The sequence below is a fragment of the Daucus carota genome, chromosome 5 (assembly GCF_001625215.2).
Source record: "Daucus carota subsp. sativus chromosome 5, DH1 v3.0, whole genome shotgun sequence".
Taxonomy (NCBI): domain Eukaryota; kingdom Viridiplantae; phylum Streptophyta; class Magnoliopsida; order Apiales; family Apiaceae; genus Daucus; species Daucus carota.
This window is the reverse complement of record NC_030385.2, coordinates 42,081,619-42,198,265: the sequence shown is the minus strand read 5'-3', so window position 1 is coordinate 42,198,265 and position 116,647 is coordinate 42,081,619. Positions and strand designations below refer to the sequence as shown.

General features: G+C 33.8%; 18 protein-coding genes and 2 pseudogenes across 31 annotated transcripts; 13 read left to right on the top strand and 7 right to left on the bottom strand.

The window, feature by feature from the left end:
- Positions 1–7,554: 7,554 nt before the first annotated feature.
- On the top strand, positions 7,555–8,769 carry LOC135152895 (F-box protein CPR1-like). The gene has a single exon (XM_064094060.1). It carries the CDS (start codon positions 7,555–7,557, stop codon positions 8,767–8,769), a length of 1,215 nt encoding a protein of 404 aa, XP_063950130.1.
- A 4,807-nt stretch (positions 8,770–13,576) lies between these two features.
- On the top strand, positions 13,577–19,797 carry LOC135153048 (pentatricopeptide repeat-containing protein At2g33680-like). Of its 5 annotated transcripts, none has more exons than XM_064094817.1 (4): positions 13,577–16,748; positions 17,890–18,056; positions 18,379–18,577; positions 19,433–19,797. In XM_064094817.1, the coding sequence occupies exon 1, from the start codon at positions 14,151–14,153 to the stop codon at positions 16,275–16,277; it is 2,127 nt and encodes a 708-aa protein (XP_063950887.1). In that variant the 5' UTR covers positions 13,577–14,150; the 3' UTR covers positions 16,278–16,748; positions 17,890–18,056; positions 18,379–18,577; positions 19,433–19,797. The 5 variants fall into 5 exon arrangements, with proteins under 5 accessions (XP_063950887.1, XP_063950885.1, XP_063950884.1 ...); XM_064094815.1 differs by having other exon boundaries at positions 17,853–18,030; XM_064094814.1 differs by having other exon boundaries at positions 17,853–18,056.
- A 2,380-nt stretch (positions 19,798–22,177) lies between these two features.
- Positions 22,178–23,383, top strand: LOC135152894 (uncharacterized). Its single transcript, XM_064094059.1, has one exon. It carries the CDS (start codon positions 22,178–22,180, stop codon positions 23,381–23,383), a length of 1,206 nt encoding a protein of 401 aa, XP_063950129.1.
- Positions 23,384–26,924: 3,541 nt separating this feature from the next.
- On the top strand, positions 26,925–28,145 carry LOC108221785 (uncharacterized). The gene has a single exon (XM_017395642.1). It carries the CDS (start codon positions 26,925–26,927, stop codon positions 28,143–28,145), a length of 1,221 nt encoding a protein of 406 aa, XP_017251131.1.
- A 10,478-nt stretch (positions 28,146–38,623) lies between these two features.
- LOC108220503 (large ribosomal subunit protein uL29y) lies at positions 38,624–41,302 on the top strand. 2 transcript variants are annotated; one of them, XM_017394288.2, is made up of 4 exons: positions 38,624–38,746; positions 38,901–39,036; positions 39,720–39,876; positions 41,069–41,302. In XM_017394288.2, the coding sequence occupies exons 1-4, from the start codon at positions 38,743–38,745 to the stop codon at positions 41,141–41,143; spliced, it is 372 nt and encodes a 123-aa protein (XP_017249777.1). In that variant the 5' UTR covers positions 38,624–38,742; the 3' UTR covers positions 41,144–41,302. The 2 variants fall into 2 exon arrangements, with proteins under 2 accessions (XP_017249777.1, XP_063950700.1); XM_064094630.1 differs by having other exon boundaries at positions 39,720–39,958; positions 40,639–41,100.
- A 26-nt stretch (positions 41,303–41,328) lies between these two features.
- LOC108222514 (putative pectate lyase 21) lies at positions 41,329–43,879 on the bottom strand. Its single transcript, XM_017396433.2, has 5 exons — positions 43,587–43,879; positions 42,717–43,068; positions 42,421–42,631; positions 42,253–42,321; positions 41,329–41,982 (listed from the first exon to the last, which is right to left on the bottom strand). The coding sequence occupies exons 1-5, from the start codon at positions 43,711–43,713 to the stop codon at positions 41,668–41,670; spliced, it is 1,074 nt and encodes a 357-aa protein (XP_017251922.1). The 5' UTR covers positions 43,714–43,879; the 3' UTR covers positions 41,329–41,667.
- Positions 43,880–44,269: 390 nt separating this feature from the next.
- Positions 44,270–46,524, bottom strand: LOC108222464 (mogroside IE synthase-like). The gene is made up of 2 exons (XM_017396383.2): positions 45,510–46,524; positions 44,270–45,178 (listed from the first exon to the last, which is right to left on the bottom strand). The coding sequence occupies exons 1-2, from the start codon at positions 46,146–46,148 to the stop codon at positions 44,450–44,452; spliced, it is 1,368 nt and encodes a 455-aa protein (XP_017251872.1). The 5' UTR covers positions 46,149–46,524; the 3' UTR covers positions 44,270–44,449.
- Positions 46,525–47,251: 727 nt separating this feature from the next.
- On the bottom strand, positions 47,252–50,681 carry LOC108223129 (mogroside IE synthase-like). 3 transcript variants are annotated; one of them, XM_017397228.2, is made up of 3 exons: positions 50,543–50,681; positions 48,593–49,265; positions 47,252–48,124 (listed from the first exon to the last, which is right to left on the bottom strand). In XM_017397228.2, the coding sequence occupies exons 2-3, from the start codon at positions 49,232–49,234 to the stop codon at positions 47,387–47,389; spliced, it is 1,380 nt and encodes a 459-aa protein (XP_017252717.1). In that variant the 5' UTR covers positions 49,235–49,265; positions 50,543–50,681; the 3' UTR covers positions 47,252–47,386. The 3 variants fall into 3 exon arrangements, with proteins under 3 accessions (XP_017252717.1, XP_017252716.1, XP_063949308.1); XM_017397227.2 differs by lacking the exon at positions 50,543–50,681 and adding an exon at positions 49,360–49,497; XM_064093238.1 differs by lacking the exon at positions 50,543–50,681 and having other exon boundaries at positions 48,593–49,353.
- A 327-nt stretch (positions 50,682–51,008) lies between these two features.
- Positions 51,009–66,695, bottom strand: LOC108223128 (uncharacterized). The gene is made up of 18 exons (XM_017397225.2): positions 66,349–66,695; positions 64,523–64,723; positions 63,798–63,893; positions 63,381–63,433; positions 63,150–63,246; positions 62,901–62,974; positions 60,762–60,879; positions 59,806–59,916; positions 59,252–59,328; positions 56,798–56,864; positions 55,062–55,127; positions 53,534–53,641; positions 53,287–53,417; positions 53,109–53,175; positions 52,902–52,969; positions 52,733–52,817; positions 51,800–51,870; positions 51,009–51,695 (listed from the first exon to the last, which is right to left on the bottom strand). Exons 1-18 carry the CDS (start codon positions 66,496–66,498, stop codon positions 51,290–51,292), a joined length of 2,046 nt encoding a protein of 681 aa, XP_017252714.1. The 5' UTR covers positions 66,499–66,695; the 3' UTR covers positions 51,009–51,289.
- A 4,306-nt stretch (positions 66,696–71,001) lies between these two features.
- LOC108221784 (leucine-rich repeat receptor-like serine/threonine-protein kinase At2g14510) lies at positions 71,002–72,951 on the top strand. Its single transcript, XM_017395641.2, has 3 exons — positions 71,002–71,162; positions 71,568–72,114; positions 72,285–72,951. Exons 1-3 carry the CDS (start codon positions 71,096–71,098, stop codon positions 72,820–72,822), a joined length of 1,152 nt encoding a protein of 383 aa, XP_017251130.1. The 5' UTR covers positions 71,002–71,095; the 3' UTR covers positions 72,823–72,951.
- Positions 72,952–74,080: 1,129 nt separating this feature from the next.
- On the top strand, positions 74,081–75,953 carry LOC108221779 (leucine-rich repeat receptor-like serine/threonine-protein kinase At2g14510). Its single transcript, XM_017395637.2, has 3 exons — positions 74,081–74,256; positions 74,437–74,980; positions 75,322–75,953. Exons 1-3 carry the CDS (start codon positions 74,190–74,192, stop codon positions 75,857–75,859), a joined length of 1,149 nt encoding a protein of 382 aa, XP_017251126.2. The 5' UTR covers positions 74,081–74,189; the 3' UTR covers positions 75,860–75,953.
- Positions 75,954–76,244: 291 nt separating this feature from the next.
- Positions 76,245–77,892, top strand: LOC108221778 (probable LRR receptor-like serine/threonine-protein kinase At1g07550). The gene is made up of 3 exons (XM_017395636.2): positions 76,245–76,382; positions 76,631–77,165; positions 77,334–77,892. The coding sequence occupies exons 1-3, from the start codon at positions 76,316–76,318 to the stop codon at positions 77,866–77,868; spliced, it is 1,137 nt and encodes a 378-aa protein (XP_017251125.1). The 5' UTR covers positions 76,245–76,315; the 3' UTR covers positions 77,869–77,892.
- A 1,755-nt stretch (positions 77,893–79,647) lies between these two features.
- Positions 79,648–84,592, top strand: LOC108219869 (protein MAEA homolog). The gene is made up of 7 exons (XM_017393421.2): positions 79,648–80,050; positions 80,320–80,514; positions 81,241–81,363; positions 82,525–82,710; positions 83,457–83,590; positions 83,918–84,104; positions 84,227–84,592. The coding sequence occupies exons 1-7, from the start codon at positions 79,733–79,735 to the stop codon at positions 84,326–84,328; spliced, it is 1,245 nt and encodes a 414-aa protein (XP_017248910.1). The 5' UTR covers positions 79,648–79,732; the 3' UTR covers positions 84,329–84,592.
- A 1,846-nt stretch (positions 84,593–86,438) lies between these two features.
- Positions 86,439–90,046, top strand: LOC108219667 (probable protein phosphatase 2C 38). 5 transcript variants are annotated; one of them, XM_017393157.2, is made up of 5 exons: positions 86,439–86,546; positions 86,909–87,362; positions 88,240–88,607; positions 88,899–89,135; positions 89,397–90,046. In XM_017393157.2, the coding sequence occupies exons 2-5, from the start codon at positions 87,032–87,034 to the stop codon at positions 89,631–89,633; spliced, it is 1,173 nt and encodes a 390-aa protein (XP_017248646.1). In that variant the 5' UTR covers positions 86,439–86,546; positions 86,909–87,031; the 3' UTR covers positions 89,634–90,046. The 5 variants fall into 5 exon arrangements, with proteins under 5 accessions (XP_017248646.1, XP_063950328.1, XP_063950329.1 ...); XM_064094258.1 differs by having other exon boundaries at positions 88,225–88,607; XM_064094259.1 differs by having other exon boundaries at positions 88,225–88,607; positions 89,241–89,459.
- Positions 90,047–91,287: 1,241 nt separating this feature from the next.
- LOC108223533 (glutathione S-transferase L3-like) lies at positions 91,288–94,510 on the top strand. Of its 2 annotated transcripts, XM_017397848.2 has the most exons (10): positions 91,288–91,553; positions 91,708–91,779; positions 92,246–92,306; positions 92,438–92,524; positions 92,755–92,853; positions 92,927–93,029; positions 93,109–93,185; positions 93,381–93,488; positions 94,100–94,180; positions 94,265–94,510. In XM_017397848.2, exons 1-10 carry the CDS (start codon positions 91,342–91,344, stop codon positions 94,274–94,276), a joined length of 912 nt encoding a protein of 303 aa, XP_017253337.1. In that variant the 5' UTR covers positions 91,288–91,341; the 3' UTR covers positions 94,277–94,510. The 2 variants fall into 2 exon arrangements, with proteins under 2 accessions (XP_017253337.1, XP_063949019.1); XM_064092949.1 differs by lacking the exon at positions 91,708–91,779.
- Positions 94,511–94,655: 145 nt separating this feature from the next.
- Positions 94,656–100,322, bottom strand: LOC108223534 (protein TONNEAU 1a). The gene is made up of 8 exons (XM_017397849.2): positions 100,123–100,322; positions 99,452–99,584; positions 98,448–98,536; positions 96,398–96,520; positions 95,620–95,750; positions 95,500–95,525; positions 95,265–95,421; positions 94,656–94,988 (listed from the first exon to the last, which is right to left on the bottom strand). Exons 1-8 carry the CDS (start codon positions 100,207–100,209, stop codon positions 94,937–94,939), a joined length of 798 nt encoding a protein of 265 aa, XP_017253338.1. The 5' UTR covers positions 100,210–100,322; the 3' UTR covers positions 94,656–94,936.
- A 275-nt stretch (positions 100,323–100,597) lies between these two features.
- On the top strand, positions 100,598–101,539 carry LOC108220349 (large ribosomal subunit protein uL10c). The gene has a single exon (XM_017394088.2). The coding sequence runs from the start codon at positions 100,737–100,739 to the stop codon at positions 101,409–101,411; it is 675 nt and encodes a 224-aa protein (XP_017249577.1). The 5' UTR covers positions 100,598–100,736; the 3' UTR covers positions 101,412–101,539.
- A 2,465-nt stretch (positions 101,540–104,004) lies between these two features.
- Positions 104,005–105,508, bottom strand: LOC135152584 (transcription initiation factor TFIID subunit 1-like; annotated as a pseudogene).
- On the bottom strand, positions 105,400–108,702 carry LOC108221777 (transcription initiation factor TFIID subunit 1-like; annotated as a pseudogene).
- A 1,065-nt stretch (positions 108,703–109,767) lies between these two features.
- LOC108219739 (zinc finger CCCH domain-containing protein 11) lies at positions 109,768–114,544 on the top strand. 2 transcript variants are annotated; one of them, XM_017393243.2, is made up of 9 exons: positions 109,802–110,092; positions 110,249–110,333; positions 110,809–110,949; positions 111,042–111,130; positions 112,021–112,209; positions 112,784–112,914; positions 112,997–113,102; positions 114,018–114,210; positions 114,319–114,544. In XM_017393243.2, exons 1-8 carry the CDS (start codon positions 109,913–109,915, stop codon positions 114,201–114,203), a joined length of 1,107 nt encoding a protein of 368 aa, XP_017248732.1. In that variant the 5' UTR covers positions 109,802–109,912; the 3' UTR covers positions 114,204–114,210; positions 114,319–114,544. The 2 variants fall into 2 exon arrangements, with proteins under 2 accessions (XP_017248731.1, XP_017248732.1); XM_017393242.2 differs by having other exon boundaries at positions 109,768–110,092; positions 114,018–114,544.
- Positions 114,545–116,647: the final 2,103 nt, after the last annotated feature.

The following is a 116,647-nucleotide window of genomic DNA, read 5'->3' as shown; positions in this document are numbered from 1 at the left end:
TGTCAATTTTGCAACCTGCAAAATCTGCATCAGAGTATCCAATTAGACTAAAATCTGATTCTCTAGGATACCATAATCCCAATGATGTTGTTCCCTTGAGATATCTGAATATCCTTTTTACTGCAGTCAGATGAGGCTCCCTTGGATCTGCCTGAAATCTTGCACATAGACATGTGGCATACATAATGTCTGGTCTACTTGCAGTCAAATAAAGCAATGATCCAATCATTCCTCTATAGTTTGTGATATCCACTGATGCACCAGTATCTTTGTCCAGTTTGGTTGCTGTTGCCATAGGAGTAGTTGCAGCTGAACTGTCTTGCATACCAAATTTCTTTAAAAGATTTCTGGTATACTTGGCTTGATTTATAAAAATCCCATCTTCAGTCTGTTCAACTTGTAAGCCCAGAAAATAACTGAGTTCCCCCATCATGCTCATTTGGTACCTAGACTGCATGAGCTTGGCAAATCTTTGACAGAGTTTAGCATTAGTGGAGCCAAAAATAATGTCATCAACATAGATTTGAACTAATAGCAGATCATTACCATGATTCAAATAAAACAGAGTTTTATCTATGGTACCTCTAGTAAATCCACTTTCAAGAAGAAATTGAGCTAGAGTTTCATACCATGCCCTTGGAGCCTGCTTTAGTCCATAAAGTGCTTTGTCCAACCTGTAGACATAGTCTGGATGTTTTGGATCCACAAAGCCTGGAGGTTGTTCAACATATACCTCTTCATCCAGTTTCCCATTTAGAAAAGCACTTTTGACATCCATCTGAAATACCTTGAATTTCTTGTGTGCAGCATAGGCCAGAAAGATTCTAATTGCCTCCAATCTTGCAACTGGAGCAAATGTCTCATCATAATCAATACCTTCCTGTTGTGAATACCCTTTTGCCACAAGCCTTGCTTTATTCCTTGTAATGACACCCTCACTGTCAGTTTTGTTTCTGAACACCCATTTTGCACCAACTATTGATCTGTCTTTAGGTCTTGGTACTAGGGTCCAGACTTTATTTCTCTCAAATTCATTTAACTCTTCTTGCATTGCTTGAATCCAATCAGGATCTTGAAGAGCTTCCTCCACCTTTTTGGGTTCTGATTGTGACAGAAAGCAATGATGTAAACACTCATTGGCTGTAGCTGTCCTTGTTTGTACACCTGCTTCTGGATTTCCAATTATTAAATCAGGTGTGTGAGATTTTGTCCACTTCCTAGCATGTGGAAGTTGACCATTTTCATCATTGGATCCTCCCCCTTGATCCATGCTCTCCTGATTCTGCTGATTATTCTCTGTAGCTCCCCCTACAATTGTGCTATCAGAGTTTGAATCAGTATTCTCTGATGAGGTTGAGTTAGCATTCTCTGATGAGTCTTGAGTAGAGTCTGAAGCATTCTGATGCTCCCCCTCAGCAAGTGCTTCATTATCATGAACTTGTGAATTTTCACCAGAGTTTGCTGTGTTTTGTTCACAGTCAGAGTTTGACTGTTCATCAGAGTTTGTTGAATCAGAGAATATTTCTTCATTTTCAAAATGCAGTTCTTCATGATCATCCATATCTGCTAAGCCCATAATTCTTTTGTCATCAAATGACACATGTATGGATTCCATGATGACCTTGGTTCTCAGATTATAGACTCTGAAGGCTTTTGTTATCAGAGGATAACCTACAAAAATACCTTCATCAGCTTTTAAATCAAACTTGGTAAGCTGTTCTGGATGAGTCTTCAATACAAAGCATTTGCACCCAAATATGTGAAAGTACTTCAGATTTGGCTTCTTTTTCTTCACCATCTCATATGGAGTTTTGCCATGCTTATTAATCAAGGTTGCATTTTGAGTGAAACAAGCTGTTTGAACAGCTTCTGCCCAGAAATAAGTAGGCAATTTAGCCTCATCAAGCATAGTTCTGGCAGCTTCTATAAGAGTCCTGTTCTTTCTCTCAACTACACCATTTTGCTGTGGTGTTCCAGGTGCAGAGAATTGTTGCACTACACCTCTTTCTTTGCAGAACTCCTCCATTGTTGAATTTCTGAACTCAGTTCCATTATCACTTCTAATGATTTTCACTTTGTCATCAGATCCATGATCCAGTTGTGTCACATGATCCATCAGATGCAAGGCTGTTTCATCTTTAGAGTGAAGAAAATATACCCAGGTGTATCTGGTATACTCATCAACAATGACAAGAGCATATTTCTTCCTTGCAATGGATGGTACATTGACTGGTCCAAATAGATCAACATGTAGAAGATGATATGGTTTGTTTATTGAGAATTCAGTCTTACTCTTGAAAGATGTCTTTCTCTGCTTGGCTTTTTGACATGAATCACACAATCCATCAGATGTCAGTAGTGATTCAGGGAGTCCTCTCACAAGCTTTTTCTTTATAAGCTCATTTATTGAATTGAAATTTAGATGTGAGAGCTTCTTGTGCCACTTCCAACTTTCTTCTGCAGAGATTCTTGTAGATAAGCAAATTGCTTTTCCCTCAGAGTTTGTAGGCAGGTGGATTTCATAAATATTTCCATGTCTGTGTGCAATCACTGCCACCTTGCCTGTAGACTTACTTACTATCTCACTGTGTTCTTCATAGAAATCAACATGATACCCTTTGTCACAGATCTGACTGACAGAGAGTAAATTGTGCTTTAGCCCTTGAACAAGAGCTACATTTGATATGATGACATTTCCAAGATTGATATTGCCATATCCCAGAGTCCTTCCTATGTTGCCATCTCCATAAGAAACACTTGGGCCAGCTTTCTCCACAAACTCTGATAGCAGGGCTTTATTTCCAGTCATGTGTCCTGAACATCCACTATCCAAGACTAGGATATTCTTCCTGTTGCCCTGCAATCACAAAGACCACTAATTGTTAGTTTTAAGGACCCAGACTTGCTTGGATCCTTTGGCCTTATTAAGTTTGTTAGCTTTTGCAGCGGATTCTTTATTATTATCAGAGTTTGAGCTAACAGACTTTGTAGCAGAGTTTGTACTGGAAACAGAGTTTGTACTTGCAGAGTTTTTATTAACCTTTAAAGAAGGTTTCAATTGATAATAATCATAATACAAACTATGATATTCTTTGCAAGTATAAATAGAATGCCATAAACTACCACAATGAAAACATGGATCTTGTGGTTTATATCTAATACTACTTTTTCTAACTCCAGACTTTGTAGGTAAAGAGTTAATGTCCTTGTTCTTCCTGCAAAAATTAGCAAGATGATTAGTATTACCACAGTTATGGCATGTCTTCCTAGGTGCATTTGGAACAGGCATGTAGTTGTTACTCTTGTCTATGCCAATTTTACCATTTCTATTTTTCTTAGGCTCTCTGTTTTTGTCATCAGACTTTACCTCTTTAAGCTTGTGTTTAAGCTGTTTCTGAGTCATCAGTCCTATGTTAACCTGTTTGGGCTTTTCAGATTTTAAATTGTTGTTAATCTCTGATTTTGGTCTACTCTGTTTAGACTTAGAGGATTCAGCAACAAATTTAACAGGTTTAACCTTAGGTTTTTGAGTTTTGACAAACTCTGTTTTTGATGACTCAGCTTCTGAGTTATCAGTGTAACCTAGTCCCTTTTTCCAATTTCCACTACCTAAGATATCCTGAGTAGTTTTGCCTGAACTAGTCCATGTCTTAATAATCTCCCTCTCCTTAGCAAGTTCTGATTGAAGAGATGCATACCTCTTTAATAATTCATCTTTGACAATGACAGCATCATCTCTTTCTTTCTGAACTTCTAGCATTTGAACTAATTCTTTTTCTAAAAAATCATTCCTTTTCTTTACACTCAGAGTTTCAGATTTTAATCTTTCATTTTCTAAAGTCTGATCTCTAAAGCTAGTGTGCAAAGTTTTAAGAAATAATCTTAACTCAGTTATATCTTCAGTATCAAAGGCAAGTGTAGAATGAGGTACCTTTGCAGTAGATTCAGAGTTGTTGTCAGTGTTTGCCATTAGAGCATAGTTGACTTCTTCTTCTGAATCAGATGTATCTGTCCAGTTTCCTTTCTTGGTGATAAAGGCTTTTTCTTTTTCCTTTTTGGCCTTCTTGCATTCAGATGCAAAGTGACCCTTTTCACCACAGTTGAAACAGGTGTACTTGTCAGCTTTTCCAGCTTTCCCTTCCTTGCCCTCATTCTTCCTGAAGTTCTTCTTGTCATAAACTCTGTCAGAGTTTTTGTCTTTTCTTGAAAAACTTTTGCCTTTGTTGAACTTTTTGTAAGCCAACTTCTTGAAGCTTTTCACCATCAATGCTGCTAACTGCATCATCTCACCATCACTGTCATCAGAGTCTGAGACATCAGAGTTTGAGTCATCAGATTTTGATGACTCAGTGTCAGACTTTGTGACATGAGCTTTTCCTTTGCTCTTAGCAGCTTCCTCCTGAACTTTCAGAGCAACAGACTTTGATTTGCCTCCATGGCGTTTGCTTCTCTGCTCCATCTCAAGTTCATGAGTCTTCAGTCTTCCAAAAACATCATCAAGAGACATTTCTCCAAGTTCAAGATTGTCTCTTATTGTGGTGACTTTCAAATCCCACTTTTCAGGAAGAGCTAGAAGGAATTTGAGGTTTGAGTCTTCAAGATCATATTCCTTGTCCACCAGAGATAAGTCATTCAGCAGTTTGACAAATCTATCATACAGATCTGTCAAGGACTCACCAGATTTTGAGTCAAAGTGCTCATACTCCTGTGTAAGGATGGTTTTCCTGTTCTTCTTGATGGCCTTAGTTCCTTGACATCTGGTTTCCAGAGCATCCCAGATTTGTTTTGCAGTTTTGCACCCAATCACCCTATTAGACATTGCATTATCAAGGGCACTGTGTAGAAGGTGTTTCACCTTAGAATCTTTACCAATTGACAAGATGTCCTCAGGGGTATAATCTTTCTTTTCTTTTGGGACCATTTTCTGGGGTTCATCTGCAAGCCCAACAGAGAGCTTGGTAGGCATATGTGGTCCATCATAGATCCTGTCAAGGTATTCTGGATCAACAGAGTCTAAGAATATGATCATTCTCTCTTTCCAGACTGGATATTCAGATGCCTTAAGGATTGGAACTCTAAAGGACGAAGCTTGTGATTTTTCAGACATGATTGTGTTTAAGATCTCACTGTAGTAATCTTAACAAACCTGGCTCTGATACCACTTGTTAGGTCCTATAAATTCACTATATAACCTGATATAGTGATCACAATCTGTAACACAGTAAGACAATATAAGAGATTGAAAGCAGTAAACTGTTATATTCACAAAGCTTGAATGGTTACAAAAACTCTCTCAGTGATTTATATTTTATCACTAAGAGCTGCTAGGGTTCTAAACAATATACTCGATTACTCAACTCATATAGAGTAACCCTAATCTGTGTTTATATAGACACAGTTACAAAATCAATCTCTGATTTGATATCCTATAAATCAGCTAATAAATCTATCAATCAAAGATTGCTCCAGTCTTCTGTTTAGTTTCCATAGTCAGCAAATCACTCCTCAGCTTCTATCCTTCCTTGAAGTATATCCGCTTCTGAGCTCTTTCCACGTGTAAACTCTGTCGAGTCTTGACTATGTAAACTCTGATCAGACTTTATTAAACTCTGTCAGACTTTGCTAAACTCTGTCAGACTTTATCAAACTCTGATCAGCTTCTAGTTTAAACTCTGATGATTCCTGTTCTAAAACAAACTTTAAGAACATTAGTAATCATCAATTATATCTAACATGCGGCTTCCGGTAAAGCACTTGATTGGAGGTAATTTAGTGTTCAAAACATGATTCTCCCTAATTTCAAGCCCTAATTTCATTAGATCTCATCTCCGTCCTTCAATCACAGTTAAAGGAGATGATGAAACTCTTATTAGACACCTTTTTGACGACGAAGAAGATCATGAGCAATTATATAACTACGGCCCATTTGGACTCATCAAGCTTGGTTCTGAGGAAATTCTGGCGGATCTAAAATATCCTTATTCTCTCTCGAGGCGATCGAGTGTTTTGTCCAGCCTGATGCTGTTTTAGTAGCTTCTGATTGTGGCAATAGTGTTTGTGTCAGAACCCCTCATGAACATGATCTTTGGAACCCTGCAACTAACTAAACAATCTAAAACTCATTCCATCTCATACTAATCATGATGGTTTGATCAGAAGATGTTCTTTTGGCTTTGGCTTTGAACAAATAGGCTTAGATTGTGTGATTGTTCGTGGTGGCTATCATGAGACGACGACACCTTTTAGCATAATTGTCTATTCAGCTTCCTTCTATTCTGCAAACAGGAATTCTAGGCCAGAGATTAAGGTGGAACCCACAGATGTTCCATTCTGGGAGAAGTTCGGTGGTATGCCTCCACCTTTTAATCTTATGCATCGGCTATAAAGGTATGATGGCTTTCAACCTCCAGAAGGAGGTGTTTATATAGTATTGTGGAGTTGAGCTCCCTGCAGTTATTGGTGATCGCAATGTTACCATCACCAACTTCCTCTATTTTCAAGTTGCAATCCTGGACTTCAATGACTCTTTTGCTGCGACTAATTTTTAAGTACGAAAATTTTAATTCAAATATTAATCTCATATTTAAAATTATAATATTTTTTGTTTTTCATCAATAAAATTATAAAATAAAATTCCTGCCTAATTACAGTATAATAACTTATGATAAATTCTAATATATTTATATACATATTGGGGAAATTAACCAAATTATTTACATTTTTATTTTTTTAGAAATACCGTTAATCTAACTTGTCTTCAAAAAGTTAAATTTTCTTAAATTTTATTTCAAAAATATGATTTACAACCTCTAAAATTTAACATACAATTTTATTTCAAATTTTGAAATAAAATTTATTTTTGTTTACAACCCAAAACAATGTTGAAATCAACTTTAAGAAAAAACGAAACAAAATTTGCATATTAGATTTGAGAACATGTTAACCATATATTTGGAAAATAGACTTAAATAAATGTCTTTTTTGAAATTAATTTATATAAATTCATGTTTTTGAAAAATCTTTTATATCTTATTAATAGTTATTAAAATCTTAATTTTTTATTTATTTTATATCATTAAAAGTGCTCCTTACATAAAAAATAAGATATTAAAATTTGAGTGAGAGTTATATCATTAAAATAACAAATTATATATTACGAATTAATTACATTATAATATTCATGTATATTATTCATATTTATATTTATCTAATAATTTATTCATTTTTTTTTGTCTTTTCATCTTGCTAAATTTTTTAAAGTACATTATATTGGATACAAATGATAATTTCATAGATAAATATATTAGAATTAATATAGTTTTCTTTAATCATGTATAAATTATAATAAATATGAAATTTTTGTTTTATAATTCGAATAATTTTTTATTTAAATAATAAATCACAAATTATTACTCAATTTTAGGAGTCCATCAGACAATAAAATGATATAAAACTACTTGCAAATAAACATAACTTGCTTTCCTTATGTTCTGTCAGAAAAGCTGCAGGTTGAAACCCCAAATCCGAAAAGCTGCTTGAAACCCTACATCGGAAATGAAAACCCAAAAATTCAGTCTCGACGGACTGTTGGATGATCTGCTGATGGAGGTGCTTGTGCGGCTTCCTGTGAAGCATTTGATTGGATGCAAATTAGTGTCCAAAACGTGGCTCTCCGTAATTTCAAGCCCTACTTTCATAAAAGCTCATCTCCATCGATCAATCACAGCCAAAGGAGATGATGAAACTCTAATTACACACCTTTTTGTTCCAAAAGAAGACGAAGAAGATGATGGCGTCGATTACTACGGCCCATTTGGACTCGTCGAGCTTGGTGCTGAGGAAGTTGTGGCCGATCTTAAGTATCCTTATTCTCAAGGTGATGAGTTTTCTTTCCAGCCTCAAGAAGCTGTTTTGGTTGCTTCTGATTGTGGCATCGCTTGTGTTTCGATTTTTGTCAGAACCCCTCATGATGAAGGTTATCAATTTGTATTCGAAAATAAGGTATATCTTTGGAACCCTGCCACCAAACAATCTAAACTCATTCCGTTACATGAACATGATGGTTTTAGAAGGTGTGCTTTTGGCTTTGGCGTTGATACTATGGACTTGGATTGTAAAATTGTAAGTGTTGCCTCTCATTGCACCCCTTTTAGCACAATTGTCAAGTCTTCCGTCTATTCTGCAAAAAGCAATTCTTGGCGAGAGATTGAGGTCACTGATGTTCCAAAAAAGGAGAAGTTCGATCTATGCCTCCACGGTTTTATTCTCTGCATAGGCTATAAAGGTTTGATGGCTTTCAACCTTGAGGCGGAGGCGTTTGTTTGTGGAGTCGAGCTCCCTGTCATTGGTGATGGTAAATCTACCATCACCGACGACCTTAACGATATTCAAGGTGTTATCATCGACTTCAATGACTCTATTGCTGTGGCTATTTCTAACTACGACCAACCGAGTAATACATACTTTAACTTGTGGACATTAGTTGATGAAGCATGTCTTCGTGCTGATGAAATTGAGGCATCATGGACTAAGATGCTTAGTATTGATGTCGGTCTCCCAATAAGTTCTGTACTCGGCTACTATAACCGTCGTGATTTTATGCTAGAAGATGAACGGGGTGAATGGTTTTTGTACAAATCTGACGAGGAGAATCACAGAATTGCCCCAATTTATATGGATCCACATCAAGTTTTCAAATATGCTGAGAGCCTAATTCCAATTCCGGGATCCAAACAAGTCAGGTGGACTAATCGTGAAGAAGATAATTAGGAAAGAATGATTGATTAATTTCGTTACTGTACTTGTGTTATGTTCCATTTTATGATGTTTTCATGTTTTTTTCTAATAGATTATGTCGGATAATTTAATGATTTTGGTATGTTACATTTTTAGATGTTATCATGTATTTCTCTAGTTGGATATTCTGATGACTTTTGCCGTTAGTCGATATAGTTTTATTTTCGATATAATTTTGCACAAAAAGGTTTTAGTGATTTTTAAGTAAGCCAAACAGGCTCAAGTGTCCTGATATATTAATCAAACAACTGATTAACCAAGATCAGCTAGCCTACTTGTATGATCCGGTAAATTTATTAATCGACCAACTGGCTTTTCAAAATTAGCCTATTATTGTCGTCTCTGCTAACAATTATTACATGTTTACCTATTAATAACATCGTCTCATCATCCAATGTGGAATATGAGAAAATAAAAGAGCAGCAGCTTGGTCAAATAAACAACTGGGGGTTTATAGATTTAACAGATAGGCAGTAATATCAACGCAAGAAAATAAAGAGGGTCAATTGTGGTGTAATGAAAATATAAACAAGCATCCTAATATAAGCTGTTGGTATAAAATCAGAAGGTGGCGAAACAGGTGACTATAGCAGCTCAAGGAATCAAAGGTTATAAGTAATGGTAGCTGTGCATGGGAGAAATAAAAGGTGGCTGTGCATGAGAAAAGAAGAAAATATAATAGTTTCTCATATTTATGGTCAAAAATATCAGGCTGCAGCAGGTTGTAATAATGTCCTTAAAATAGGGTAGGCTATTAATTAATATGTATAAGGTTAAAAAATGTGAGGTATATATGTAGTGACGTAAGAATGTTTGTAAGAATGTAAAATGTGAGGTATATATGTAGTGAATAAGATAGCAGATAGAGAAGGAGCTGAAGCTCTAGTTTGAAAGAAATTGCTGTAGCCTTGTGTTGTACTAGAAAGTAAAGAAGCTGTAGCTTTGCGTTAATAAAAACCAGTTGCTGTTATAATAGTAAGTTTTTTGAAATTGTGCTGGTATGATTAGTATATGCCTTATATATATAGTTATAGTTACTATTATTCTCTGTTTTAAATTACTAAAAATAAGATCAAATATCAAGAATACACATTTCTGGAACAAGGGGGAAAAAAATTCCCTATAAAACATTTCTTTTCTTGGTCATGCTCACCTTCTCACCTGCTTCTGATTACTATAAATAAGTGAAAATTTGTCTTTCTTGAAGATGCATGGGGCACACTCAGTTTCTACAAGCATGTCCAATCAATATATACTTCTTAATTTATATGTAAACTTACATTTAAATATCATTGTCTGATCTCTGATATATATCAACTAGCTGAATTTGGATAAACACACTTCATTAAGTTTGTTAGGTTGACTGATATCACTGCTGATGGATTAAGCCAGTTCATGCTTTTTCTTGTAAGTTTTTCGAGCACATATATGAATATAACACTACAAAAAAATTTATTACTGTAATTCTCACACTCAAATTATACATAAATTATCTGGTTACCTTCAAACTAGTGTAAATTAACTTATATGACAAGCCAGGGTTGTTTAAGCTGGTGCAAAGTTACCTCTAGGTCATATATATGTGATTTAAACTTGACCCTGCAGGATTACTCAAAATTAAAGTCCATATATAAAAATTAGAGTGATTGACACTGTGCACCCCTTATGTTTAGGCGCTTTTTCGATTTGGTCTCAAACAATTTTTTTTGGCAGTATGCACCCTAAAGTTTGAAAAGCGCTTCGCTTTGCACCCCTTTGACCACTTTCCGTTAATTGACCGTTAAAGTTAACAGATTTCAGGTTTTCACTTTGCACCCCACAATTTTAATATTTTTTCATGAGTATTATGAAATATTTTTTTTAAAAAAATATATATTTTCCCACGTTAAAACATTTTCCCCACTAATTGTCTTCACCGATGGTTCTTCAAATTATGCACACTGTTTTGCCAAGGATGCCAACGGAGACACTGAAATAGAGAGAAGCAATCATGGAATGGCACCTAATGAATTGACAAATTTCAAAGCAACAGAGGGTAGATGATGAAAACAGGACCTTAAATTATGTATTAATTAATTAGAGCATCAACAAGTGCGAGTATTAATTCATATATAATACGATAAGGTTAAGAGGCATTAGACTGAGTGTAGCACGAGTCAACTAAATGATATAATATCACTAACAAAATTAAGAACCGAAACCAATAACTCGAGTCTACTGCAGAGATTGAAATTTATCAAAAACATCAACCAAACCCCCTAATACTGCATTGTCCCAGAGCTACCTTGCTCGCTCACAGTAAACTTGGTTGTGCTTGCTTTTGCTAATCCTAATAATTGTTTTGTATTATAACTATAAGTATTACTCACACACATATATAGTGTATAGACGTGATTAATTTGCAATGAGATAGGTCTCAAAAATAATTTTTCTGAAAAAAAAAATATTTCAAAATATTTATGAAAAAATTTAAAGTTGTGGGGTGCAAAGTGAAAACCTGAAATCTGTTAACTTTAACGGTCAATTAACGGAGAGTGGTCAAAGGGGTGCAAAGCGAAACGTTTTTCAAATTTTAGGGTGCATACTGCCAAAAAAAATTGTTTAAGACCAAATCGAAAAAGCGCCTAAACATAACGGGTGCAAAGTGTCAATCACTCTAAAAATTACTGTAAATACTTTAAGGGAGTGATGATTATAATTAAGTTATCTATGTATATGACCAAATTTAATTACTCTCTTGAATTTGAATTTGATGAAGACTTAAAATACAACTAATTTGGTGGTATTATGGAATCAACTGTTTTATAAGCCTAGTTGCTTGACCTTATAATTTCTAACCGAATTTCAATTGATATAGAACTTGCATTTGACAGTTAAATTCAACTCAACAGAGTTGTTTCAGAAAAGAAAATTGACACTACAGTAATTTGTTGTTTCACACACATAGAACTGAAATAATATAAAGTTATAGTAAATTTACTCACTTTCCTTCATTATTTATTGTGTTTATTGTATTTAAAAATAAGAGTTAATTATCAACTGGATCACTTATTTCAGCCCAATGTCATTTTTGAATGGTGTGAAACAGCAACTTCAACAAAATGGCCCCGCCTTCGTCAAACATCTTTTTGAAAAAGATTGATACGAAACGAGCAGGAACTGGGTTCCCCTCCCCGCAAATGCCTGGTAGCGCGAATGCGCGCTTCTTTCCTTGCATGATCCATTGTTCTGACACTCCTCAAAATCCTCAAAAGCACTGAGCACTTAGCTGCCAATAGGAAATCAATGCTCAATATAACGTCGAAATCATCTAGAGGCATTGCTAACAGTTTGCACTTTCCTTCCCACGGTCCAATCTTTAAACTCACACAAGCCACACCATAGCCCCAACTTGTTGAGCATCAGAATTCACAGCTTAAATTTGGCTTGTACTAGGCAGTGTGCGTTTCATATATATGGAAAGGTTACCTCACTCATTTCCTTACCATAGATGCTTGAACAAGTCTACTTTTTTCGTTTCATGTAGGTGGAAAAGCTACCTTGCTATCATCCGCATCACTGTGAAATTTTTAATCTCATATAAACCACTCAACAGAGTAACGGTTGCATTTCGTTAAATCAAATTGAAAAAGCTAACGGTAACTCAAATGAGCATCCTCCTAAGGAGTGGGAAGGATGAAGCAATTCAAATAAGCATATCGAATTATGTGAAGAGATATATCTAATTATTATTATTTTTTTTAAAAATTGTTTACGAAATTTGAGCTCGGATTAAAAAAAAGGGTACCAGAATTTTTATGTACCTTACTAAAATTAAACTATATTGATTCAATCACATATTGATCAGAATTATAAATCAGGCTTAATAATCAGACATAGTTTTCGCATTACAATTTCTTTAGCAAGAAAAGAAGAGATAATCGTGAATTGACAATGATTCAAGCGCAAATACACAGCTGAGTTACAGTCATAGTTGTTAAGACGTCGCCTAGGCGTCGCCTAGGCGTCGCCTAGGCGGCAAGGCGGTAAAAAATGTGAAGGCGTCCGACCCGTCTTGATTTTTAGTGGGTAGGCGACGCCCAGGGCCGCCTAGGCGGATAAGACGACGCCTTTCTCGCCTTTTCTCGTCTAATTCGTCTTAGTTTCTGACCCGGTCCAGCCCAAATAATTTTTGGCCCGGTCCAGCCCAATTATCCAGGCCCAGCCCAACACGTGTATCTTATAACTTATATGTTATAACAGCAGCCGTCATAACCCTAATTTTCAACGAACTAGAGAGAGAAACACGAGACTACTGGATAGAAATTAATCAATCAGGTATTCTTTCTTCTTTAATTCTTCTTTGATTCTTCTTCTTTTCTCTTACACACACACACTATTCTTTTTTTCCTTGTTCTCTTACATATATATAGATATATATATGTATATACCTGTGTATATATATGTATTATATTTATGAGATATGTATGTAGAAACATATATGTGTGTACATAAGTATACATTTATAACACATAATTATATACATATCATACACTTGTATATATAACACATAAAGCATGTCTATTTTTGATAGTGTTTGTAATGGCTGAATCCGGAAAGAGTAATGAAGTAATTGATCCCAAAACTGATCCTAAACATAAGGCTAAGTCAATTGATCCCGGATGGAAGTATGGATATTGGCCTGATCCAGAAGTGAAAGGCTGTATTGAATGTATTCTTTGTGGAAAACAAGTAAAACAGGGGATCAATAGACTCAAGCAACACTTGACTGGTGCAGGTTCTTCTCGTGCGCACACTTCACGTACTTTTCACTTGCACGATTTTGAAAGTGAAGAAGAAGTCCAGGACAATGACATATTGTCAAATGAAAATGATGACGAAGATATTGATGATGATTACGGGGAAATACCGAGTGCAACTCAAAGTCGACCCGGAAATGAAGAACAACCTTTTCTTGATGATTTTATCATCTAGTTTATCATAGTTTTCTTGTAGAAATTACTAGATTTGTATGTTTTAGACCTGTTCCTCTTAACTTTATATAATATTTACTTTTGGTATTTAATTATAGTTAATCTATGCTATTTTATTATAACATATAAATATATGTATATAAAAAATATAATCAATATATTATTAAACGTATAATCCGTCTAATTACCGCCTAGGCGCTCGCCTAACCGCCTAGGCAGTTAGGCGGTGGACTATCGTCTAGCCTCGCCTTTACGCCTTAACAAGTATGGTTACAGTAACCTCTATACATACATGATACACCACACCGATACAACTCGTTTTCAGACATGAAATAAAGAGAATATTCCCGAGAAACACAGGACCAAACGGTCCAAACCTTGATGAAACTCCCCACACAAACATTGTTGTCTCAAATTCTCCACCTGACACAACACAAACACCTGAAACAAGGCCAAACACTTCATGCCCACATCATCAAAACAGGCCAACTATCATCAACTTACATAGCCAACACTCTCATCAACTTGTATGCCAAGTGCCAACACTTGCCCCAATCCAACCTCATTTTTCAAGAAATTCAAGAAAAAGACATTGTCTCTTACAACACTCTCATCAATGCTCATTCTCAACTGGGTTGTGTTCAAAATTCAATCTTTGTTATTAATTTGTTCAAACTCTTGCTTTCACAAGTTGGGTTGGTCCCTGATGGTCATACTTTTCCGGGGGTTTGTAATGCTGCTTGTAATTTGTTGGATTTGTTTGTTGGGCAGCAAGTTCATTCGGTTGCAATGAAGATTGGATACTGTTATGATGTTTTTGTGGGGAGTTCTTTGGTTAATATGTATTGTAAATTGGGTGTTGTTTGTGATGCTCGTGTGGTTTTTGATAGAATGATTGAGAGGAATTCGGTTACCTGGGCTTCGATGATCTCGGGGTATGCTATGGAGAGGTTTGTGTTTGGTGCTTTGGGGGTTTTTAAGATGATGATGTGGGAAGATGTTGGAGGTGTTAATGAGTTTGTTTTTACTAGTGTGCTTAGTGCTTTGACGTCGAGTGATGATGTTTTTATTGGTAAACAGCTTCATTGTCTTGTTGTTAAGCTTGGGTATTCTTTGGTTTCGTCTGTTGGCAATGCTTTGGTTACAATGTATGTCAAGTGTGGTATCTTGAAAGATGCCATTATGTCATTTGAGTTGGTGAGGGACAAGAATTCTATTACATGGACAGCAATTATCACTGGGCTGGTGCAATCAGGGGATTCTGAACAGGCTTTGAGTTTGTTCTCTAAGATGCAATTTTTCAAGGTGGAGTTTAATGAATCGACCCTCGTTGCTGTCCTAAATGTTTGTAGTGATAGTGGTGGATTGGAGTTGGGAAAGCAAGTTCATGGTTTTCTTGTGAAGTCGGGATATGAATCAAAAATTCATTTAATGACAACTTTGGTTGGTATGTATGCTAAATGTTGCTGTGTAGGAGATGCTAGGAAGGTGTTTGATTATCTGCAGGAACCTGATATTGTATTGTGGACTTCCATGATTGGAGGGTACATTGAAGCTGAGGAGAATGAATATGCTATCGACTTGTACTGTAAAATGCAGATAGAAAGCGTTATGCCAAATGAGTTAACTATGGCCCGTGTTCTAAAAGCTTGCTCTAACCTTGTTTGTTTGGATCAGGGAAAGCAGATCCATGCTCATACCATTAAATTTGGATTTGGTCTGGAAGTTCCAATTGGAAGTGCCCTGTTGATGATGTATGCAAAGTGTGGAAGCCTGAACGATGGTAATCTTGTCTTTAGAAGAATGCCTAATAAGGATGTGGTGTCATGGAATTCAATGATTTCAGGTCTTTCTCAAAATGGACATGGTCATGAAGCACTTAATCTTTTCCAAGAGATGCTAGTAGAGAACACAACCCCGGACAGTGTCACTTTTGTTCACATTCTCAATGCTTGTAGTCACAAGGGCTTGGTAGATGGAGGTTGGTTCTATTTTAAAATGATGTCTGATGAATATGGTATTACCCCAAGAGTGGAGCATTTTTCATGCATGGTCGATATATTGACCCGTGCAGGAAAGCTCTACGAAGCAAAAGAGTTAATTGAGACAATAACCTTTGATCATGGTGTACACTTGTGGCGAATTTTGTTAAGTGCTTGTCGAAACTACCGTGACTATGAACTGGGGGTTTATGCAGGAGAGAAACTGATGGAACTAGGTTCAGGAGAATCATCTACATATGTTTTGTTGTCAGGTATTTACGAAGTATTAGGAAGGCGAGAAGATGTGGAGCGTGTACGAAAGATGATGAAACTTCGAGGAGTGAGCAAACTTCCTGGGTGTAGTTGGATTGAGCTGAAAAATCATATACATGTCTTTGTCGTTGGAGATCAACTACATTCAAAAATTGACCACATACGGGTTGAATTACAAGCATTGACTAAACAAATGAAGGATGAAGGTTACGGGGCACATTTAGATGTAACCTTAATGGGTTTCGAGGGCTAAGAATTGAGATGAAGATAATTTGACAGCCATATTTCATGTGTCTATTAACTTCAATTGGTCAATTTATCTACGTTAGAGTGCATCTATCCTATACTCTGCCAGCAGAACAGAATTTTTTTTCTGTCCATACCTGCCCAGCCATAGTCTGCAAATCAATTGCAATATTGTGTTGGAAATCGTTGGTACCACTCTGGAAGAGAAGTGTAAATGATTGGAGCTGCACCTTATCCTTGGTACTTGAATAGATAGTTCCTGTTACCTCTATGATTGGAGTTGCTTACGTGAAGTCATACTTCAGGGAAAATATAAAGGCCATGAGGAACGACTGGTATCTGTTGACTTATGCTCTTAGGTCTGAAGTCGGTGTACATAATATGCTATTGAGATTATAGAAGTAAGCGTAAAGTAGAGAATTTTCAAAGTGAGATGAACTTAGAGAAAACCCTTATTGAAGCTGTGCAACAATAAGAGGTATGAAGTAACTTCCGTACTTGAGCTATGTTTAATTTACTACAAAATTTTGAGGTAGAGCTGTTAAGTTGTCATTTAATAATGAGATCCTCATTTCAATTTTTAATTATCTGCATGTGTTTATATATTTTATACAACTACGAGTCTTTAATTGCTTCCTGGATAGAAATCGATATAGAAATGGTATTTTTAACCAGCAAAAGAATTGGTGATTTCTGTTTGCATTTAATAGCTGGCTATGAATTTCTATTGAAATAGTAAGAGCACACACCTTCTATTGGAGCTCATTATAGTCAATCCTACTTGATCAAAATCATATATAACAAGCATTGCACAGTCTCACAGAAAAGAAAAAACAATAGAACAATGCTGCATATCTGATACTTAAGTAGTGAAGTGATTCTCTCTTAGCAAGTAACTGCCTAGTATGCTTGTATAATGTGGATTGGCTCCATATATTTTTTTTATGTGTGTGATAGATGCATGCATGATAATTAAATTCCCTTTTTCTGTTCTTTCTATTCTTGGTATATAAATTACAAAATGTTGGCCATATTGCTGAACTACAGATATTAACTTCACATTAATCTCTACTTCATTACTGAAATACAGATATTAACTTGACATTGATCTCTACTTCTACTTCTCCTTTTCTTTATTTGTTTTAATGTACATTTTGCTATACTTCTTAATTTGGAATTTGGACACTCGCTATTGTACATTCTAATCTATGGCAATTCTTTTGGTTATTTTGTAGTTCTCAGTATCAAGCATTAACTAAGTTGGTTCAGGATGGATTACTTGCTAATTTCAGGTTGGGCTGAAAGCAACAACAATTTAAATATAGTTGCAAGCTCATGGAAAACAAATATCTAACAAAATTGGAATAAAAATGGTTCTAAAAACAAATACATAGTTTTTTTTTTTTTTGATTCTGTGTATAACGAAACCCTATTTGAATGCATTACTTTCTTTCAGCTCACTTGAATTTTATGAGTCTGCTAGTTTTGGCTGGAGTTTTCTGTTTCTACAGTGTCATTTCTGATTTTCCTTTCTTTTTCTAATTGTCCATTTCCTAATTCTACTACCCTCTTGTTTAACCAGGCAATGACGTCTGAAAAGATGATGTCTAAATTCTCAGGTAATTCTCCGTAACTGAGTGAGTGCCACAGTCCAGGATACAACTTAATTGTTTTATCGCTGCTAGAAGCCGTTTCATATAGTAGCTTGCTTACTGCTGGATCAGTCACTTTGTCAGCCTCATCATGGACAACAAGAAAAGGTACCAAAACCTGAAATTTACAACAGGTAAACAAGTGAGCTAACTCGAATTCATAAAGGATTTTATCTAATATATCATGAAGTATCTATCTGAATTCTAGTACTATGCAAGCATGAACCTTGCATCTATAAATAACTGAAAGAAAAAATAGTGGAAAATTATTAATTTATGGGCTGTTATTTCACCTCTGGAAGAATTTTTTTAATACTACTGGTGGTTTGCATCAATTGGAAACCAGTTTGTAATCGAGGAACTCCTTTATGGCAATAAGGGTTGGACCGTATCTGCCGTGTACAGAAGCATGGATGAAATTCTTTTTCCTGATCCAGATATGTGCTTCATGTTCAGGAAGTTTTGAAAATGGAAGAAAAAGGTGGGACTTAACTTAAGGATAACTCTTTTATTGCTTCAACATGTCTAAAGGCGACATCAGTGTTGAGATTATTCTCCAAGTAGAAATTACTCGGGCAAGCTGTTCAAGAACACTTCTCACCATCTGATTTGGTTTTATGTCATCTGCAACCTAGATATTAGCCAACAGAATCAGGTCAGTATATGTACATATTGTACTAATCACTTAAATTATCAGAAATTGCATGCATCTACGATTGCAATATGTGCAAGATTTTTTTTTATATAAATAGGAATAAGAATCCAGTGTATATTACCTAACTTTCTTTTTGTTCGCCCCATCAGTCAAATAATTAGAAGTGTATATTACCTAACTTTCTTTTTGTTCGCCCCATCAGTCAAATAATTAGAAGGACCATTCTTCCTGCAGTAACCTAATCGGATAATTTCACTATGTCCCTTCTAGGCGTTCTATCTTGTCTGATATATCAAAGGGATGAAAGGGTTATATTCTGGAGAGTAAAATGACATGCCTTTTATGTAATACTTCCGAAGTAATCAAAGATGAAAAATGGAAAAACTAATGCATCAGAATAAGAAATTAACCTTTCAACTTATTTGCATTTTGCCTCCGCATATTTTACATTGAAGATTAATTTCTTGAGTGAAATTGTAAAACAATTTACAAACTTTTTTAATTGTGTGTTAGTGATTACTCCCTCTGTTTTTTAATATATGACGTTTGACTTTTTGGCACACATTTTTAAGTGCTTTGACCGGGTAGTTAAAAGTATTATTTTTGAATATTTTTTTTCTGAATAAAAATATGTAATCAAAATTTTAATTCACAAAAAAAACCAATTAAAAATAATATTTTTTACTACCCGTTCAAACCACCTAAAAATACGTGCCCAAGTCAAAAGTGTCATATAAAAAAGAACAGAGGGAGTATAAAAGAACAAATATGCAGGATTGAATTCATTTTCACCTCTTTTAATATGAAAGGGAGAATCATTTCTGGGTTTCTAAGGAAAAGCATACCACAATGCAGGAGAAATGCTCGGTACAATTGGTAACCAGATCATCAGTATTTGTAATCAGACTTTCCATGGGCTTCATAATCTATACCATTGTCTGCACATCCTGCCCTCACAAGTTGATGAGCAGCACCTGCGGATTCATGCCATGTCCCTGTTATATTAATCATATATTCTCAACGTGAATTGTGCATATTTACCTCTCATTGAGATGCTGCAATCCATAGCATAGCCATGTCAAAGAAAGACTATAGCTTTAGGATCACAATCAGGTAGCCATTTACAGCTGAATAGCTTCATTTCTCTAGAGTTTAATTATATATATTCCTGTGAAATATTTTCCGGAAAGCATAAAGTATAGATGTCTATGATTGACGCATGAGTTGCTAAATATTACTCCCTCCCTGCCAAAAAACTTTTTTTGTTTGATATGTTGGGACTGTTCATAACCTAAGACAAATGACTAATTTACGTCTAATCAATAAGACTAAATATAGTCATGAGTGATCTTGTTAGTTTCGTATTTACGAGTACTTTAATACGGCGAAATTTTTATATTTAATACTGATATAAAATTAAAAATATTAATGATAAAAAGTGTGTGTTGGCAAATATGTAACAAAGACAGGAAAAGTATTTAGGGACGGAGGGAGTACAAAATTACGTTCATCAGGTGATTTTTTTTTGGCAAATACACACCTCGACAAATTTGACATTTTCAGCTTCACTAGCCTGAAACACATACATAACTGCAAAACAGATTATTCTACATAGTAACATAGAGAACATCAATTCAGGGTCAAGTAAAATAGCAACCTGGGAAGTTTATGAAATGGAAGATTATTATTGTCAAATGATATGCGGAGAACATATTATTATTATAAGTTGATGACAATGAGAATGATAACTGTAAGATGATGATGATGGCACAAGGAGCAGATCGGGAAAAAAAAAAGGACCGTGTTTGCTAAACTGTGATTATAAGTTATGAAACCTGGGTTATTTTGTCTAGAATTTAAACAAGGTGATTAATTAAATATGAAAAAAAAAGTCAAATAACATAATTGATTATAATTTGTCCGACACTTTTAGAAAATTTAATATGAGACTTAAAAAATGGATAATGCACAACTATTTTTATTTATTTATCATATACCAAATTTTGATAAAATTTAAACCACAACATGCTATTATTATAGGAAACCGGTTATTATAAGATAACAGATAAAAAAAATAAAATCTTACACCATAAAGGAAAAAAATCAAGAGTTTATTAAAACATTTCAAACAAACTCCCCTCCATCCCAAACTATAATCCATTCTTGATTTTTTTGTTCAAATTGATTGTTTTTTAAGTGAAAATTATAAATTGCTCTTATACAATTTAAGAATCTGAAAAATACATTTAGAAAGAAATTCATATATGTATTTTACTTATACAATTTTTATAAAATATTTTAGCTACCTAATTTATTTAATATTTTGTTAACATTCAACCAATTTAACATAAGTAAAAGATATAATTTATTAATTTAAAACATAGTAAGTATAAAAACACGAAAACCAAACCACTACCATAATTTCCTGTGGAATTTGAAAATGATTCACACAAATTTTTTTATTATAAATTTTTGTTACAAATTTCACTAGAAAGTCAGATGAGAATGAATTAAGATAATCCCAATATCGTTGACACGACAATGTTGTATATGAAAAAAATTAATGGAAATTTCTAAAGAAGCAATTAATTAAAAATATCATATTATATTACCAAGATAAAAATATTTCATTCATCAATTAAATCATAAAATAAAATTTCCGCCTAATAGTATAATAACTAATGATAAATTCTAATAAATTTATATACATATCGGGGAAATTATCCAAATTATTTATATATTTTTTACACATAATGTTATTTTAACTTATCATCAAAAATTTATTTTCTAAAATTTTATTTCAATAATATGATTTATAACCTCTAAAATTTAATATGCAATTTTAATTTTAATTTTGAAATAAAATTTATTTTTATTTAGAATCCGAAACAATGTGGAAATCAACTTTAAAAAAACAAAATAAAAGTTGAATTTTAGGTTCGAGAACATGCTAACCATATATTTGAAAAATAGACTTAAATAAATGTATTTTTGAAAATTAATTTATATAAATTTATGTTTTTGAAAAAACACCCCTATATCTTATTAATAATTATTAAAATATTAGTTTTTATTCATTTTGTATCACTAAAAAGTGCCCCATACATAAAATAACAAATATTTGAGTGAGAGTTATATTATCAAAATAACAAATAATATGTTTCGACTATATTATATTTCAGTATATTACATTATAATATCCATGTATATTATTCATATTTTTGCTAATTTTATAATTTATTCTTTTTTTTTTGGTCTTTTCCTCTTGCTATATATTTTTAAAGTAAATATATTAAATTTTGGTAAATAAATATATTACAATTAATATAATTTCTTTTAAACATGTATAAATTATAATAAATATGAATTTTTTGTTTTATAAATCGTCTATTGTCACTAAAATATTTTTTATTTAAATTATAGATAACAAATCATTACTAAATTTTAGGGGTCCGGCAAATAACAAAATGATACTGTATAAAACTGGTACCCAAACGAGCCTAGTTGCTATACTTCCGTTCTCTCGATTAAACATCCAGATAATAGAAAAGCTGCTTGAAACCCTAAATCCGAAAAGCTGCTTGAAACCCTAAATCGGAAATGAAAACCCAAAAATTCAGTCTTGACAGACTGTCGGATGATCTTCTGATTGAGGTGCTTGTGCGGCTTCCGGTGAAGCAATTGATTGGATGCAAATTAGTGTCCAAAACCTGGCTCTCGGTAATTACAAGCCCTACTTTCATTAAATCTCATCTCAATCGATCAATCAAAGCCAAAGGAGATGATGAGACTCTAATCACACGCCTTTTTGTTCGAAAAGAAGTTGAAGAAGATGAAGAAGATGATGGCTTAAATGAGTACGGCCCATTTGGACTCGTCAAGCTTGGTGCTGATGTTGTAGCCGATCTCAAGTATCCTTATTCTCAAGGTGAGTACTTTCTTTTCCAGCCTGCAAAAGCTGTTTTAGTAGCTTCTGATTGCGGCATCGCTTGTGTTTCGGTTTTGGTCAGAATCCCTTATACATTTCTAGTCGAAAATATGGTATATCTTTGGAACCCTGCGACCAAACAATCTAAACTCATTCCGTTACATGAACATGATGGTTTTAGAAGGTGTGCTTTTGGCTTTAGCGTTGATACTATGGACTTAGATTGTAAAATTGTTTGTGTTGCCTCTCAATATTGCAAGCCTTTTGGCACAATTGTCAAGTCTTCCGTCTATTCTGCAAAAAGCAATTCTTGGCGAGAGATTGAGGTTGAACCCACTGATGTTCCAAACAAGGAGAAGTTCGATCTATGCCTCCACGGTTTTATTCTATGCATAGGCGATGAAGGTATGATGGCTTTCGACCTTGAGGCGGAGGTGTTTGTTTGTGGAGTCGAGCTCCCTGATGTCTTTGGTGATGGTACCATCCCCGACTACCTCATCAATATTCTAGCTGTTATCACCGACTTCAATGACTCTATTGCTGTGACTATTTCTAACTTCTGTGATACGGACTTTAGCTTGTGGACATTAGATGATGAAGCATGTCTTCGTGGTGATGAAGTTGAGGCATCATGGACTAAGATGCTTAGTATTGATGTCGGTTTGCCAATAAGTTCTGTACTCGGCTACTATAACCATCGTGATTTTATGCTAAAAGATGAATCGTGTGAATGGTTTTTGTACAACTCTGAAGAGGAGAATTACAGATATCCCCTAATTTATATGGATGCCCGTCAAGTTTTCAAGTATGCTGAGAGCCTAATTCCAATTCCTGGATCCAAACAAGTCAGGTGGACTGATCATGAAGAAGATAATTAGGAAAGAATGATCGATTAATTTCGTTATTTTCCATTTTATGATGTTTTCATATTTTTTTCTAATAGGTTATGTCGGATAATTTAATGTTTTTTGTATGTTACATTTTTAGATGTTATGATGTATCTCTCTAGTTGGATATTCTGATGAATCTTGCTGTTAGTCGACATATATAGTTTTATTTTTGATATAATTTTGCACAAAAAGGTTTAAGAGGCTCGAGTGTCCTCATATATTAATCAAACAACGGATTAGTCAATATCAGCTTGCCTACTTGTATGATCAGGTAAATTTACTAATCGACCAACTGGCTTTTCAAAATTAGCCTATTATTATCGTCTCTGCTAACGATTATTACATGCTTACATCTCAACATCCAATGTGGAATAGGGAGTGGATAAACTCAGCATCTTAGAGTCTCCTCATCATAACTTTGATATAGCACTATGACTTCTGGTTCTTATATGTATTCATCTTTCAATGCAATTTCCTTTTCACAATTTTTAGCTCTGAACATTGAACACTGATCTTACATGAGACTGGAATAAAATTTTTGAGCATCTCCATCATATATCGTGTGAAATTTCCCTACTTTAAGGTTTTAAAATCTAACTTTGAAGTTGGAAGTAGTCAATCCAAAATGTTTGTCCAGTAAAGCTTATGTTTGCTTTCTTTTCAATCGATTTGTTCTGTTTAAGTGAAAAAATTGTTATTTTTCTTCAATATTTAGGACTTATCTAACATATTTTATAGATTCATGCATTGCAACTTCTATAAAAGTAATGCCAGAGAGGAAAGCAAATTAAATATTTTTTTTTTCTTTTGTAATCTGTAGATTAAACTATTATGCCTAGTTATAAGAAGATATATTACTTTTTCAATATGGAGAGACTTTCGGATCAGTTTGAAACCATAAGATCGAAGATGGAAACTAAGAGATTCAATGTGGTGAGACTTTTGGAGGATTTGCTGATTGAGGTGCTTGTGCGGCTTCCGGTGAAGCACTTATTGAAGGTAAATTAGTGTCCAAAACTTGGTTCCCCCTAATTTCAAGCCCTAATATCATTAAATCTTATCTCCGTTGTTCTATCACAGTTAAAAAAGAAGATGAAACTCTTATTGCACACCTTTTTGACGATGAAGAAGATGAAGAGGATGAGCAATTATATAACTATGGCCCTTTTGGACTCATCAAGCTTGGTTATGAGGAAATTCTGGCGGATCTAAAATTTGAGCACATCTCCATCATATATTGTGTGAACTTTCCCTACTTTAAGGTTTTTAAATCTGACTTTCAAGCCGGAAGTAGTCAATCCAAAATGTTTGTGCAGTAAAGTTTATGTTTGCTTTCTTTTCAATCTGTCCTGTTTAAGTGAAAAAATTGTTATTTCCCTTGATATTTAGGACTTACCTAACATATTTTATAGCTATTCGTGCATTGCAACTTCTATAAAAGTAATGCGAGAGTAAAGGTAAAGCAAATTAGGTAAGCTTCTAGAAATTGTGCTGGTATGATTAATAGATGCCCTATATGATTATAGTTATTATTATTGCCTATTTAAATTAGTGAAAATAAGAAGATATATTACTTTTTCAATGTGGAGAGACTTTCCGAGGATCCGCTTGAAAACCTAACATCGGAGATGGAAACTAAGAGATTCAATGTGGAGAGACTTTTGGAGCATCTGCTGATCGAGGTGCTTGTGCGGCTTCCGGTAAAGCACTTGATTGGAGGTAATTTAGTGTTCAAAACATGATTCTCCCTAATTTCAAGCCCTAATTTCATTAGATCTCATCTCCGTCCTTCAATCACAGTTAAAGGAGATGATGAAACTCTTATTAGACACCTTTTTGACGACGAAGAAGATCATGAGCAATTATATAACTACGGCCCATTTGGACTCATCAAGCTTGGTTCTGAGGAAATTCTGGCGGATCTAAAATATCCTTATTCTCTCTCGAGGCGATCGAGTGTTTTGTCCAGCCTGATGCTGTTTTAGTAGCTTCTGATTGTGGCAATAGTGTTTGTGTCAGAACCCCTCATGAACATGATCTTTGGAACCCTGCAACTAACTAAACAATCTAAAACTCATTCCATCTCATACTAATCATGATGGTTTGATCAGAAGATGTTCTTTTGGCTTTGGCTTTGAACAAATAGGCTTAGATTGTGTGATTGTTCGTGGTGGCTATCATGAGACGACGACACCTTTTAGCATAATTGTCTATTCAGCTTCCTTCTATTCTGCAAACAGGAATTCTAGGCCAGAGATTAAGGTGGAACCCACAGATGTTCCATTCTGGGAGAAGTTCGGTGGTATGCCTCCACCTTTTAATCTTATGCATCGGCTATAAAGGTATGATGGCTTTCAACCTCCAGAAGGAGGTGTTTATATAGTATTGTGGAGTTGAGCTCCCTGCAGTTATTGGTGATCGCAATGTTACCATCACCAACTTCCTCTATTTTCAAGTTGCAATCCTGGACTTCAATGACTCTTTTGCTGCGACTAATTTTTAAGTACGAAAATTTTAATTCAAATATTAATCTCATATTTAAAATTATAATATTTTTTGTTTTTCATCAATAAAATTATAAAATAAAATTCCTGCCTAATTACAGTATAATAACTTATGATAAATTCTAATATATTTATATACATATTGGGGAAATTAACCAAATTATTTACATTTTTATTTTTTTAGAAATACCGTTAATCTAACTTGTCTTCAAAAAGTTAAATTTTCTTAAATTTTATTTCAAAAATATGATTTACAACCTCTAAAATTTAACATACAATTTTATTTCAAATTTTGAAATAAAATTTATTTTTGTTTACAACCCAAAACAATGTTGAAAGCAACTTTAAGAAAAAACGAAACCATATTAGATTTGAGAACACATGTTAACCATATATTTGGAAAATAGACTTAAATAAATGTTTTTTTCTAAATTAATTAATATAATCATGTTTTTGAAAAAAAAATTATATCTTATTAATAGTTATTAAAATCTTAAATTTTTATTCATTTTATTTCATTAGATGTGCTCCTTACCTAAAATAATAAGATATTAAAATTTGAGTGGAAATTATATCATCAAAATAACAAATTATATATTTCGAATATGCTATATTTCAATATATTACATTATAATATCCATATATATTATTCATATTTTTATTTATCTGAAAATTTATTCATTTTTTTTGTCTTTTCATCTTGCTAAATTTTTTAAAGTACATTATATTGAATACAAATGATAATTTCATAAATAAATATACTAGAATTAATATAATTTACTTTCATCATGTATAAATTATAATAAATATGAAATTTTTATTTTATAATTTGTCGCTGAAATATTTTTTTATTTAAATAATAAACAACAAATCATTACTCAATTTTAGGAGTCCATCAGATAATAAAATGATATAAAACTACTACTGTAGTACCCAAATAAACATAACTTGCTATCCTTATGTTGTCTCAGAAAAGCTGCTAGAAACCCTAAATCCGAAAAGCTGCTTGAAACCCTAAATCTGAAATGAAATCCCAAAAATTCAGTGTCGACGGACTGTTTGATGATCTGCTGATGGAGGTGCTTGTGCGGCTTCCGGTGAAGCAATTAATTGGATGCAAATCAGTGTCCAAAACCTGGCTCTCGGTAATTACAAGCCCTACTTTCATTAAAGCTCATCTCCATCGATCAATCACAGACAAAGGAGATGATGAAACTCTAATTACACAACTTTTTGTTCCAAAAGAAGATGAAGAAGAAGATGGCGTCGATTACTACGGCCCATTTGGACTCGTCAAGCTTCGTGCTGAGGAAGTTGTGGTCGATCTCAACTATCCTTATTCTCAAGGTGAGTTTTCTTTCCAGCCTCAAGAAGCTGTTTTGGTAGCTTCTGATTGTGGCATCGCTTGTGTTTCGATTTTTGTCAGAACCCCTCATGATGAAGGTTATGATCAATTTGTATTCGAAAATAAGGTTTATCTTTGGAACCCTGCCACCAAACAATCTAAACTCATTCCGTTACATGAACATGATGGTTTTAGAAGGTGTGTTTTTGGCTTTGGCGTTGATACTATGGACTTAGATTGTAAAATTGTAAGTGTGGCCTCTCATTGCACGCCTTTTAGCACAATTGTCAATTCTTCCGTCTATTCTGCAAACAGCAATTCTTGGCGAAAGATTGAGGTTGAACCCACTGATGTTCCAAAAAAGGAGAAGTTCGATCTATGCCTCCACGGTTTTATTCTATGCATAGGCTATAAAGGTTTGATGGCTTTCAACCTTGAGGCGGAGGCGTTTGTTTGTGGAGTCGAGCTCCCTGTCCATGGTGATGGTAAATCTACCATCACAGATGACCTTAACAATATTCAAGGTGTTATCATCGAATTCCATGACTCTATTGCGGTGATGACTATTTCTAACTACGACCAACCGAGTAATAGATACTTTAACTTGTGGACATTAGATGATGAAGCATGTCTTCGTGGTGATGAAATTGAGGCATCATGGACTAAGATGCTTAGTATTGATGTGGGTCTACCAATACGTTCTGTACTCGGCTACTATAACCGTCGTGATTTTATGCTAGAAGATGAATCGGGTGAATGGTTTTTGTACAAATCTGACGAGGAGAATTACAGAATTGCCCCAATCTATATGGATCCACATCAAGTTTTCAAGTATGTTGAGAGCCTAATTCCGATTCCTGGATCCAGACAAGTCAGGACCGATCGTGAAGAAGATAATTAGGAAAGAATGATTGATTAATTTCGTTAGTGTACTTGTGTTGTGTTATGTTCCATTTTATGATGTTTTCATTTTCTAATATATTATGTCGGATAATTTAATGATTTTGGTATGTTACATTTTTAGATGTTATCATGTATTTCTCTAGTTAGATATTCTGATGATTCTTGCTGCTAGTCGACATGGTTTTATTTTCGATATAATTTTGCACAAAAAAGGTTTTAGTGTTCCAAAGAGGCTCAAGTGTCCTGATATATTAATCAAACAACTGATCCGGTAAATTTAATCGATATTGCTTTTAAAAACTAGCCTATTATTGTCGTCGCTAACGATTATTACATTCTTACCTATTAATAACATTGTCTCAACATCCAATGTGGAACAGGGAGTGGATAAAGGCAGCAGCTTAGAGTCTCCTGATAACTTTGATATAGCACTGTGTGACTTCTGGTTCGTATATGTATTCATCTTCCAATGCAATTTCCTTTTCACAATTTTTAGCTCTGAACATTGAACAATATTGATCTTAATTACACGAGATTGGAATAAAAATTTTGAGCATCTCCATCATATATTCTGTGATTTTCCCTACTTTAAGGTTTTAAAATCTAACTTTGAAGTTGGAAGTAGTCAATCCAAAATGTTTGTCCAGTAAAGCGTATGCTTGCTTTCTTTTCGATCGATCTGTTCTATTAGTGAAAAAATTGTTATTTTCCCAAAATATTTAGGACTTATCTAACATATTTTATAATAGCTATTCGTGCATTGCATCTTCTATAAAAGTAATGCCAGAGAGGAAAGCAAATTAGATAAGTTTTTCTTGTAATCCGTAGATTAAACTATTAAGTTTCTAGAAATTGTGCTGATATGATTAATAGATGTGCCCTATATAATTATAGTTACTATTATTGCCTATTTTAAATTAGTGAAAATAAGAAGATATATTACTTTTTCTATTTGGAAAGACTTTCCGAGGATTGGCTTGAAACCCTAATATCGAAGATGGAAACTAAGAGATTCAATGTGGAGAGACTTTTGGAGTATCTGCTATCGAGAGGGTGCTAGTGCGGCTTCTGGAGAAGCACTTGATTGGAGGCAAATTAGTGTCCAAAACCTGATTCTCCATAATTTCAAGCCCTAATTTCATTAAACCTCATCCCAGTCCTTCAATCATAGTTAAAGGAGATGATGAAACTCTTATTGCAAACCTTTTTGACGATGAAGAAGATGAGCAATTTTATAACTGTTAGAATTCAAACCCGGCTCAAAGCCATGAAGTAGAGATAAACATTCTCAAATACTGGACATTGGGATTATGAGAAACCGAAAATGGAAGCTGGCCTGGGTTGATAAAAAACAATATTGCATTCAAGTGTAGAAAATAAAAGAGCAGCAGTTTCGTCAAATAAATAGCTGGGGGTTTATAGATTTAACAGATCGACAGTAATATCAAGGCAAGAAAATAAAGAGGGTCAATTGTGTGGTGTGCTGAAAATATAAACAAGCATCCTAATAGAAGCTGTTGGTATAAAATCAGAAGGTGGCGAAACAGGTGAACCATAGCAGCTCAAGGAATCAAAGGTTATAAGTAATGGTAGCTGTGCATGGGAGAAATAAAAGGTGGCTGTGCATGAGAAAAGAGGAAAATATAATAGTTTCTCATATGGTCAAAAATAACAGGCTGCAGGTTGTAATAATATCCTTAAAATAGGGTAGGTTAAAAAATGTGAGGTATTTTGTGATGTAAGAATGTAAACTTAAAGCTTATAAATAAGGCTGTCCATCTGTAGTAGAGAACACTAGTAGAGAGTGAATAAAATAGCAGATAGAGAAGGAGCTGAAGCTCTAGTTTGAAAGAAAGGCTGTAGCCTTGTGTTGTAATAGAAAGTAAAGAAGCTGTAGCTTTGTGTTTGTATTACAAAATAAAAACCAGTTGCTCTGTTATATATACTATTGTGTGTTTAAATTATATAAAGTTGTTAGTTATATGCCTAAACCTATTCACGTTTCCAACAATAACTACGATCCATTTGGACTCATCAAGCTCGGTTCTGTGGAAATTCTGGCATATTTATTAATCATCTATTAAGAACATCTCAACATCCAACAGGAAGTGAATAAAGTCAGCAGCTTAGAGTCTCCTGATAACTTTGATATAGCGCACTGTAACTTCTGGTTCGTATATGTATTCAACTTCCCATGAAATATCGTTTTCACAATCTTCAGCTCTCTGAGCACTGAACACTGATTGTACATAAGACTGGATATTAGTAAAAATTTGAGCTCATGCCCACCTTCTCACCTGCTTCTGATTACTATAAATTTGTCCTCCTTGAAGATGCATGGGGTTCACTCAGTTTCTACATGCATGTCCAATCAAATATATACTTCTTAGAGTAATTTATATGTAAACTCACATTTAAATATCATCGTCTGATCTCGGATATATATCAACCATCTGAATTTGGATAAACACACTTAATTAAGTTTGTTAGGATGACTGATATCACTGCGATGGATTAAGCCAGTTCATGCTTTTTCTTGTAAGTTTTTCGAGCATGGAATGAATATAACACTACAAGAAAATTTATTACTCATGTAATTCTCACACTCAAATTATACATAAATCTATCTGGTCACCTTCAAATTAGTGTTAATTAACTTATATGACAAGCCAGGGTTGTTTAAGCTTGTGCAAAGTTACCTCTAGGTCATATATATGTGATTTAAACTTGATCAGGATTACTCAAAATTAAAGTCCATATATATAAATTACTGTAAATACTTTAAGGGAGTGAGATGGTTTTAATTAAGTTATCTATGTATATGACCAAATTTAATTACTCTCTTGAATTTGAATTTGATGAAGACCTTAAATTCTTAATACAACTAATTTGGTGGTATTATGGAATCAACTGTTTTATAAGCCTAGTTACTTGACCTTATAATTTCTAACCGAACTTCAATTGATATAGAATTGCATTTGACAGTTAAATTCAACCCTAACAGAGTTGTTTTCAGAAGAAAAAAAAGTTACACTCATAGAACTGAAATATTAATATAAAGTTATAGTAAATTTACTGACTTTCCTTCATTATTTATTGTGTTCATTGTATTTAAAAAACAATTACATTCTTTGAAACACATATGAAAATCATATTTAATATTAAACTATTTTTACCTAGTTGGTAAATAATTATCAATTATTTAATTTTAAATATTCTTTATCAAAGTAATATAAACCTTGACCATAATCAATTTATCTGGTGCGCACCGAAAGGTAGCGGCTGCGATTTAATACGTTAAAAAAATATATATATAAACGTATATTTTCTTGGATATCTTATAACAGCTAAAAACATAAAAACCCTTGTCTGATGCATTGTAGTGTAAGTCATATCATTAATTTTAAATCATTATTGATATCATGTATTAGTTAATAATAAAATTTGTATATATTACTCGGGTTTTACGATTATATGACTAGGTAATAAAGAAAAATGAAGTAAGCTTATGAGTAATATAGTTTGCCAGATTTATATATATTTTTGTCTTATCATCCTTGCTAAAATTTCTGGTTATATATATATATATATATATATATATATATATATATATATATATATATATATATATATATATATATATATATATATATATATATATAAGAAGAGACAGGCTCCAGTCAAAATTCAATAAACAATAATGATCCATATAACAGCCAGTTATTCCAAGATTCACAAGATCCTTTTGCCATGTGATAAAGCAGAAGAAGACAAACAGTGAAAAGTCAATTCTACTATTCATGAACAGTAAATTTTCTATTCACTTTTGTAATAATTCAATTTCGGACGCTTGTGTCCACAGTGATCTAGCTTTGGTTATTTAAAGAGGTCTGAACTTCAGAGGAAGGCAGATTGTAATTTGGTAAGAGAGTTTTCATATTTTCGTTCTGTAAACACATCTTTGCTGAAGCGTCTGAAGCGTCTGAAGAGAGAAACCAGTACATAGCTTACATTTGTATTTAGTTTGAACAATACATTTGTAATAGTGAGAACCCAGTCAAGCAAGATATGCTCTGCTAATCTTGTAAGTAACTTCCATATATATTGAAAAATATTTTAGTAAAAATAAATCTTGTTAGTTATATCCGCCTTCATGGCTGCTTTTTGTTAGTAAGATCCACCTATTTGGCTGGTTTCACCAACCTACGGATGGTTTAAGTTTAAGATATGTTATTTATATTTTGCTTATTCTGTTTATATATCTATTTAGTTTATCTTATGCTCCCAGATTTAGTATTATTTACAATTTTTATTTTATACAACTATATTGAAGTAATTAATCTAATCAATAGTGATTTCGAACCTTTCGATGACTCATTCGAATAATCTCTGATAATTACAACCATATCATCTGCTTCCGCCTCCCTTTGGTATCAGAGCCTATAGTGATTATTGTGCTTTTGTTGATCTAGTAATCTATCCAGTTATTCGTTTAAATTCTCAGATCTATCTCATTATCCTTATAATCCAGTTTTTAGTCACCTATCTTGCTGTAGTCCACCTTGTTTGTCATAGCCAGGAGCCTTTGTAAGTCTCAAGAGAGTGAGCAGTTTAGGTAAGGGCATTTAAAACATAGGTATGGGCCTACTTAAGGTAAGAGGGTATGCATTTAAAAACTGAAATTAGAAGATAATAAGTTCAGTCTAGATTTTAATGAATAAACTTTTTAGAACTAGTTCTTCAGTAAGCTCAAGGTCATCTATGTCTTCGATCCCTCCTATCCCAGATTTTATTAATCAGGAAGAACACAGTTATGAAAATATTAGTCAAGAATTAGGAAATTGGAATATTCCTAGTGTTAATCCAAAACAAATTTATGAGTCAACGTTTACTGATAACTTTAAAACAAACTATAATGTTAAAACTGTTGAAAGAATTTATGCTATTAACAAAGAACATGAAAACTGTTTTCTCTTAGATAAAGAAATAATTAAAAAATATAGAAAAAAAGGTTACAATTATATTCACATAGGATTAATTCAAGTTGCAGTAAAACCATTAACTATTAAAGGTATTAATTCCAGTATATTATTATGCCTGAGAGATGCGAGATTTTTAAACTATGTTCCTAGTATATTAGGAATAATGGAATCTAGCCTTCATAATGGACCAATCCATTTTAATTGCTTTCCTGACTTTACCTTAAGTCTTAATGATCCCCATCTATTAAAAGCTTTGACACTAAATATTAAAACTGCAGGAGAGATAACCCAAATGATTGATGGGTCACAACCTTTAGCTTTAATATATAGAATCCATTATAAAACTATGAAAACAGATTTAAATATTCATTCTTTAAACAAAAGTCCTAAAGATAAAACTGTTTTAATTCAAGGAAGTACAAGTGAAGCTAATATTCAAGTTCCAAAAACAATCCTTTGGAAAGATATTAATCTCCCTAGTCAATGGATTTTAGAAAATGAAACACCCCAAAGACCAATAAATAATAATATAATGAATTTAGAGAATGTTAGACAATATTTAGATGGTACAGTTAGAATAAGTTTTGATAATCCAAATAGACCTCTAATCTTAGAAGAGTTAGTTGATTCATCAACAGCCTCCAGGAAAGATTCAGAGCTATTAAGTAAACATAAACTTAGAGAAATAAGAACAAAAGGTATAATAAATGAAGGTCAAACAAGTTGTCCTTTTTATTCCACCAACAGTCAAATGATAGAAGAAGATGAACAAAATTTATCTCCTACACATTCAGATTTTTAAACAAAACCAACTAATAACCAACTTCTTGTTATTAATAAAGAATTTACAGTTAATTGGAAAAATTTAAATGAAGATTTTAATTCAAAAAATAATAAAGAAAAAAGACACCAATTTAGGAATAACCACAATCATAAAGACAGAGAAAAAATAGTTAATAAATGGAAAAAATTTATAATAAAAGAAAAAATAAATATTACATTCTATATATGGTATGAAAAATATTATGGTAAGTGTAATGTAATTACTAAAACTCAATGGAATAAAGAAGATAGATCAAAAGTAACTTCTAGCCATCCACCTGTAGAAAACATAATTATTCCAGTAAAAAATGATTTTGTTACTGTTTCCCTTTTTAAAATATCTAATGGGAATAATAGTGAAGAAAAGAAAATCATTGAACAAAATAATTATACTAATCAATGTTTAGTAACCATAGGAAAACAATTAGATAAAATTGAAGAAAAATTTGAAGATAAAACTTTAATCCAAAACCAAGAAATTAAACTAGAAAAACCTCGATTAAATTTAACAAATAATAGATATGGTAAAGGATTACCCAATAAGGACCAAGAACTGGTAAAATCTATTGATAGGTTAATTAAATAATTAGATAAACCAGAAACTAAAACAGTAGCGGTTTTAGGAAGAAAAGAAGATAGTAGTGATAGTGATGAGTCTATTATCAGTAATATTGAAAATCAATTTAAAAAATTAAGTTTTAAAAACCCTAATCCAACTAGCTTAACAAAAAATTGGTACTCTAGACCAACTCCCCCAGATCTACAGTTTGAAGAAAGAAATTTAGATAATCAATTTTCTGTTTCCTTTAGTCAAACTTACGAATGGAATATAGATGGTCTTAGCGAACACGAATTATTAATAAAACTAAATCACATGTCCATGGTAGCTAACAGTTATTTGACATCCTTTAATAACCTAGGACAACCAGAAATTGTAGCAATCCTAGCCGGAGGATTTACTGGGACTATTAGAGCATGGTGGGACAAACATCTTACTACAGAAACTCGAGATAGTATTATGTATGCTATTCAGAAAGATGATGAAGGGAATCCTATATTCGATATAGATATAGGAATGGGACCTCCTGATGGAATAAATACTTTAATATACACTATAATAAAACATTTCATAGGAACACCTAGTAATATCACAGAAAAAATTCATGATCAGCTAAGCAATTTAACTTGTCCTACTTCAAGTGATTTTAGATGGTATAAAGATGTTTTTACCTCAAGAGTAATGATGAGAGATGATAGTAACAATTCTTTTTGGAAAGAAAAATTTGTTAATGGATTACCAAATCTTTTTGCACACAAAATTAGAGAAGAATTAAGTAAAAACTTAGGATTTATTGACTATGATAATTTAACATATGGTGATATAATAAGTCAAATTCAAAAGACAGGATTAAAAATGTGCATTGATTCCAAAATCAATAAACAAATTAATAAAGATAAGGATAAAGCTAAATATGAGTTAGGAACCTTTTGTGAACAATATGGCTTACCACCAATAGCACCTTCTAGAAAAACTAAGCACCATATTAAAACAAGAAGTCATAAAAGAAATAATCTAGAGTATTATAAAAAACCAAAAACTTTTAAGAAAAGAAACTTTAAGAGTCATCCTAAATTTAAAAAAAAAATTTGACAAAAGTAAAGTCGTATGTCATGGTTGTGGAAAACTTGGTCATTATAAAAATGAATGCAGAGTTAAAGAAAAACTTAACCAATTAAATATATCAGATGAGAACACTGATATAATTTTAAACTTAACCAATTAACCTTTCATTAGTTTTTTCATAATAACTAGTTGGGATTAATCCTTCTTGGATACAATTTAAATCAGCACCAGAATCAATTAAAGCTGGAAGCTCTATAGTGAAAGATTTATTAATAACTAATTTAACCTTGATATACCATTTTTGGATAGTGATGTCCTTTAATCTTTTTAAGGAATGTCCTAGGCTTACTAGATTGTTTTCTATATATATATATATAGGGGCCTTCTCAGCGGGTAACCAACTCAAATAGTAACTAGGTAACTTATGATCTCTACCATTAGATTATCATACCCACATGAGTTATGTGTTGCGTACAGTACTGGATTATATGAATAGGGCAGTTATGCTTTTCCACACGTGCACACATAACATTTATCACTGCTTTTCATATTTTACCGTGATCTATTTTTTATGTTTATATTGTATAACTATGTTATGTATTCTTTTAAATAATTTATTTTGTAAATATGTTATGTATTTTGTAATGTTATGTATTCTACAAATATGTTATGTATTTTGGAATTTTTTTTTCAAAATATGTTCTGTATTGAACCAACAAAAATTAGAGAAAACATAATTTTTAATAAAATTATAATACATATATTTTTTATTATTTTAATTAGAGAACTTATATGAAATTATGTAGAATACATATATATATAATTCAACATGCATAATTACATAACATAATTTTTTTATAAAGTTACATTACATATTTTATGTTAATTACATAACATATTTAAAATTATAGAATATAATTATTAAAATATAAAACATACCAAATTATAGACTATTAAATTTTAATAAAATACAGTGTATATATACTTTTACAATTTAAAAATAGTAATAAATTTATATGGAACTTGATTATAAAATACAGAACATACAGAATATAGTTTTATAATAGATTACAGTACATATACATTTTTTTTATTTACAGAACGTACTTTTTTTTGAAACAATTACAGAACATACTTAAACTAATATTGAATATAATTATAAAAATACAGAACATGTGTAATTACCGAACATAATCTTTTAATAAAATTATAGCAGAAATATATATGTTTTTTATTTATAAAAATATTAAATTATATAAAACTTTGTTATAAAGTTACAGAACATGCGCAATTAAAGAACCTAACCTTTTAATTATAAATGAAAAAAATTATACAGCATAGCTACGTTAATTACAGAATATAGTTAGAAGTATAGAATATATTTATAAAAATACAGAACCTACATGATTACAGCACTTAATTGTAAGAATACAGAACATACAGAATTACAGGACATAATCTTAATTTAAAGTTACAGTACATTACATGTATATAGATTTTATTTACATTACATAACATACTTAAATTAATACTGAACATAATTATAAAAATACAGAACATGTGTAATTACTAAACATATTATTTTAGAAAAATTATAACAATTTTTTCATCTTCAAAATATATAAAATTATATAAAACATAGTTATAAAAATAAAGAACATGAACAATTAAAGAACCCCATCTTTTAATAAAATTATAGTAATAAAATTTTATTTTAATTAAAAAAACATAAGAATTTAATTATAAATATATATAAGAATTTTACCTAATATTATAAAAAACACTGAACACGACTAATATTACACAAAATACAAAATATAATATAATAAATTTACTATACGAAAATGATTTTAAAAATATAATTATACATGAAATTATATTGCTTTGAGTAAAAATAACGTATAAACATAAAGTTTTAAAATTATCTCATAAGGAAACAATAGCTAAATTAAATACTAATATGATAGCAAAATACAGTTTATACACACGTTCGTGTCCAGCCCTAGGCCCATGTTGCGGTTATCACACATGCCCGTAGAAAAAAAGCAAGTATACTGTACCATCTCATCATCAATGATCGTAGGGTTAAGCGTGAGTTACCCGGTTACTCAAATAAATGAGTTACCCGTTGAAACACACCCTATATATATATATATATATATATATATATATATAGGCACTTGCTCAATTGAGAATTTTCTTAAAATTAGAACCGTGAGAACTTTTCTAATTTATCAATATCTCATTCATTTGAAGGGCCCCGCCAGGGGCACCTTCACAAAAAATGTATATAATTAAGGTCTCCACCTAGCTAGCCGGAAAAAAAAAAATCACTGATGACGTGGCAGTGGATTTTTTTTTTGAATTTTTTTTTGAATTTTTTTTTTTGACTAGTTAGGGAGAGACTAGTTTTATATACACTTTTTATATTGGGTAACCACTAATTTGATGTTTAGATTAGTCAAAATATGATAAATTAAGGAAGTTCTCACGGTTCTCATTTTAAGAAGTTCTCACTAGAGTAACCATATATATATATATTTGGTATACTTGCAAAAATATAAAAAATACCTAAAATTTTAATAATATGTGACAAAAATAATGGTTTTCACAATTTTAAACTTTTAACCTACAGGTATCGCTAAAAATATTGTGTGTTTTTGTTTTTTTGAAAACTTCTATGGTTTTCTCAAAAAATTGAGTAGGATACATGGACGGAACAAAAAACAATAATTTCTCAAGACGGGATTTTATATGGAAAAAATATAAGATCGAAATATATTGAAAATGCTTGGTTCGACAGAGTCCAGCAAATAAAATCAAAGATTTTTATAAATATAAAATAAATAATGTTTGAGATTATTAATAATTTAATTGAGAAAATTAGAGAATTATATCTGGATTATTGAGACGAGCAAGTCCAGGCCACAGGCGACTTTTGAACGCAATTACAAGGAGCTGGTCCAGCCCAGTACCATCAACTGAATCACTCCTTTTAAATTAAACATATACAGCCCAATGGTCCAAGTAGTTATTGGGCTCGTACTTTCCAACCAAAAAGCCCAAATCTCTTCTCCTATATAGACCCCTCTCGTTCAAACAATTTAGGGTTCCAGCAGAAAGAACAAAGCAGCCGCCGCCGCTCACTTGAAACATTTTTAGCATCAATGGGTAAAATCTTCAATTCATGTTTAATTTTCACATTTATTCATATAAATTTTATTATTATTGTTGATTTTTTGAATTATTAAATTGTTTAGATGAATTGAATGATGTGTATGTGTTTATGAACTGAATTGAATTGAATTTGGTTGTGAATGTGAAGCGAGGATTAAGGTACATGAGCTGAGGACAAAGTCCAAGGCGGATTTGTTGGCGCAGCTTCAGGAATTGAAGGCGGAGCTTTCGCTTCTTCGGGTTGCGAAAGTCACCGGTGGAGCTCCTAATAAGCTCTCCAAGATGTATGGACTCTCTTTTTCGACTTGAAAATGTGTTTGTTGCATTTGTTGATGTGATTGTATGTGTCGAGTGCCGGTTTATGATAAGGGTGTTTGATTTGTGTTTTTATGAATAATTTGCTGTTAATTTTTTGATTTAATCTGTGTTTTATGATTAATGCGAGAAATGTGTTTTGGGAGTAATAGGGTATAGCAGAGATACAACAGTCTTAATGTGTGTGGTCGGAGGTATTTTTGTGTTTGCAACAATTTAGTCTCGAGTGTGTAGAGAATTATCTTTATTGGGAATGCGATTTTTATGGGTAATGTGAAAGGGACGGGACTAGGAATATGTAGTAGAGCCAGAAAATCATTTTGGGTGAGTTGAAATATAGTTAGATTAGTTGAGCTCCTGTCTACTCTGTTACATGTCTATCATATAATTATAGAATTGTTCTTGATTGTATTCTTTTGATTCGTGATTAATATGACTGCACCAACATCTTCTATATAGTTGTGATTTATACAGTGTCCTATTAGATATATATTGTGGAAATGTGCATGAATGGATATTATAATGAAGACAAATTTACATCTGCAAATGTTTGGGATGGTAGTAGAAAGCTCCTATTTGGCTATTATGATTTCATTGGGAAGTGTATGTATATGGGAATCTTACCCCACTTTTCTTGTTTCTGTGGATACAGAAAAGTGGTTCGATTGTCGATTGCACAGGTGTTGACGGTTATGCAACAGAAGCAGAAGGCTGCTCTTAGGGAAGTCTATAAGAACAAGAAACTTATGCCACTTGATCTGCGTCCCAAGAAGACCAGAGCCATCAGGAGGCGTCTTACAAAGCACCAGGTCTTATTTTACCTATTTCTGCATTCCAGTATATATTTACAGGCAACATAAGTTATAACTATAGTCTTGTGTTCACACAGTGCTTTATTCATAGAGTTAATTATAGTTTGTAACCCCTAGGATTGCTCCAAACGCACTTAAGATCCTGAACTATCAAACGTGACATAATGCACCCTGAACTTTACATTCCCGTGCAAGTTGTAACCCATAGTCACTATTCCATCCAAATATGCCGTTAACTTTAACTGTTTGAGAGGTAACAGTGTATATATTAGTTTTCAACAGCTATTTTAGCCCTGTGACTGCTCAAAGTTTATGTATTATATATTGAAATTAATTCTGAACACACACAACGATGTAAAAACTATTAAAATAAATTTTAAAATATGTATTTATTTTAAAATTTTAAAATAAGTTACATCGTTTATGTAAAAATAATAATAAATTTTCAGATTCTAAATCTAGATACATATTTTAAACTTATTTTAAATTTTTTTACATCGTTGTGTGTGTTTAGAAATAATTTCAAAATATAATACATAATTTTTTAGGGGTCACAAGAGGTAAAGTAGCTGTTAGAAACTAGTATACACACTGTTACCTCTCAAACAGTTAAAGTTAACGGCATATTTGGACGGAATAATGACTATGGGTTACAACTTGCACAGGAATGTAAAGTTCAGGGTCCATTATGTCACGTTTGATAGTTCAGGATCTTAAGTGCGTTTGGAGCAATCCTAGGGGTTACAAACTGTAATTAACTCTTATTCATATTATACTGTTTCTTATGAGTTATGTCGGTTAATTATAAACTGTATGATAGTTATGTTTAGAATATTGTGACTCCTGTTTATGCATTTAGGGTATATGTATATGTAGATATGTGTATACTTCAAGTAAATTTCAGAGGTTATTTTTAGTGGAACCTTATTTTATATGTATTCATGTAGAGCGCTGTTTCCTTTATATAACATGCAGATTGCTAAATTACTTGTGTAACTTTATATGTATTCATGTATGTTGATGTGGTTCTTATCTGCTGACTGCTTTGAAATAAAAATATGCAGATGTTTTGGTTATGTCATGTTTATGATCTCTAAGCTTTAATGTTAAATTATACGCCACAATATTGACTGACATGTGGTAATTATACTTGATTTCTGAATATCTAAAATCTTACTTTTTAATTCAGGCATCGTTGAAGACTGAGCGAGAGAAGAAAAAGGAGAAGTACTTCCCCATGAGAAAATATGCCATCAAGGTTTAGGGTAGTTAACTTTCAGGGAGGAAAATATGAAATTGAGATCTGTTTGCAATTTATCTTTTGATTCTCTGTATGTACTTGTACTTGGTTGACCGATTCCGAGTGATGTGTACTTTGAGGTTGCTTATGCTTTTTTCATGCAAACAAAAACTATTTCTGTTATATTGCTTTAAGCTAAGGCCAAGAAATTTTAGTACATTCAGTATGCTTATTTTTCAGTATTAGAATTTAAGAAGATCAAGATATAATAGAAATATGCTATATGAAATGTTGGATTAAAGTATTGAGTTCCGCAGGCAGATAACTGGTAACATATCCTTCTTCTAAATAATCACCCAAAGGAGTTTGGAGAAGAGATTGCACACTAATAATGTAGCATATGTGTAATGTTTAATGTTAAACATCTGTTCTCTGACATGTTGGTGGCCGCTAATTATAAACTTTGCAAATAATGCTAATTATAAACTTTGTAAATAATTTTAGCTTATAAACCGTGAGAGAACAGTGGCGCATACATTTGCAGACACCTAAATATTTGTAGACAGGTTGCTAAACTGATCTGTATTCTCAGAGCTACCGCAACATTGATTTGCTGGTTTCTCACCCAGTTCACCACAACAAAGGGCTGCCGGTCGGGCTACAGATTGCCAGCCTGCACTGGCTTGCAGTAAATGCTTCAGAGAATCCGCAGCTGATTCAAACGTCCAAGTTGAGTAATATTCACTAGGATGGAATACACTTCCATCATTTTGTTTTGGTGAAGGACATCCTTCGGCACCATTTAAGAACATGTCCCCCTCGGACCTTATTAACCCGGTATCTGGTTCATCTTTATCAGCTGCCTAAATAATAAACACAAATAGTAAAAAAGAACTTAGAATAGATGGTTGAAGTAACTAGGGATGAATATCTGGTCATTTCAGAGCGAGGAGCCAGAAGTGCTATCCTGTCCCCGATCCCGAATGGGGATTCTTTTGTTCCTTTTTTAAATTAAGGAAAAACAAAGAACATGGTGTCTTCTAGTTAACTGTATTTTATTTGTAGATGAAGGTAAAATTGATCTTGAATGAAATACAAGAAAGTGAAAGAGAAGAGTTGGTCGGTCTATTCACCTTTTCTGAGTAATATTCAAAAGCTTTCTTCTTCTCTCCTGCTTCATATATGTTGCATTGAGAGTATACCTGAGCAAAGTCAATAAGTAAACTGGAAAGAAAGTTGAAACTATACTTAGATCAAATACTACAGGAGGTAAATGAGACTGGAATTATGGTTTTATGCACCTGTGATTCTACACTAGCACAAACAGCATACACTTCCCAGTTTCTTGTGTAGTTGTTGTAAAGATGAACCTTCCCAAATCGAACCCGAGGTTGCCTTTGTCGTGTTCCATCAAAAAAACAGTGATGAATAGTCACTCTGATACATCTATCACCGGTATGAGAAGGGTCTGCTCCGATAAGCATAGTCTTGTCATGGTTTGCGAAGTAACATCTGTTAGCCAAGAGTGAAAACTAATCATCAGGACACATCCTTAAACAAACTTAATTCACTACACTAAATTTGTGACTGAGCCAACCTAGAAACAGTAATATCTGTGCTTTCTCTAGTGATATCTATCAGCCCATCATCATAGTCTTGCAAACTACATCGGTCTATCCAAATGTGCTTCGAGTTCGGTTTGATCTGGATTCCATCAACGTCGTGTCCTCTACCCCCTTCAAATTCCAGGTTGCAGATAATAACATGCTCACATTCCTTTAGTCTGAGACCTTTGCCCAGGAGTCTCACACGGCTGCCTCGACCATCAATTGTCTTGAATGAAGACACATTGAGGTAAGATGAAAGATGAATGTCCCCGGAAACATTGAACACAATCCAGAGTGGCTCTGTCTTGCGACATGCTTCGCGAAGTGATCCTGGTCCATCATCTGAAAGTAGAACACAAGTTACTAAAAACATGGGCAGTAAAGGTGAATTAGTAGTGGACGATGTATTAGACATCTTGCGGCGAACAAACGGAGCCAAACAATTTACTGAAACAATCTGTGCAGGGAGGGGGACGGGGTCACTTCGGGGTAGGGGAGTGCTATCCCCGCCCCCAATTCCGAACCCCCAACCCTGAACGGGATTCTTTTCCTCTCCATTCCCGCCCTGATCTCAAATTTTTTATAAAAAACACGTTCTCGAAAAATTTTCCAAATCCTTGATCCAAACGGAGCAGAGATCGGGGTCGAGAGGGTCGAGGTGAATGGGTATCCGTGACACAGGCCTCTATAGTCGGATGCTCTTGTAACATGCATCGGCGAAATTATATTCAGATCCAAAATATTAAAAACGACAATCGATCAAATTCTCATTACTGGGGATCCATATAATAATCTTTAAAATTCGGACACTGATATACTTAATAACAAATATAAAAAAAAACATATATAAAATATTGTACCGTTTAATGAGGTGACAAAATGCAAGGATCCACGGAGACCACCAATAGCTGATCGGCCGAAACCCTCAGCCTTACCGGCCAAAGCTCTCAAGCTCGAATCCGCGTCAGAGTACGGCAATAAATTCATTGCTGGAAAAAAGATTAATTTTCCGGTGGTTTTGGTTTTCCGATTATATGTGATCGATTAGCAAGGTAGGAAATGTTATTTGTAAAAATGCATGCAGTCAAAAGAAGAGAATGAGAAGTTAGCGGGAGATCTGGTTCAAGAACCCAAGTATGTAGTTACTTTGTTAGTTTGAAACGTTCATATGTTATAAATGTCTGGTTTAGAAACGCACTTTCATTTATTCATTCCTTATTTTGATTTAAGTACCACTACTAGTGTTGTAAAAAGCGAGAATCAGACTTAATCGGTGTAGTTACGAGATAAGAATTAATCGGGTGAATTGATCGGGAAATAATCGGATTGATCAGTGATTAATCAGAAATTTAATCAGGTCGGTCAGTTACGGAACAGGGATTAATCGGTGATTAATCGACTTTTAGAACAGAGCAGTCCAGTACTGAACTAATCGGTTTACAAACCAATTCAGGATTAATCGAGAATTTATCAGAGATTTTTTGAATAAATCAAAAAATTTCTGGATAAATCAAAAATTAAATTTTCAGTCAAATCAATACACTTTCTACGGAAATAAGTCAAGTGAGTACGTACTTAGCAGAATCAAACCCGGATTCGTATCATATAAAACACGTTCACAGGATGAATGACAGATAATAGAAGCAGCAAACCATAACAGATAATAATGTGATCACGAATCCAACCATTCAAGTCGAAACAAGAGACTGAATTAAAAACAATATCAAGAATTCGAGAGCTGATTCAAGCTAGCAACAAACTCATTGATGCTTGAATCAGAACTTCCACCTTCTTTCACAGCCTCTCTTGCCATTTCCATCCATCGTCTTGAATTCGTTTCGATTTCCTTTCCTTTCTCTCCGTCCATCACTTGTCTTATACAATGCTGCACCATCTCTCCCTTGAAAGCCCCCTTTTCATCAACATCAACTTTGAGTCCCATCTTCCAAACATCTGCAACAAATTTAGCATTAGTGTATTGATCCGACCATACCGGTATTGCCACCATTGGAACACCGAAAGAGAGTGCCTCTAAAGTTGAATTCCATCCACAGTGTGTTACGAAACATCCTAAAGCCTTGTGTGCCAGAACTTCCACTTGTGAGCACCATGGCACTACCATTCCTTTCGCGGATGTTTCTTCCAGAAAGCCTTTGGGCAATTTAGCTTCTTCGGATGCTCTGACCACCCAAAGAAAGGGCTTTTTGCTTTCTTTTATGCCAGAAGCTAGTTCTTGCATCTGTCCAGCGTCTAGTTCTGCTAAACTCCCAAATGACACATAAACCATTGAATGATCTTGCTGCTTATTTAGCCAATTCATGCAAGAATCAGTCTCGGGCTTAAAGCCGTTATCTGTGTCATCCTCTGGTGTAATCTCATTGTGCAGGTACTTGAGCGGAATGGCTGGTCCAATAGCTCTGAAACGCATCTGCTTTGACATCCATTGAATAACCTGTGCAATGTTGCCCAAAAATTGATATCACTATTAACTACTACTATTTTTTGCTGAAGTAAACTTATAGGCCCAGCCTTAAGATATTGAAGCCTAATTGAATACCCCAGATACATTTTTTAAAATCTGAATTGAATACACCAGGATTTCACAAATGAAAAAATCTTTTAAAATCTCAATGGAGTACACTCCCTGAGACCTTGGGCACAGTAAACGAAAAAATTCCTAACAAGTTTTAAACAAAATATAAATTCTCTTGTACCTTGCAAGTAAAAAACTTTACTAGATATAAAACACTGTAAAAAAAATAGTAACTATTTTGACAACGTACCTCTTCTTCCAACTCATAAAAAGTATTGCAAAGCACCCAATCCACTTTATCAATATCAGAAAACTGATCAGCCGTTACATCAAGAGCAACAGGATATGCGCCTGGATTCTGAACAAAAGATGGCATGTCTAGTGGTTCCAACACTGGAAGTCCAGGCACAGAAACTCGATTTTCGACAGGAACTTCAATCAGCCCTTTTCCAACATGGTAGTATATGTTATCAACAGCACATGACTGAGTGAAAAAAACAGCTGCAACAAGTTTAAAACTCTTCACAACATCAAGGACCCAACTCATCAGAGCATCATAGATAATACAATCAACAGTAAAGCCTGTAGAGTTCAGTTTTTCGATTAATTTGGTTAAGGTTTCTGAACCTGCACGTTTGAATTTGGACCAGTAGGCCTCCTGGCTCTCTGCTGAAGCATAGTCCCCGTCGTCGAAGCCGTCTGAAATTATTTCAACCGGCATGGAATCAGAAAATTGTTGGAAGGAATTGAGACAGAATTTTGTGGTGACAAAAGTGACTTTTATTCCCTTGGAAACTAGGTTTTTGGAGAAGTTCTGCATGGGGTTTATGTGGCCCTGCATGGTGTATGGGAAGACTAGACAATGAGGAGGTCTTGGCTTTGGTTCCATTTTCAATTGTTGAGATGCAGAGAACAGAGCACCCCCTAGCCTTGTTTATATTGTGAAGAATGTGCATTGTATTCATAGCTAATAAGGTAATTATCTAACTCTTGAGAGAATAAAGAAAAATATATGATTTTGAAAAGATTCATATACTGATCCTGTTATAGAAGAAAAGATTAAAAAGAAATGTTTTCCCCCAGGATACTTTACCAACTAAGATAAGATATTATAGTATAAAGTACTGGTATAGATATTTCCAAATCAAAGGTAAGAGTACATAGCAGTTGGTAGGAAATAAAAGCCAGGCAGCACAGCGCTTAGGTGGTGAAAAGCTTAAGTGGTGAAGAGTTTATTTTTTACCTTATTTTTTAGAAAAATTTAAGCACTCGATTACACGCATTTGTAGTGGCCATGTGTTTCAAAAGATTATTCCGGTCTTTTATATAATTTGTTTGACTTTCTTCACGCATCTTTAAATCTTTGATTATATCTAATATTAATATTTTTTTCAAAAATATCTAAATAAAAAAATCTATATTATGTTTTTATTCAAAAATATTAAATTTTAATATATATAATCAAAATATCTATAATGATGTATAAATATTCAAATGACTTATAAATAGAATCAAAGGGAGTAAATTTTGGTATTTTACTAAATTTATAGTCCTGATAAAATGTCTCATTCTTCGTAATTGATATTTAATTTTTTGGCACACATGTTTAATTCAATTAATAATTAGTTTTAAATAGTTAAAAAAATAATTATATGTCTAGACTCTGTTTGGCATTACTATTGCACACAGTAACATCAGCATTTTGCTGAAAAACAAGTGAAAAATTATTTGGTAAATTTAAAAAAAGGCTTACGTAGAAAACTGATAGAAGTTATCAAATCACCTAAAACATTACTTTTTTTATAAATTTCAAAAGAAATCTGATTTCTATACTATCACTATTTTACGGGTTCTTTTTTTTTTAACAGGATAACAGTTTTTAAGGCACTCTTAAACTAACTTTTCCCCAAATACATGTTATAGTAACAACAGAAAGATTTTCTAAACTCTAAAGGACTCCTGAATTATAAGAACTTAAACCCATGCCCAGGAAACCTTAAAATCTCTATATCATTCAGATTAGAATGAAAAGCAAGAAAGATTGTACAACGTTAACAGAAGTAAATTCTTGAATCCAATTATCCCAAGCCTAGTCAAGGGAAAAGAGTCAAAGACCATGTAAGAAAGTCATGGATTGCACTGTTGAGTCAAGCTAGCAACAAACTCATTTATGCTTATATCTGAGCTTCCACCTTCTTTCACTGCTTCCCTTGCCATTTCCATCCATTTCCTACAACTCATTTTTATCTCCTTCCCTTTCTCCCCATCCATCACTACTCTTATGCAATGTTGTACCATCTCTCTTGTAAAAACTCCATTTTTATCAACATCTACTCTCATCCCCATCCTCCAAACATCAGCAACATATTTGGCATTAGTCCCTTGATCAGTCCATATAGGTATTGCCACCATTGGAACTCCTAAACAGAGTGCCTCTAGAGTCGAATTCCATCCACAATGTGTTACGAAACATCCTAATGCCTTGTGTGCCAGAACATCCATCTGAGAACACCAATGCACTATCATACCTTGCGCGGAAGTTTCTTCTGCAAAGCCTTTTGGCAATTTGGCTTCTTCGGATGCTCTGACAACCCATAGGAATTGCTTCTTACTTTGTTTTATGCCACAGGCTAGTTCTTGCATCTGTGCAGCATCTAGTTGTGCCACACTCCCGAATGACACGTAAACAACTGAAGAATCTGGCTGCTCATTCAGCCACTTCATGCAAGAATCAATGTTGGGGGTAAACATTTGGAGACCATTATCTGTGTCATCCTCTGCTGTTTTCTGATTGTGCAGGTACTTGCGCGGAATGGTTGGTCCGATTGCTCTCAATCGTAAATGCTTTGACATCCATTGAATCACCTGAGTATTGCAGGAAATAAAATTCACAACCAAAATAACATTGTATTTTTCTAGAGTATACTTAAAAACATAAGTAACGAGATGTCTCAGTGATTTAAGGAAACAGTACGACATTGTTGAAGCACTAAATTTTTTCCATGGGTTAAATTTTAACTTAGGAGCATGAATAGCTAATCTATTGAACTTGCTTAAAAGCGAATTCTATGAAACTTTTATTTTACAAAGAATGACTAGAACAAATTCAGTGGACGAATAATCTACGATATGATTTACCAGATGGAAAATGTTTCATGCGCAAAATTGGATACAAAATCGTTCACAAAATAACATGTGTTAAGTTTTGATTGTAATGAGCCCTCTGTATTTACATGAATAGCATAACTAAAACATCGTATCTCAATTATCATGTCATTTTGTGCAAAATTTTGTACCCAAATTCGTGTATGTAGCACTACTCTTACCACATACCTCTTCTTCCAGTTTGTAAAACGTGTTGCAGAGCACCCAATCCACTTTATCAATATCCGAAAACTGATTCACCACCAGATTATAGGTAGCTGGATACGACCCCGGATTATGAACAAACGATGGCATGTCCAGTGGTCCTAAAACCGGAAGTCCAGGCAACGAAACTCGATCCTCAACAACAGGAACCTTAATCACCCCTTGTTTCACATGGTAATATATGTTGTCCACAGCACATGACTGTGTAAAAAAAATGGCACCAACCAGTCCACAGCTTTTTACGACATCAAGAACCCAACTCATCAGAGGGTCATAGACAATACAATCAACCGGAACGCCTGTAGCATTCAATTTTTCAATCAGCTGTGTCAGAGTTTCTGAACCAACTTGCTTAAACTTATCCAAGTAGACCTCAATGCTCTCTGCTGCATACTTCCCACCTACATCGTACCCGTCTGAAACCGTCTCAATTGGCATGGAACCAGACAATTGCTGCAAAGAATTGAACATAAATTTTGTAGTAACAAGTGTGACCTTAAGTCCTTTGGAAACCAAGGTTTTCGAAAACTGGTGCATGGGATTTATGTGACCCTGCATTGGATATGGGAAGACTAGGCAATGAGCAGGCCTTGGCTCTTCTACCATTTTCAAAATGCTAAGTAGCCCTGTATCAAATCTGCACACAAGTATGCAACTCTTAATTAGTCCTGTATAAATAGTTAAGAATGTAACTGAATAGGTAAGTAGTTCCGAGAAGATCCTTGTATTACACAAAGTATAGTATATTGGTTATACTCAAGTGGTTCACGTTTCTCCAAATTAGGCTTGTGATGTTCCATAAAAACAAATAATTCCTGTTTTATAATTTAACAGATAATGATTTTTGTGTTTGTCCTTGTAGATATCAAGGGATGTGTCACTTGCATCTAAAATCACAATCTGGTCCCGACACACAAATGACATATCATTATCCTAAATTTTTGATGTTGATATAGGAAATTACAGTGTCATTTAATGGAAAAAAAGTACTTATTTTACTGGTTTTTCATCTAGTGCTTTCTTCTCCCTAGATTTTTTTCACTATATATGATTAATTTTCGACTATTCTAGATCCCCTCTAAAAGGAAGTACCCCTCCCATCTTAAATTAGATAAGTTTGTTGATTTCGGGCACACAATTTAAGGTCCATTGATCGCACAGCTACATTACTTATTTTTAAAATTTTATTTTTATAAATAAAAATAAAAATATAAAATTTTCGTTTTTAAAAAAATAATTTAAAAAAATAAATTTAGGAAACTAGACTGTCAATGCACCTTAGATTATGTGCTCAAAATCAATTAATTCATCTAATTTAGGATGGAGGGACTCATCTCAGTATACACGCAAGACAATGCACAGTAACGTGTAGTATAAGTAGAATTAATAATTCTGAGGTGGAGAAACTAAACACAACCACATGCAGTAGACAAGCAAAACCACATGCAGTAGACAAGCAAAGCCGTCCACGCAAAGTAATCTTGGGTTTTATTATTGTGGTTATTTCGGTTCTGAACCGGACACTTATTAGCCGTTAGATAAGGAAAATATGAGGTATTCAAATATATTTTCTAAAATTTTTCTAAATCTAAAGTATCATTTTTCTATTAGATATCAAATAATTAAATAGGCATGGACCCTTGCAGCTACATCAACCTTACCAAGATAATTCATCTCAAACTGACACATCATCTATTTGGAAACAATTCTTACAAAAATAATTTGGGGAACCTATCATTACGCGTTAGATAATCAAAGAATGACTAATCAGGATAAATTAAATACTTGCTCGGTTTCAATATCACTAAAAAAAATCAAAGGAATATAATCAGATGAATGAGTCCGTCAATAATCCAACAGAATGAGTATTTGAATTATTCCTTGAAAAATAGGAAAAATTCAAGTAGCACTAACCTTTTCAACTGCTGGTTGAGCGATCATAAATTAGGTTTTGGCTGCAGCCTGCAAATTCGGGTATAGTAGAAATCATGAATGAAGGAAATATATATTGAGCACTATAATCATGCTTCAACAATTTCGGCTGCTGTCTATCCATTAAAGCTTGAGCTGCCTTCAAAGAATTACCTCAAACTCTGAAGTGTTCAATTAGTATTTGTTTATGCTGAAATGAAGATATATGCATGTAATATATTATACGTATTCGTATGGATTATGTGATGGAAAATATATGTCAGTAAGAGAGAGCCTGAGCCACAAATTGAAAGAAGTTTTAAGACACTGAAATGATCGAAAGATATGGAGAGCGTAATATGTTTGCATGTAACTGAAATAACTCCATCCTTCAAATAATGATAAATCAAACATTTATAAAAAAAAAAAATATGATTTTTTTCTAAGAGTGTTGGTAAAATACTTGGACTAAATCAGCGAAATCACTTGTATCATCACGGCATTTTTACTAATAAAATTTACAAGAGTCCATAATTAAGTTTCGGAATCAGTAGCATCTTGTACAACTTCTACGGATATACAACACGGTGAAATGTAACAACAACGTTATCGGAATCATGCACAGAACATGTCCATCTGTTGTTACAGAGAACAGAGTCTGCAACAACATAGGACCTCAAGTAGTCTCTCTAATTGTACTAAGTTTATGACAGCTGAATACATTATCAATATAAACTCCACTTTATTGATTTATTTGCTACTTGTCGTATCACCAGATCTCAGTTCCCTTTCAAGCTCGTCAAGTTCCCAGTCATTGACTTCGTCTGCTGAGTAATCTTTTCCAAACTCGGACTCTAATTTGGCTAATTCCGCCTCTGCATCCAGAACTTGCTCCGACTTTGTTGAAGGCGAGTCTGAGTGTTCATTTTTCTTACTTTTAGGTGACTTTGCAGCCTCCATTGTCGTTGAATGATTCCCTTCCAGATTCTCAGCAGATAAATTATCTTTTTCGTGGGCTAGAGTTTCTGCTTCGTTGACGGTACTTTCTGCCTCTTCTGGTGTTTCCAACTCTAAAGTCGGTCTCTCTATTGCTTCAAATTCCACTCTTAATTTTTCTATATTATCAAGGAGTTCTTTGATTATGGTATCTTCTTTGCTAAACAGATTGGAGCATAAACATTAGCATAAGTGAATGTACACAACAAAAAATATTACTGCACATATACAACAAATAAGCACAATGGAATCTTATGAGAGTACCTGGAATGTGTTCCTAGTTGAGAATAAAACTGCTCTTTAATATTATCCACTACACTAAAAGTCGTTATAATCTGCAATAGGGTAAAGATGTCAGAAAAAAGTTAGCTCCTTTATACATGTTACTAATATAACACAATAAAGTTCCAGTTAATAGATTATTAATAAGATGATAGGCACAGCAACCAGAATGAAATACAACATGAGAATGGGAGGTAATATTACTAAAGTTAATAAAGGTATATAGGAAAAAGTAAGCACATTGTGGAATATAAATTATTCGGCGAAAGATTACATAAATATATTAATAGAGTATAACATACTCTGCAACACAGTGTACAAACTACTGCCACCAGTACCAGATTGTAGTGAGAGTTTTTGGCATAGTTGTAAATGTGCTTCAAATGCAACGCACAAACTTGTATTCAAGAAGTACATCAATAGCAAACTGAGTGAAATACAACAGACTGGGATAATTTCCATAAACTTAATATATGTATATTAAGGGAGTGCATTGAGGAGCACAATCAATTCAGCTCAGATAATTCAGTAAACAGATTAAGAGATATATATACATATTTTTGCAACAGTGTGTACAACAACCAATACAAGAATGTAGTTGATAGCATTTTGTGCAACACACATATACTTGAAAGCTTCAACTAAAATAAAAATGCAATGCAATGCATAAAGTGGTATTCACAAAGCAAAAGTTATGTAATTTTATGTACATGTTTCTTCTCAAAATATAGAGCACGCTAATGAACTATATATCCATCTCAGACTTATGTTCTTTGAAATTAAGATGCAAATGATACCTATGATAATGTCATAATGATATGGTAGCTAAGAAATTAAAATTCCATAATCCATTCATTAAGTGGCATAATAGTAGAAATAATATCAACATTCAAATATATAGAATCTTGCAATGACCTTAGTTTCATAGTCGAGATATTCCTCCTCAAGATTTTTCCTCGGGTGTACTTCTTTGGAATCAACAGCGGATGGCTCTCTTGACCTGTCTCATGGACAAGTTCAAGAAATTTATCAAAATAAATCAATAAAAATTCAGCATAAAAAGTACAAGTAACAAAACCTTTACCCTTCATTTAAACTCTTCAAATTCTTAACGAACTTTTCAATACGATCAATTGAAGGCTTCAAACCATTCTGTAGAGACATAAAAAAGTTTTAAAAAATAATAATAAAATAATAATTAAAAAAAAGAAACTGAAAAGGGGAAGGGAGGTTGCAGATTATACTGATCATGCCTTTTGGAAGTTTGAGAATTTAGAGATCTAAACAGTACCTTATACGTAGAAAGTAGTTGGATGACCAAGTTTACAAAATAATTTTCGTGCCTCTCCAGTTCAACCCTTGAAAATGCATAATTAATTAGTAGAACACGGGATCAAATTACAGAATACATACTGTATGATGCACTAGAACAAGAATATTGACATTAGTAGATATATTCAGTTACATACCTGACCTCCTTTTCCTTGGTTTCTGTAGTCGAGGACTGCAAAGCCCAAGTATCTTCCATGAAGTTCATCCAAGTACTAAGAACATCTGCTTCTTTTGCACATGATCCCACGGATCTTGACAGCTCGTCTTCCTGGTGTAAAATAATAAGTAAAGACGAAATCTTAAAAGATGCTCTTGATCTAGATCAAATGTGCCAAAGAAAGCATATGCAAAGGTGTTTATTCATTAACATCTGAAAGTACAAACCTTAGTTTTCAAGTGTGCAACAATCTGATCATTAGCCTCATAAAACTGGTCCCTTTCTTCCCTTGCATTGTGTAGCCGCGCATTAGCAGCTGCCAGTGAGATGTTGACCTATAAAATTCCAAAAGTTGAAATAATGTTTAGAATAAAGCCTATGACTGACTTCTAAAGGAAAGTTTTTTGATTTGGAACTACAATATATGAGGTAATTATAGTCTCATCACAAAAACGAAGCACCTATTTAGCTTTGTAAAACAGATAAAAATTCATATTCATAAGATAGTGTCATGTAAAAGTTCATCAGACAAGTTTAACATGTACTCCATGAGTATTTCATGCCATCATGGTTGTTACGTCGGTAAGTAGAGTCGAGTCGTCCGGACTCTGCAGCAATTCGAGTCGTGACTAGTCGAGACTAGTCGACAATAGTCGACAAGGTATAAAATTAATAATATATATTTATATATTATATATGCTTATATTTATATGTGTAAAAAATTATATATGTGTGTTCTAACTTCTAAATTCAAGCTTCAGAAATCTGGGCACTGGCAGTTTAAAACTGCAGAATTCTGGGCAGTTTAAAACTGCAGAATTCTAAACCCTTTTAAGTGCAGAATGTAAGTGTGTAACTCACTGCAGAAGAGTGCATAACACCAGAAACCATAACTGGACAGTAATTAAAACTATAAACTGGAGAGCATAAACTGCAGAACCAAGTTCAACAAGTGGAAAAGTGCAGAAACAAGTTTTTCTTGAAATTATAGTCCAGTCGATCGACTGGGTCTTCCAGTCGACCCGACTAGTCGACCCAGTCGACCAGTCGATCATAAGTCGGGCGAAATACTTACATTTTTCTAGTCGACCTGCCCAGTCGACCCCTTCATACCGACTGCTCGACTAGTCGAGCGACTCAACAACAACGCATGCCATTAAAAAAAACGGCCTCTCTACTTGGAACTGGAGCAAGGTCTAAGAAGATTTGACCATCGCCAGCCCCTACTTGCAAGTTGTATATATTGAGGACTAGATTAGTCCCCGTGCAGATGCCCGGTTATATTATTGTTATATTCTATTTGAATTCAGAAAAAGCTGATATTAAAATATACAAGTGATGCATATTAATTTTAATTAATACTATAATTTATGAAGATGAGATAGAATTAGTGGAGGATGACGATATTATATAGAAAAATTATTTTAAAAATTGATATTTAATGAAGAATTGACACATAAGCATAATGATGTCATCCATTTAATGAGAGGCTGACACATAAGTTCTGATGAGCCATATTTTGTTTTAGTTATAGAGAAGATGCTGGTTTGGTATGCACATTTCAAGTGTCAAAAAGGCAGAAAGATCACGAGGTTACCATTATTTATTTATAAAGGTTTTAACGTAATTAAGGAACAGAGGAGAAGTAAAGAGTTTGCATAGATGAGTCAATGTCCAACTGCCAGAGGTCAGCTTTGTACTGCAAGATCATCGTATATCACTTTATATGTGAGAGATATGTGAAATAATGATAACCTTCTTCAATGCAGCTTCTAGTTCATCTCTCTGCTTCTCTAGTTCAGCAACTTCAGCAGTTATTTCCTGAAAGGAAATCACATATGTAAATCCTAGCATATCTCAACAAAGCTCAAAAAAAATCTAGCAAGATAGAATTTTAAAATGATTTGTCGAATAGATAGCATGAATATCTCATAGGCCCTTGACATGATTACAGTGAATTTTGAAGTGTCGTAAAGCCAAGGTTGCATGTTTATGATTGTGTGTAGTTCTACATCTGAATTCTGTGCAACAAATTAAACATCTAAAAAAAATTAAGGGTGCAGTGTTCCTTGTCAATCGAAGTACGTAAAATGCTCAAGGGGTGTAAGAGAGTGTTGCAAGCAATTCTATTATTTTTGTTCCCCTTGCAAAGACCAAAATCCATTTAATGGAGTCGTCGACGAAAGTAACTGAGCATCAATTACTAAATAATGAATTCTCTGATAATCAGAGTCGTGGAAGAAAGCAACTGAGCATCAATTACTACCTAGTGAATTCTATGATAATATTTGTGCCTCCAAGATCTATATATAAGGCCATTTCCTGATTAGACATATTAGGCTAAACAGTGGTTGTATATATTTAAAAGACGAATTACTGCGTATTAATCTAAAGAGGATAGGTTCTAAAAAGGCCAGGGTTCATTACACTAAAAAGATATAAATGGCGAGCACAATTGGATAGCCCAGTTGTCGGTTTATCCTCTATTGTCCCGGGACACCCGGGTTCGACTCTGGCTCACCCCGATAATTATTAGAACAGATACTAATTTGTAAGGCATATAGGCCTGCATTGTCAAAAAAAAGAAGATATAAATGGTATGCCCAACCCCAGAGGAACCCAGATTTGAACACAATAGAACTTTAACTTCTCAAAAGGTAGTTCCCTGTCTTCGTCATTAGTAAACATGGAATGCTATCATAAATTCCTTTCCATTCTTGTTTAATTCATTGCACATTTCTTAGTCACATTACTGTACTACTTAGCAAAGATACAGGGCAAGGATTAATTCTCCAGCCTACATAATGTCAAATGTAGATTTTACTTTTTAAAACTTAAATGTTTATATTTCATAATTAGAATCAATTCAATAATTGTCAAATATAAAGAAATGAAAAACATAATCTCTTAAAATGAATGTTTTCACTGCCTTTCTCAGCTAAAGCCACATGCTTCTTATTTATCATTTCAACATTCCTATTTCATAGTAGACAACAACATACAGTCAATACTGGATGCACATGCACCACAACAATTTGTAAGCATAATTAGCAAATCTTTTGTTCTTATACATATGTTTCTAATCATAAACTGGGAAAAGTAATAATATGAATTATTACAACAAAATGCTGCAACTAGGGATTTTTTTGAACACATACACACTGAAGACCGGTCTCTTGAAAACTTCTAGGGGCTAAAGAGAAAACCATTTATTACTTCTTAATTATTATTGTTTGACAGGACAACTCCCACAGAAAACTTTAAAAACCGACAAGGCTAAACTATGAAAATGTTACCAAGTTATATCTAGTATAGCTAATATTTGCGGAGGATCGTATAAATCATGCTGTCTATGCAACAACAATATAAACTTTTTGAAGCGCTCTAATATAAGTTATGAGGTGCGCAATATTACATTATAAAAAAATTCTTGCAATGCTGAAAGAAGCCAGAGTTGTTATACAGTTATATTATGTAATAATTCATCGTACCTTCTCTATTTCATCAACTTCACTTGTTTTTATAACGCGAAATTTCAACGCCTCTTCTTTCTGCACTCTGACAATATACAAAACAATGGATATAAACATTTCTATAATGAATATGTGTCATAATGGATGTAGGGATGGTGCTTCAATAGTTCAATCAACAGATTCACATCTAGTGCTTGTATCAGGTATCCCACACGGTGATTCTTTTGGTAGATAAAACCTAGAGTTCAAGATGCAGAGACTGATTTGTCCAGAAATTCACAAAATTCCTACTTACATGCTAGATTGCAAGGACATCAGTTGCGACATCTACATTTAGCTTAAACTATTTAGTGAAGAAATGAAAAAAGTGTTGAGATACAGAGCCAATTAAAGTTGTTCATTTTCCACAATTTTTATTGCGTTGATGTTAGACATTGTTTTCTTAGTGATCATGTCAATAAAAATTGATAAACCTAGATGCAAAAGTTAATAATTGGACACTTCCGGAAAACCATTAGGTCTTATAGAACTACCAAACTCTTTGAGAATCCTGTTTTCAAATTTTTAATTAACATAAATTTAGTTGAGAAAAAACATATAATTCTCAACATAATCTTACATGTAGGTTTGTGTAGTTTATATAGGTTTACGTCAGGAATGGAATAATAGTACAGTAATATTATGAAGAAAGGCTGTGTAGTACTAGTACATAGTAATCAGAAAGGGTACAAGCGTACTTTACTAGTTACTTACATGTCCTTTACTAGTTAGTTGCATTACAGGCTACTATAAACAGTCTTGGAATGTTTACATTTCAGTATGTGGAATTTAAATATCAGAAAATGGAATATATTTCCACCAACTGCTTCTCTCTCTGTGACTGCTTTTTTCCTAAAACCCTAGTTTTCTCTGTTAGTTATATGTTCTTGTTCATTTCTCACCTCATCTCTCTTATTTCTGCAGTTATACACTCATTTCTTCCTCCAAATCTACTATATCTGCTAGTTTTTTTATTATTAAAACAGAAAACCTCAAAAACAGTCGAAAAATTAGAGAAAAAGAACTGCACTACAAATATTTTGATATGTTCCCACACTCGAAAAATGTAAACCTAATATACAAGAACATACTAGTTTACTTGAACAAAGAACTTGCAGCGGTTACACTTCCACTTAAATTGTTACTAAAATTAACACACTATATTAGTCAAAGATAGTACAAGTATATAAAAAAAAAATCGACTAAATTATTATATTCGTTTTTATTCCTAATATACAAAAACATACTAGTCGAAAAATGTGAACCTAGTATACAAAACATACTAGTTTACATGAACAAAGAACTTGCAGCAGCTAGACTTCCAGTTAAATTTTTACTAAAATTAACACACTGTATTAGTCGAAGATGGTACAAGTATATAAAAAAAAAATTGACTAAATAATTATTTTTATTTTTATTCCTTAGGAAGAGATACTAGGTACTTCAAAAAACTTACAATAACATAAATATTTTATAATTTTATCTCATTACTATTGTAAACTACAAATTCTAAGAAAGCAACTGTACTTGTGTTTTACGTTAACTCAAAAGATAAGTAATTAAAAACTAGAAGATAACAAAAATATGTCAGCATTTAACTGGCTAGTTCAAAAATTCATTTTAAAGCTAAAAAATATACTCCCTCCGTCCCTCCCATTTCTTTACACTTTCCTTTTTGGGGTGTCCCATCCAATTCTTTACATTTCAAAACTTACCAAAAATAGTCGATGGGTCCCACCACTTCTCCACTTTTCTTTCCTTTTCACACTACTTTTACTCCACTATCTTCTTTTTATACATTAAAAATCAATGGGTCCCACCACTTTACCCACTTTTCTTCCTCTTTTCAACTAATTTATACATATTTCTTAACCTCCGTGCCCAACCCATTCGATAAGAAATGGGAGGGACGGAGGGAGTATGTTTTATTACCTAAACAACATATACCTGAATTAAAGAGAAATATCCATCTAAAATCAATTCAGATAAGCAGAAGAACAAGACAAGATGAACAGGACAAACTAGGGTCAAGAAGCCTGCCTTCTGCCAGTGGGAGGAGGCAAAATGACCTCCATCTAAATTACAAAAATAGCAAATCCAAAAACAAGATGGAAGGGAGGTAAAGTAATTAGAGCCTTCCAAACAATTTTTCGATTCCAGATGTAACCTTCTATCCTTTCTCAATTTTTTTTGTTACATCCACATCCCCTATGGTTTCACACCTCATCTAGTCTATCTTTTTTGAAAAAGTGAAGTAATACATGATTAATTCTACCAAGAAATAGCATAAAGCACCAGATAGAAAACACCAACATTAACTGTGGGGATATGTTGCTACTAGTAATCTTTTGAATTTAGCTTTTACTCGATGTAATATTAATATAAACATCCCATACACAGTAACAGAAAAACTGGTAGTGGCAAGTCTTGTACCTTTGTTCTGTGATGCGCTTCTCAGCCTTTGTTTTGGAGCTAGCAAGAGATTCGGACAAAAGTTTTAGCTTATCAACCTGCACAAGTTGCAAAAATAAATTTACGTTTAGTCAGCATGATCTTACCATTTAATAATGAAACTTTATCCTATTTGGATAGATATACAGTAATAAGTCTACTTTTGGAATGGTGGCTTTGATGTGCCTGCCAACTTCCCCTAATATTCAAATACAATGTCTAAAATTAAATCAGTGGACGATTAATAGACACCTATGTACATTTAAGCACGTGATATAGCATATCTCAGAATAAGCTCGGCAAAGCTCGAACCTCACTAGGACATCTTGAAAGAAAAGGATATATCCAACATGAACAATAATCAATTATCATTTTTTAGGTAAATGCAACTGTAAGCATCAAAAATAGGCTGGCACAGAAAGAATGTGCAGCAAAAAGGCATCCACAACACAAGTATGTCTGACATAAGAACTAAATATATGATTAACGTAAATCTAATCAAGATTGCAAATCGACAAGTACAAAGCATACTGCACCTTTTGAGTGTGAACCTCAGGGGAGTCTCCACTAGCAAGAGATTTTTTCTTCAGTAAAAGCCCTTCCAATCTAGAGCAAATTCTTACATGGGCAAGAGCTTCTTTCAGATCCTACTTGAAAAACATCACAAACCAGACTCTATAAGCACCACAACATAAGAAGAAAAACATACAGTTTCATTTAATGCACCAGTTGGATAAATTATCTTCCAGACATCTGAAATTATATGAGGTTTCTAGTTTCTACCAGTCAGGATAATATATGATTCAATTAAACCCTCCTCACAACACATTAAGGTTTTACTCGAGGTTTTAGGAGAGTTGGTAATGTAACATACTATCAGACCTCTGGGTCTTGTGTTCGAAACTACCTCAGAAAGCTTAATAATTTAATACAGACACTGAGGCTAAATATCACCCAAAGATAATATAGGAGCCAACTATTTAATGGGATTCCAAGCAAGGTGGAGTTTCACAATAATATATCATCCAATCAAGGCCTCTTACCACTAAGAGATTTCATCAAAAGTGCCTTTTGTAATAACAACTTGCTATATCCTGAAAGCCAATTTCAAATCTAAGGAGTAGAACACCATTTGCCCAGCTTTAAAGAACTAAATAATTAAATTGTCAATAATTAATATACATGAGCAAAATTTAACAGGCCTGAGTTTGAGGGGTTATCTTATCCAAAATTATATGCTTATAAGATCTTATCCAAATAAAATGCATGTATTACAGATATTGATGCAAGGAAATTATTACTGAGTTGGCTACCAAAAAGTGGTGCTGAATGAGCATAAATTTGGGCAACTCGCAGGGATCACTCAAATACAAAGCAAAATGAATGGTCTAAACTCAAAAGTCTGTGAGAATTAAGCAGGTAACTATGTGAACTTCACTCTACAGTATATTCATAGAGCTAAAAAAACAAAAACAGATGCAACCAGGTTCACCTCTATTGTAGAAACAGTTGTTTCTTTAGAGGCTGTTTCATGGCTTTCACCTTTAGCCTCTGATCTTGCTACTATTTGATCAAGCTTTTTCTTAAGTAAAGAAGCTTCAGCATCTATCCTGTGAAGAGAAATCAAATCAATGAACACAAAAACTCAAACTCATTTTTTTTAACCAGTGTAATATCTGTAAATTAATATCGCAGTCGGTAGAAACCCAACTTGCAAATGAACCCAATAGCTACTATTGGGGCTAGAATTGGTTCCACAATATTATACTATATTTATATATACAGTGATGTTCTTATTATGTATATGATAAAGGGATTAAAATATATATTCAAAAACATTTAACAGTAAATCAAAAACATGCATTATAATACGGCTAAACTCGCGTCTCCACTAATCTTCATAATCGCTCTCCAAAACCCTAGCCAGTGAGTCGCGACTCGAGATGAATCATATACAAACACACCCAACATAAAGTATCTTGTTCAAGATCGTATCTGGTTTTGAAAATATTTTGGTGTCGACAGTCTATTTTTTGTTTCTTTGATGTGGTCACTTTAGATTCATCAATTCTCTATGACTCTTTCCCGACAACCATCGTACACGCGTCTTCTAATCGTCGTGCTAGAGCTCATTTACGGATCTACATGTCAAGATTTCGACATTCAAAAACAAAGGTGTACTCTCCCCAATTCTTAATTTACATGTTTATATGACTATTTGTTTTCTTAGTATATATAATTTTTAACTATTTGTTTTCTTAGTATATATAATTTTTATGTTTTTAAAATTGTCAATGTAAAAACTCAGATTTTCTCTTTAAACTTGTATTTGTGCGCGGTTATCAATTGTTCTAGGTGTTGTTTTATGTCGTAATTTTGTCACATATTCTGTATATTATGTGCTTAATATGTTGTCTTCTTATCAATTTTTTGAGTCACAAGTTTTATTTGCAATGATGTTTTCTAAGCTTCCAAGGGTTAGAATTTGTTCATCGTTGTTGTTGCTGTTAGTGACAATGATGAGATTATGGTGGTCCAATGTGGTGATGATGAGATGGTGCTTTCAATTAGTCATGTGTTTTTGAAAAAGATTATTATTGAATAATTTTTTTTGCATGATTTGCTCCGTAAATTTGGTAAGTTTCTTGCCATGTTTTATTGTATTGAATTGGCTTTAATAGTAATAATTGCATAATTAATTTTTAAATGGTAAGTTGACTCACTTGATTGTTGCTGATTTTGAATTTTATTTTTTCTTGAGTAATTGCTTTTAATTATATGCTCTAAGTGCTTTAATTCTCATTGATTAGAGTTTAATGCAATTTGTTAACGGTGTGTATTACTTGCAGTCTTGATTAATGGTTTTGTTTGTACCGTATATGGGTGGCCATAATTGATGGCGTATATTCTTGGCCTAATAATCGGCAATTTGGTGCCATTTTGTTGGCTTGTTAATTACTTTTAATTTAATTTGTTATTTATAATTTTGGATATTATTTTGAAAATTATAGTTTTATTTTAATACTTATTTTATTAATTATTCTTAGTAATTATTTATCTTGTTATATATCTAGCCAAAGGGTCTCCCTTTGGTTAGATATATTTTTTTCTGTTTTTTTCTTATATTATCTCCTTTTTGTCAAATTATTTTTATATTTATCATTTCTTCTACTTGTACCTTCTTTTGATGATCTATACTGATTTTAATTATTAAATTTGTTATTATTAATTTTCTTGTTATTAATGGATCGTATTTGTTTCAGGTGGCGTGGTCTACAAGTTGGGACGTTTTCTTTTCGGACATTAAGGTCTTATTGTCTAAGCTTCCGGAGACATTTTCATGTCTTTCGGTTGGATGATAAGCTTTTCTGAATGAAAGAAACTCCTCGGAGTATTGGCGTATATCGATACGAGCAAGTGTATTTTGTCAAAAAAAAAAACATTTAACAGTGACTAAACAAAAGATTCCTCAGCTGACAATGGTTTAATCAACATATGGCACACAAGACGACGAAGAACATATCCTTTTATGTAATAATTCACGCTGAAAATACTGTAGTATGGGTCCAAAAGTCATGCCTGTTATAACCTAGGAGGAATAGAGAATCTAAAATATAGGATCGGCTTTAACCTTCCAATATCGGCATTCATTTTTAATCCTGATATAGCACTTTGTGCAAACTGAAGAAGTTCCTCCCGCTTGACCTGGGAAAGATAAAACTCAATAAGTCATCTGCCTTTTTCTGTCAGGAAAAAAAAAAAGCCTATCTATTACTATAGTGTAAGCTGCAATTGTCAGTAAGCATTAACATAAACACTCCCCTCAATTTGCATGTCATATGATAACATTTTTAGAATATAGTGGTTCAATAAATTTTACCAGCACTTCATCTTTGTAGCTAGAAAAGGCATTTGACAGGTCCTGAATACTGCTCACTATTGCATGATGAAATTCTTTCCCACCAGTAAGACAGAACCTAAATGTTTAAGTATGTGTTTTGTTTAAGTTTTCAGATAAATAGGCTCAATTAGAAAATTTAAAGTTATAAGACCAAAAACCAGATGCAGATAACTATACCAATTATAATACTAAAAAAAAAAAAAAACTCACCCAAAGAGCAGTAGGAGTAGAGGAACTTCTTCCTCATTTGGTGGTTCAAGAATCTGAAACAAATAAATAAAATATCAGTGCTGAACCCAAGATGGCATAACTTCAGCTATTTCAAGGTTATGTACTTTATTTTAGTACGCTATTCTTCTGATCAAAGCGACAAAAGCCATTGCATTCATGAGACAAAATTATGATTTACGGTTGCATTTACATTTTACGCCGCACTTCTGGAAACGATACATTATGGAAATTACTAGAGCATGATAATCATTGCTAGATTTACTATTACACAACTTAACTCGAAGACCTTTCTGTTTTACAAACATTTTAAATATTGTCAGATTAACACAAATATTGTAAACATTCTGCTTCTATTTAGAAGATACTAACTGTAAACACAAAACATAGTTCTTGTACCATTGATATTGTGATTCCCTCCAAAGCTTGACTATAGAGAAAAACATCACGAAAATTCAGTGGCTCACCACCCATGTCATAGTCAAAATATAAAACCTGTAGTCAATAGCAAAGAATAAATCAAAAGACTTCATCAAGATATAGATTTATCTTCAGAAATTTTCAAATCTTATAAAAAAGTATTAGAGGCTGAGCAGAATAGATAATATAAGAGGTCCCTATTCTAAGTTCTATGAAAGTTTGATACAAAAAATAAAATCTACTGCAGTTCTCTGGCCAATATAATTTTGTTGAAGATGATACTAACTTCCACTAACCCTTCTGAACATTGGATCTTAAAATTCTTGAGGACCAACGACCCTAGTCAAGCTAACCCAACCCCCGAAAAAATAACAAATAATGAGGAAGGAACTAGGCAAACCTTTGTTACTGACAATAACTCGTAAACTTCTTTCTTTATAAATAGAAAATGAAATATTGTAGGCCGTATAATGATCTTTACATACTAAATCACCAAAGAAACAAGTCTGGTTCTAAATACTGGACCAGCTATAAGATACTATAACGTAATTTAATCTAACAATAAAGATGGTAACAAAACAAAAGAATCATACCTTACCTGACAAGCGATACTGATTAGCATATTAGTCAGGCAACAGAACAGAGACTGAAGGTATTGGCAAAATCAGGAACTGCAAAATTAATTGAGATAAAAGGATACTCACTATAGACGGTTTTTTCTGATTTTCCTTCACTTCATCAGAAGGTTGATGCTGTTCGAGACTCCTTTCTTTATATTCCTCAGTTTCTTTGAGAGCTATCAACCATTTTTTTATCAGCAGGGTCCTTTCTTGGCCCCTAAAAGATACAGAAGCTTCTTCTAATCTTTTAACCGTCTGCTTAAAACTTTTAAAACTCTTGGCTCCCTATAGTTGTTGGGAAACATATCAATTTAAGTGTCCATATACAGTATAAAACTTCATCTAGTAATTCACGAGTCAGATAAAGCAGGCTACATTTACTAAATGACATAAGGAATCCATTTGATAAAAAAAAGATTTTTCGACAAAGGTGTGCTTGTTGAGTTACTATAAAGCCTATGTTGTGGTGTTGCTATTACTATGTCAAGGTTCAGTAAAAGAAAATTTATTCCACAAAAATTAGTTGTGCCTTCTTCGAACTTTCGTAATTGTTTAATCCCACACGCCACACAAACTTGAGTCCCTTTTCTGCGGCTTATTATTTATCAATTTGGTTTCCATTTTGGGAAGTACAATCATATTTTAAACCGCAATAACAGCATGCTAAACTGCAAATATTAATTTTACAAAAACCTTGTGATTTGACACCGGTTTTACCTTCTTAACGACAAAAAACATGTGACCCACTTATGCTTAACAAGTACGCTTAGGTCTTTAACATACAGACAGTCCTTCCTCGCTGAACATAAGACTTGACAAAATTAATACATCACACTAATAAACTAATTTGGCTTTGTATAGAAATGGTTGTTTAATACATAATAATACATATATAGGATCAAGATGAACTTAGAACTGAGTTTAAATTAGAACTTAGAACCAACGTCAGCATCAGATGTTTGTTTATTCAACAACTCATATTTTTCGTTCTTATGCAATACACAATGTGGTTGCTTCTGCTGAAGGCCATGATACTTTTTGATGAACTATTGAATATGGTTTACATTTCCGGTACACGGTTATTAACTTCCTAAATTACGTGACATTTTTCTAAAAAGATGAATTTGTACATAACACAATACGTTTTTCACTCCTATAAGAAATATAAAAAATAATAGTGCAGAAACTATGAAATAATATAACTGATAGTGTAATAATTTACATAAAAGGCGCCCTGTTCCAATATAAGAATATATAACCAAGTTCTAAGGTTGCGACATTAAGGTATTTCCTAACCCTGAATATATAATTAATTAGGGTCACACTCCAATAGAAACAGAAATCAGTTAAATAGAAACCAATGCTATAAAAGGAAAATGAAAAGGGTTGTGGGGTCCGGAGATGGACCCCTAGGTGGGCCTGGGGGGGCGGGGTGGGGAGTGTGACATAGTGGGGGCTCTTGGGCCTGTTTGCCGGTGCTTAAGGTGTGCAGGGAAAGTTTGTGGCCTGGTTGAGATTTTGGTGAGACCGAGGTGGATTGAGTCCGAGGGTGGGCCCCGGCTGGGTGATGGGTGATGTCACATAGGGAGTTTCTCTTAGTCTCTATCTAGTTTCTATTTGATTGGTTTCTATTTGATCAGATGCATAATTATAAATACAAATCACCAGTCTTCAGTTTTCACTAGAGGATGACTGTATACTATTTCGACTAAAGACGAAGAATGTGAATGTAGGGACTACGAGTGCGGTCACTAGATTACTCTTAATTACTAATCACGCCCTAGCAACTAGCCTTACGAGTCAACTAAATGAGTTGATTCAATTGCGAAAACAAATTCATAAATAACAACAAATATCCAATTAATTGAGTAACAGAATACAAATAAGAGGAGAAGAGGAAGAGGCGTTACGATACGATCTTGCAAAAGCTTAGCGCCCTCAGCAACGGCTTGACCGGCTTGGTGAACAACGGAATCGGTGTAATTCTTCATGGCGCGGGTGAGATTGCTCTTATTCCCTACCTCCACCGCCTTATTCATCGCCGATCGGAGCCACGCCATTTCGCCACCGACAATTTCAACGGTTCGAAAAATTATATATACGCAGTATGTGTGAGTGTTATATTTTTAGATTGGGTGAGGGTTTTGAAGTGGTGTTTTAAATTGCGATTGGGAAAAGACTGGACGATGGAACTAGTTAATTTGTCACAACTCAAATATACTGCTAAAGTCGTGTTTGTATACCTCAAGGCTCAAGCCTTCAACTACCACTGCTGTCGTTTTTTTTTAATTTGTGAATTTTTTTATTTATTTTTTTTTTACTTGAAGGGCTGTGAAGACCGAGATTAACAGAAACCAACATCACTCCTCAAGATTACTAGCAAGTTGTTTATAACCGAAATAATTTGATTTTTTCATAAGAATTGAGTTTAGCAAATATTTTGTGAAAATGCTATTCTGAAAATATTTATAAAAATATTATTTATAGATAGAAATTACAAAAAATTCATTTTTCTCATCTTTTTTAAGAGTAAAGTACATTGTGTGGACTCCTACTTTACTCAAGACACCACTTGCAATACTATAATTCAAAATCGAGCACTTGCAATATTAATTTTCATAATTCGTTACATTTTGTTGCATTCCGTTAATTTGGGTTAACTCTGTTGATAATTTAGACAGTAAAGTGCAATTTGTGTACTCACACTTTACTTAAAGTGCATTTTGTGTACTTGCATTTTACTGTAAATTTTCAACTAAAGTATTGCAAGTGATATTTTTGAGTAAAGTGCGAATACACAAAATGCACTTTACTCCTTAAATTACTAACAAAATTAATCCAAAATAACGGAAGACAACAAAGTGTAATGAAATACAAAAATTGATATTGCAAGTGCTCGATTTTGAACTACACTATCACAAATGATGTCTTGAGTAAAGTAAGAGTACACAAAATACACTTTACTCTTTTTTTTTTAATATGAAAGTTACATTTGCAACGGTGTTTCAGTGGTCGAGGACGTCAAGAGCGGACCGGGAAGACTGGCAGCGGAAGCATAATGGCTGAATAAGTTGTGTTTGATATAGAGGAGGGAAATGGGGCTCTCAAGTGATAAGGTATCAATGTGTTTAAGAGAGAGACGGGGAACTGAATAAGTTTTTGAAAAAATATATAATATATTTGTAAAAATATCGAAATAAAGTATATTCTTAATTTTAGAAAGATAGTAAAATTATAAAAAAAAAATATGAAAAACAGTATATTTGCTAAATTTCTAATAATTTATATCCTTTCATATTTACACTATTAACAAAATTTAGGAAATTCTCATTATTATGTGATTATTTAATTAATTTGTTAACAATGATTCAATGACAAAAAATAATTAAATTATTTGAATAGGACAAGGTGAATAGTGACCCAATAATATATTAAAAAATTTAAACAAAAAAATTCAAATTAACTAGATAAAAATTGGTTTGATAAAATATATTTATTTCGTCAATTTTATTCACTCCCCGGTTATTTTAATGAATTCGCATTTCAGTTATATATTAGCTTATAACCCGTGCTATGCACGGGTGCTTCATGATATTTGTAATATCATCGTTTGTATTTTAAATTTATTTGAAATACAAACTGATGATATTCATCAATATTTAAATATTTTAGCTTAATTGATAATAAAAAAATTATTAGAACAAGTTATACATCAAGAAGATCCGTTGAATAATAGTGACATGCTGATAAAACTCCACCGACAAATAAAATTATTAATATTTCGGATAGAGTATAATATTGCATAAATAGATAGTATAAATTTATGATATTACTTTTAAAGTGATTAGGGATGGCAATCGGTCGGTATGGTTCGGTTTTAGAGAAAACCGAAACCGAACCGAATACTGTTTTTCAAAACCGAACCCGAACCGAACCGAATCGAAACCTGAAGTTCAAAAACCAAACCCGAACCACCGGTTTTCGGTTTCGGTTCGGTTTTAACCAAAACCGAAAACTATATAAAAAAATTCTAAAAAATATATATATATAATATAGGTTCATAAACAAGTTTTTTATTCAAAAATTAACATATCTTCAATTTGTTACAAAACATTCATGATTAAATTAGCAATTACAATAATTCATAATTAAAGAGAAGCTTCATTTTTTTTTAAGTATTAGTAAAGTATTATTAATTCAGCTTTTTAAAATCTTTTTATTAATTCAGCTTATTAAAAATAAATGTAAGTTAATTGCTATACACAAGAAAATAAAACATTATATTCTAATATAAGATTGTATGGATTTTATTTTATTTATTTAGTTGAACAAAATTTTTGATGATACTTTTCTTTTGTTCAAATATTATTCAATACTAGATTATGTTTATTTTATTATAAGAATATGTATTTGGTATTTATAAATAACTTTGTATCATATTCAATATTTGAATAAGTGATGAAATATTATTAAAAAAAAGATAACAATATAATTATTCTTTTTTACACATATCTTTTCATCTTTTGATAATGACTATTTTTATATAAATATGATATATATATATATATATATACTCATATATACATACATACATACAAACATATATATATATATATATATATATATATTGTATATCGGGTTCGGTCGGGTTTCGGTTTGGTTCGGATTCGAATCGGGTTTCGGCTATTCGGGTCGGTACCGGTTCGGTTGGCCTAAAAACCAAACCCGTACCAAATTCAATCGGTTTTTAAAAATAAAAACCAAACCCGAAACCAAACCATAAAAATCGGGTTCGGTAAAAACCATTCGGGTCGGTTCGGTCGGATATCCGTCGATTCGGAAAATTTTGCCATCCCTAAAAGTGATAACATGAAATAATTAAAAATAATATTAATGGTATTTAGTTGAAACATCATCGATTGTATATTAATTATTATGTATAATAATATTATCTTTTGTATATGTATGTTGCATGTGTTATTTTTAGAAAATCGCTTTTTTGTTAGGAATCTAAAAAAGATAATGTGTTTTACTTAAAAAGGGTAGTTGTTATGTACTTCAAAATAATTTTTTTTTAGTTAGAAAATATAAAAAATATAGTTTTAGTTTTTTTTTGAAAATAAAAATAGTTTTAGTTAAAAAGGATAATTGATTATATAAGTAGGCTCTCATAACTTTAATATTTCGGTTTTAATATTATAGTATAGACTTAGTTGATAACTATTTTGGTGCTTCCAGACAATTACAAAATGTGATAATAGTGTAATCACATAATCTCTTTATGGTCCTGTTTATATGTATTTTATGAAAAAAGAATGTGTACTTAGACTTATTATTACTCTAGTGATAAATAATTTTGGATTGTTACGATGTAAACAATGGTATTTTTTTTTTTTACGAACAATAAGATTTTACTGAACATAAAACATAAGAACACAGTCGGGACAAACCCCAAACTGACAACTATAGCCTGATTGTGAAATAAAAATCGAGCTAAACAAATAGCTGCTTTGTTTTCAGATTGCTTAACAGATAGAATATAAATATTCTTAATAATAAAAATGATTACAAAAGTTTTTCGAGCAATCCAGTCGACACCAACATCACTGAAAAATATAGTAGAATCACAATTGACCTGCGCACATAAAAAACCGCTGATAGACCTGTGTTCATATCCATCAGTTACACCAACTGAGGTTGGGGTACAGATGCCCCATATATTGAACAATCCTTTGTTGTGCGAAGTTCTCGCGATAAGTACCACAATTCTATATTTGAAGCGGGTTGCCCAGATCTTCCAATACACCGTAGAAATCATTCTTCACGCAACATGACAATGAATAAAAAACGCAACAAGACATACACCCAAAAATTAGGGACAATCAACAACTCAAAAAGATGGGAACGGTAACAAGATCACACCCAAAAAGATTTAGATCTCGATTTTATTGAAAACTATTATAATAAAAATTAAAGATATAGAAATGGAGGAAACGGTATGAGAGGATGGATGGGATGGATGTGGTTTTGATGGAAGAAGGGGGCGGTGAAAGATGAAAGATAGTTATGAACGAGGGCCGACTCTCATTGAATCCTGTGATTAAGAAAGAACAACAACTGAAGTACAATCACAGGATTTACGTGTAATAATATCCTGTGATGCCCCATATATTGAACAATGGTATTTTTTTAACTTATTTAACTTGTTCCTGAGTGGCATGAAGGGGTAGAAAACAGTTAATTTGACACAAGAAAAGGCAATGTTGATACATTTTGTTGATAGTATTATCCTGTGATGCCCCGTATATTGAACAATGGTATTTTGTTGAATGAAGAAAGAAAGAGGAAATTTACAAGTAGAAACCAGAATGTATCAGAATAAACTGAACGCGAATTAAATATTTTGACACAAAATTCTATCTGGTGATAGTTTATAATACAAACTCCTTGTGTGTTCTTTATGTTTGTAGTACTTCTTGGTTACTTCATAGCCGAACAGAGTTTCTAGTTTTGGTTTTATTATTCTCTGCATGTTGGTTTGCTCGATGAACACAAGAAACAGGTGTATTAAAAAGTGCCTCTGTCTCGGCTTTAAAATTTTATATCCCCCGCTATAAATTACAGTATTCACCTCATCCCCTTTATAGCATACCAACAATGGAGAAAGCTAAATGGATTTTTTTGGCATTCCTAGCCATGCAGCTTCTTTCATCTTTTTCCCAAGGTAATCTCCATTCTGCACATCCACTTCAGTTTTAACATTCATGTTTTTAAGGATGTATGATTCTTGATATAGAATTATAGATAGAGCTAAACCTCGTAAAATTTTGAGTCCGAAAAACTGAACTTTTTGTTCTTGATAACACTTTTGTGATTTCAAATGACAGAGTTGTCAATTTAAATTCTCAAATTTATACTAGTATTTTAGCGTTTTGGATTTCATTTTAGTATCTGGTTTTATTTTATTTTTTTATCCAGACATCTTATTGTAACAAATCCAGAATTTCAAGTGGAATTTATGTTTTCAAACAGACGATAGAGTTATTTAGTACTAGCATCTTTAGTGTTATGTTATCTTCACAAGTAAAACTCAATCATATATGTTGGCTCATTCAGTTGAATTCTGCAGAACCTGATACGTCGAGGTGGCTGAGCATTGATTGTGGTGCTGATGGTTTACCCTTCGATGACGACCTAATCATATGGGATACTGATGACGGTTACATTCAAAGCGGATTAAATGAACTAGTTCGTACAAAAACATCTAGGAATGAGCTCAACACCCTCCGGGCTTTCCCTGACAAAGCAGTAGAGCACTGCTACAATGTGTCTGCTGTGACACAAACGATCAGATATATAATCCGGCTAGGGTTCTATTATGGTAACTACGACGGTCTGTCTAAACCTCCAAGATTTGATCTCTTTATTAACCATGTAAAATGGACAACAGTCGACACATCCATAAACAATGGTCTGCCATTTTATGAAGAAATCATATACCAAAACGAAAAATCAGGGTCCTTCAAGATTTGCTTAGTACAAATCAAAGATGGAGGGGTACCATTGATCAATTCCATTGAAACTATGGTAGTATTCGATGAATTGTATCCAGAGATGGATACTAGTGCAACATATAGTCTTGTCACCAGGACCAACCTTGGGGGGCCAGAAGTAAGGTAAATGAAGGTCTTTGTTTCCGATTCTCAGAAGTCTGCACCCTCCCACATCTGCACACAATTTCTTATCACATGTTCAGTTTTAATTCTACAAAAATCGTGTAAAATGAAAGAGCTGGCTATTCATGTTTATAACGTTTGTTTATCTTGCACATATTAAAATATTTCAGGTATCACATTGATACTGATGAGATGTACAACCGAATATGGAGCAAGGATGCTACGCCTTACACCAGGGTTACTGGTTTCCCAGATTTTAACACATACGAGAATAACCCTCCTATTACTATATTGGAAGATGCCATTGTAGCTAATGGATCTGACCCTATCACCTTAATCGTTAATCTTCCACAATCGACCCAACAATCAGCTTACATTGTTCTGTATTTAACAAATCTAGGTAACCCTTTCGATTCTAACCAAACTACAACATTGAAATTTGAAATCAACAGTCAGGATCAAGGGACAGTGAATTCAACAGGTAACGGAAAGACTACAGTAGTAGCCAAGTACCCTGTGACGGTATCAGGCCCAACTATTAATATAACATTGTCACTTGCTGATGAGTTCAGCTTGCCACCAATGATCTCTGCAATGGAGGTGTTCACCAAATGGGATACTGGTCCTAGCAAATCCACAGCAGCAGCAGAATTTTTCTCCTTTGCATATTCACTGATATTACTTTGTATGCTTGTATTGGTGGTATGAAGTGAGGAAAAATAATAGATTGCCATTTGCCACAACATGCAGAAAAGGAACAGCAATGTAACATTTCGAAAACTTACTTGATGTAGGCAGATATTAATTTTAGAACAATCCTGATTGTTTTTCAGTTTCTATTGTCTTTTTATATCAGTATAACGGAATTTTTTATCAATATAGAACAAATAGTAAAAGAATCTAAAGAATATCACAAGGAATACACACTTCTTGAAGCAATGATCTGTTTCTTTAAAAATTACAGGGCATCAGATATCAATTTTAAGATTACATATCCCACACTTATGCATCACATTGTTGATTAAAATTTTATAAGATCCGAAAGATCATACTAATAATGAAAGATGAACTTTAGATTCAAATTTCAGCTCATACCCCTGGTTTTCTTGTTGCAAATTATTTTTGTTAATGTTAAACTTCAGAACCTCATCAAGTTCAGACTCTAGAGCTCTCTGCATTATATAGTTAGTAACCATATTATATACTAAACATCTTTATGATCATTTGCACTGAGTTCCAGAATTTTTTATGATAGAAAAGAAAAAAGAAAGAGGAATTTTTTTAACTTATTTAACTTGTTCCTGAGCGGCATGAAGGGGTAGAAAACAGTTAATTTGACACAAGAAAAGGCAACGTTGACACATTTTGTAAAAATCTACCTGATGCAGGTAAATTTTTTATTTTAAAACAATTCTGACTGCTTTTATCTAATTTGTGTTTAAATTTACATTCTGAACTTCTTGTTGAATCTGCGGTATATCAGAAAGAACAAACAGTTTTACAATAGATTTATCATTGAACAATTTGTTTAATTTCTTATCCCACATTAATGTTTCGGAGAACTTATGCAACTTCCTTTTGTCTTTTAACTCTGAACTTTACTCATTGAAAGATTAGTATGTTATCTTTGTGTGCAGGACTGCATTTTGTATTTGTCAGAAATCAATATTATATAGATCTATGTCCAAGAATATGTTAATATTCTCGGTATATACCTATTTATTAAGTTAATGAGAATTAAACACTTCTATGTAGCTTCCTCTTTCTTCTATATAAGATGAATGAATCTTTTTATTCTTGGTATATTCAGAGCTGGGATAGAATCTTAGTACTAAAACCTTGTACGAAAATGTCTTGAATACTTCCGCAGAAGATGAATGTGTCTTATACTGCTTGGAATTATTGAACTGGCACATACAATCTTTACATATATTTAAGTTGGAATGTCTGCAAGAAACATGTGTCATAAAAACTAATTGTGTCCCCTTGTTAGCTTCAAGTTGTCGATTTATCTGACTATAAATTACAGCCTTCGCCTCATTCTCTTTCGTATACATCTTGTCATCCATTCAAAAATGAAGAAAATTGGATGGATATTTTTGGTATCCTTGGCTTTGCAGTTGCTTTCATCTTCTTCACGAGGTGTACATCAATCCATCAGAATCTAGAGTTATCTGATACAGTATATTTATTTTAGCAGTTGAATTTTACTATAGGAAAGTAGATAATGTCCATATTGTACTCAAATTTAAGTGGGCATGCACAAAGTTTGCTTTTCATCTTCATCAGTAATTTTGTATCTCATGAATTCGAAGTCTGCAGGTCCAGATACATCAAGGTGGCAGAGTATTGATTGTGGCAGCGAAAGAAGCTGGGAGGACAGGCTGCTCACATGGAGAAGTGATTATGATTACTCTCAGACTGGATGGAACAAACTAGTTGGCACAAATACAACCAGGGATGAATTTAACACCCTTCGGGCTTTCCCCAATGGATCAAAAGATGATTGTTACAATGTGCCTATTGATGCAGATATGGTCAGATATATTATCCGAGTGGGATTCTATTATGGCAACTATGATGGCCTCTCTAAACCTCCAACATTCGATCTCTTCATTAACAACAAAAAATGGACCACTATTAACACGTCACTAAATGAAGGTGAACCGTTTTATGAAGAGATCATATATCCTAACAAAGGATCAGAGTTCTTCAAGATTTGCCTGGTGCAAATTCAGGATGGAGGGATTCCATTTATTAACTCAATCGAAACTGTGGGAATATTTCATACATTGTATTATGAGATGGATACTAATGCCACATATAATCTTGTCACTAGGATCAACTTTGGGGGGCCAGAAGTCAGGTACATGAAGTCTTCTTTGTTATAAATCTCAAATTTCCTAGCCTTCAACATATGCACACATTTATTTCTCCTCACATGTTAACTTGGTACTCAGTATCAATCATAGATTTGGTAATCCGGAAGATTAGTCTGCATATGGATTTGTGTTAAGTGACCAATTGCTCTAAAATCTCAAGGCGTTAGAAGGAGGGCTTACCAGGATCATATTATATTTTAACACCCCCCCTCACACAAAAACCCATTTTTGGTCGACCTCAAGGTGTTAGGAGGAGGGCTTACCAGGATCATATTATATTGTACTAACTAGATTTTTTTTCCTTGCACTTCGTTTAATATTTCAGGTATCACCCACTGACTGATGAGAGATTTAACCGGATATGGAGCAAGGGATATACGACTTACGCCAATGTTTCTGGTTTACCTACAATTTATGCTGCCACATCCAGCAATTACCCTCCAGAATCTGTAATGGCAGATGCTATTGAATCTAATGCATCTGATCCAATCACCTTGACCATTGATCTTCCACAATTTACCCCGCAATCAGCCTTCATTGTTCTGTATATACCACAACTAGTTTACACTAATAAGCCTAACCAAACCAGATCATTAAAGATTGAAATTGATGGTAAGGATCAAGGGACCGCGGACACTATAGGTTATAATGAAAACACAGTGGTAACCAAGTACCCTGTGACAGTATCAGGCCCAACTATTAACATAACATTGTCACGTGTTAATGAGTCGAGTTTGCCACCAATGATTGCCGCGATGGAGGTGTTCACAAAATTGGATATGAATGTATCAGCAGCAGCACCAGAATATTTTTCCTTTGCATGTTCATTGATACTTCTTTTTATGCTTTTATCGGTGGCCTAAGGAGGTCGAGACAGTTGTTTTGATACATCTTGTAATATGTACCAGATGTAAGCTCTTTTATATATGATATCCATTTTACCTGCCTTTTAAATTATATTCTGAAATTTTCTAGATATCTATGCTATCACTGTCTGTTATCGTACCTATCGATTGTACTATAGATTTGGTGTGTTCTCTTGCAGTAAACCAGTAAAGATAACCGCGTTATACATTTTATATAAAACTTGTTAAATTTGTCAGATCCTTCATTAAAAAAAGTTTGTTGATTGCAGACTATGTATGAAAGATGGTCGATGAATACTAGAAACATGTAAATTAGCAAAGTAAATTGTTTCTTCTTGTTGGCTTCAGATCTTCAGTTTGCTGCACTATAAATTTACAGCTTTAACCTCATTCTCTTTAGACTGCAAGTTGTGATTTACTGATCTCTTTACTTGACTCCTTATACTGGTACCAATGGCGAAAGCTGGATGGATGATTTTTACTTTCTTAGCCTTACAGTTGCTTTCATTTTCTTCCCAAGGTACTTTGTTTTTGCTCTTCCGTTCAATATTATGTTCGTTTTTAAAAATATAATCTTCAATTTTAGCAACTTTCATTGTTGTCAGTAGTCCAAGTTAGCTTCACCCTGTGCTCAGCCTGATTTTTGAGTCCGAACCCTGGATTGTTACAGGGAGGAGGGCTTACCAGGATCATATTATATTCTAACAAAAGTTCAAGATCGTTGGTGGAGCTATTTATACGTTATCTCACACATCTTCGTTTCTGCAGATGCCTCGAAGTGGCTGAGTATTGATTGTGGCAACGACCAAATAAGCTTTCAAAACCTGCTCTTGTGGGACACCGATTCTGATTACATTCAAGTAGGATCAAATAAACGAGTTCGTGAAGAAGCAAGCAAGGATGAATTTAACACCCTTCGCGCTTTCCCCAACAATACTAGAAATAATTGTTACACTTTGCCTACTGAGAAACAAAAGCTCCGGTACATAATCAGGGTGGGATTCTACTATGGTAACTACGATGGTCTCTCTAAACCGCCAACATTCAATCTCTTCATCAACGACAGAATTTGGACAACTGTTAACACGTCAATAAACAATGGTGAGCCATTTTACGAAGAAATCATACATCAAGACCAAGAGTCAGGGTTCTTCAAAATTTGCTTTGTACAAATTTTAGATGGTGGAATTCCATTTATCAGTTCAATTGAAACCGTGGTTATATATGATTTATATCCAGAGATGGATACTAATGCAACATATAATCTTGTCACTAGGATCAACCTTGGTGGCCAAGAAGTCAGGTACGTAAAGTTTTGTCATGAATCTCAGTGGTTTCTAACCTTTCATATACCACACACACAAATGTTTTCCATCATTCATAGTTATAAATTTTCTGTGATTAATTATTATTTGAAACCAGAACCGATGTCTATATGGCTTTTTTTCTTTGTACTCTGCAAATATTTCAGGTATGGCATAGGGTCAGGGGAGATATACAACCGGATATGGAGCAAAAAAGCTATGCCTTATGCCAGCGTTTCTGGTTTCACAGGTTCTTTTCCCTCACCCGATAATTACCCTCCTGTTTCTGTGTTGACAGATGCCATTATGTTCAATGCATCTGATCCGATGACTCTGACCATTGATCTTCCACAATCAACCCCGCAATCAGCTTACATTGTTTTGTACATAACAAACCTGGGCGACCTTTTCAATCCTAACACATCCGCAACAGTCAAAATTAAAATTGACAATCAGGATCAAGGGACGGTTGAAGCATTACATTTTGGTGAAACCACAGTGATAACTAAGTACCCTGTGATGGTATCGGGCCCAAGTGTTAATATAACATTGTCACCTGCTGATAAGGCGAGCTTGCCTCCAATGATCTCTGCAATGGAGGTGTTCACAAAATGGCCTACACATAAATCTGCAGCAGCACCGAAGCATTTCTCCTCTGCACATTCACTAATAATTCTTTTCATGCTTCTATTGGTGGCATAAAGAGAAGAAAACTGTTTGTTTTTTTTAAATAAAAGAGAAGGAAACTGTTGTTTGCCAGACAACGTAGTTTCTTCTTACATAGTGAATAAACGACACTGTTGGTACCTTTTGCTCAATCTGCTTGATGTAAGAGTTTTTTTTTTCTCAGAACCATATTGATTGTATCTGAATTTGAATGTATTTTACATTTACAGTACATATATTTTAGCTAATGGAACTTTTGTTATTATTAATCAAACTGTCAATGAATCTGCAATATCAGTCGGAAGCGCAGTTTGGTCTGTAGGATGTTATATACCTGCATTGCAGCATCGCTGGCATGAAGACGAAAAGAAATCAACTTACCATAGAAACTGCATTGAAGAATACATCACACTTGACAGAAAAATTCGTAATAGCTAAACACATCCACATTTCATCACATCCCTATAATTTAGAAAGTATATTAATATTTAGCAGAACATTGTGGCTTCTTCTGCTTGGTACTAGTTATACACTTATACTAAAATCGACAATCTTGTTATAAACAATGTAGGATATTACTTGGATACTTCATTAACCACATCAAAAAATTTGTTTTAGGAATGATGATGAACGCATAAGTTGCTTGATAACTAGTATTATATTGAAAAATGTCAATTAGATGAAATTCTGCCTTCTTATTTGCTTCAGCTCACCCTAGCCAGTCCATTATAATACAAAAAGTCAAAAACTCACCCTATTCTCCCTATGGAACTCTTTAACTCTTCTAAGTTCTAACAGGCTTGCTTGCAACTTAATAAAGCTGCAAGTTTAAAATTTTTGCGTACTGACATCTTAATTTTTGCAGATCTTAGCTCAGAACATCTTGAGGAGCTCAGAATGGAACAATAAAACAATTAGTCAGACACGAATACATGAGCCTGGAATTATTAAACTAATGAATTTGATTGAATAATACAGGCTATACTGTTTGGCGTAAATAGATGGTGTGATCTCTTATTACAAACCAGTAAATCAAATTTCTTGGATACTTCATTAGCCTGAACTTAATAATTTTAGAGGAGAAATACATGTAAGATAGTGTAGATGGTGGAGAACAGGGGTGATCGCAGTGCGGTTTTCGGCTAAAACCGCAAACCAAACCGCAGGTGCGGTTTTGTCAATTTCTCAAACCGCAACCGCACCGTGAAGAGTTAAAATCACATGAACCACACCACGAAAAGGCGGTGCGGTTGCGGGGCGGTTTATGCACTTTATACATTTAAATAATTTGTTAAAATCAAATTACGAATTTTGTCAATAATCAAATATCTTTTGAAGGAAATAAAATATGAAATTACAAATGAGAAATTTAGTAACTAAATGATGAATAATTCTTACGGTGCGGTTTGATGCGGTGCGGGCGGTTTTTGCGGTTCTTGTGGTTTGATGATCACCCTTATTGGAGAAATAAACCGATTAAAAAAATAGAAAGGAATTGGTTTAAATATGAATTATATATTTTAGTGATTTTTGATTAATTTTACGTTACAATTATTTATTATATTTACAAAATTGAGAATATTTATAAAAACAAATTATTCATTATCTAATAGAGATAAAGAGTGGAATTTAACTCCACATTCACGTGTAAAAAAATGATTTTTGGAATTATAATAAATCTATGAAATCATATATTAAAATCATAAAAATATTTGTATATTTTCTAGATTTTAAATTTAGTTTGTTTTAAATATTTTCTACATGTTTTATTTTTACCGTAAAAAGTAAACAAACAAAAACAAATTTCAGAAAAGACACCAATATATCCCAAACATCACACCTCTCTCCCTCTCTCTCTCCTCTCTCGACTCTCTCTCCTCTCATCTCTCTCCCTCTCTCCATGGAAATCGACGCGCTTCCCAACGGCAACTCCCCGGCCGCCACAACAACTCCGTTGCCGGCGACAACTCCCGCCGGTGCAGTTCCGGTTTCCAGAGCCGGTCAATTATCCGAATCTTTAAAACTAGAGCATCAGTTCCTCAGAGTCCCGTTCGAACACTACAAAAAGACGATCCGAGCGAATCATCGCGTCGTCGAGAAGGAAATGTCGTCGGTCATATCCGGCGTTTCGCAGGCTGCAGACGGCGATTTGTCGCGAGACGACGCCGTTTCCCAACTCAATTCACTCGTATCTAGATTACAAGGCCTCAAAAGAAAGGTATATATGCATACATACAGTTAAACATCGATGAATTAATACTTGATTAGTTGATAATATCGATTGTGTAATACATTTAGATCATTGTGATATAGAAACAGTAAAAACATCTATACATTGTAATCGGCGCTATGTGTTTTGCTTCGATTTGTTAATTAAATTAGTAAGTTGATTTTTTCCAGAATTTTTATTTTGTAGTGCGTGTGTGATATGAATTTATAGAAAGAGTTGAATTATACTGAGATTTTGGTGTGATGGTTTGTAAATAGTTGGAAGAGGGGAATTTAGCAGAACACTTGCAAGAACATAGATGCAGGGCAAGAATTGACCACTTGGAATCTGTGGACTTGGAGAACGTAGCAGAGTGGAATAATATGCGTGTGAAACGGATACTTGTGGACTACATGTTAAGGATGTCTTACTATGAGACTGCTACGAAGCTGGCACAGAACAGTAATATAGAGGTAAAGTTTACCTGCTTACGAATGAGTATTATGCATTTAGTGTTTGCTTGTATTTCTGGGGCTTGTTTTGCTTGGTCCCTTTGAATGTGGAGGAAGTCAAGTCATACATCCCAGGGGTAGGTACCTTGCGGAATGAATATCTTGCCAAGTTTTTGGCCTTGCAGAGTTTAAAAGGATTATACTATTAAAAGAATAAGATATTATTTGTAAATTTACAGTTCAGTTGTTTAATTTCAATTTAACCTTATAGTTTATATGGGAGAATGTTATAACCTCAAGGTAGGTCACCCTCAGTGAGGACAGCCTCAGGCAACCATCCTAAGGTTAAGGGTTTTTACATGTAAAAGAATAAGGCTGTATTTGTAAATTCAGAATTCAATTGTTTGATACAAAACTAACCTTATAGTTTATATGGGAGAACGTTATAGCTAGGGATCACAAATAATTCGATCAGAAAATGCGAATAGGGATAGTTGTTAGAGTTATCATTTAATATAATTTATTAACTTACTAGAAATTGAATTGTTTATTATATATTTAGGGAACCCAGTAGGATACTCTTGGAGATGCTCTTAGATGTTTTTTCTGGAAGTCCAAATGTAAGCCATTAGGTCCTCACTCTGATGTGTAAACTGCACATTAGTTGCCAAATTACTATTTTTCGCGTTAAGGCTGCTAAAATTTCATGAGATTCGATATCATATTATTATGTCTCCTTGGTACCAGGATCTTGTTGACATCGAGGTATTTCAAGAAGCAAAAAAGGTTATTGATGCTCTTCGTAATAAAGAGGTTGCTCCTGCTTTGGCCTGGTGTGCGGAGAACAAGTCCAGATTAAAGAGATCCAAGGTATATACTATGTTCTATATGACATGCAAGAATTGACATGTAACTTTAATATTGATTCTCCGAGATGTTATTTTTCGACTTTGAAATATGACGACAGTATCGGAAGTAGTTTTACTATTTTATAATCTGTGCCTATGCCTCCTAAGCAGAGTTGTATTGAGCATGTAAATTGATTTTGTTGTTTGTAGTTGTAGGTTTATTTGCAACTCGTCCATCCTATGAGAAAAGTAGTTTCAAATTATAAACCAACACCCCCTTCCTATATAGTAGGTATTATATTCTTATTTAGTCAAGTTTGCATGCTCTTATACATAGAGTCCCCTTTTTTATTACAGAATGACTTAACTAGCAATGGCTATCTTTTAAGGTGTTTATGCCTAGTTATCTGCCCTGGTCCTGAACAGTCTTTGTCCCGCATGAATGCAGTGTGAGAGATTCTGTTTGAAACTCACCTTCAAGCCCAAAAACCTTTTGCTTCCTTGACTTGTGAAGTTTCTGATTAGAAGCGCCTAAATTGTCACAAACGCTAATATCTTTCGTATAAGCCAAAGAAACCCTTAATGCAGACCTTAAAAGTTTTCTAAACTCATCTCAAGAGGGTCAACAGAAACATTGACGCATGCATATGTAGTTGTTTACCTATCCAAATTCTTTCCCAACTGGAACAAAGTGGTAGAAGAGAGAAATTTTGCAACTAGCCATCCCATCAATCACTCCTATATGATATGTGAACAAATCCAAGCTGGTGTCGATTCATGATGAACATAGATTACTGTGAAGTGAAAAAATTGCTTTAACAAGACGTCGCGAAATCAAACAATAAAGCGTCTTTGGTTAGTGGCAGACCCTTCCGAAGGTGACTGAACCGCTTATAGTGAAATTCCTCAACCCCGTTTATTTGTTTACCTGGGAGTTGGGACCGTAAGTTATGAAATGTTTTGTGTGATGGAGAGGCTTTGTACTCGTAAAGGTCTTTCTGTTTTGGCCATTTAATAAAACCCAATACTTTTTCCCTTGAGTATTTTACTCTGGATATCTAGCTGAGTTATTATATCTAAAAGGACAATGTTGCCTCATTACTAATATAATTTGAATTGCTGTTTCAGAAGTCTAATAAGAATTTTGCAAAAAATAAATAACGCTTAAAATATTTGATGACAGAGCAAATTTGAATTTCAATTGAGACTTCAAGAGTTCATTGAATTGGTTCGAGATGGAAACAACATGCGGGCTATCACCTATACCAGAAAATATCTTGCACCATGGGGAGCTACACATCTGAAAGAGTTGCAGCGGGTTTTTGCAACACTGGCTTTTAGGAGCAATACCGAATGCTTACAATACAAGGTGAGCAAGATCATTATTTACTTTAATTGTGCATTTTCATTTACTGCAATGACAATACCCTCATCACAGATAGTAACAATTAGAGTTAAATTACTCCGTCCTGCAAACAAAATTATGCATAGTTTCCTCATCTGAAGGCTAATTACTTTCATGTGTGTGTGTGTGATTAACCTTAGAATTTGCCATCTTATCAGGTATAAGCTTTTTAATATACCTGAATACTGTATATCACGTTATTAATGCTCAGCCACCTGTGAAGAGAGATAATTTTAAAACATCCTTTCACATAATAAGATTTATTATTAAATTAAACCAACTATTAACTTTAAAGTGCTATTATGTTCATTAAAATCATCCTTATTAACTTTAAAGTGCTATTATGTTCATAATAAGAAAAGGTGATTGGCCAATATTTTTCAATAATATGCTATCTTTATCGTTGATAAAAAATATGGTATGCTATGTTGTAGGTTTACTTACAGTTCCTAGCCAGCAATTGAGAATTTTTTGTAAAAAGTTTGTGGCTCAACCCTCACTTTTCTAAATATATACATATCTGACTATATCGCGCATCTGCACGCGTATTTATAACATTAATTTATGGACAGACGTTAATTATAAAAGTATGGTTTCCCTTCATTGCAAGATTTTGTAGAGGCAAGATTGCAATTGGTATGGTGTTTTATGACCACCTAAGGGTACTTGTAATATAATTGCATATGTTTGTTTATTATGGTTTAATACAGGCTTTATTTGAACCAAAGCAATGGGATTTCCTAATGGATCAATTCAAGCAGGAGTTCTGTAGGATATACGGGATGACACTTGAGCCTTTGTTGAATATATATCTGCAAGCAGGCTTGTCGGCTTTGAAAACACCGTATCCTTTATAGTTGATTTACTAGCAAGTAGTATGTATATATCTTTATGCATCAGATTGTCCTCAATGTTGACACATATATCCCCCACCAAAACATTTAGTGGTGTTAAAAATCTTCACTTTTTGATAAAAGTATTCTTTTGTTTAAAAGTTCTTAGTGATAAGACTTTGGCAGATTGGCTGATTCAGTTTCCTACTTACAAATATATATTGTTCTTCACTTTTTGATGACATGGCAGTTATAGCTCCATCTATCTTTTGTTCACATGTGGTTCTGCCTTGTCCTATATCCATGCCATTGTTATTTTTACCTTAACCTTTGTTTAGATTCTGCTATGAAGATGATTGTCCAAAAGAGGACCCTTTGTCGCAGGAGGGCTTTCGTAAATTGGCATCTCCTTTACCATTCTCAAAGCAACACCATTCAAAGCTTGTTTGCTATATAACTAAAGAGATAATGGACACAGAAAACCCGCCTCTGGTGTTACCTAATGGCTATGTTTACAGCACTAAGGTTCTTATAAAAATTATGTTTCCAAGCTTATGAAGTACTTTTGCATTTGAATAACAAATTCCTTCTAATATATCATCTGAGGGAGGATTTTGTTTTTGATAATTTTTCTGCTACAATGCTAGGCTCTTGAAGAAATGGCCAGCAAAAACAACGGCAGCATTACTTGCCCAAGGACAGGAGAAGTATGTGACTATTCCCAAGTTGTGAAGGCATTTATTTCGTAAGCTTAACATGTTCAAGTCAGAACTGTCGAATCATGACACATGCTTTCAGTTTGTTGTTGGTTTAAGATTAGTTTGCCTGCATGTATATATGCAAGAATCAGTTGCACTCTGTAATTATTCTTTTGCTAAGTTGATAGGACGAATGATAAAATATCGCCTATATATAAAGTTGTAAGGATACAGAATTCCTCGTTACATTTGTCACCAAAAAAAGGTGGTGCATAACATGTGTACCAGGATATATATGATACTTATTCTCGTAAAGGATGCTAATCTGTGTAAAATGTTTCTTTTAAAGTTTCGCGTGTGAATGCGGGCAATTCTTTTCGGTCACCAGACAATGATCCCAATCTTTACATGAGACAATTTAAGAAAGTCAAACCTAGCACTACGTGAGCCGAGAAATCACCACTTGCCTAAAGGATTATCCTTGTTTAAACAGAATAGGAACTAAGAAGTTGACAGGTAGGAATTGAGTAGTTGTACCATTAAAAACTTTCAGAAAGTATTGACCACGCATGTATAAATATTTTGTGTAACCTATGGTCCGAACCTTGGCATATGATTCTTGCAACATGCCTTTATGTTTATTATTTGCAGAGAAGATGAACGCCTTCATTTTATTAGGTTAGGGCTGCCTCTGTTTCATGCGCTTTGAGTGAAAAATCAGGTTTTTCATCATTTCATGATAAACGCGGTACCCGGGACGTACAGTGGCGGAGCCCGAACTTAACAGTGGTAGGGGCACATTAAATTTTATAACCGTAACGAGCGAATGAATTTTACGATAAACTCTCATTTTACCTTCTGATTTTTCTGAAAACAATACGAGAAAAAAGTATTAACAAATAATAAAATTATGATATCAAATCTTAGAACTAGGAGGTACATGAGAGCTACAGTTATATGTTTTTAATAAAAATATAATTTTTTTTAAGACCCCGGAAGGCACAATGTGCCTCCGCCACTGCATACGTATGTTGCTGCAGACGGGGTATTTTTTCCCTTCAAACGTTAGAATAGAATGGAGGGTGTTGGTCTAAACCAGTGAGCTGCATTTCTCTTGATTCATCAGATCATACAAGAATCATGTTGGTCGGTGTAGTGAGCATGAACCTTAATTTGGTTTTAGTCAGGAAGTGGTTGTATTCTCATACCATATTCGGTTTCACATTCGGTATGGGTGCATTTTGTCAATTAGCAGTCATCTCTAAATTTTGCTCAAAACAAACCAGCAATCCAACATCTACCTTTTAAACTAATAGGGATTGAAATTAGTTTAGAAATATATGATCAGGTCGTTGGCCCATCGGCATCAGCCGAAACAAATAGTTTGAAATTACTGTATGATGGAGATATCTGACTGTACAAATATGGTTCTTTATTTGTCCCAAGTCAAAACACCTAAAAGGTGCCAATAAGCACCACAATATTTGTTGGATAAATTTTATACGAGTAATCAAAATGGAGAAAGTTATGTTTAATAGTTATCATAAAATATGAATTTCATGCGAATCAAAATTGCATAAATTTTTTTATACAGAAATATTACTGATTTCTAAATGTAATTTTGGAATCACCTGGCTTACACTAGAGTCAAGATTTAATCGTTATCTTTATTTCATATTTCATATTATTATTTATTGTTAAAAATATTCTACATGAAATATTTGTGAATAATTGAACTCACTTAAAAAATTAATTTAAATATAAACTATATATTAATATAAATAAATTATTTACTATATAAATTAATTTATATTATATTAAAATAACACATTTACCAACTTACATAACTAATATTTGAAACTAATAATTTATATTATATATACAAATTGGAATAATCATCAATTAGTGTGAAATTAATCTAAAAATTATTTAATTTTTCTTAATCAATTTTAATTCGGCACACATTCAAAATAGAAAAAACATTTATCTAAATCCATATTTAGGAATCAAATTAAAATTCTTAAAACCCGGTTGATTTTACTGCACGCATCTCAACTCTCAATCACTAAAGGCACACTCTAATTCTCGGAAACAAAAAAAAAAAATGATGATAAAAAAAAAAAAAGTTCTGCCGGAAAAATAAAGAAAGAAAATTAGAATAAAAATTATATAAACTTCAACTTCCATGTTTACAAAACGAATCCACCCAAATATCTCTCTCGCTCCCTCTCTCTCTCTCTCGATCTCTTCCAGTTGTTATCTACACAAGGTGTGTATCTAAGTTGTGATTTTCGGCTGCCTAATTTTATATTTCAGCTTTTGGTTTTTAGTATGGTGCTTTGTTGTAGAAACCCCCTGTTCTACTATGCAAATTGTTAGTATTGTTTTTAACTTCTGGGTTTTATCTTATACACAAATTTAAGCATGCCCATGTATTGATTTTGTTGTTGGTGTGTGTGTGTGTTTGTGTTCTAAATAGCTATTAATTGAGTTGCTGGTATTGTTGTGTTGTTTAATTTCGCTTTCGTTATTAGTTGTTTTGTTATGTGTAATAAACATTGATATAAGTATCTGTTTGATTTGTTGTTGATAGTGGTTTTTATATTGATTTTGATTCTTGAGTATGGACAGATTGTTGGTGTCTGTGAATTTGGATGATAAGGCGAGTTTACGGGCTGTGTTTAGTCTTCTTGTGGTAGCTTTTGAGCAAAATTTGGTAATCGGGTAATTTGGGTATATTCTGTTATGTGAAAAATGGTGACGACGACATGGAGGAAAATTGTGTATCCCTGTTGGAGGCCTTCTACGGAAGGTGATGGCCTATTTAGTAATAGCTTTGCGGATGATTATGGAAGGAGTGAGGGGTTGTTGTGGTATAAGGACTATGGGCGTCATGTTTATGGTGATTTCTCTATGGCGGTAGTTCAAGCTAATAATATAGTGGAAGATCAAAGCCAGCTTGTATCTGGGTCGATGAGTTCAGTTGATTGTGGTCCGCAAGGGACATTTGTTGGAGTATATGATGGTCATGGAGGTCCAGAAGCAGCGCGTTTCATAAATAATCACCTGTTTGATAATATCAAGAGTATGGTTTTCTTTTTGTACATATATTTGTCCCCTTCCCCAATGGCTTCTTATTTTTACTTCATGCTTACTGACATTGTGATGCATATAACTAGTTTACTGTCATTCTTTGTGCTAGTTGATTGCCAGATCCTTTGTGGGGGGAATTTGGCAGATCAGGTTCACTTGTGATTTAGTCTCTCAAGTATGTCGATCTTCATTTTATATTCTTCGTTTAGAAGGATTAATACATGCGGTGATAAGTAAAGGAACAGAGTGCAATAGTTATATCATTCCCCGTACAGGACATTAGAAGATGAGGGGAATGACATAACTAGTCTAGTAAATTAACGCTGGGTGTTGCAATAATTGGATAAATCAAGGCTGGGTGTTGCAAATAATTGTTCAAAATAATACTGTAATATGTTAATATTTTAGATTGTTAATGCACAAATATACAAAGTCGTATGCGTATGTCTATGCCTGTTGAATGATACCAGCACGTCTCGATTCTCGTATGTTAAATTGTTAATCCATCCATCACTCATTGTTGATGCCAGAGCAGAAACATTGACTAAAAGATTTAAACAAGAACTTTTACTCGTACTTCCACCAAAAATATTATCTGTAGAACAAAAGGGTCCAACTCCACTGCAGGAGACATCAGAAGAGACGACCTATATGTATCATCCTCTTTAGCATTTTAATTAAATATAGTATAAGCTTATCGTCTTGAATACTGAAAGTGATCAAAACACCTTATAATAAGGAACATGGTTTGACTTTGATTAGATACCAAAACTTCATAATTTTCTCTATTGTACTGGACTACTGGTAATATAGTCTTTAAAGTTTTCTAATTTATGTGTAAACTGACGTTTCAGCTATTCATGGTGCAGAATTCACATCACAGAATGAAGGAATGTCAGCTGATGTTATTAACAGAGCTTTTCTGGCAACTGAAGAGGAATTCCTGTCTCTTGTGAGACAGCAGTGGGCAATCCAGCCACAAATTGCTTCTGTAGGGTCATGCTGTTTGGTGGGTTTAATATGTGACGGATTGCTATATATCGCAAATGCTGGTGATTCTCGGGTTGTGTTAGGCAAATTAGATAACACCTTTAATGAGGTCAAAGCTGTTCAATTATCTGCTGAGCACAATGCAAGTTACGAGTCAGTTAGAGATGAATTGCACTCACTGCATCCAGATGATTCACAGATTGTAGTTTTGAAGCATATGGTTTGGCGTGTAAAGGGTATTATTCAGGTGATTTTTCATTACCCTACTTAGGCTGCTTAAGTGTTATGCCTAAAATCTTTTCAATCAGCGTCTCCAAGCATTAAGTACTAACTAGCATATGGTAATAAGTTGCTAGAACTGCTACAGGATCCGAAGTTTTTGATTGTTAATTGTGAACCAATCAGCAACGCTTTATGGGTGCAAACTGTGTTTCTGGTTTAAGAAAGTTCGTACCCTTTATTGACTCAAAAACTTAGATGACAGATACTGGATTAAACTCTTAATTCTTGTACTAATGGAAGATTTATGCACTTGCAGGTATCTAGGTCCATAGGTGACGCCTATCTGAAGAGATCAGAGTTTAACAGAGCGCCACTACTGCAGAAGTTTAGAGTACGGGAACCCTTCCACAAACCTATCCTAAAAGCTGAGCCATCAATTGTTGTTCAAAAACTCTACCCTGAAGACCAGTTTCTAATATTTGCATCAGATGGCCTGTGGGAGCATCTTAGCAATCAAGAGGCAGTTGATATTGTCAACAACAGCCCACGCAATGTAATTTCTTAGTTCCTTTGATTTTTTTAGTTGCAAATAATATGGTTGAATAAAAATAGTCTCAGTAAAGAGTGACTGCTAGTTCCCTTTTATCTTCTTTTGTAGTTTCCATTTGCTACAGTAAATTGATGTATTCCAAGAAAACTAGCATCCACCGTTTTTGTATATCAGGGGAAGCTAAACATAAGCCATACATAAAGTTAGCTTGTTATAATATGATAAATTCATCATCTTCACTGACATTTTCATTTTTTACTGCAGGGTAGTGCTAGGAAACTCATCAAAGCTGCACTTAGGGAAGCAGCAAAGAAAAGAGAAATGAGATACAGTGACCTGAAACAGATTGAAAGAGGGGTGAGAAGACATTTTCATGATGATATCACCGTGATAGTTTTGTTTCTTGACAGTAATCTGATTAGTCAGAGCCCCTGCAATGGACCAATGCTTTCGGTCCGAGGAGGGGGAGGTATACCTAATGGTGTGAATAACCTAATTTAAAAGTTTCAGTTGCTTGTACGAAGACCTAGATGCCTGTTACTGAATTTCTTTCATTAAATGAGTTTTAATACGCTATGAAATAGATGGATGATAAAACACCTGTAGTTTCCTCTAGTAGATGGAATTTCAAGCGAGATGGTGGAGTTGATGATTATGTGAAGACGAAGCTTATCGTAAATTGTGTGGGAAATCTCTGGCATATGAGACACTAAAAGCGGCCATCTGATCAAGAGTTGAAATTCCTATGGTCATGTTATATCTCAAGTAGACATTTTGTACTGGATGTGATGTGAGACCTATATTTGAGATTGGTTATTTAGAAATGCATGTTTATAATTTTGCAAATGTGTAGTATGCACTTTCAAGTGTACTCGTTCAGTTTTCATATGATATGTCTTTAAAATTTTATTGCATAGCGATTTCCAATGTAGTGAATGAAGTCGCGAAAGATTAGATTAGTCCTAACTCAACGTACACTTGAGGCAGTATAGGATTCTAAATATCTTGGACATGTTAATTAGATTCCTTACTTTTAAGCAATGCAGTTATACACAGTTCTAAAAATCTAAATTTCGGATTTAGATAAATTTCTGATTTATCAAAAGAATTTATCAAAATTCTTTTGATAAATACATTGTAAATCCTAAATCGATAAGTCGCTTCCTCATCATTTCTCCCATCATGTTATGGAATAATTTATTTCATTTAATTAAAAACATTTAAATTGCATATGATATTTTAAAATAGGAAATGATTACCAACAATTAATTGTTGACAATAAAATATCAATATCAATAATACATTAACAGAACCTGAACCCTGAAAAACATAATATGCGGGAAGACCTTCATTTATAATCTCTTCATTTACCGAAAAGTTTCGGGACGCTTGTATAGTTCGTATAAAAAAAAAAAGTAGCATCCTCTCTCCTAGCCCTAATTCTCTCTAGCCTAGCCTTTCTTTTGCCGTAGCCGCCTGGGGCTTCCATCGATTTTCACCGGTGAAAAGCCCCGAATCACTTGATTGCTTTGTTTTTCTTCCTAGTTTTTGAATAATACATCTTCCCGGGAAAATTTGATTTAAAACCATTGGAGATTTCGCTGTCTCTCTTCCAAGCGGGTGAGTTTTAGCCCGATTTCTCTTGTTTTTGTGGTTCTGCTCCGGATCTGTTCTCGTGAGAATTCTTAGATCTAAAACTATCGGAGATTTCGTTGTCTTTCTTCTATGTTTCAAGCGGGTGGATTTTCAGTCCGATTTCTCTTGTTTCTGTGCTTTTGCTTCAGATCTAAGGTTGTTTTCTATCCTAGTGAGAGTTTTGTTTTTCGCTTCTTAATTGTAAGCGGAGTTTTGATTTGGTGATGAGAGTATGTATGGAATCGTCGTTTTGGTCGATAGCTCAAACGATAGCTCAGTTAACCAGTAATTCAACGAGGATGCATGAAACGGGTACTTGTATTTGTATATACATTTTCTTCAAAATATCGTTTAACTGTCTATTTACGAGAACATGCGATTGTTTGTTCGACTCGATCATTGGTGTAGATGCCGTATGGTTTTTTATTATTAGATTAACACATTTGTTAAAAAAAAAAAGAATAAATTAAAAATGTAAATTAAAAAAAAAAACAAACACGTGAGTACCACATATAGGCAGACATGAGATATACAGTTAATTGGGTTGGAAGCATTTTTAATCAATCCAGAAAGAATGGCAGCCCTAAGTATCTATCAACACACTGCACTCGTTTCTGCAACTTCAAGAAATGTATGTATTGACTCTGTCTCTCCCTCTTCTTTGAAACCATCGTCAAGATTCTATCAAAACAATCTAAAGATTCAATCTTTTCCTAGTTCACAACATACCCTTTTCAGTAATTATGCTCCTCGTAGAGCTGTAGTTTCAGCAGTTGCAGCAAATAGGTATGTCCTGATTTTCCTGTTGTTTTGTTTTGTTTTGTTTTTTTTGACAAGATTCGAACCCTCGGACTCGGGTAAAAAGGGGGAGTGAGATATCATTTGTCTAGAGGTCATTGGTTGTTGAACACATTGTTGTGTTTATGTTTTTTGGCAAAAGTGTGCAGGAGGTTCTTCCACCTGCTCTTGATTCTACTTCAGAACCACCTGCAATATTTGATGGAACCACAAGGTTAGGCGCATTCGGTTGCTGTATAAATTTTGATGGAAACTGTTAGAAAAACCAAACCCTTAAGTTTTCATTGAAGTGTGATCGTTTGACATGGTATCAGAGCTCAGACTGAATAGATATATTGCATTATCAAATTGCGGTCACCTTTTGGTTGATAAACATAAGTGATTCATTTAGTAACTTTTATAGCAGCTATCTAACATAATTTCAAATTTCATACACCTTTAATTGATAAAAATTCAAGATTTATTTAGGGAATTACTGCGGCCATCTAATATGAACTATGGGGTTCAGTGTCATCTGCGGTACCACCAAATCCTTAAAAAGTCTCATTCTTCTGATAAAGTTAGCGGCTTACAGTGGCCAGTGTTTTTAATTAATGCTCATAGTTGTATTTCTTTTATTAAGATGTGCAATGTTGGGATTTCCTTATGTCCATCTGCTTATTGAACTTTATTGGTTGAAGGCTATACATATCTTACACTTGCCCGTATGCACAACGCACATGGATTACGCGTAACTGTAAGGTTGTTCCACTAGGCAAGAATTAATTGTTTTTCATTATTACTTCAATTTTCTTACCTTTTGTGTTAATATGACTAGTCGGCTGACATTAAAAATTCAGTTATAAGACATTATTTACTTTTCTTTGGAGCAGGGATTGCAAGACAAGATCGAGTTGGTTCCTATTGACCTACAAAACAGGCCAGTTTGGTATAAGGAGAAAGTTTACCCCCCAAACAAGGTGAAGTTCTTTGGACAATATGCTTTATAAAATGTCATAATAATAAGCATAATATGATGATTGTGTCTTAATATAATCTCAAACTAACTTGAGTTTTTCAAGTGAAACATGCTGAATAGTTGTTTGGTTTGTGAAGTAAAGCTTCGGGAAGAGGTTATAGATATTTGTTTAAAGGTACAACTTCTTGATTTGAAATTCGAATAACTGTTATGCTGTAATATTTAATTTAGGTTCCTGCTTTGGAACACAACAATGAGGTCAAGGGAGAAAGTCTTAATTTGATAAGATATATTGATAACAACTTTGAAGGGCCTCCACTTTTCCCAGACGTAAGATTTGTAGCTTTTTGTTATAAAATAAATAATTCTTTGTTCTTTAGTGCTTAATTGATGGTGAATGTAGGATCCTGTTAAGAAGGAGTTTGCAGAAGAACTACTAAACTACATTGACTCTTTCCGTAAAGCTGTAATAACATTTTTTAAGGCGGATGAAATGAGTGAAGCCGGTGAGTGAAACACAGGCTTTAATTTTGGATACCTAACTACAAAGATTTAAGTATATGACAACGTGTTTTCTTATATCAGCTGCTGCCTTCGATTACATTGAAACTTCTCTCGCTACATATGATGATGGGCCATTTTTCCTTGGCCAGTTCAGTCTGGTAAGTATATAATTTTGGGATGAAATGTAATCCTATTCCAACTTGGACTATACCTATAAATTCGTAACTGGGATTTTATACCTTAAGAACAAGTTGTCGTGTTAAATTCCAACTAGGTATATTTCGAGCTTGGTATTGTTTCTCTTACCCTATTCTTAGTATATCTTATCCACATCTCTATATGATACTTTCTAGGTGGACATAGCTTATGCTCCATTTATTGAAAGATTCCAGCCCTTCCTGCTGGAGTTTAGGCAGTATGATATTACCAAACAAAGATCGAAACTGGCAGCATGGATTGAGGTAAATTTACTTCGAAACATACTTGTGTAATATATACTGAAACTCCTTGTGCATATTATAGACATATGTTTTTATAATTTATGAAAAAGATTGAGATGGAGAGACTTATCGAAGCTCATATATCATAGTTCTCCTTAAATATTATACAGGCCAAGTATAGGGCAGCGAATCAAGTGTTAATGAGGAGTAAAGATAAGAAAAATCCAAATCCAATTTACCAAAATGTGGATTTGGATATATTTGATGGGGTAAAATGGACAAAGCCAACTGTTGGCGAGGCTAATGGGAGACTTAAGAGGGGGAGACAATAGACAGTTCATGTATTTTGGCATTTTACTTGCACATAATATTAGATTAACACTATTCTGGTATTATCCAGTTTACATAACATCATTGTGGTCAAATGTATGATTAATCTCTTGAGTAATCAAGAGATAAGGTAAAACATTATCGCCTTGATTGAACCAGGCAAGGCAAATTCATAGAGTCCTTTCCCGTTTCTGCTTACCCTTGATCATGCGACTACATCCAATCCATAGCACTTACTTCAAGTTTGCTTGAATACCATGGTTTTTCTTAATGTAGTGCTAATGTGCAATCCCTTTATGTAGGAACTAAACAAAATTGAAGGATACACACAAACCAGACGTGATCCAAAGGAACATGTTGAAAGCTACAAAAAGCGTTTCTCGGTACAGCAATGATTCGAATCATAAATCCTTCATTCTAACATATTATGCAGGTGAACTTATTTACCAATGTTGTTGCTTGTGCAGGTTCAGATTTGAACTTTTGGCGCTTCTTCTCGACTCTGGACATAATCAGAATAAGAACCTAGAGTGGTGTTTGCAGTTTTCCTAGTGGAATGAATTGCAAGAGAACTCAAAAATGTAATTATACTGCAAAGTAAATATAATTTCCTAATGTCTAAATTTACTAATCGGTTATTCCCTCACACTCAACACTGGCGACGCTTATTTTAGTAATGCAACAAAAATACTGTAAATATATTCTGTCAGGCACTCTACTCCTGTCATCCTCCAAGAATGTCACAACCATGATCCTCTACAATAAAAATTCCGATTCATATCAGCTACCCAGCTTCATAATCAAGAACATGCCATGTTTATGTGACTTGAGAATTTATACTTGTATATTCTTACATGATTTTCAACATAATTGCCCCCGGAATCTAATATCAGATAGAGATAGTTATCATGCAATGGTATATAGATCTACCATTACACTGTACACATTTTCCTTGAGATAAGGAACATCAGTTCACAGAGCATAAAAGGAAAAGGTTCATACAAAAATCCATGATCCAGATCTACTTAGTTATATAACATATCATGAACATCTTACTACCCAAGTCTGGCAGCATAACTCAAAGATTATATGATACAGCAAACATTGCATGCAGAGTACTTTTGAGGATTTCACGTGAACTACATATGGTCTGGCCTACCATCATCTTCGGTTACTCCATCCCTACTGTGCCTGTAACCAGATTCAGCAGATAAAACAAAAGTTTAACAGACTGAAGAATGCAATAAATTTGATCAGACTGACTGTATATATGAAAAAAAACACAGCATCTAAATTTATCAATTTATTTATGATAATGACCGCTTCTGAACACTTCAGTTTTCCTAATCCTACTGGATACTAGTCAAGCTGATAACAATTTTTAATAATATTCCTTCCAACTATCACTAAGACGCCAAAGAAGGAAAAGATAGGGATTAAAGTAATTCTGAGTGATGAGATACACACCACCAAGAGTTTGTCAAATTCCGCGCCTTTCTATCCAAGTGAAGGTTTTCCAAAGCAGATGACGCACCATCTACCTCATCTGGATGTTCATTGCTGTCATATCTCCAGTTGTATTCATCTTTCCTGTAGCCCGACATGGATGATCCGCCTCTCCTGTCTGACAGATATAATATCATATTGCTGGAAGTTGCAAGATGTGAAAGGGACAAGATGTAATAAAATCTTTGCTACATACCAGATGACTGAGAAACAGGACCCGGCCTTCATATCCACAAGCCAAACAGTAAACATTAATTATTATTTTTTTCAAAAGAGAAGTAAAATAGGGATTAACTCTGTACTGTAGGTCAAGCACCTTCCTAAGGGAGCTAAGCCCCCAGCAACAGTTGATGAAGGCGGTCTTCGACTATTTCTGGATTCTATGCTGGAGTATGACTCTGTATCAGGAGTGGATCTCCTACCAGTATTCATTGCTTGTGTTAAATTCTACAAATAAATAACCACCCCGTCAGTTAGAAGGCTATGTTCAAGTCAACTATACTTGGTATCAAAATTTATGCAGTTCTAGTCTACTACCCTGCACCATGCCTCTATCAGATAACTGACCCAGTGACCCTTAAGGCCCATAATCACTTGGGCTTACTATAAACAAAATATTTAACCAGAGCCTACATGCATATTATACACTCCCCCTGTGGCTTCGTCCCATAATTTTTGTCACAGTCAACTTTTTTATGCATTTTAAGACATAAAAAACATGCTTGCTATATTTTTAGAACTTCTTTTCCTGTACGGAAGTTAAAGATTCAAATTTTTATACAAAAAAAAAAGAGGAAAGAAAGAAAGTTCTAAAAATTCCGTGTACAATTTTCTTTTATTTAAAAATTATAGGATGGAGGGAGTATATATTAATTCTCTCAATACTTTATAAATAAACTAAATAATTAGACATACAAAGAAACTCTTTATTATTTCACTTCGGTTTCCCATCATGAACACCTATTCAGTTCGTAAGGTGTCAAAATAAACAAAGAAATGTACTTGTATAACACGCGTAGTAGGATTGCCAAAAGTCTTACAAAACTAGAAAATAAAAAAACGAAACTTGAGAAGAGTGGTATAAGCATAGAAACCTCATATTTCAGGAATCCTTCAAGAACATCCAAAAGCAGAGGGCCACTATCGCCGTTTCTGTTAAGATCATATCCATTCTTGTTACTGAAGTCTTTTAACTCGGATTTCCATGAGTCCTTTTGCTGCAAATATTTGCAACAAAATGTAAATCATCACCTTTTAAATAAGCTAAATACTAAATATAAAGCAATTTACTTTACTCAATTACTCAGTTCCCCAATCAATTCGCTTATTAGTTGGGTACATCGCTCAACCTAGTATCTCCACATAATTATTGGGTTTTACTTGCTTTTGGAAATAGTTATTTAGGATTTAATTAATGTTTAACTGGACTAGATTCTCATGGATCAATGATTTTAGTGTAAATTTTTCCAATATTATCAATAATTATGCATCTGCAAGCTATGGTTTACCCAAATCTGGTTGTTGTGTTCCACATTCGAAGAGTAACTTATCTAGATAAAGTCATCCAATCAAAGACAAATCTCTCTGTTAAATAAAATGAAAGTTACCATGTTTTGGTCTCTACACTACTGAATCAAGTGCTTAACCAGACGAGGTCAGTGGAAGGCTGTAAGCAAATTTACTTTGCAACACATAAAAAATGTTACTATTATTATCATATGTTCTGTACTAGACAACCTTAGTTCAAGACAAAATGCTGAAGAGTTCATCATAATTTAAAGAAAGAGGAAACAAAAATCTAAGTTCTTATCCCAATCGCTACACATCAATCACAGTCATCTTAACATCAAGGAGCCTGGAGTCATATACGATACACACTTGCACATACATAGTAAAGAATATATCTATACATAAACCATATTGGTGGAGATCCCATGAAGTTCTGTTTCTTCAGAATATTCTTCATTCTTTTTTTTGTTCACTTGCTAAACTAATGTGTAATAGGCAGGCTGTTAAAAATGGGACCAATCCATTGATATTTTTGGATTCTGTTATTTAGTTTAAACATTACAAAAGAAGGAAATTGATATTGGAAATATAACAGTCTTGATATCTTATTTTCTTGATCACATTATTATCAAATTTCAGGCTTGCTAATAGGGTAATAATATAAGTTCGGAAGAAAAAGCATCGATTATTGAGTCCCCTTAACACTGTTGCTGATTTGTTAATAGAACTTTAGATTTAATCAATATAGATAAATAGCTTAAATGCTTAAATGAACAAGTTAAAAAGGGAAAAGAAATTATTCTAATGATAAGGTATTGTAGATTAAATAATGGTATAATTGTCCTAAATTAAAATGAGAGGAAGCAACAAGTCACTTTATACATCTCTAACTATGATAGTTCAAGTTATATACATAAATCATACTTCTGTTTTTATATAGGGAAGAGCGAAAGACTATGATGTTGAGAATAGTAATATTATTGCAATATCAGGTTCTGAACACTATTATAACCTAGTTCTCCTGCAATCAACTTACTTAAATTTAACATGTGTTGTATAGCGTTCAACCAAGTAAAGTGTATAGTGTTGTATAGTGCTCAAACAAGTATGTTTTATAGTGTTTAACAAAGTAATTACGAGTAAATACTTTTACACATATTGTTCAACAGCAATATAATAAGAGTCTGATATCTTCTAATAAAAACATATTGATATATTCAAATTATTATTTGGTAAGAACCGTGATCAAATGAAAAATTATCCCAACAATATAAATATAACACACCTATCAAAATTTTGATGGTTAAAGAATATAATTCAAAAGCTATGTCTTGCTGAGCATGGGTTGCACAACTTTCACACATACATCTATGCATGATAAACACCTACATATTGGAATTGTGACTGAAACATTATAATATATGCAGAGGCATGCATATAAAGCTACACACATACATTCGTGAAATAAATTCTTGCATCATACACCCTTCTTGCTATGGCTGATAACTCTTTAAAAGGAAATAGGTCAAGATCTTCGAGATATACATACTAGTAGGAATAAAAATCTCAACAAATTCATAAAATTGACCTAATGGGCCTACACCACATTGATTAATAAAAGCAGTTTGGGATTACCATATTGCACTCTGGCAGGTAAACTTTATGGGTGTGGTTGAGTTGTGCCCAGTCCAGATATTCACATATTAGTGCAGTTAAAAGCCTCCCTGCAGACAAGTGGAAATGCATTTTGTCATTTAATCAGAACATGTGTAGGGAGGGAGAAAAGACATTGCTGTATAGTAAATAAGAAAAAAAAGCTATGCACGCACGTTTGTAATGTACCCAACCTATTTACACATGTATGTGAAATATGAGAAAGGACAAATATCTAAAACAATCAATGACTTAAAAATAAAAAATCCACTATCAGTTCGTCAAATACAAGGGAATTACATGAGTATATAAGCTAATGAAACTGAGCTTACTTGAAAAATAAGGATATATATTAGTACCTTTAAAAATGTTCCCAAACTATCTAATAATCATTAAAGGGCCACAGTCAAGTATCTTTAATCCCCATTATTACCCAGAAAACATATTACATCAAACATTTCTAAGCTGAAGATTATGTAAATCTTGATAAAATTTTAAAATTTCATACAAAACATTTCTTACTTTCATAATAGTTGCTAGATACTGGATGTTGAAGAAATAAATAAGAACAATTACCAAATACTACAAACATTTCATTAATCGCAGACCTTAATCAATGACCTTAATCAATATGACTCTAGTGCTGATAAAAATATATCATATACAGGTATTTGCTTGTTAAAAGAAACAGGTTCCATGTGGTGGATAGGGCATGAATTTTCATTTTAAGCATATATGGTACCTAAAACATTGAACTCTGACAATGTCAACAAGAATATTAATGAACATTGGTTCCATATAAATTAAAGGATTTGTCATTCGATTATTGAAAGTTGAAGATCTCAATTACAAGAAACTTTTCTTCATGTAGGAGTGAAATGTACTAAAAATCACTTATTAAACATTGAATTGGTTACAGCACCATATAATGGCAGATAATCAGAAAATTATAGTTTGAAACATATATTTGGATTTGGATAGTAAACCTGAAGGAGACGAATGAAGTTTTTTTGCACGATCATTGCAGCTGCCCAACAGTGCAGGAGGCAGACCTTCTTCCTCTTCAACTACCCTGTCCTCTTCCTCGATAGCCTCAAATACGCTAGCCCTCAGCTCAGCCTTTAGAAAATCAATGAGTCACCCACTTTAACATGATTAAGCAGGTCTATGGGAACACACAAGCCATTGCATACAACCATACATAACATACATATATTCTATTATATCCCAATAATTATGATTACTCATTGAACCAAAGTGACCAAAAAATATATAATAAAGGAAACAACAAGGTTACACTTTATCCTCCGTTACTGTTTCTTACACACTAGTTTTTTTTTTCTTTTGCTAAATTATCATCCACGGGTTTACCATTAAAAAAACGAAACTTGGAGATTCAAAATGTTCAAATTCCACATAGGTAATTGTCACATTAAACTCCCAAAAGGGTCGATTTCAGCACACCTCCAACAACATTACAGAATCAGCATAACAACAAACCACATAACTTGGAGAATGGAGAGCAATAAAGTAATTAAAGACTAGATCTTTCTCACTTAAAAAAAAGCAAATCTTGACTAAAATAATGGTGAAACTCAAAGATAAAATGATGTATGTGAGCATAAATGGTGTGAATAAAAGGAAAAGAGGGGCAAACTCGAATCTTGGCGAGGACCCCTTTCTTCTCAAGGGTTTTGGTGACGAGGGTCTTCAACTCCATCATTTCTCGAGTGTAATCGTCCATGTCTCACACCTCTGCTCCTCTTCTGCCCCCTTTGCTTTGCTTGCTTTCTGCTCTTCTTTTTTTTGGGTGTAATGATAGTAGTGTGTGTATGTCGTGTAACTTTTTTTTCTTTTGAATTATTTGTTCGACATCATTCTGTAAATTTTATTATCGACAGATTTTTCTTTAAATCTTCGAGTCCCCTATTAAATCCTTTTACTCTTTGTTTTAAAAATTTTAATACATTAAAAAAATCGATTTCACTTTAAATACATTTTGTCTATTATATCATAATTTAATTAAAAATTTTGATTCATCAAAAAAATTCTAATAATATTTCTAAATTTTATAACCATAATTTTTTTTTGACAAAATTTATAACCATAATTTTGATTATTTTTTTTACATTCTCATTTTTTGTTTCAACATACTTGTACAGAGAGACAGAGATAGAGAAACACAGGATAAGGCAAAACAGGAACTCAAGCCCCAACTCAACCCAACCCAATCTTCATCTTCTTCTTCTTGTTCATCTCTCTATCTCAAAAATGGAGACAACCCTTTTGTCCACACCATTTCCCTCTTCTCCCCACACACTTTCCTCACAAACCCATTTCAAGAACCCCTTCTACTCCCTCCCCGTCAAGCCTCAAACCCCTTTCAAGCCCTCCTCAATCCGCTCAGCCATCAGCCGCACCAAGAAAGAAGAGACTGTCGAAACCGTAAAGCAGCAGCTCGAGAATTGCCACTTGCTGGCCGGAATCAAGTACAAGGGCTTCACTGTGCAGCAATTTCAGCAGCTGCGTGCCACATTGCCTGAGGACACCTCACTAATTGTTGCCAAGAACACGTTGGTCCTGAAGGCGATTGAGAATACCGAGTGGGAGGCGCTGAAGCCGTGTATGAAGGGGATGAATGCGTGGATGTTTGTGCATAGTGAGGAGATTCAGGGGGCGATTAAGCCGTATAGGGTGTTTCAGAAGGAGAAGAAGCTGGAGAATGACTTTGCGGGGGCGGTGTTTGAAGGGAATTTTTATAAGCCCGAGGAGTTTAAGGCGTTGGAGACAATGCCGACGAGAGCTGAGGTTTACGGGAAGGTGCTGGGAGCATTGAAGAGTCCGGCTTCGGCTGTGGTTGCCACATTGCAGGCACCTGCTAGAGATTTGGTTATGGTTTTGCAGGCGTATGTCAAGAAATTGGAGGAGGAGAGTGGGGGACAGTAGGTGGGATGAGTGGCATTCGGATAAGTGAATTGTAAGTGTATGTTAAAATGGATTTTAGTTTGAGGGTATAATTGTTTGTATAACTACTTGTTTTGTTCAATGAAATGCAATGCAATGTTGTTTATATATTTGCTGAAATGCGTTCTTGCGGTCTTCTAATCTAATTATTTGTTACAACAATTCAATAATATATACTTATGGATTAGATATAGAAGTTCTATTTCTAAGCTTGTGTATGTGTTTTGTATTTGTGGGATGCAGAAATATGAATACTCACACTCACACTCCCTCGAACCTTGGTCTCCTTAACCAAGAGAATAGTGATATCCACTTGGCTACTAGCCTACTATACTGACATTTAATTACTTTGTTTTACTTGATATATTCCTCGTTTGCAAATTTTGTTTTGCTCTTTACTGCAAAATAATTGGCAGTGATCAACAATTTCCTTGTGTAGTTCTTAGTCTCTAGACACTTTGTAACATGGTGACTTGTAATGGAAAGAAGTCGTATTGGATGGACATCCGTAATACTTGTGGTATTACCAAACCTTTTCCTCATCCGCACAGTGTGAAATAAAGGTCAGATGCTTTATCTTAAGATTAGTTGTTTACGTCGTTGGGCAAAATGTGAAGCTTCTAATTTGAACTGTTGGTGTTGTACATATTAGAAAATAATCAACAAGGGTTGTGCTGTATTATGACATCATATGCAATGAATGAACCAATATAAATACAAAGATATTTGATGTGCTAGAATATATCATGCTGGTGATTTTTTCTTCGCGGATGATACCTCTGCTTTTCTTGCTGTCAGAGGGACTAGTCTTCAAGAAAAACGTTACTTGGCTATTCTGTTTGATATTTATATGATATAGGGGTTGTGTTTAGTTTAGTAACACCTTAAGTTTGAGTTTATTTTAATGTCCATAAGTTGGGCTAGTATAATATTCTATGTTATGGGTTATATTTTTCTGTTTAGTTTTTTTTTACCCTTAAAATTGAGTTTTTTTGAAGTCCATAACTTAGACCAGAAAATGTGGCTGAATAAATATATACATAGTGCCAGAGCCATTCCTATACTCAGATAACTAACCTGTGAGACTTTTGTATTATCTATTAAAATTATATAACGCAAGAAATTTTCTGAAGGAAGTCTCCGTTATCAGACTCATTATATCTTTATTAAGAATTCTGTCGATGAAAATAATATGGAGAGACTGAAGGAACCTAATGTAAGTCATTGTTCCTAGTCCAAGTTAGGCTTGTGGTATTTTGTGTTTCACATTAGAAAAGGGCCTCAATTCTGGACCACTAGCATAACCCATTTGCTGTTCCTGTTATGTAAATCAATTAATACTTCTATTGTTACTGAACTCTTTCCTATAGTGTAAATCAATTAATACTTCTAGTTACCTTGTTCAGGTTGTAGGGCTGGTCTTCGTGAAAGTATAAACTTATTATGTTACCATGATATGGCTCTGTATCTCTGTTTAGGTTTATATCAGCTTAATTTCAAGGTTCTTTCGATGATAGAGATGCTGATATATTAAATATTTCTTATGCTGAAGAACTGGAGGCACCTAGTGCCAAAATGCCTTGTGATACCTGTGCTAGAAGAAGTAAATCAGAAAATCTGCATGTCTCTTGATTCCTTGCTTTTGCTTACTGTGTGATGCTTTCAATGATGCTAGTTTGGCAACTGCTCTTAAGATGAATGTTTCTTACTTCCAGAGAGCTGAAAACCATTCTTAGGTATGCTTTTAGCAATATATTAGAGACTTACCTGAAATTCAGCCAAGCCTATCCAGGCTGCAAAGAAACTGATTAGTGTTTGGAGCTGCGTTTTCTCTCAGTTATTTCCAATTGAGTCGATGTTACCTTTGCACTTGGCTCGCAGGTGGAATTGAGGTGCACTACTAGCAGTAGTTTAACTTTTCAGATTCTACCTGATTGTTGGCCATGGCAGAAAGCTATCCAACAAACTGCTAGATTCTGTTTGCGTGCAAAGTGTTATGTACAGTACAGGTCTCTATCATATGTATCAACTAAGAGCCTGTATGTCTCGGCTTAAAGCCGAACTTAAAGCTGTTTTCAATTTCAAGCCGAAAAATGTATATTTATGTAAAAGCCAGAAACCGGAAACTGACTTAAAGCCAGAAGTTGGTTTGAGCAGTGACTTAATCTTTTAAAAATAAATTATAAAAATTACTCATAAGTCATAAATTACCCTAAATCACTTTTATTATTATTATTATTATTTTTTATATCCACAAGTCATTAATAAGTCAAAATTATCCAAACAGATATTTTAAACTCGCTGCTTATCACTTTAAAAAGTCACGTTAAATCATACGTTACAATTTTGAACTCAGTCAAACAACTATAACTCATGTAATGCTGATGCTGACATGCGAAGGAGGAACTCATGTTTACTTACTGAAGTTAAAAGGCCACAGTTACTTAGGCAGTATATGTAGAGTAGTTTACTGAAAAATCTAATACAAACTCGATACATAATTATGCAGTTGGAACAATGCCAACTGCAGAACCTCAGACATAGTTTCATAGCTAAAGCTTACCTGCTTGGTAGGTTGTATCAGATGCAATCAAACAACCTGACGTTCTTGTAGCACCAACGAGACTGCAGTATGTTCTGAAATGCATTTCTTTATCTTCTGTTGTATTCTTCAACTTTTCATCTTACTGCGCATTTATGACCCTAACCATTTTCAATGCTAGCTTCAGCATCCGTCAAGCTTGCGTCATTTTCAGTCAATAAGTGGTCACAAAGCTCCAGAAGCTGATCTGCAAGTGGTGGAATACCAGGGTTCCGCTTATCATTGTAAAGGTGAGCATTGTACGTGATTTGCCACACATCATGCCTAAATTCCCTGCGACTCTTGTATTCCAAGTTTCTTGCTTTCTCCTTGATTGTACAAAGATCAATCGGTCTCTTCACAATTCTATGGTAGTCAGGGGCTTCCTTCCTCAGTACTGGTTTTAGAAACAGGTATGAAATTTCTATTTTCTGCTTGAGATTCTCTACAATGTTCTCTAAGATATTTGCCAAGCCCACCTCTCCCCCTCCGCCTCTACGATGCTTTGTAGGCGGGGCATGTTCAGCACCATGTCTTACTGACTCAAACGAACGCCTCTTTGCAGTTTGCTCCCTTCCTGGAATCCGATCACTATCAATGTGTTCTCTTGGTCGTTTAATTGTGAGCTTCTTACATGAATGCTCTCTATCCATTACCACAGGTGGTTTTATCACAACTGATGGCTTGTTCTGTTCTACCTGGGTGTCTTCGGGTCTGGTCTTGTTGGCAAAAATTATTTTCTTGACTTTAACTATAGGTCTACTTGTGCTATCCGTATGGACCGTATCGGGGAGGTCGCTGGAGCTGCTTTATGCAGAAGCTTGTCAGTTGAGCTACATTTGACCTTTAAATTCTTTGCCACGCTTTTTGGTGTGCTCTTTTTCGATAGAGGTTTCTGCTGCGCAACAGCTACTTTATCCAAAGAATAAGTAAGTTCTCCTGATGCCTTTTCCGTATCTCTGCTTTCAGGCTGGGTTTCTGGTTCTTTCCCGTATTTAGGGCAATTCTTGTTCGTCCTCATGTGACCAAGCTGACCGCAAGCTCCACATACAAAACTATCTCTTGCTGATTTCCTTTCCTTCAGATTCTTGATTCCTTCTCCGAATATTTTCACCTTTTCCGGATTCATGGAGAAGTTCTTTTTATCAGGAAACCTTTCATCATGCTTCATATCAATATTAAAATTATCCTTTGCTACTATTCGAGGCTGAACATGAGGGGTATGTTGTTTAAAACCTGCACTGGTCTTCTTGACTCTCTCCTCATCGACGTCCATAAGCATTTTACACGATTCTGCTGCTTCAGCAGCCTCGTCTTCAAATTCCTCTTTTGCTTGAGCTTCGGAAGGATGCCTTTTCATTTTAAGGCCCATAACATCATCAGAATTATCATTCTTGGACTTGTAATTACCCCCTTACCATCTTTGAAGCCTTCTGCATCCAACAGATTTTCCAGGTCCCCGGCAAAAGAATCCAGATCACAATTTGCTTCAGTGTCACTCTCGTTTTCTCCATCATCAACAGCAGAAAGACTTTTGACTTGTCTATCCCAAATTTCCTGACACTTCTTCCTCTTCTGTTGTTGAAGCTGCAGAAATGACATAGGCTGCCTGCATGCCTTTGGAGCAGTACAAACATAACTAAAACCTAGGCCCCGCCCAGAAGGATCACCGACACCAGTGATTTCCAGATGCTCTATAATTTCTCTGTCCTGATTTGTACAAGCAACGAAATTGTTACTCAAGTTCCATGGAGTTCTCTGTAGTTCTCTCTCAATATGAGATGCAGCTGCCAAAGCAATAGCTTCAACTGGAAGCTGATTCATAGCTGAAGAAAGGCCTCTAAAAGATGTCAGCTGTGTGATTCCTAAATGTTGGAGCCTGTACAAGCCAGCTTGCATACTTTCATAGGAACAAACATCTTCTGGTGTTACCATCCTTCTCAGCTGCTCCTCCAGCGGAATGCAAAAATTGCGTTTCATCACCAAAAACAGACCATTCGATTGCTTCTGCAAGTCAGCACAATGCTTTAACCTTTTGCGAAGAGAGGCTTTATTCATATCAGGAAATTGGGCGGAGAGCTCATTCACTTTGATTGAAGGGTGCAAACCACGTTTTCCAGCAGCAAGAAATTCACGATACAGATAAACCAATAACCTGTTCATACTATATCTCTGAACATCCTTGGATGAAGGAGACATTACCCGCATATGTGGTTCCTGTTGCCCAACAACATCAATTCTGTCAATTCGTCTTATGGAAAGCTTCCCCTTTGGAGATCGAACCAGTAGAAAGTCGGTTGATGATACTTTATGAGGAAAAATGGGAGCCCTGTACATGTTAGTTTCTATACATGATTGGCTGCAACTAGCTTTTATATCTCCAAGAATAGGAGATTTATCAAGGGTGACAAGATTTCCTAAATCAGAACTTTCAGTTTGATCACCCGTGGATGATTTCTGATAGTAAGTGCATAGTCTAGCACCCATCCCAACATTTCCTAATAGTAGGGGTCTTTCTTCACAGTACTTCATTAGAAAAACACGGCCATCTCTTACTGATAGGTCGGCTTTTCTCCTGAATGCTCCAGGGGGGCGCAGTGACTTGTTCTCACCAGGAACCTTCTGTGCCCTTGGCAACATATGTATTTTTGTACGAACAAGATGAAACAAAGAGTTGGGTCTAACATTCTGCAGGGCAAGAGATTTATGGTCATCAAGTTCCACTCCACAATAAAATATCTTCACTGCCTCCGATGGTTTGAAATCCAGCTTTCTGGAGGCTTTTGCCTTGACAGAAGAAATGGTCTCCTCGGCATAAACATGAAGTTTAATGCCTTTACCACCCAAGCTCTTCAGTATAATATTCATTGAACCTTGCTTACATAATTTTTCTTGTTCTTTGAGTAACACCTCATTGTCCTGTGGATACCATAAAGCTTTTGGTCGGTGAAAATTGGCCATATCTTTATTGGTTAGCTTTGCTTTCATTGTCTGCAGCTTAAGTCCAGGTATTGAATGCAAAACTTTGACACCATGAGCAGTTCGCTTCTTAGAATGTGATTTTAGCTGCTGAGAAAATTTCCCATTTGAGTAGAATTTGTCATTAGAAATATTAATCAACTCCCCCATGAACACTCAATAACCATTCATCTCTACCAAATCACCAGTGAACTTCTCACAGCGGGTTATGATCATAGCCCCTGCGTGGTGCTTAAGATGCTTGCTGTCCTTGTCATTCAAAATCTCAAAAAGCATATGCTCATCCTGAAGATCAAGGATAAGTTTTGCCTTTGTCATTAATTGAGGTGGTTCCCAAATTACATTGTCTAACCAAGACCCTTCCAATAAGTCTTTATTAAGCAGAGAAATCTTGTTATAAGACCTTATTGCATCATGCTGCCCTACCTCTTCAAAAGTGCTGCTACTCTTTCTATTATCTAAACCTGTTTTAATCCTAGACTCTAGCCTCAGAAGTTGGGGATGGTTTCCTCTTTCGGATGAAATTGAACCCGAAACTTTTCTAGAGCCAAAGGGCTCCAAGGAAACAAGATAGCTACGCTGGAAACTTACATCATCTGTCGTCTCCTCAGTTTCAATCTGCAGCTCTTGATGATCGTGTTGCTCCTCAATATCAGAATCTAAACTTTCAACAACTAAAGCACCAGAGATCTCTAAAATCTCTGCAGAACGGTCACTTGGGGAATTGTCCCAAACGATTCCATCTTCCCAGTCCTGCTGTTCAAGAAGGTAAAATTCAGGGGAGAGAGGTGTAATCTTCTCTGAAAATGGATCAATTGCTATATCTTCTTTCATAGGTTCATCACCAAGACAAGTGTCTCTCCAGTTCTCTTCAACTACAGAAGCTCCTGATGTTTCCAAATCTGATTCATCATCTTTAATGGGTAAAATATCATCGTTCACACGTGTCTGACACTTCCAAGTAAAGCCTTGGCATAATCCTCTGAGAAATTCCTCATCATCATCTTCAACAACATCAGCAGCACCCATTGACATGAACCAATCTTTAGAAACAGAATACCTACAACCCCTCTTTTCGGATTTCTTCTTCGACCTGTGGATACCAAAAATCTCAGAAAAACGTAGAATTACTGCTCCATCCTCTATGTATAAGACCGGAAGTGGAGTCAACTTCTGATCATCAACTAACTCTTGAGCATAGTTTTCATCCGCCTCAGTTTTGACCTCATCGTAATCCTCATCATCAAACACAGAAGTTGTGGCCTTAACATGCACTAATCCATCATGAGAAATATAATCCCTTTCTGGCAATAAAAAGTCCTCCTCTGTCATGTCATTCACCTCAGGTCTTTCGTATCGTTCCGCGATATCTTGGTAGTCCACAGCATATTCAGTCTTGCCACAGTAATCTTGTTCAGTTGCATCATCAGAATTCTTTACAGACAAATATATATATGTGAAGGAAGCATGCTTGTGAGCCAAGGCACCCAGATGCTCCTTTGCTTCCTTGTCAAGATAATCGATATCGAGATGACCAGCATTGTCCACATTTCCAAACATGAATCCTAAAATAGGGTTACCCTCTTCAGCTTCTTCATCAAGACCTTCTTTACAACTATCTTGCTCTAACCCCATGCTTTTTTAATTAAGAAGCCTTGATTTTGTGAGAATTACGATGAAGTGACCTAATTTCAAGACAGTAATTCAAGAATTGGTGGGTGTTTATTGATTAGAGGAGAATCAAGAAGTTTCAGATTTCAGAGAGAGAGGGAGGGGGGAGAGAGAGAAGCGAGAGAGAGATTGGACAGAAGTGGAGAATATATATACAGCGTACAGGGTATATATAGAGATCGGAGGGACTAGGGCTTGGGGGTATGAGTTTGGACGGGATTCGAGTAATCCGTGTGAATTTAATATTTACTGAAATGGATTCAAATTGAATAATCATCGTATTCTTTTTTTCTTCTTTTTTGCCAGAATCATCATATTCTTTAGTATTCGATCTGTTAGTATTTTGAATTATTGTTTCGAATCTCAGGATTTTATATAAACGCACTTGCACTGAATTTAAAAGTATTATTTGTTTTTGTGATATAAGGTCTTTCGTCTATTTCATGGATTTTTTGTTACGATAAATAGTTTTTTAAAATATATTTTTAGCGTAATCTATTTTCTGTAGAAAATTTATGTTTAAATATTTTCTAAACATACTTTTCTATTGAAACAAAAACAAAATAATTTAAGATCAAAAAATTATAAAAATAGTTTTCACAAATCTTATCAAAACTTTGTAAGAGAGAAATTGTAAAACAATTTTTTAGGAAAATATTTTGAATAAGTTTTTTGGATTTTTTACGAAAATTTACTTGAGAAATTTCAACTGAAATAAATCTTTTCAAGAATATTTTCAAAATTACTCGCGGAACAAGAATATCCAACTGGACGATATATCTTTAATTAGGGAACACAAATTAAATAAGGTTAATAAAACCATTGCTAACTTATAAATGATTAGATATAAAAGTAAATTTCTATAAATGAAATTAAATAAAATTAATTCATGTGAAATATTCTAACCATATATTTTGAGTAATGCATCTGTGTTGGTCAAAATAAAATAGTAAAATAGAGAGAAGGTAAAAAAAAAGATAAATACAGGAATAGCAAAAAAAAAAAAAAGTACACAGAGCTGGGCTGAGAAATGGATGATTACAACGAATAAGCCCACCAACAAAAAACAGGCCTACTCCAACCCGTCCACCAATGAATCCACATACAACACAACTCATCACTCTCTCTCATATATCCCCCAAATTATAGATTAAATAGATACAATCAATACACACAGTAGAAACACACTTGACTAAACCCTAATTTTCTGCCCTTCGATTTTTGTCAATTAAGCTCGAATCGAAGTTCGAAAATGCCTCCGAAAGCAGCGCCCAAAGCATCGAAAACAGAGATTGCGAAGAAGCAAAAATCAGTGGAAGACAAGACGTTTGGGCTTAAGAACAAGAATAAGAGCAAAAATGTTCAAAAATATGTTAAATCCATTGAAGCTTCTGCTATTCCCAAGCCTGATCCTTCTAAACTCGCTGCAAAGGTGCAATCTTTATTGAAAGTTTTCTGTATTTTTGCGTGTATGTGTTTGTGTGTGCTTATATTTGTTTGATTATCTATAAAGGTGTTAAATTTGTTTGAATTTATATGTGTGTGTCATTGTGTTGGGAATTGATTATGATGGCTTTTGGGTGTGCAGAAAAAGAAAGATGAGGAGAAGGCGAGAGAGAAGGAGTTGAATGATTTGTTCAAGATTGCTGTTGTTCAACCGAAAGTGCCAGTTGGTATATTTCTGTTCTCTATGTTTTTCGATTCGATGGGGGTGTATTGATTAATTAATAAAGTTTTGACTGACATTGGGATCTGGTCTGAAAGCAAAAGCTTATTGTTTGGTTAAATATAGAATATGTAGACAATATAATGATAAATGGAACACGACGAGAGAATAAGAAGCAATACAAAAAGACTGAACTTTACATTCTTCTACCAATTAAAGAAGTTGAAATCAATCACTACCTCCCTAGGTGGCAAATCTTTGTTGCAAAACTTTTTGATTGCTGACAAATGCATATAACCTTTCTGATATTTTTATTTAATTATGAACTTGTTTGATATGTTTCCGTGTGCAATTTACTATGATGCGATTCTGTTCATGTTTCTGTGGTTTCTCAAGTCGCTGTGACGTGGCAATGTATTTTTAGGTCTTCAATATTTTATAAGTGGGCTAAGTTTTGATGTTTCATATATGGTTTTTGACAGGGGTTGATCCAAAGTCGATTCTCTGCGAGTTTTTTAAAGCTGGTCAGTGTGGAAAGGGTTACAAGTGCAAATTTTCGCATGATTTAAATATACAGCGGAAGGGTGAGAAAATTGACATATATAGTGACAAGCGCGATGAAGGTAATTAATATAACATGCTTATTCCTACTATTAATTCATCTATATTCTCTATTAACAAACAATGGAATTTTATTTTGTGTTGATTGTGTTAGACACCATGGATGAATGGGATCAAGAGAAACTCGAGAAAGTTGTTGAATCCAAAGGAAAAGAGTACAACCAGAATAAACCCACTGACATTGTATGATTTTAAATACCGTGCAACTAACATGTTCATTTATGAAGTTTATCATCACATTTACTTGGGTGGAGTCGGCTTCTGGTCCTTTTATATATCTCACAATTTCCTGACAAATGCAACTTCCATAAATCCATTGCAATCTCATTATACAGCACATTACACTCTGTTGTATTTGGTTAAAAAAAATTCACCATACTCATGCATACTTGCTGATTTTCTGCTGAAATATACATGTACCTACAAACGTTTAGTTATACTGAGTCTTTATTTGTGCTACTGATCCATTCCCAAGTTTCATATATGATAAATTGTGTTGAGTATCTGAATGTTTTTTTTTTAATTTGAGCCCCACAGTGTATTTTTTGCTCTGTCAGTGTGTATAGTCTTATTTACTTTGAAGTGCTGGTCAAAATTTGATGGAGTGAAGTTGTTGCTTTGTTGATTAGTTCATAGTCAAATGTATTTTTCAGCATAAATGTACTCACTCCGTTTCAAATTACTTGTCCACTTTCTAAAAAATTACGCATAGTAAGAAATTTAACTTTTGTAACAAAGTTCCATTAATAGTCATATTTATTGCATTGACCAAATATAATATGTGGAATGTAGTTGATCTTGGAAATATAAATTAGAATTTTGTGGCTTAAAATTGATCTTTAAAATACAAATAATGAAGTACACTATATTGAAGGTTGAAGTGGACAACTAATTTGAAACTTTTTTTCTTTTCAAGTGGACATGTAATTTGAAAGAGAGAGAGTAACATGCAATATTTTTGTTCCTGTGCGCATGTGTACAATCGCATTTTTGTATACATGTATCGTACACTCTATATCTATTTTCATGAGTATATACTTTAAAGAATAGTGAGCTTACATGTACTCCTACAGGTTTGCAAGCATTTTCTGGATGCAGTTGAAAAGAAACAATATGGTTGGTTCTGGTCTTGCCCCAATGGGGGAAAAGAGTGTATGTATAGACATGCCCTTCCTCCAGGATATGTGCTGAAGTCTCAGATGAAGGCACTTCTCGAGGAGGAGTCTAATAAACTTGCTATTGAGGATGAAATTGAAAATCAGGTCATCAGCTTATTACATCTCTGAACACCCAGTTTCATTAATATATACTCTGCATTACTATAGCCTGGCATCAGCATCAGTTCCTGATTTATTCGTATGCCAACTTTCACTGTACTAGTTTCAGTATATATTCAGGGTTCCACTATAGACTTTAGAGTGAACCCTCGTATATAGTGCACCATTATATAAAATCACATAATACATATATTTATTATTTTTTTATTAAAATATAATCATAAATTTCAATTAATGAATCAAAAATGAAACTATATAATTTTTTTTCCTTCAGAAATCGATGAAAATTATAAAATATTATAAAATGATTCTACAGTAGAGCAAAAATTATCCAGCATTATTCTACTGTAGAACCAAATTCAAAATCAAATTCAAGTTTTAAGGGTTAAATTTAAAAAGAAGTTTGTATATCATAGTACTCTACCTTAGAATCATATTTTTTGTTTTGTGAAAACACACACACACACACACACACACACACAAATGTAATATGTTGCTACTCTTTTGTTCTTTTTTTCACCTTATTAACTTTTTATGAATTGGCCAAAAATTCTTTCAGCGTGCAAAAGTAACCACCACAACTCCGATTACTACCGAGATCTTCTTTCAGTGGAAAAAGAAAAAGGTGGATGCAAAAGAAGCTGGATTGGCTGCACAGCAAGCAGAGAGAGCAAAGAATGACCGTATGAGGTAATGACCTTCAAATCCACTTTTTAGTATTTTATTTATAGTTTCAGTGTCTAACAAGTTTATATGGTCATTTTTTATCCAGTGGTCGTGAGTTATTTCTTGCACATGCTAGCTTGTTTGTGGATGATGAAGATGCTGCTGAATATGAGAAATTTGAAAGGGAAGAACCTAATATTCCTGAACAGAAGGTATCCTTGTTTGCTACATTATGGGTTACTTTTCATATACACCTGATTTTTAAAAAGCTTGTGAATTGGTTTTAGTGGCAGACTGTTTTACCTAGTTGCGTTGTGTTTCCAGAAATAAATGAAATCACAGCAATTTGATTGTTTGGCTTCTGGGTCTAGTTCTAAAAGTTTGCCTGAATTTATAGTATAGCTTCTTACTTCCACTTCAAAAGTAATTTTAATCAAAAAAGAAAAGACTGACCAATGAACCAAACTTAACGGATAAGATATGATCCTCTCTTTCTCGTTGTTATATATACAAAGAATAATATCATTCTGACAGGCAAAGACAATGACATCTTTTATACTAACATAAAATTAGATTTACTAAGAATACTTAAATTTGTCAGAAATATATATATAATTCACTGTTGTAGGTTTTAAGCCATTTTGCGTGTGGTGCAATGTCACAGTATGAAGTTATGTATATCATTAGTTACCTTTTTTACCTTTATATAATAATTAATAACATACTACATAATTATATATATGCAATTATGCATATGTATAATCTCTTCGCATTGCTTTCTGCAAGCACTTGTTACATTTTAACATGTGCTTAAAAAGCTGTCAGGTAATTTTACCATTACAATAGTGTTGCAGCTTCTAGTAAAATTAATCTTTTAAACCACTAGTTATGCAAGATCAATTTTGTAATATGCTATGCTTATTTAACTTGTTCAATAATATTTACAATACTTCCTCAGGTTGTAGCTTTGCAAGTCAACTAGTCCTGATTGTGTTTATATTGAATTTTTTGAATTATCCATTTTATTACTATAAAAATTAGGGAAGCCGCGTGTATATTTATGCAAGTGCTTTGCTGTCAAGATATAGAACCATAATACCGTATGTGTACAATGTTATTTTCTTCAGGCTCCAAACAATGCATCTTCATCTCAACCAAGCACTTCAAGTGTAGCCACGAAGTCTGAAGAAGTGATTTCTGATATTGATGATGATGACGATGAGCTTGACCTGGATGAGTTGAATGAACTCGAAGCTAGTTTGTCTAGAACATCTCTTCAAATCCGAGAGCCTGGTCAGCAGGCTGTGTCTTGAAAAATAGGTAATAGAATTTCTCTTCTGCCAAGTGCTGATTTAAACTACAGTTGGAAGAAGAGGGTTGACACTTGAATTAGAAGAGTCTATCTGATCAAGAATTGGGTTATTGCAGCTTGGGGTTTTACTCGAGTCATTGCATATTTTTTCGGCATGAGGCAGAACCCAGAATTTGAGCCCATTTTTGCCATCAGTGCTTTCTAGTGTCAAGTGGTACTTGTGTTTTAAGTGTTTCCTGTAGTAAATGTGTATTGTTGGATTTCTCATCAATCTTTATAATTAAACTTGAGAATATTTTGGATGGAACCTCCTTCAAACAGAATTACTGAGGTTATGTTCTATTTTTGGATAGTCTTTTACCAATAAGATTATTTACTGTAGCTAAGCTTCAAACCAGCTATGATATGAATACCAATGTATTTTCAACCTTATGGCATATTGCAAATGCTATGGAATAGACTTGCTCACATTTGCTAGAGCCTCCGTGGTAGAGGTGGCAATTCCAGGGTCTGGTTGACATACTTGGATCAGAAATTTGATCCAATCTGAATCCCAACCCAAAATTATAATATGGGCAAGAATGTTTCACCCAATTTAAATAAAAAATAAATGAATTTTAGTTTAATTTTTAATTTTTATTAGTCTAAAATAAAATATTTAGTTTAAAACACATATATAATATATAAAGTATATATATTCTACAGATACATATAATTTTATAAGAGTTAAGTTCCATGTAGTCCACATATTTACTGTAGTACCGTAGACCACGTATGTTTTGCAACTATAGAATGACATAAAAACATTGCAAAATGTATGAAACTTGTTATTTTGTGAAATACATTTTATAAATATCACTATTTTATGAAAAATATTGAAAATCATTTACGTTCGACAAGTAGAACACGTATGTTCTGTAATATGTAAATATGTTCTGCAAACTTAACATGTTTTGCAGAATAATGTGTTTTTCACTATTTAACTTGTCGAATGTTTAGAATTGTCAAAATTTTTAACAAAATAATGATGTTTATAGAACATGATTTGCAAAATAACACATTTTGCAATATTTTTATGTCATTCTATAATTGCAGAACATACGTGGTCTACGGTACTACGGTAAATATGTGGACTACATGGAACTTTGTTCTAATTTTATATTATACATAATTTCAGTTCAGACTTGGATAATCCAAATTTGACTCGAAAATGATTCTATTTTTCAGCATCAATCTGAAACTGATCCGAACTCTGACCCGTATTTATTTTGCTGGTCAATCTGCTGGCCGGATTTTGGCGGTCCTGTGGAAATTCAGTCCCCTCCTGATATGGTTAACAAGAGTTCTGCGATATCCAAGGAAATCTGAATAGTATATTTGTATTAGGCCTAATTTCCGAAGTTATTATTTCTCCATTTTTTTAAATGTATTTCTATTTCCTTTTCCTCCCTGTTGATTTAAATTGGTACTTGTTTGGGGTGAGAAAATTAACTCTGCAATTTTAAAATATTATTCATAATAATTTAAGATATAACCGAATTATGAATTATTTCAAAAAATTAGAAAAAGTCATATACTTCTTCTGTCTCATTCAATTGCACACATTATTTCTTTAACAAGCTTTTTAAGATTTTTTAAAATATAGTACTGTAATATTTTTAAATTAATTTTTTTAATAAAATTTTGATGTTTAAACTGTTATTCAAAATATATAAAAAATCAAAAAATATTATCAAATTATATTTTATAAAACTAGTGAATAAAGCCGCGCTTCGCGGCGGCGTTATAAATTTTGATACGAATTAATATTATAATAGCATAAAAATTATTTTAAGTCATCTTCCCATCAAATATACCAATAATAAAAAAATATTACTCCCTCCGTCCCACCCAATTGTTTACATTGGGTTTGGGCACGGAGGTTAAGAAATATATATAAAGTAGTGAAAAAGAGGAAGAAAAGTGGGTGAAGTGGTGGGACCCATCGATTTTTAATATATAAAAGAGAGATAGTGGAGTAAAAGTAGTGTGAAAAGGAAGGAAAAGTGATAAAGTGGTGGGACCCATTAACTATTTTGGGAAAGTTTTGTAATGTAAAGAAATGGATGGGACGTCCAAAAGAGGTAACTGTAAAGAACCTGGTGGGACGGAGGGAGTATAATTAGTGTAAAAATTTGTTTAAGTGGTCATCCTGTCAAACACAATACTAATAATAAAATTAGTTCGAACCGCCCTCCCGTCAAACAAAATATTAATCCATAATTATTATTTTTATGATAAAATTAAATATTATAATTTAGATCAAAATTAGTCTGAGCCGCTTTCTTGTCAAACACAATACTAATAACAAAACATTATAATTTAGATATTAGTTTGAGTCGCCTTACTGTCAAACGCAATACTAATAAAACTTATTCTAATTATGATAAAATTAACGATTATAAT

Coding starts and splice junctions, on each gene's coding strand:
- LOC135152895 (XM_064094060.1), top strand. CDS start 7,555: ATGAAAACCCAAAAATTCAGTCTCGACGGACTGTTGGATGATCTGCTG.
- LOC135153048 (XM_064094817.1), top strand. CDS start 14,151: ATGAAACTCCCCACACAAACATTGTTGTCTCAAATTCTCCACCTGACA.
- LOC135152894 (XM_064094059.1), top strand. CDS start 22,178: ATGAAAACCCAAAAATTCAGTCTTGACAGACTGTCGGATGATCTTCTG.
- LOC108221785 (XM_017395642.1), top strand. CDS start 26,925: ATGAAATCCCAAAAATTCAGTGTCGACGGACTGTTTGATGATCTGCTG.
- LOC108220503 (XM_017394288.2), top strand. Junction 39,037..39,719: donor CCTAATAAGCTCTCCAAGAT/GTATGGACTCTC, acceptor CTGTGGATACAG/AAAAGTGGTTCGATTGTCGA. Junction 39,877..41,068: donor GGCGTCTTACAAAGCACCAG/GTCTTATTTTAC, acceptor TTTTTAATTCAG/GCATCGTTGAAGACTGAGCG.
- LOC108222514 (XM_017396433.2), bottom strand. CDS start 43,713: ATGAATTTATTGCCGTACTCTGACGCGGATTCGAGCTTGAGAGCTTTG. Junction 43,069..43,586: donor TTTTGTCACCTCATTAAACG/GTACAATATTTT, acceptor TTCTACTTTCAG/ATGATGGACCAGGATCACTT. Junction 41,983..42,252: donor TTGAATATTACTCAGAAAAG/GTGAATAGACCG, acceptor TTTATTATTTAG/GCAGCTGATAAAGATGAACC.
- LOC108222464 (XM_017396383.2), bottom strand. CDS start 46,148: ATGGAACCAAAGCCAAGACCTCCTCATTGTCTAGTCTTCCCATACACC. Junction 45,179..45,509: donor TTTATGAGTTGGAAGAAGAG/GTACGTTGTCAA, acceptor AACATTGCACAG/GTTATTCAATGGATGTCAAA.
- LOC108223129 (XM_017397228.2), bottom strand. CDS start 49,234: ATGGTAGAAGAGCCAAGGCCTGCTCATTGCCTAGTCTTCCCATATCCA. Junction 48,125..48,592: donor TTTACAAACTGGAAGAAGAG/GTATGTGGTAAG, acceptor TGCAATACTCAG/GTGATTCAATGGATGTCAAA.
- LOC108223128 (XM_017397225.2), bottom strand. CDS start 66,498: ATGGCGTGGCTCCGATCGGCGATGAATAAGGCGGTGGAGGTAGGGAAT. Junction 59,329..59,805: donor CTGAGGTTCACACTCAAAAG/GTGCAGTATGCT, acceptor CAACTTGTGCAG/GTTGATAAGCTAAAACTTTT. Junction 53,642..55,061: donor TAGAAGCTGCATTGAAGAAG/GTTATCATTATT, acceptor GGAATTTTATAG/GTCAACATCTCACTGGCAGC.
- LOC108221784 (XM_017395641.2), top strand. CDS start 71,096: ATGGAGAAAGCTAAATGGATTTTTTTGGCATTCCTAGCCATGCAGCTT. Junction 71,163..71,567: donor TCTTTCATCTTTTTCCCAAG/GTAATCTCCATT, acceptor TGAATTCTGCAG/AACCTGATACGTCGAGGTGG. Junction 72,115..72,284: donor CTTGGGGGGCCAGAAGTAAG/GTAAATGAAGGT, acceptor AAAATATTTCAG/GTATCACATTGATACTGATG.
- LOC108221779 (XM_017395637.2), top strand. CDS start 74,190: ATGAAGAAAATTGGATGGATATTTTTGGTATCCTTGGCTTTGCAGTTG. Junction 74,257..74,436: donor GCTTTCATCTTCTTCACGAG/GTGTACATCAAT, acceptor CGAAGTCTGCAG/GTCCAGATACATCAAGGTGG. Junction 74,981..75,321: donor TTTGGGGGGCCAGAAGTCAG/GTACATGAAGTC, acceptor TTAATATTTCAG/GTATCACCCACTGACTGATG.
- LOC108221778 (XM_017395636.2), top strand. CDS start 76,316: ATGGCGAAAGCTGGATGGATGATTTTTACTTTCTTAGCCTTACAGTTG. Junction 76,383..76,630: donor GCTTTCATTTTCTTCCCAAG/GTACTTTGTTTT, acceptor TCGTTTCTGCAG/ATGCCTCGAAGTGGCTGAGT. Junction 77,166..77,333: donor CTTGGTGGCCAAGAAGTCAG/GTACGTAAAGTT, acceptor CAAATATTTCAG/GTATGGCATAGGGTCAGGGG.
- LOC108219869 (XM_017393421.2), top strand. CDS start 79,733: ATGGAAATCGACGCGCTTCCCAACGGCAACTCCCCGGCCGCCACAACA. Junction 80,051..80,319: donor TACAAGGCCTCAAAAGAAAG/GTATATATGCAT, acceptor GTTTGTAAATAG/TTGGAAGAGGGGAATTTAGC. Junction 84,105..84,226: donor GCTATGTTTACAGCACTAAG/GTTCTTATAAAA, acceptor CTACAATGCTAG/GCTCTTGAAGAAATGGCCAG.
- LOC108219667 (XM_064094258.1), top strand. CDS start 87,032: ATGGTGACGACGACATGGAGGAAAATTGTGTATCCCTGTTGGAGGCCT. Junction 87,363..88,224: donor CCTGTTTGATAATATCAAGA/GTATGGTTTTCT, acceptor CTGACGTTTCAG/CTATTCATGGTGCAGAATTC. Junction 88,608..88,898: donor GTGTAAAGGGTATTATTCAG/GTGATTTTTCAT, acceptor ATGCACTTGCAG/GTATCTAGGTCCATAGGTGA.
- LOC108223533 (XM_017397848.2), top strand. CDS start 91,342: ATGGCAGCCCTAAGTATCTATCAACACACTGCACTCGTTTCTGCAACT. Junction 92,525..92,754: donor AAGTTTACCCCCCAAACAAG/GTGAAGTTCTTT, acceptor TATTTAATTTAG/GTTCCTGCTTTGGAACACAA. Junction 93,030..93,108: donor GGATGAAATGAGTGAAGCCG/GTGAGTGAAACA, acceptor TTCTTATATCAG/CTGCTGCCTTCGATTACATT.
- LOC108223534 (XM_017397849.2), bottom strand. CDS start 100,209: ATGGACGATTACACTCGAGAAATGATGGAGTTGAAGACCCTCGTCACC. Junction 96,521..98,447: donor ACCTGCCAGAGTGCAATATG/GTAATCCCAAAC, acceptor AAATATTTGCAG/CAAAAGGACTCATGGAAATC. Junction 95,422..95,499: donor TCCTGTTTCTCAGTCATCTG/GTATGTAGCAAA, acceptor TATATCTGTCAG/ACAGGAGAGGCGGATCATCC.
- LOC108220349 (XM_017394088.2), top strand. CDS start 100,737: ATGGAGACAACCCTTTTGTCCACACCATTTCCCTCTTCTCCCCACACA.
- LOC108219739 (XM_017393242.2), top strand. CDS start 109,913: ATGCCTCCGAAAGCAGCGCCCAAAGCATCGAAAACAGAGATTGCGAAG. Junction 110,334..110,808: donor TCAACCGAAAGTGCCAGTTG/GTATATTTCTGT, acceptor GGTTTTTGACAG/GGGTTGATCCAAAGTCGATT. Junction 113,103..114,017: donor CTAATATTCCTGAACAGAAG/GTATCCTTGTTT, acceptor TATTTTCTTCAG/GCTCCAAACAATGCATCTTC.